This window comes from Oncorhynchus keta, chromosome 27 (genome assembly GCF_023373465.1).
Source record: "Oncorhynchus keta strain PuntledgeMale-10-30-2019 chromosome 27, Oket_V2, whole genome shotgun sequence".
NCBI lineage: Eukaryota > Metazoa > Chordata > Actinopteri > Salmoniformes > Salmonidae > Oncorhynchus > Oncorhynchus keta.
Window position 1 is genome coordinate 11,075,557 of NC_068447.1, and position 122,294 is coordinate 11,197,850.

Here is a 122,294-nt window from a genome sequence, read left to right on the forward strand (position 1 = left end):
TTTTTTGCAAAGCCTAGACATTCTGTTTTTTGCTTGTTAAAATACTGCTTTGTCGTGTTAATACTGCTTTGTCGTGTTAATACTGCTTCATAGTGTTAATACTGCTTCATAGTGTTAATACTGCTTCATAGTGTTAATACTGCTTCATAGTGTTCATACTGCTTCATAGTGTTAATACTGCTGCATAGTGTTAATACTGCTTCATAGTGTTAATACTGCTTCATAGTGTTCATACTGCTTCATAGTGTTCATACTGCTTCATCGTGTTAATACTGCTTCAGTGTTCATACTGCTTCATAGTGTTCATACTGCTTTGTCGTGTTAATACTGCTTCATCCTGTTAATACTGCTTCATAGTGTTAATACTGCTTCATAGTGTTAATACTGCTTCATAGTGTTAATACTGCTTTGTCGTGTTAATACTGCTTCATCCTGTTAATACTGCTTCATAGTGTTAATACTGCTTCATAGTGTTAATACTGCTTCATCCTGTTAATACTGCTTCATAGTGTTAATACTGCTTCATAGTGTTAATACTGCTTCATAGTGTTAATACTGCTTCATAGTGTTCATACTGCTTCATAGTGTTAATACTGCTTCATAGTGTTAATACTGCTTCATAGTGTTAATACTGCTTCATAGTGTTCATACTGCTTCATCGTGTTCATACTGCTTCATAGTGTTCATACTGCTTCATAGTGTTCATACTGCTTTGTCGTGTTAATACTGCTTCATCCTGTTAATACTGCTTCATAGTGTTAATACTGCTTCATAGTGTTAATACTGCTTCATAGTGTTAATACTGCTTCATAGTGTTAATACTGCTTTGTCGTGTTAATACTGCTTCATCCTGTTAATACTGCTTCATAGTGTTAATACTGCTTCATAGTGTTAATACTGCTTCATAGTGTTCATACTGCTTCATCGTGTTCATACTGCTTCGTCGTGTTAATACTGCTTCATCGTGTTAATACTGCTTCATAGTGTTCATACTGCTTCATAGTGTTAATACTGCTTCATCGTGTTAATACTGCTTCATCATGTTAATACTGCTTCGTCGTGTTAATACTGCTTCATCGTGTTAATACTGCTTCGTCCATAGTGTTCATACTGCTTCATCGTGTTAATACTGCTTCGTCGTGTTAATACTGCTTCATAGTGTTCATACTGCTTCATCGTGTTAATACTGCTTCATCGTGTTAATACTGCTTTGTCGTGTTAATACTGCTGCTGCTACTACTGCTGTTAATACTGCTTCATCCTGTTAATACTGCTTCGTCGTGTTATTACTGCTTCATAGTGTTCATACTGCTTCATCATGTTAATACTGCTTCATCGTGTTCATACTGCTTCGTCGTGTTAATACTGCTTCATAGTGTTCATACTGCTTCATAGTGTTCATACTGCTTCGTCGTGTTAATACTGCTTCATAGTGTTAATACTGCTTCATCCTGTTAATACTGCTTCATCCTGTTAATACTGCTTCGTCGTGTTAATACTGCTTCGTCGTGTTAATACTGCTTCATAGTGTTCATACTGCTTCATCGTGTTAATACTGCTTCGTCGTGTTAATACTGCTTCGTCGTGTTAATACTGCTTCATAGTGTTCATACTGCTTCATCGTGTTAATACTGCTTCGTCGTGTTAATACTGCTTCGTAGTGTTCATACTGCTTCGTCATGTTAATACTGCTTCGTCGTGTTAATAGTGCTTCGTAGTGTTCATACTGCTTCATCGTGTTAATACTGCTTCATAGTGTTCATACTGCTTCGTCGTGTTAATACTGCTTCGTCGTGTTAATACTGCTTCATAGTGTTCATACTGCTTCATCCTGTTAATACTGATTCATAGTGTTAATACGGCTTCGTCGTGTTAATACTGCTTCATCGTGTTAATACTGCTTCATCCTGTTAATACTGCTTCATCGTGTCAATACTGCTTCATCTGGTTAATACTGCTTTGTTGTGTTAATACTGCTTCGTCGTGTTAATACTGCTTCGTCGTGTTAATACTGCTTCATCGTGTTCATACTGCTTCATCATGTTAATACTGCTTCGTCGTGTTAATACTGCTTCATCCTGTCAATACTGCTTCATCTTGTTAATACTGCTTCGCTGTGTTAATACTGCTTCATCTTGTTAATACTGTTAATAATAAACTACAGTATGATGGATGCTCTTCATGTTCTATTTTAAAGCCTGGTAAAGTATGAGACACGTTTATCTTCAACATCACTGCCACAAACCAGCCACGTCGCGGACATTGACATCTTGCTCCCAGACAAGCTAAACACCTTCTTCGTTCCGCTTTGAGGATAACACAGTGCCACCGATGCCAGCCACTCCAGTGGACTGTGGGCTCTCCTTCTCTGTGGCATACACGAGAAGGACATTTAATCGTGTTAACCCTTGCAAGGCTGCCGGCCCAGACAGCATCCCTAGCCGCATCCTCAGATCATGCGCAGATCAACTGGCTGGAGTGTTTACAGACATATCCGATCTCTCCCTATCCCAGTCTGCTGTCCCCACTTGCTTCAAGATGTCCACGATTTTTCCTGTACCCAAAAAATCTAAGGTAACGGAACTAAATGACTATCGCCCCATCGCACTTCTGTCATCATGAAGTGCTTTGAGAGACTAGTCAAGGATCATATCACCTCTACCTTACCTGACACCCTAGACCCACTCCAATTTGCTTACCAATAGATCCACATACGATGCAATCACCATCACACTGCACACGACCCTATCTTATCTGGACAAGAGGAATACCTACATTTGAAGTCGGACGTTTACATACACCTTAGCTAAATACATTTAAACTCAGTTTGTCACAATTCCTGACATTTAATCCTAGTAAATATTCTGTTTTAGGTCAGTTAGGATCACTACTTTATTTTAAGGATGTGAAACGTCAGAATAATATTTTGAACATTGAATTTTGGCTCATTCCTCCTGACAGAGCAGGTGTAACTGAGTCCGGTTTGTAGACCTCCTTGCTTGCACATACCTTTTACGTTCTGCCCACAAATGTTCTATGGGATTGAGGTCAGAGCTTTGTGATGGCCACTCCACTACCTTGACTTTGTTGTCCTTAAGCCATTTTGCCACAACTTCGGAAGTATGCTTGGGGTCATTGTCCATTTGGAAGACCCATTTGCAACCAAGCTTTAACTTCCTGATTGATGTTTTGAGATGTTGCTTCAATATATCCACATAATTTTCCTTTCTCATGATGCCATCTATTTTGTGTTGTGCACCAGTCCCTTGTGCAGCAAAGCACCCCCACAACATGATGCTGTCACCCCCGTGCTTCATGGCTGGGATGGTGTTCTTCGACTTGCTAGCCTCCCCCTTTTCCTCCAAACATAACGGTGGCCATTATGGCCAAACAGTTGTATTTTTGTTTCATCAGACCAGAGGACATTTCTCCAAAAAGTACGATCTTTGTCCCCATGTGCAGTTGCAAACCATAGTCTGGCTTTTTTATGGCAGTTTTGAAGCGGCCTTTCAGGTTATGTCGATATAGGACTCGTTTTACTGTGGATATAGATACTTTTGTGCCTGTTTCCTCCAGTATCTTCACAAGGTCCTTTGCTGTTGTTCTGCGATTTATTTGCACTTTTCGCTCCAAAGTACGTTAATCTCTAGGAGACAGAACGCGTCTCCTTCCTGAGCTGTATGACGGCTGCATGGTCCCATGGTGTTTACACTTGCATACTATTGTTTGTACAGATGAACGTGGTACCTTCAGGCGTTTGGAAATTGCTCCCAGGGATGAACCAGACTTATGGAGGTCTACAATTTTGTTTCTGAGGCCTTGGCGGATTTATTTGGATTTTCCCATGATGTCAAGCAAAGAGGCACTGAGTTTGAAGGTAGGCGTTGAAATACATCCACAGGTACACCTCCAATTAACTCAAATTATGTCAATTAGCTTATCAGAAGCGTCTAAAGCCATGGCATCATTTTCTGGAATTTTCTAAGCTGTTTTGAAGGCACAGTCAACTTAGTGTATGTAAACTTCTGACCCACTGGAATTGTGATACAGTGAATTTTAAGTGAAATGATCTGTCTGTAAACAATTATTGGAAAAATGACTTGTGTTATGCTCAAAGTAGATGTGCTAACCGACTTGCCAAAACTATAATTTGTTAACAAAACATTTGTGGAGTGGTTGAAAAACAAGTTTTAAATGACCCCAACCTAAGTGTATGTAAACTTCTGACTTCAACTGTATGTAAGAATGCTGTTTATTGACTATAGCTCAGCATTCAACACCATAGTACCCTCCAAGCTCATAATTAAGCTCGGGGCCCTGGGTCTGAACCCCGCCCTGTGCAACTGGGTCCTGGACTTCCTGACGGGCCGCACCCCAGGTGGTGAATGTCGGAACACAGGGGCCCCACACGTGTACGTGCTCAGCCCCCTCCTGTACTCCCTGTTCACCCTTGACTGCGTGGCCACGCACGCCTCCAACTCAATCATCAAGTTTGCAGACTACACTACAGTAGTAGGCCTGATTACCAACAATGATGAGACAGCCTACAGGGAGGAGGTGAGGGCCCTGGGAGTGTGGTGCCAGAGCAAATTTATGAACGGACCACTTCGCTAAGCTATGAATGACGTGAATAATCAAGTCAACAAACATTGGGTAGTTAGTTAGATAGTATAAAGTATATATACTGGCAAGTTTGATGTACTAGTAGGCAACATACCCAAATGTAAATGTAAACAAATTGTCAGCCAACACAACTTATTTTGAAAAGTCATTACATTATTACAGTGCTCAACATCTTCTTAACATTTGTCATAATTAGTTAAAGCAACGAATTTGTATCCTGTCTCTTTGGACTTCGGCTGCATGTTTTCCGCCATTTTCTTCACATCTGAAAACGTTGTGAAGCCACGCCCATTTTCTGAAGAATTGCATTATGGGCCCTAAGAGCACGTAAATAGTGTCCATTGCTTGTAGACTTTGTATTTTGGTGAATTTAGTACGACATCCGGGAACTTTTGGCATACTAACTATATCCATACTATGACTAATAAGCATACTGCATACTCAATTTACGTCACATTTATGGTTAGTGCAGTTAGTATGAGTATTCGAACACAGCTCTTGTGTGCCTATGGTACTATATCATAGCCTCTCTATCGCAAAGTTACATGTTTTTTTTGTTTTTTTGTAAACCCACATTAAAAAAACTACAGTTTACAATAGAATATTACAGTACTTACTATAGAATTCTGCAGTAAACTGTAGTATACTGTAGAATACTATACTACACACTGTAGTACCCCTCGATCATGTGCAGTAATTACTATATAATGTTGTAATATAGTGTAGAATACAATAGTAAATACTACGGTATACTACATACCACAAAACACCACAGTAAATTCTACAGTAATGTTCCCAAAAACACTGCAGTAATTACTATGGTATATACTACCATTTTCATATACCCCGCCCATTCCCCTCCCCCATATCCTAATTTCTGTACATGCCAAGTATAGACCATATATTGTGTTCCCAACAGGCTACATTCAGACCTCAGTCTTATCTACATACCTACCTAGAGGTTATGGAAAATGTGCTCTTTTGAGTATTTTGTCCAGTAGGGTTCCTCAAGGACAAGCCCCCACTGCTACGGCAAAGACAATGAAACCATGTAATGTCTGCAAAAATACTACAGTAAATAATACTGTATGTTACGGTCCACAAAAACACTACAGTAATTACTATAGTATATACTACAGTTTTTTTTTCTTACTGGATTATTTAGACTGTAGTAAACTATAAATACTACTTGTCCGTAAAACTACAGTAAATACCACAGTATTCCCTATTAGTGTTTTTGCGGACTACTGTATGATTTTTTTCATGTGGGAATGTACCTCTTCAGAGACATTGTATATTGTTTCATCCCTTGCTGCTACTCTAATGGACCCCCCCCCCAAAAAAAAAACGACTTAAGTGGTACTTTAAAGTATTTTTACCTAAGTACTTTGCACCACTGCTAGAAACAAAGCGTAGCTTAACCAACCCTTTGGCTCAACTTACTCCACTCTCCACCAGCGTAGTTACTTGCTTTGCTATAAAATCCTTAAAGAAGCTAGGCTAGTAGATCAGTTAATGTATGAGTGGTTGAACTTTGTCCATAGAAACAATTAACACAAAAAAATGTATGTATTTTCAGCGTATACGTCTTTTAGTGGTGATTTCAAAGTAATTTAGCTCACTGGGGAGGCTCCCTCTTTCATTTTAAAGTGACCAGGTATTTTAACAATAAGCCAACACTTATCCTCTGTGCAACGTCGTAAAAACTAAGGTTGATGAAAGTTTTTACGACATCACCACTAAAAGACGTATACGCTGAAAATACATACATTTTTTTTGTGTTAATTGTTTCTATGGACAAAGTTCAACCACTCATACATTAACTTTGATCTACTACTCAATAAAGAAAGCATTGTATTATATGTATCATTGCTCTTACCTGTCACATTCACTTTAAAAAGCTTTAACAACTGATAATGATCACGATCAAATTTATTTGGACCAACAGACAAAAAAACAGCAGCGCACTTCTCAGGAATGTTACGGAAACGTTTTGTTTGTTGTTGTTGTGCTATTAGTGTAATTAATATGTGGTTTGTTTATCTACCTTTTAATTGAATGTACTGACTGTAAGTTGCTCTGGAGAAGAGCGTCTGCTAATATCTCAAATGTAAATGTTAAAAATAAAAATAAAAATGAACACATGCAAAGCACGCTGGGATTTATTCTAAACAAGACACAGGTCTTGCTCCCCTGCTCTGATGTTGCTGACGCATGCCAGAGCTTAAAACGTCTGAATCAATATAGACGTCTATGTTTCACAAGTTTGGACAACAGTGGAGAACAGCAGAGCAGGGGTTTAGTTCAGTACATTAGAGTACAGTAGGGTACAATAGAGTACATAATACTGTACTTTACTATGTTCTGTACTGTATTGTACTCTACTGTACTGAACTATACTCTACTTTTCTTTACTATACTGTGCAGTCCAAATCTGAACCAATTATAGACGTGGATGTTTAGTTCAAATGTTTTGTCCGGTCTGGACCGACGTTAAAATCAAGGCCGGTCTGGACCGAAAAAGGACTTCTGTGGATGTTTAAATTAAAGCCAGGGCAGAAATATGGACGTATTTTCAACGTTCATGGACAACGACGTCGGACGGTGCTCACTGGGTCCGGATGGAATGATCAGTTATGTAGAGACATTTTGTTGAGGTATAAATCTTGTTCTGTCTCTATTCCTCACCTGTCAGATGCTTCACCTGACAGCAGGACGAGTCGGGGGCTTGTTTTCCAGGCGCGCGGTGGCGGGACTGACCAACAGTGGTGCGAGGATGTCAAGCCACCACGGTATTCTTTGACATGGCACTGCATGCATAATTGTCTGTAGGAAAAAACATTTATTTTCAGTATAAATGTATCCCCCCCAAAAATTCAGCACAATACACATATCCTAGTTTGTTGTGTAAATCCTAATTTTATTCGAGCAAGTTGAATTTGAAATGGCATGGCCTACTGCGCCATTGCATGTATTACCAGCAGATGGCGCTGTTGACTTTAAGTGGTGAATGGTTTTACAAGCGCAAGGACCTGAGGTCTTATCACCCAGTGTAATGTCTACTTCTCTAACGTCTATAAACCTCTAAACCCCACCTTACAACTCCCTTTACCTCAACCTCCCCCTCACATAATCAATATTGTGTCCTATCGCTCCTGTACTGTAGAGGTATCTGACCAGGTGGACATGTCCCAGCCAATGTACTGGGATCGTCTGGACACCCCTCTGCCAGACAGAGCATGGATTGATGTCCTTGATTCTAAGGATAAGAGCCTGAAACAGAAGGAGAAGGGGCCATGGACTGCACTGTCCAAGGAGGAAAAAATTGCCTGTAATCCCCTCTCAATTAATTTAAAATAGCTTTATTGGCATGGGAAACATACTGAACGTTTACATTGCCAAAGCAAATGAAAATGTACTGTCTCATTCCTTCTCATTTTACAGCCTTTCATCCTGCTACCCATAATATTTATCCTTCTCTGTCCCAGTGTACAGGCTGAAGTTCAACCACACCTACCCTGAGATGAAGAAGCCGTCCCATGAGTGGAAGACCGTGATTGGTGGGATGTTCATCTTCTTTGGCATCACTGGTCTGGTGGTGTTTTGGCAGGGCCACTATGGTACGAATTCTCATGGTTGATTGCTAAACTTGATAGACTTTCTCGAGCCTGTATCACACATGTTCCATCCTCAAAGCTGCTGTTCTCTTTCTCCCTTGTGTCGCACAGTGTACCCACCTCAACCTCACACTTTTGGTGAGGAGTGGCAGGCTAAGCAGATCCAGAGGATGCTGGACATGCGGGTCAACCCAATTGAGGGCTTTTCTGCCAAGTGGGACTACAAGAACAAACAATGGAAGTAAATGAAGTAATGTAATGGACGGGATACTGTCCTGAAATGAGGAGCGGTTGGACTTGACAACACCTTGAGCCTCTGTTTAGCCAACAGCCTCTCCTTCCACCATAGCTACCCATCTGAATCCATCCCCATACTGTTTAAGTAAAAACTTACAAAAATCGTTTGGCTTTCTTCTCTCTCCATCTATCTGAGAAAATATGTCTAACAATATGGGCTGCTTGTCCTAATTTCTGCTTTAGCATTCCAGTGGTATTGTGTCTGGTTTGGCCATAAAGGAAGTGAGTATTGCGGGTTATACAATTGCCTTGGTGGTCCCTGTGGTTCAGATACACTCAACTCTAACAAAAAACACAGCCTGGTATACTTCTGTTTTATCCCATAACTGTGAAACTCTTTATAGACATGCTCCGATACTTTGGCTTTAAAGACATGCTCCGATACTTTGGCTTTAAAGACATGCTCCGATACTTTGGCTTTAAAGACATGCTCCGATACTTTGGCTTTAAAGACATGCTCCGATACTTTGGCTTTAAAGACATGCTCCGATACTTTGGCTTTAAAGACATGCTCCGATACTTTGGCTTTAAAGACATGCTCTGGTACTTTGGCTTTAAAGACATGCTCCGATACTTTGGCTTTAAAGACATGCTCCGATACTTTGGCTTTAAAGACATGCTCTGATACTTTGGTGACAAATAAGTCTTTTTTTCGACCTCCCACTTTGGACTGGACGTGTCAATGTGTAGTTCATACATGCATAATCTGAGCAACATTACTGTGTTACCTTACCTCAATTAGCTATGAAATCCATAGTTTGAAATACTGTTTTCTGGAAGCTGTGCTGCACCATATTCCCTACATTTCCCCTGATGTGGGCAAGCCCCCAAGAATATGAGACCTCTCGCCATTTGTGACAGCTTGCGAGACTCACCCACAGCAGAGGGAGAGAGAGCAATAGCGTGGTGCACGTACAGTTGAAGAAGGAAGTTTACATACACCTTAGCCAAATACATTTAAACTCAGTTTTTCACAATTCCTGACATTTAATCCTAGTAAAAATGCCCTGTCTTAGGTCAGTTAGGATCACCATTTTATTTTAAGAATGTGAAATGTTAGAATAATAGTAGAGAGAATGATTTATTTCAGCTTTGATTTCTTTCATCACATTCCCAGTGGGTCAGAAGCTTACATGCACTCAATTAGTATTTGGTAGCATTGCCTTTAAATTGTTTGACTTGGGTCAAATGTTTCGGGTAGCCTTCCACAAGCTTCCCACAATAAGTTGGGTGAATTTTGGCCCATTCCTCCTGACAGAGCTGGTGTAACTGAGTCAGGTTTGTAGGCCTCCTTGCTCGCACACACCTTTTCAGTTCTGCCCACAAATGTTCTATAGGATTGAGGTCAGGGCTTTGTGATGGTCACCCCAATACCTGGACTTTGTTGTCCTTAAGCCATTTTGCCACAACTTTGGAAGTATGCGTGGGGTCATTGTCCATTTGGAAGACCCATTTGTGACCAAGCTTTAACTTCCTGACTGATGTCTTGAGATGTTGCTTCAATATATCCACATAATTTTCCTTTCTCATGATGCCATCTATTTTGTGTTGTGCACCAGTCCCTTGTGCAGCAAAGCACCCCCACAACATGATGCTGCCACCCCCGTGCTTCATGGCTGGGATGGTGTTCTTTGTTGTTGGTCATTATGGCCAAACAGTTGTATTTTTGTTTCATCAGACATTTCTCCAAAAAGTACGATCTTTGTCCTCATGTGCAGTTGCAAACCGTAGTCTGGATTTTTTATGGCGGTTTTGGAGCAGTGGCTTCTTCCTTGCTGAGCGGCCTTTCAGGTTATGTTGATATAGGACTCGTTTTACTGTGGATATAGATACTTTTTTACCTGTTTCCTCCAGCATCTTCACAAGGTCCTTTGCTGTTGTTCTGGGATAGATTTGCACTTTTCGCACCAAAGTACGTTCATCTCTAGGAGACAGAATGCGTCTCCTTCCTGAGTGGTATGATGGCTGCGTTGTCCCTTGGTGTTTATACTTGCGTACTATTGTTTGTACAGATGAACATGGTAACTTCAGGCGTTTGGAAATTGCTCCCAAGGATGAACCAGACTCGTGGAGGTCTCCATTTTTTTCTGAGGTCTTGGTTGATTTCTTTTGATTTTCCCATGATGTCAAGCAAAAAGGCACTGAGTTTGAAGGTAGGTCTTGAAATACATCCACAGGTATCCACAGGTATACACTCCAATTGACTCAAATGACTCAATTAGTCTATCAGAAGCTTCTGAAGCATTTTATGGAATTTTCTAAGCTGTTTAAAGGCACAGTCAACTAAGTGTAAGTAAACTTCTTAACCATTGTAATTGTGATACAGTGAATTATAAGTGAAGTAATCTGTAAACAATTGTTGGGAAAAATTACTTGTGTCATGCACAAAGTAGATGTCCTAACCGACTTGCCAAAACTATAGTTTTTTTAACAAGAAATTAGTGGAGTGGTTGAAAAACGAGTTGTTATGACTCAAGTGTATGTTACAACTTAAGTGTATGTAAACTTCCGACTTCAACTGTATCTGCACGTACACTATACACACAAAATTATGTGGACACCCCTTTCAGCCACGTACATGTGTATAAAATCGAGCACACAGCCATGCGATCTTCATAGACCACTGGCAGTAGAATGGCCTTCCTGAAGAGCGGTGACCTTCAATGTGGCATCGTCATAGAATGCCACCTTTCCAACAAGTCAGTTTGTCAAATTTCTGCCCTGCTAGAGCTGCCCTGGACAACTGTAAGTGCTGTTATTGTGAAACGTCTAGGAGCAACAACGGCTCAACCACGAAGTGGTAGGCCACACAAGCTCACAGGACGGGACTGCCGAGTGCTGAAGCGCATAAAAATTGTCTGTCCTCGGTTGCAACACTCACTATCAAGTTACAAACTGCCTCTGGAAGCAACGTCAGCACAAGAACTGTTCGTCGGGAGCTTTCCATGGCCCGAGCAGCCGCACACAAGCCTAAGTTCACCTTGCGCAATGCCAGGTGTCGGCTGGAGTGGTGTAAAGCTTGCCGCTATTGGACTCTGTAACAGAGGAAACGTGTTCTCTGGAGTGATTAATCACGTTTCACCATCTGGCAGTCATACGCACAAATCTGGGTTTGTCGGATGCAAGGAGAACGCTACCTGCACCAATGCATAGTGCCAACTGTAAAGTGTGGTGGAAGAGGAATAATGGTCTGGGGCTGGTTCTCATGGTTCCCTTAGTTCCAGTGAAGGGAAATCTTAACGCTACAATGACAACAAAAAAATCAAATCAACACTTCTCTTTTTGTGTGCTTTCCTTACTTGTAGTGATGATGCTCAGAGCCTCAGACCATACATGATCTTTAACTTGTTTGCCATCTATACTCTCTACTACAAGCATTATCAAATAATTTTCTACAGAAAATACTGATATTCTTCGCAATGTTAGGACTAATTTTAGGTAAGGGACAGCATCAAGCCTGTTAAGGCAGCAGTCAGCAATTGAAAAACTAACAAAGCCTCCCTGTTTTGGTAAAAAGCTGAGGGATGGGGCTGGAGATATGTAACCACTCTCAAATTCATAGATGGGAGCAAAGACTGCCCATCCATGATGTCAAAATTATAGTTTTAACCATGACGTTATATATCGTTTGTTTACATTTTCTTTGTTTATAAACATTGGCGTAAAATAAGCTCATTTTGGGTTCCGGTGGGGCACGAAAGTTGAACTAAGCTCATGAGGCCGTTTATTTATAAGTTATATTCTTCAAGAATCAATGGGTGCATATTCACTTATAATTTAAAAAAACGTACAGTACCAGTCAAAAGTTTGGACATGCTGACTCGTTCAAGGTTTTTATTTTATTTCTACATTGTAGAATAATAGTGAAGACATCACAACTATGAAATAACACATATGGAATCATGTAAGTAACCAAAAAACTTGTTAAACAAATCAAAGTGTATTTTAGATTCTTCGAAGTAGACACCAGTTGCGTTGACAGCTTTGCACACTCATTCTCTCAACCAGCTTCACCTGGAATGCTTTTCCAACAGTCTTGAAGGAGTTCCCACATAGTAAAATTAAAGAAAAACCTTGGAACGAGTAGGTGTGTCCAAACTTTTGACTGGTACTGTATGTAGCAAATACAGATTTTTCCCTTTAATTCAAGGATCTGAGCCTTTATTTCCATTTATCTAAAATTACATTCCCAAATCTAACTGCCTGTAGCTCAAGACCTGAAGCAAGGATATGCATATTCTTGATACCATTTGAAAGGAACCACTTTGAAGTTTGTGGAAATGTGAAATGAATGTAGGAGAATATAACACATTAGATCTGGTAGAAGAAAATACAAAGAAAAAACATGTGTTCTATTTATTTTTTTGTTCCATCTTTGAAAAGCAAGAGAAAGGCCATTATATCACTTTGGAGTCTAGGCACAATTTTGATTTTGGCCACTAGATGGCGGTGTATGTGCAACGTTTTAGACTGATCAAATGAACCATTGCATCACTGCCAAAATTGTTGTCAACTGTCCGTTTGACATCGCACAGGACATTTTCAACCAACCTTAACTTTGGCGATACTTCCACAATTCCCGACTTGGAAGACAACCAATGTCTTCTAAACATCCATGTCTAGTTGGAGTGGGTTTGTTTGAATTTAGAAATTGCTCTGCTATTTAATGAAATAAATGTTTTGTTCCATGAGGTAATCCAACAATGTGTAAATCGCCATCTTGTCTATTTCAAATCTTCCGTCATTGATCAAGACACGTGTCATTCCACGTGGCACTTTAGGGTGGACACTCACCCGTCTCAATCAATGAGAGAAGATAAAACATTTAAAAAAATAGACGAGATGGCGGCATACACATGGTTGGATTACTTCTAAATTCAAACGATCCCCCTGCAACTAGACACGGACGTTTAGCAGACATTGGTTGTCTTGAATCGAGTCTGGAATTGAAGAAGTTGGTTGAAAACTCTGTCCTACTTTAACATGTTCAACAACTAGATCAAAGTCATGAACCTTTAATGAGTGTTCCTCAAATGATGTCTTCTGGCCTTTTCCCTCCCAAAATGAAAATTCTGACATCTCTCCATGTTCCACATTGGTCTTTTATTCAGTTGCATGTAATCTAAGACATAGAACAGACCATGAGACACACCGTTGTTTTCCTCCTTTACCCTATCAATATTCTATTAGCAGTTAAACTGCTAAACATTAACAATGAAATACAAAGTACACATCAATGCAAATATGGAATTTAATAAGGCAATTTGAAGGGACACTACACCAAATATCATAAATAACATTTCAAAGTCAAGCAAATTGTTTTTTAAAAATGTTAGTAACCATGATACTATTCTAATGATGGTTTAAATAACTAGTACATCGTGTCAATGCTGTTTCAATTCATTCTTATGCCTCCAGCAAAACATTTTCCATACAACACGAATGCACACACACACACACACACACGGAGGGAACTTCATGTGACAAAGGTCACATTGCAGGAAAAGCCTGCAAGCAGCTTTTTGTTAGCCTGGTCAAGACAAACATGCTATGACAATTCTATAAAGAGTCGGCAAGAGAGCAGTAACAGACTGGCACCCTGGCTAGTGGATTACAGACTGGCACCCTGGCTAGTGGATTACAGACTGGCACCCTGGCTAGTGGATTACAGACTGGCACCCTGGCTAGTGGATCACAGACTGGCACCCTGGCTAGTGGATCACAGACTGGCACCCTGGCTAGTGGATCACAGACTGGCACCCTGGCTAGTGGATTACAGACTGGCACCCTGGCTAGTGGATTACTAGTGGATTACAGACTGGCACCCTGGCTAGTGGATTACAGACTGGCACCCTGGCTAGTGGATTACAGACTGGCACCCTGGCTAGTGGATTACAGACTGGCACCCTGGCTAGTGGATTAGACTGGCACCCAGGCTAGTGGATTAGACTGGCACCCAGGCTAGTGGATTAGACTGGCATCCAGGCTAGTGGATTAGACTGGCATCCAGGCTAGTGGATTAGACTGGCATCCAGGCTAGCGTCTTGTGGGACACAACACTAGAAAAATATATTACTGTCTTGGAATGTGTGATGAAATGGTTCATGATCACTTGGCAGATATTCATCTATAGCAGGGCCACCCTGTTCTTGGAGCAGCCAGGGCGTTTAAATTTGGTGTCAAATTTGGTGTCAAAATTGGACGTCTATCCACGTCCTAAAATGTTGGGAAATGCCTTCAAAACCGGCCACTAGGGGCAACAGTGAACACTATTACCATCAAGTAGGCTTGGGTTTTGCAAGGGTGTTGTGGATGGCCGAAATCCCATGACTCTGGATCAGAAGGCTGTGTGTTCGATCCCAGTTGTGGACAATATCCCAAACCTTAACACTTACCTTTTAACCATTCAGAATGAATCCCTAAACTGAACCCTTAACCTCAACATTTGACGTTTGGAGAAATGGAACGATACACTTTTAAATGTTATGTTTGGAGCAACGTTGCCAGCTATTTGCCTGGAGAGCAACCATCCTGCAGGTTTTCACTCCTACCCCAGCTGTAATTAACCTGATTCAGTTTATCAACCAGATAATTCAATTCAGGTGTGCTACATTAGGGTTGGGGTGTAAAACCTACAGGACGGTAGCTCTCCAGGAACAGGGTTGAAGTGAAAACCTACAGGACGGTAGCTCTCCAGGAACAGAGCCCTGATCTATAGTATATTCATAAGTAAAGAGAAAACCTTGTCCCCAGAGAATCAAATAATATGGTGTTGAGATAAACAGAAAATAAATTAGGAGAGCATCAAGATCCTAAGCAGGGTGGACCTGAACAAACTGTTGCTAACTAAATACCCTGGAGGGCCCGGTACTGGGACTATATACCCTGGAGGGCCCGGTACTGGGACTAGATACCCTGGAGGGCCCGGTACTGGGACTAAATACCCTGGAGGGCCCGGTACTGGAACGAAATACCCATGGAGGGCCCGGTACTGGAACTAAATACCCTGGAGGGCCCGGTACTGGAACTAAATACCCTGGAGGGCCCAGTACTGGAACTAAATACCCTGGAGGGCCCAGTACTGGAACTAAATAACCTGGAGGGCCCAGTACTGGAACTAAATACCCTGGAGGGCCCGGTAATGTAACTAAATACCCTGGAGGGCCCGGTACTGTAACTAAATACCCTGGAGGGCCCAGTACTGTAACTAAATACCCTGGAGGGCCGGTACTGTAACTAAATACCCTGGAGGGCCCGGTACTGGTACTAAATACCCTGGAGGGCCCGGTACTGTAACTAAATACCCTGGAGGGCCCAGTACTGGAACTAAATACCCTGGAGGGCCCAGTACTGGAACTAAATACCCTGGAGGGCCCAGTACTGGAACTAAATACCCTGGAGGGCCAAGTACTGGAACTAAATACCCTGGAGGGCCTGTACTGGAACTAAATACCCTGGAGGGCCCGGTACTGTAACTAAATACCCTGGAGGGCCCGGTACTGTAACTAAATACCCTGGAGGGCCCACTGTACCCTGGAGGGCCCAGTACTGTAACTAAATACCCTGGAGGGCCCAGTACTGTAACTAAATACCCTGGAGAGCCGGTACTGTAACTAAATACCCTGGAGGTCCCAGTACTGGTACTAAATACCCTGGAGGGCCCAGTACTGGAACTAAATACCCTGGAGGGCCCAGTACTGGAACTAAATACCCTGGAGGGCCCAAGTACTGGAACTAAATACCCTGGAGGGCCCAAGTACTGGAACTAAATACCCTGGAGGGCCCAAGTACTGGAACTAAATACCCTGGAGGGCCCAGTACTGGAACTAAATACCCTGGAGGGCCCAGTACTGGAACTAAATACCCTGGAGGGCCCAGTACTGGAACTAAATACCCTGGAGGGCCCGGTACTGGAACTAAATACCCTGGAGGGCCCGGTACTGGAACTAAATACCCTGGAGGGCCCAGTACTGGAACTAAATACCCTGGAGGGCCCGGTACTGTAACTAAATACCCTGGAGGGCCCGGTACTGTAACTAAATACCCTGGAGGGCCGGTACTGTAACTACATACCCTGGAGGGCCCGGTACTGTAACTACATACCCTGGAGGGCCCGGTACTGTAACTACATACCCTGGAGGGCCCGGTACTGGAACTACATACACTGGAGGGCCCGGTACTGGAACTACATACACTGGAGGGCCGGTACTGTATGAGCTGCTTGGAGGGTGTTGGCAGTCGGATAAATGTTTCCTGATGAAACCCAAGTTATTAAATCTGCAATTGAGAAAAGCAGGCAAAAAACATAAGATTTAAAAACAACAATATTAAGGAGGGAATGCATAGAAAACGTAAATAAACTAACAGGGCTTTGACATAAAATAAAGCATATAAACGTTGACACGTCTCTAAAGTTTAACACAGGTCTGCTACACTGTTCAAATAAAATGTGGAAAAACCACAGCAAGTGAGAGAGACCTCATTCCAGTTTTGAAATGGAGGACACCGCTGCAAAGTCTCAAAGGCTGGGTTTTCAACCGTCTACCTGTCACACAAGAGGAGCCCTACTTCCCTAGGGCTCCGTTCCCTGAAGCAGAGGGTCAGGATGTGGGTGGGGGGGTTGCACCCGTTTCTCCTCACACCCTCCTTCTCATCCTCCTACTTCCTCCTGAATGAAGCTTACTGCCAGCGCAGAGTGTAACACTATGAAAACGCCAGACAAGCACCCTCCTAACTTACTGACGCTGTGTTTAAATTAAAGATGTTTGGAAACCAAGGAATTGTTTTCCTCAGTCTCTGTCGACCAGGTTTGACAGATGTGCTCTGAACAGCAGGTTGGGTGTTGATTGACGCACGCCATCAGCTGCTGTGACAGGAAGGAGATCAGAAATGAATGTGCCAAGTGTGAAAACTAAGGCAGACAGAGGTGGCAGGTTGAAAGGGTCCGACCTGACAACATTTTCTCATGTCTTAGATCTATCTATATGAACGTCAGAGGTCTCAATGATCTGTAATCTCACTAAATAAGGTTTCGGCTTCATTCATCTTCAATCTCATTAGCTAAAATGATCACAAGGTTGTGTTGTAAGTTTTAAACACGGAACATTCTCTCCAACTGAGCCTCTATCCCCAGCTGCTAGATAAATACTCTTTGTCACTGGCTAGTGGTTTGATGTGCACGTTGTGTGTTCTGTGTGCCAGGTATTTGACCACCATCACAACAGGAAATGATCACGTGGGTTTTAATGGTAAAAAAATAAAAACAAACAAATGAACACACACACGACAATTTAAATTACCTCACTAATTTCAGGCCAATGCGCCTAATATGATGCGCTAGCTTGTTTCTGAATCACTGTTACATTTGTAAAAAAAAAAACGAATTAATACAGCAATTGGAGAAAAGGTCAACAGGAAAGAGTAAACAAAAGGGGAAAACAGGAAGGTTTGGCCCAAGACAGTTCTAGATACCTCCCCTTCATTTTCTGGTGTTTTTAGGGTGTTGTAGGGAGGTCAAGACAGTTCTAGATACCTCCCTCCATTTTCTGGTGTTTTTAGGGTGTTGCAGGGAGGTCTGATGAGGGTAACATAAGTGACCGTCACGCTGTCTTTAATCTCAACAGTTTGTCAGAGTCCTCAGTGTATGGTGGGATGGAAGGTTCAAACATAATGTATTTTCTTGGAAATTAAAAAGGAGAAATAAGAAAAGTTAAACTAATTCCTTCATTCCACCCCCCTCCACCCCGTACAAGACGGCCTCTGTTGTGGCTGTCGTTCTCACAGGCGTTTCTGAGCGAAGAGTGACCCTACGACGACTCCTGTGACCAGGGTCATCCCCGCCAGAAACCACTTCTTAAAGCTCTCCTGAGACTTCCTGCTCTCAGCTGCAGCGTCCATCCCAAAGATCTCTGCAAACCGGTCCTGGAGATAGAGAGAAGGGAGTTGGTGAACAAAATGAGGTATAACCAAAAACAAAACCCAAAACGACTCTATACCTTTTATATAATGCACTCATTTAAAAAAACCAGAGCCAAATATAAATGCTACCAGCACATCCACAACCAGAAAACCTCCCTATGTGGAACAACAGTAACCCCCAAGTGAATCCCTTTCACTGTTGACATTTTCCTCACCATCGGGGTCATCTTGAGCCCACCCCTTCCAGGAAATCATTCGAGAGAATGTCCCAGAACACATGAGAATGTCCCAGAACACTGACATAAAGGTCTGCACTTCTGGCTACAGCCACAAGAGGGAAGCAGCACACACTGGATGATACATCCGATTACATCTGGCACTGATGTTTCCGGCTGGCTGAGGTTGTTTTCAGTGCGGTGAGTGAATAGTGGACTTCACTGGCCAGTAAAACAAATGGTTCTCAGACAATATAATATCAAGACTGATAACTATATAAACCAAGTAGTTTACATTTCTGTTTGTGTAAACCTTCATGACGTAACATTCAGATGGTCAGACACAGAGTCTTTGTCCCGTTGCTGAAAGTAAAGTAAGATAGACTCATTCCAGAGGAATTCCAAACATGCTGCTTTGATTACAGATGGGTGGTGCACACATCTCCCACAACCCCTTTCTTCCTTCCCCTCTAACAGGGTGATACAGTCATCACTCCTTCAAATACAGAAGAATACTGAACAATGGAGCCGGAAGCAAAGAAACATTAAAATAGCCAACGACGGTTGTGTTTCCCTTGACAGGATTTGTGACTGTGACATCACAGCTGTGAAGGTGTCTGGTAAAAAGCTTCTGAGGAATCGAGAGATGTTTTTCAAAGGAAAGGATTCCAAGAATAAGTGTGTGTGTGTGTGTGGGGGGGGGGCATGGCAGGGTCAGATAACAGCACATACGTCGAATTGACGTCTATTCCTCAGTCCTGAAGACCTCAGCTAGCTAGCACTGCCAGATACAGACACTACTGTTGGCCTACAGATACACTGGCAGACAGACATAATACTGTAGACCAGGGAGAGGCCTGATTGGTGTCACAGTTTTGCCCCAGTTAACACACCTGACTCCAATAATCAACTAATTATGAACTTCAGTTTATAACGCAATTATACTGAAACAAAATATATACCGCAACGTGTAATGTGTCGGTCCCATGATTCATGAGCTGAAATAAAAATTGTTCAATACGCACAAAAAGCTGATTTCTCTCAAATGCTGTTTACATGACCTGTTCGTGAGCATTTCTCCTTTGCCAAGTTAATCCATCCACCTGAGAGGTGTGGCATATCAAGAAGCTGATTAAGTGGCATGATCATTACACAGGTGCACCTTGTGCTGGGGACAATAAGATGTGTTGTGTGACAAAACTGCACAATGCCACAGTTGTCATGTTGAGGGAGCTTGTAATTGGCATGCTGACCGCAGGAATGTCCACCAGAGCTGTTGCCAGAGAATTTCATGTTAATTTCTCTACCATAAGCCACCTCCAACTTCATTTTAGAGAAATTGTTGCATGTTGCACTTATATTTTTCTTCAGTATAGTTAAAAAATTAGCTGGCTTTGCTAAGGATGGGGATAAAGTGTGACATCACTTCGGCCTCCGAGGACTGGAGTCGCCCCTGCCTAGTCTACAGTATTATGTCTGTCTGGCAGTGTTCATCTGTAGGCCAACAGTAGTGTCCGTCTCTGGCAGTGCCAGCCAGCTGAGGTCTGACCCTCCCTGGTCTACAGTATTATGTCTGTCTGGCAGTGTTTATCTGTAGGCCAACAGTAGTGTCCGTCTCTGGCAGTGCCAGCTAGCTCAGGTCTGACCCTCCCTGGTCTACAGTATTATGTCTGTCTGGGCCAACAGTAGTGTCCGTCTCTGGCAGTGCCAGCTAGCTGAGGCCTGACCCTCCCTGCAGAGTAGACCTACAGATAAACCTACTGCAACGAATACTGTATATTACACCCATAGTGTTCGCAATCATCACTCAATGATTCTGGTGCAAACACTGTCCAAACAAACCCACCACAGCCAAACCAAACTCCTTCGACTCTGCAGACAGACGACTGTAATGTCAACATGTAAGGCTAACTGTGCTGCAGGAGTCAGCAGCACTCTGAAGTTAGCCTAGTGATTAGAGCATTGGGCCGGTCACCGAATCCCTGAGCTGACAAGGTAAACATCTGTCATTCTGCCCCTGAGCAAGGCAGTTAACCCACTGCTGAGCAAGGCAGTTAACCCACTGCTGAGCAAGGCAGTTAACCCACTGCTGAGCAAGGCAGTTAACCCACTGCTGAGCAAGGCAGTTAACCCACTGCTGAGCAAGGCAGTTAACCCACTGCTGAGCAAGGCAGTTAACCCACTGCTGAGCAAGGCAGTTAACCCACTGCTGAGCAAGGCAGTTAACCCACTGCTGAGCAAGGCAGTTAACCCACTGCTGAGCAAGGCAGTTAACCCACTGCTGAGCAAGGCAGTTAACCCACTGCTGAGCAAGGCAGTTAACCCACTGCTGAGCAAGGCAGTTAACCCACTGCTGAGCAAGGCAGTTAACCCACTGCTCGCTGGGCGCCGTAGACTATGGCAGAGATGGTGGCTTAATGAATGCATTCAGTTGGACAACTGATTAGTTATCTCCCTTTCACTGAGAGGTGAAGCCACAGAGTATCGCTCCCTGTGAGAACAGCATGAAGGGGAATGACAGGAATGCTGTGGGTGTAGAAAATAAAGATCTCGGTTTGCGATGACATGATGTGTGAAAGCATATCAGAATAGTTAAAACCAATAGTGAAACCAAAAGCCTTAATAAAAATAGGATAAGAGTTCACTTCACTTTCCCTCTCTTGAATAGCCTCCCTGAAAGAATATTAATCAAATACAAGAATACATTTGATTTTTAACACACTTGTTCATCTTTCTACCATATCATCTAGGTTTATCTTCAATGTCTCTGCCCTGGTCTGTGTCAGCTCTACACTGCTTCCTGTGGTCTGTAATCATGGCAGGCAGCAGCATAATGCTCAACCCTGTAGTCATCAGTGCCTATTGATCTCCGGAGGTCTCATGTGTATTCTACCTGCCCAGGCATGACCATACCACACACCCCGACACAGTCCACACACTGACAGAACCACATGTTAAATGACTGGTAGTAAACCCCATGTTAAATGAACCACACTGGTTGTTAAATGACCATGTTAAATGACTGGTAGTAAACACATGTTAAATGACTAGTGAACTGAGGTTAAATGACTGGTAGTAAACCCCACATGTTAAATGACTGGTAGTAAACCCCACATGTTAAATGACTGGTAGTAAACCCCACATGTTAAATGACTGGTAGTTAAAACCCCACACATGTTAAATGACTGGTAGTCTAGTAAACCCCACATGTTAAATGACTCCTACATGTTAAATGACTGGTAGTTAAATGACTGGTAGTAAACCCCACATGTTAAATGACCACATGTTAAATGACTGGTAGTAAATAAACCCCACATGTTAAATGACTGGTAGTCCTACATGTTAAATGACTGGTAGTAAACCCCACATGTTAAATGACTGGTAGTAATCCCACATGTTAAATGATCCTACATGTTAAATGACTGGTAGTGACTGGTAAACATCCTACATGTTAAATGACAGTAAACCCCACATGTTAAATGACTGGTAGTAAACCCCACATGTTAAATCTATCCTACATGTTAAATGACTGGTAGTAAACCCCACATGTTAAATGACTGGTAGTAAACCCCACATGTTAAATGACTGGTAGTCCTGGTAGTACATGTTAAATGACTGTAGTAAACCCCACATGTTAAATGACTGGTAGTCCCACATGTTAAATGACTGGTAGTATGTTCCCACATGTTAAATGACTGGTAGTAAACCCCACATGTTAAATGACTGGTAGTACATCCCACAGGTCTATCCTACATGTTAAATGACTGGTAGTAAACCCCACATGTTAAATGACTGGTAGTACATCCCACAGGCACATTGTAATGTTAGTCATTCTCCAGGTCTGAGTGGTTCTGTCCCCTGTGAGCTACCTAGCCCTAAACCTACTCTCTCCAGTGTTTTCCACTTGTTCCCCAGAGATGTCAGGTGGTAAGAGCAGCCATTCTTAAGATGTTTTCCAGCCTCTGGGTTTTTCTTTGTGTTTAAAAACAAAATAATCGATAGCTGAAGAGAGAAGGAGAGAGGAGGGATGGATGGAGAAGTCCGTGGGGCAAAGGGGGAAAAAAACAACATTTCATTATAAGGTTGCCAAGGTTACCAGAGAGCAGCTGATCGGTGTGTTTGTGTCTGATAGATTATACAGAGCTACGTGGCTGAGAGGAAAGGCCCACAACACCACCGGCCCCTGAGTTAGCTCTAACAGGTAACCCCGCTGGGTTTCACCACCATCATGACCTGTAACAACATCTCCTTGGTGAAACACTGACCACAAGATTACTCAGAATACTTATCTTTTTTTTAAATCAATGAAAAGGTGCTATTTTAGAGAATGTAAGCAATATTTAAGATAGTTTTGAGGTTTAGACTAAAGTGTTCCTCTTCATAATTTAGAGCACGTAGGTCCCCAGAAAGAGAATCTGAATTTACCAGAGCCTTTCAAATAATTCAGCATCAGCTGATCTGGGCAGGTCTATTTCAATAGAGGCCTCAGCTCAGTTTGGCAACCTGAAAGGCAAAATATGCAGAGGGAACACAGTTACCAAACAGAATTGAAACAATGGTAAACGGGGAGTGTTCCATTCAAACGCAGAAAGGAATCCAGAATGTTCAGCTAGCCTAGTTGGGTGAATTACAGAATGCTGGCAAAGCCCTGAGAACACAGAAGCCTATGAATAAAACTAACAAAAAAAGGCCAGATTCCGCTTTAAACCAGCCCAACGAAAGACAAGAGGGTTGCAAAACCCTTTGGTCACACTGGACGGATTTCCTGTCAAATGCTGCATTCTTCAGTGATGACGCAGGACTTCTAGATTGTATCATCCAGTATTTGAGTAATAAATTGCCAGGCATGCCTCTCTGATGTTGAAGTCTGACCTTTGCTGAGTCATAATGAAAACACTGGATGTGTTGTGCTTCTAGGGCAAAAGTGCAATTCCAAATCAGTACGTCTTGTTTGTTGAGTAAACTCAAATAAACAAAACTGTTGCGGTTAGATTACATTTCCGAGTGACCTCAAAGGGACAGCTTTTAATCTACACCGCTGGTCAAACATGTTGAGTATTACTCACACTGACCAGTCGGACCTCTTATCTGCCATCATGATGCACACAGGCAGGGCAGAACTAGGCTAAAGTTGACAGCTAAGACAGTGCTCCCCGTCCCACCCTCAGAAAACAACTCCTCATGCCTGTCAGCAGATCATCCCATAGGGCGGCGCACAATTGGCCCAGCGTCGTCCAGGTTTGGCAGGTGTAGGCCGTCATTGTAAATAAGATTTTGTTCTTAACGGACTTGCCAAGTTAAATAAAAGGTTCAATAAATAAATAAAAAATAAGGTCATATGACAACTGGCAGACAGTCATCCTCCAGAGTGTGAAAGTCGGGCTTTGGGCCAAACCATCGGCCACCTGGACACTGCAGCATAGAGAGGGGTTAATACACCTGTCAAAGCCCTGGAGCAAGGCTCTGTTCTGCCTTTAACTTCTCCTGCTCAAATAGCTAGAGTACTATGTAGTCATAAAGACTGGTGATTGATTACAAACAACCCACACTAAGCAACTCTGCCATTAACTCCCCTTTAAACACTCAAGCAAGGCCGAGGGGGAGCCCACGCAGGACGAGGGCTAGGGGAGCCCACGCAGGACGAGGGCTAGGGGAGCCCACGCAGGACGAGGGCTAGGGGAGCCCACGCAGGACGAGGGGAGCCCAGTCAGGATGAGGGGAGCCCAGTCAGGACGAGGGCTAGGGGAGCCCAGTCAGGCCGAGGGCTAGGGGAGCCCACGCAGGCCGAGGGCTAGGGGAGCCCACGCAGGCCGAGGGCTAGGGGAGCCCACGCAGGCCGAGGGCTAGGGGAGCCCACGCAGGCCGAGGGGAGCCAACGCAGGCCAACCGAGTCGGCTCGGGGATTCAAACCAGCAACCTTTTGGTTACTGGCCCAACCGCTAGACAACCTGCTGCCCTTACCACTGTCATCAGACCCAACACTCTTAACCACTAGACGACCTGCTGCCCTTACCACTGTCATCAGACCCAACACTCTTCACCACTACCACTAGACTACCTGCTGCCCTTACCACTGTCATCAGACCCAACACTCTTAACCACTAGACTACCTGCTGCCCTTACCACTGTCATCAGACCCAACACTCGTAACCACTAGACTACCCTGCTGCCCTTACCACTGTCTTCAGACCCAACACTCTTAACCACTAGACTACCCTGCTGCCCTTACCACTGTCTTCAGACCCAACACTCTTAACCACTAGACTACCTGCTGCCCTTACCACTGTCATCAGACCCAACACTCTTAACCACTAGACTACCTGCTGTCCTTACCACTGTCATCAGACCCAACACTCTTAACCACTAGACTACCTGCTGCCCTTACCACTGTCATCAGACCCAACACTCTTAACCACTAGACTACCTGCTGCCCTTACCACTGTCAGACTAAACACTTAACCACTAGACTACCTGCCTCTCTAGCTAGGAGGTGGTCTGGTAAAAAGGACAATAGGGATAGAGGAACTTGATGGTGACCTCCCAGCTGGCTGTTATTGTAGGTTCTAGTCTACACATTAAGGAGAGTCTGTCTGACCTCTTCCTCTAGTGGGCCGTGTCTCTGCTGAGCCATCCGGAGACTAATCCATTCATTAAAGAGATTAATGAGTCGGACATTCAGGCTCCGACGCCGATCTGTTCTCAATCTCAGTTTGGGTTCCCTAGCAGGGCAGCTCACATTCTGTCGCCACCGCACCCCACAGAGTCTAGGGGAAAAAGGGGCCACAGCCACCACACACAGAGAAAGGTGTATATTTTGCTTCTTCAGATCCGCTGTGTCACCAGCAGCAACTCCACAAAGTCGAACCCTCAAAAACACTCACTGACTCCAACCCTCTCACAAAGGGTCAAAGACCTACCATCTGTCTGAAAGAAAGAGGAGAATAGAAAATGATAGGAAGTGACAGAGGAAGAGATTCATGAGAGTGAGGGGTGTAATGGGATAGGAGACAAGGAGACTAGGAGAGGAAAGACAACATTAAAATATGGCTACAACATTTACTCATTTTTAGGCAAGTCAGTTAAGATCAAATTCATATTTACAATGATGGCCTACCCCGGCAAAACCCTAATGACGCTGGGCCAATTGGGCGCCGCCCTATGGGACTCCCATTCACGTCCAGTTGTGATACAGCCTGGAATCAAACCAGGGTCTGTATTGATGCCTCTAACACGGAGATGCAGTTCCTTAGCCACGCCGCGCCAATCGGGAGCCCCAAATACGGCTCGTATTACATTGCCGCCAATTCGAACAAGAACAACAATGATCATGATGATCACAAGTCGGCTTAATCATATTCATTACAGCGCTTTCAGATTCTGGAATATTTGCTGGGCACCGTAGCCCCTCACCCCATGTCAGTTTAATAGATCACAGCTACCACACTAATCTCATAGAGAGGTCTCATAATCTGATATCAGTTTCTGTACATGCACACAGAGACCGGGAGAGACCGAGAGAGAGAGAAACCAAGGGAGGGGTTAACCTGTTACTCCTACCTCCTTACTTTTTCGAACATTCTGTTAAAAATCGCACAACATTTCAGCGCCCTGCTGCTCATGCCAGGAATATAGTATATGCATATGATTAGTATGTGTGGATAGAAAACACTCAGACGTTTATAAAACTGGTTAAATCACGGCTGTGACTATAACAGAATGTGCGTTTCATCAAAAAGCGCAGGAAAATCTGATCACTGAAAATGGAAATATATATCCATCCGCCACTTCAACCCATTGATAAAGGCGAACCACAATAAATGGGGCTGAGGTTGCAATACCTACAGCTTCCACAAGATGTCAACAGTCTTGTCATTTGCCTAGGCTTTGTTTCTTGGTCAAACAAAGAAGAGACAAGCCATTTCATCCGGTCTCCGCCCGGACATTATTTCCAGACGGACAGCTCAAAAATATACATCGCCTAGTGATCAATTTGGTCGCTTATTAACGTGTACTAATACCTAAAGTTGCATTACAAAAGTATTTCGAAGTGTTTTGTGAAAGTTTATCGTCAACTTTTTTAAATTTAAAAAAATGACGTTACGTTATAAGACGCAATTTTTTTTTGTTTATCACACAGTCTTCATAGATCGATATCTAGGCTATATATGGACCGATGGTCAAAGGTAATGAATGTTTTATATTTTATTTGTGCGGTTTGTGTAGCGACGACTATGCTAATTATTTTGTTTACGTCCCCTGCGGGTCTTTTGGGGTGTTACATGCTATCAGATAATAGCTTCTCATGCTTTCGCCGAAAAGCATTTTAAAAATCGGACTTGTTGCCTGGATTCACAACGAGTGTAGCTTTAATTCAATACCCTGCATGTGTATTTTAATGAACGTTTGAGTTTTAACTAGTACTATTAGCATTTAGCGTAGCGCATTTGCATTTACAGATATCTAGATGGGACGCCTGCGTGTCAGGTAGGAGCAAGAGGTTAATGGGGAGAAAATGCAGGCCAATACAGCCAATCTAATAAAGATGGAGAAACTGCAAGTAAGATAACAGGCCGAGGGACAGAGAGAGGCCGAGGGACAGAGAGAGGCCGAGGGACAGAGAGAGGCCGAGGGACAGAGAGAGGCCGAGGGACAGATTCAGAGTGGCAGAGAGAGGCCGAGGGACAGAGAGAGGCCGAGGGACAGATTCAGAGTGGCAGAGAGAGGCCGAGGGACAGATTCAGAGTGGCAGAGAGAGACCGAGGGACAGATTCAGAGTGGCAGAGAGAGACCGAGGGACAGATTCAGAGTGGCAGAGAGAGACCGAGGGACAGATTCAGAGTGGCAGAGAGAGACCGAGGGACAGATTCAGAGTGGCAGAGAGAGACCGAGGGACAGATTCAGAGTGGCAGAGAGAGACCGAGGGACAGATTCAGAGTGGCAGAGAGAGACCGAGGGACAGATTCAGAGTGGCAGAGAGAGACCGAGGGACAGATTCAGAGTGGCAGAGAGAGACCGAGGGACAGATTCAGAGTGGCAGAGAGAGACCGAGGGACAGATTCAGAGTGGCAGAGAGAGACCGAGGGACAGATTCAGAGTGGCAGAGAGAGACCGAGGGACAGATTCAAAGTGGCAGAGAGAGGGAGAGAGAGAAAGAGAATGGGGAAAGGAATCCTGACCTGATTTCCCACACTAAGACAGCTCAGAACTGGAGCAGAGAGCAGCAACCACAATGTTTCCACTGAGAGTACACCAACACACAGAGAACACTACTCTAGTTCTTCTGCCAACACACAGACCACTGCTCTAGTTCCTCGACCAACACACAGACCACTGCTCTAGTTCCTCGACCAACACACAGACCACTGCTCTAGTTCCTCGACCAACACACAAAGACCACTATTCTAGTTCTTCTACCAACACACACAGAGAACACTACTCTAGTTCCTCTACCAACACGCACAGAGAACACTACTCTAGTTCCTCGACCAACACACACAGAGAACACTACTCTAGTTCCTCTACCAACACACAGAGAACACTACTCTAGTTCTTCTACCAACACACACAGAGAACACTACTCTAGTTCTTCTACCAACACACAGAGAACACTACTCTAGTTCCTCTACCAACACGCACAGAGAACACTACTCTAGTTCCTCTACCAACACACAGAGAACACTACTCTAGTTCTTCTACCAACACACACAGAGAACACTACTCTAGTTCCTCTACCAACACACAGAGAACACTACTCTAGTTCCTCTACCAACACACAGAGAACACTACTCTAGTTCCTCTACCAACACACAGAGAACACTACTCTAGTTCCTCTACCAACACGCACAGAGAACACTACTCTAGTTCCTCTACCAACACACAGAGAACACTACTCTAGTTCTTCTACCAACACACACAGAGAACACTACTATAGTTCCTCTACCAACACACAGAGAACACTACTCTAGTTCTTCTACCAACACACAGAGAACACTACTCTAGTTCCTCTACCAACACACAGAGAACACTACTCTAGTTCCTCTACCAACACACAGAGAACACTACTCTAGTTCCTCTACCAACACACACAGAGAACACTACTCTAGTTCTTCTACCAACACACACAGAGAACACTACTCTAGTTCCTCTACCAACACACAGAGAACACTACTCTAGTTCCTCTACCAACACACAGAGAACACTACTCTAGTTCTTCTACCAACACACACAGAGAACACTACTCTAGTTCTTCTACCAACACACACAGAGAACACTACTCTAGTTCCTCTACCAACACACACAGAGAACACTACTCTAGTTCTTCTACCAACACACACAGAGAACACTACTCTAGTTCCTCTACCAACACACAGAGAACACTACTCTAGTTCTTCTACCAACACACAGAGAACACTACTCTAGTTCCTCTACCAACACACACAGAGAACACTACTCTAGTTCTTCTACCAACACACACAGAGAACACTACTCTAGTTCCTCTACCAACACACAGAGAACACTACTCTAGTTCTTCTACCAACACACAGAGAACACTACTCTAGTTCCTCTACCAACACACAGAGAACACTACTCTAGTTCTTCTACCAACACACAGAGAACACTACTCTAGTTCCTCGACCAACACACACAGAGAACACTACTCTAGTTCTTCTACCAACACACAGAGAACACTACTCTAGTTCCTCTACCAACACACAGAGAACACTACTCTAGTTCCTCTACCAACACACAGAGAACACTACTCTAGTTCCTCTACCAACACACAGAGAACACTACTCTAGTTCTTCTACCAACACACACAGAGAACACTACTCTAGTTCTTCTACCAACACACACAGAGAACACTACTCTAGTTCCTCTACCAACACACACAGAGAACACTACTCTAGTTCTTCTACCAACACACACAGAGAACACTACTCTAGTTCCTCTACCAACACACAGAGAACACTACTCTAGTTCCTCTACCAACACACAGAGAACACTACTCTAGTTCTTCTACCAACACACACAGAGAACACTACTCTAGTTCCTCTACCAACACACAGAACACTACTCTAGTTCTTCTACCAACACACAGAGAACACTACTCTAGTTCCTCTACCAACACACAGAGAACACTACTCTAGTTCCTCTACCAACACACAGAGAACACTACTCTAGTTCTTCTACCAACACACAGAGAACACTACTCTAGTTCCTCTACCAACACACAGAGAACACTACTCTAGTTCTTCTACCAACACACAGAGAACACTACTCTAGTTCCTCTACCAACACACAGAGAACACTACTCTAGTTCCTCTACCAACACACAGAGAACACTACTCTAGTTCTTCTACCAACACACACAGAGAACACTACTCTAGTTCCTCTACCAACTAACAGACCACAGAGCGACATTCATGGTGTCGCTAGTGGAGTCATTCTGGCCCTCTCTCAGAAAGCCCTGGTTGTAGACTAGGCATACATGTCTTCAGGGCCCAACTGTAGCTACACTGCTGTAGGCCTGTTAGTGAAACTGCTGAACACCAGGCCCCTCCTCCCTCCCCGCTGCTGAACACCAGGCCCCTCCTCCCTCCCCGCTGCTGAACACCAGGCCCCTCCTCCCTCCCCGCTGCTGAACACCAGGCCCCTCCTCCCTCCCCGCTGCTGAACACCAGGCCCCTCCTCCCTCCCCGCTGCTGAACACCAGGCCCCTCCTCCCTCCCCGCTGCTGAACACCAGGCCCCTCCTCCCTCCCTGCTGCTGAACACTGATCTACATCAGCACAGCTGGATGTCAGGCTGCTCTGTACAGAATCACAATCACATATTGCCATATTTAGAGCACAGCAACAGCTCATTGCTTAGTGTGGTGCTGCTCAGTTGGATGGCGAGCTGTGTTGGTGCACCAAGTGAGCCAGTGGTGCTGCAGGTCCCTCTTCCACATCACTGGATGATAAAGGCTATAAATAGAGCAGAGATAGGGGGAGTTGCCACTAAATGGACTGCTCCATTGGGTAAGACCCCATTACACATGTACACACACAGATGTGCATAGACAGTGTTTTTTTTCTCCCAGCTACATACTCCAATCTCTCTGTAGTGTACACGTTATGGTGGCTGGATCCCCCTGCAACCCTGGAGGAGTGGAACGTCCCAACCTTCCTTGAAGGTGAGTTGAGCGTCCCCCCACTCCCTGCAACCCTGGAGCAATGGAATGGCCCAATCGCTCTCCCTCTCCTCAGCATCAAACCTACTGTCCCAGACTGACGGTTTTGTGACAAGGCTGAGGGAGACAGAATTACACCATCTGTTTAATGACATTTTCACTCAGTCACTGACACACCATCAACCACAAACAACCCCCACACAGACAATGCAGTGTGTGCAAGACTGAACATTTATAAGGAAACACTTCATTGCAAAAGACAAAACAAACTTGAAAGTGTCAGTGTGCACATGTGGGTAAGCAACCGCAGGGGTGCACGTGTGGGTAAGCAACCGCAGGGGTGCACGTGTGGGTAAGCAACCGCAGGGGTGCACGTGTGGGTAAGCAACCGCAGGGGTGCACGTGTGGGTAAGCAACCGCAGGGGTGCACGTGTGGGTAAGCAACCGCAGGGGTGCACGTGTGAGTAAGCAACCGCAGGGGTGCACGTGTGGGTAAGCAACCGCAGGGGTGCACGTGTGGGTAAGCAACCGCAGGGGTGCACGTGTGGGTAAGCAACCGCAGGGGTGCACGTGTGGGTAAGCAACCGCAGGGGTGCACGTGTGGGTAAGCAACCGCAGGGGTGCACGTGTGGGTAAGCAACCGCAGGGGTGCACGTGTGGGTAAGCAACCGCAGGGGTGCACGTGTGAGTAAGCAACCGCAGGGGTGCACGTGTGAGTAAGCAACCGCAGGGGTGCACGTGTGGGTAAGCAACCGCAGGGGTGCACGTGTGGGTAAGCAACCGCAGGGGTGCACGTGTGAGTAAGCAACCGCAGGGGTGCACGTGACAGGTCTCGTGCAATAGTGCCGAGGTAGAGGTAAAGTTGCATGCCCGCTTACCATGTGCTTGCTAACTCTCGCTTAAAGCTCGCTGCCGCCGGCTAGCCCTGTTATGAATTGGGGAGCAGCTTCGTGCACTTCGATCTCAGAAATGTGTCTGTACAGGCAGGGGATCTCAGAGCAGCAGTGGGCCCCAGAGATGCGTCTGTACGGCCCACCTTTGTGTGGACATGTCCTGGCAGCCATCAACCACTGTCCCACTGCCTTGTGGGTTAGTCTGGTATGACAAAGGCTATGTGAGCCTGAGACAAAAGCAGTGCTGGCGATGAGCGGTGGGCGGACGCCAACAGACTGGACCCGGCAGCCTCCTGTGGAAGATACTGGTCGTCCTGGGTTTCTCCTTCGGACAGTGAAGTAGTGATGTTGGTATCCACTTCGGACCTCGGTGAAACCATCAACCAGAAACCGGACTAAAAGTCTGGCGGCATCTGGTGACGGGGGCAGGAGTGAATGCACCGAGAGCCCTTATAAAATCAGACCCATGCATGCCAGCGACACAGGACTATTATGGCCGCCAGCAGTTGGGACTTGAGTGGCAGCTGCTCTCGGCAGACCACTGTGTGACTGAGCAGCCCAATTTAGGATCCACACTGCTCACCCCAGCTGGGGAGGCGCCTAGGAAAAGGTGGCCTAACAATGGCTCACTCACTCCATCCTGGATAGACTACCGAACCTATCGGGAGTTCCACTCAGCGGTCAAAAAATGCCCTTAGAAAATAATTCCCTGGCAACATGGAACAACATAATTATTTTGGACAGTGACGATAATAGCGACCCCCAACGGAGAACAGCTTTGATGGCTGAAAAACTAAGGCTCTACAACATTGACATTTGTGCCCCGAGTGAAACCAGGTTCCTGGATGAAGGGTCCCTGAAAGAGGGAGGAGGTTACACCTTCTTCTGGAAAAGGTTACCCTCCGGGTGGACAACATCAGCACAGTGTGGGACTGGCAATTAAGAACAGCCTTTTACCCAGCCACACCAAAAAGTGAAAGACTCATGTCTCTCCGTAACCCCCTAGCCAAGATGCCACTCTTCTCAGTGCATACACAGAGGTTGACCGATTAAATGGGGACGATTTTAAATTCTCATAACAAATCGATCGGCCTTCTTGGACGTTGATTATGGCCGATTACATTGCAATGCACGAGGAGACTACGTGGCAGGCTGACCACCTGTTACGCGAGTGCAGCGTCAAAAGGACCTTGTGGCTGCAAGGAGCCAAGGTAAGTTGCTAGCATTAAACATATCTTACAAAAAAAAAATATCAAACCTCACATGGTTGATGATATTACTAGGTTAAGTAGCTTGTTTTCCGTTTTCCGTTGCATGGGGCGGCAGGGTAGCCTAGCCTAGGCTACCCTGCCGCCCCATGCAACGGAAAACAAGCTACTTAACCTAGTAATATCATCAACCATGTGAGGTTTGATATTTTTTTTTGTAAGATATGTTTAGAGCGTTGGACTAGTAATCGGAAGGTGGCAAGTTCAAACCCTTGAGCTGACAAGGTACAAATTTGTCGTTCTACCCCTGAACAGGCAGTTAACCCACTGTTCCTAGGCAGTCATTGAAAATAAGAATTTGTTCTTAACTGACTTGCCTAGTAAAATATATATATATATATATAAAATCAATGCTGTGCCTGTTATTTTATCATCGAATCATGGACGACTTCAACTTGGCCAAACAGGTGGTGATTTAACTAAAGCGCATTTGCGGAAAAAGCACAATCGTTACACAAATGTACCTAACCATAAACATAAATGCCTTTCTTAAAATCAATACACAAGTAAATATTTTTTTTTAAACCTGCATATGTAGTTAAGAAATTCATGTTAGCCGGCAATATTAACTAGGGAAATTGTGTCACTTCTCTTGCGTTCAGTGCAAGCTGCTCTGAGATCAGGGTATAATGCAGCAGTTTGAGCCGCCTGGCTCGTTGCCAACTGTGTAAAGACCGTAATTAATTTGCCAGAAGTTTATATAATTATGACATAACATTGAAGGTCGTGCAATGTAACAGCAATATTTAGACTTAGGGTTGCCACCTGTTAGATAAAATACGTAATGGTTCCATGTTTCACAGAAAGAATAAACTTTTTGTTTTCGAAATTATAGTTTCCGGATTTGACCATATTAATGACCGAAGACTCGTATTTGTGTGTTTATTATATTATAATTAAGTATATGATTTGATATTTGATCGAGTAGTCTGACTGAGCGATGGAAGACAGCAGCAGGCTCGTAAGCATAAAAAAACAGCACTTTACTGCGTTTGCCAGCAGCTCTTAGCAATGCTTGAAGCACAGCGCTGTTTATAACATCAAGCCTATCAACTCCCGAGATTAAGCTCGCAATACTAAAGTGTGTATAAGAACATCCAATAGTCAATGGTACAGTTAAAGTTGGAAGTTTACATACACCTTAGCCAACTACATTTAAAAACTCAGCGTCACAATTCCTGACATTTAATCAAAGTAAAAATTCCCTCTCTTAGGTCAGTTAGGATAACCACTTTATTTTAAGAACGTGGATGTCAGAATAATAGTAGAGAGAATGATTGATTTCAGCTTTTATTTCTTTCATCACATTCCCAGTGGGTCAGAGGTTCACATACACTCAATTAGTATTTGGTAGCATTGCCTTGAAATTGTTTAACTTGGGTCAACCGTTTCAGGTAGTCTTCCACAAGCTTCCCACAATAACTTGGGTGAATTTTGGCTCGTTCCTCCTGACAAAGCTGGTGTAACTGAGTCAGGTTTGTCAGCCTCCTCCTTGCTCGCACACACCTTTTCAGTTCTGCCCACAAATTTTCTACAGGATTGAGGTCAGGGCTTTGTGATGCCCACTCCAATACCTTCACTTTGTTGTCCTTAACCTGTTGAGTGTAGGGGGCAGTATTTTAATGTTTGGATGAAAAACGTACCCAAATGAAACTGCCTATTTCTCAGGCCCAGAAGCTAGAATATGCATATAATTGTCAGATTAGGATAGGAAACACTCTTAAGTTTCCAAAACTGTCAAAATATTGAGTATAACAGAACTGATATTGCAGGCGAAAACCTGAGGAAAATCCAACTCGGAAGTGCCTCTTATTTTGAAAGCTCCCTGTTCCATTGCATGCCTTCCCTCCATTTAAAGGGATATCAACCAGATTCCCTATGGCTTCCACATGGTATGAACAGTCTTCAGACATCGTTTCAGCCTTTTATTCTGAAAAATGAGCGAGAACGATCACATCATGTCAGTGGATGGGCTGGGTGCCAGCAGAGTTTTGTTGGCATGCGCCAACAGCTTGGAGCAGACATTTTCTCTCTCTCTCTCTCTCCTATTGAAAAAGCTATGGTCCGGTTGAAATATTAGCGATTATTTATTGTAAAAACAACCTGAGGATTGATTATAAATTAAGCTGCCTGCTACTCAGCCATAAATAATTTGTAAATTTGGATAGAAAACACTGACGTTTCTAAAACTGTTTGAATGATTTGAGTATAACAGAACGCATATGGCAGGCAAAAACCAGAGAAAAAAAATCCAACCAGGAAGTGGGAAATCTGAGTTTTGTAGTTTTTCAACTCAGCCCCCATTGAAGATACAGGGTGATATTAGTTATGTTTCACTTCCCAAGGCATCCACTAGATGTCAACAGTATTTAGAACCTCTTTTGAGGATTCTATTCTAAAGGAGGGTCTCAAAAGGGCTCTTTGAGTAAGTGGTCTGGCAGAGTGCCACAGCCTCGGTCTGGCACGCTCAAGTGAAAGGTAGCTACGTTCCACTTCATTTGTACAGACAATGGAATTGTCCGGTTGGAACATTAATGAAGTTACGTTAAAAACATCCAAAAGATTGATTCTATACTTAGTTTGGCATGTTTCTACGTGCTGTAACAGAACTTTTTGAACTTTTCGTCCGACGCGACCTGAACGCGCTTTTGGATTTGTTTAAAAATCAAATCAAATTTTATTTGTCACATACACATGGTTAGCAGATGTTAATGCGAGTGTAGCGAAATGCTTGTGCTTCTAGTTCCGAGAATGCAGTGATAACCAACAAGTAATCTAACTAACAATTCCAAAACTACTGTCTTATACACAGTGTAAGGGGATAAGGAATATGTACATAAGGATATATGAATGAGTGATGGTACAGAGCAGCATACAGTAGATGGTATCGAGTACAGTATATACATATGAGATGAGTGTGTAGACAAAGTAAACAAAGTGGCATAGTTAAAGTGGCTAGTGATACATGTATTACATAAGGATGCAGTCGATGATGTAGAGTACAGTATATACATATGCATATGAGATGAATAATGTAGGGTAAGTAACATTATATAAGGTAACAAAAGAAGATATTTGGACATAACTGATGGACATTATCGAACAAATCAAACAATTATGGTGGAACTGGGATTCCTGGGAGTGCATTCCAATGAAGATCAAAGTTAAGTGAATATTTAAAATGCTATTTCTGAGTAATGTTGACTACCCAATATGGCAGGTATCTTTTTGGCTGGTTTGTTGTCTAAAGGCTGTAATCAGATTATTGCATTGTTTGCTTTTTCCGTAAGTTTAAAAAAAATCTGACACAGCGTTTGCATTAAGGAGAAGTTTATCTAAAGTTCCATGTATTGTATAATAGTCATCTTTATCAATGTTTATTATGAGTATTTCTGTAAATTGATGTGGGTCTCTGCAATATCTCTGCATGTTTTAGAACTACTGAACGTAACAGGCCAATGTAAACTGAGATTTTAAAAAATATATATATGAACTTTATCAAACAAAACATACATGTATTGTGTAACATGAAGTCCTATGAGTGTCATCTGATGAAGATCAAAAGGTTAGTGATTCATTTTCTCCATTTCTTCTTTTTGTGACTCCTCTCTTTGGCTGGAAAAAATGGCTGTGTTTTTCTGTGGCTTGGCGAGGGGGGGTTCCGCTAGCAGAACGGGGTTGATTACAATACTGGGTTGGGTGAATATATTTTATATGATATACATCATTTTTTGTTAACTAGAAAATAGTATCCTACAGCAAAGTGTGTTTAAATAATTTCTAACTTGTTAACAATTTTTGTTAGTTCATTTTTGCTACCATGTGGGTTTTAGCTTGCTTGAGCCTGCTAACTCAGTGTTAATTCACCTGTTTCCATATATGTTTCATGTAAAAAAAAACTTACAAAGGAGTTGTTTAATCTAACTGCTTAACTATTTATCTGTAAATGGAATTGTATTTCTTCATACCAATTTTTTTCTAATCGTTAAAGGAAATTGCCAGGGACACTATCTGATGTGTGGAGACATTTCACTGCAGCTAATGTAGAAGGAAAAGCTGTGTATATTTGCAAATACTGTGCCAAATCATATGTGAAAAATGCAACAAAGATGCTGAATCATCTGACCAAGTGCATAAAGTTCCCTCAGTGCTCACAACAAGCAACTTCTGACAAAAGTCCCTCTACTTCTTCTATTCGAGGTGAAAATGATGAATCCGACACCTTATCGATAGCAACAGCTCATGGTCCTCCTGGAATCAGAAGTTTTTTTTGACTCAATGGAGGAAAGTAGTCAGAGATGCTGATGAATGTCTTGCTCAAGCGGTGTATGCAACTGGTTCCCCTCTGATGCTCACAGCCAATGTGTATTGGAAGAGATTTCTGAATGTTCTTCGCCCAGCATACACCCCTCCAACCAGACATGCTTTATCTACTCATTTGCTGGATGCAGAGTTCAACAGAGTTAACGTGAAGGTCATGCAAATCATAGAGTAAGCAGACTTTATTGCAATCATCTCTGATGGGTGGTCGAATGTTAATGGGCAAGGAATAATGAACTACATCATCTCCACCCCTCAACCAGTATTCTACCAGAGCACAGACACAAGGGACAACAGACACACCAGTCTCTACATTGCAGATGAGCTGAAGGCAGTCAATGACCTTGGATCACAGAAGATATTTGCACGAGTGACAGACAATACTGCCAACATGAAGGCTGCTTGGTCTAAAGTGGAGGAGTACTACCCTCACATCACACCCATTGGCTGTGCTGCTCATGCATGGAATCTGCTCATCAAGGACATCATGGCACTGAAAACAATGGATACACCCTACTAGAGAACCAGGGAAATGGTTTGGTATGTGAAGGATCATCAAGTTATAGCAGCAATCTACCTCATCAAGCAAAGTGAGAAGAATAAGAGCACCACATTGAAGCTTCCCAGCAACACCTGTTGGGGTGGTGTTGTCATCATGTTTGACAGTCTTCTGGAGGGGAAGGAGTCTCTCCAAGAAATGGCCATATCACAGTCTGCCAATATGGACAGCCTCATCAAGAGGATCCTCCTGGATTATGTATTTTGGGAGAGAGTGGTAAGCAGCCTGAAACTCCTGAAACCTACAGCAGTAGCCATTGCACAGATTGAGGGAGACAATGCAATCCTGTCTGATGTTCAGACTGCTTGCAGATGTAAGAGAAGAAATCCGCAATGCCCTGCCCACGTCACTGTTGCTCCAAGCAGAGGTATGTGCAGTTCTGAAATATATCAGAAGTTGTGAAGACTTCTGCCTGAAGCCCGCAGTGTACACTTTGGACCCCAAGTATGCTGGCAAGAGCATCCTGTCTGGTGCAGAGGTCAACAGGGCCTATGGTGTCATCAATACTGTGTCTCGCCACCTTGGCCTGGATGAGGGTAAGGTTCTTGGCAGTCTGGCGAAGTACACTTCCAAGCAAGGGCTTTGGGATGGAGATGCAATATGGCAGTCATGCCAACATATCTCATCAGCCACCTGGTGGAAGGGACTTTGTGGATCTGAGGCTCTTTCCCCTCATCCTACAAATCCCACCAACATCAGCCACCTCGGAGCGCAACTGGTCCTTGTTTGGGAACACACACACCAAAGCACGCAACCGGCTGACCAATGCAAGGGTTTAAAAATTGGTGGCCATCCGGGCAAATTTGAGGATTTTTGAACCTGACAACAAGTCATCCTCAACAAGGTTGGAAAGTGACAGTGAAGATGAGGCCTCAGAGTCTGACGTTCAAGAGGTGGACATTGAGGAGGTCCAGGGAGAAGACATGGAAGCCTGAGAGGAAGTCAACCAAAGCTTTAGTTTCTAGACTATCATTTTACAGATGTATGTTGGAAAGATTTTGGGAGATGCGATGGATCATTGGGGGATCAGTCAATATTAATTTTCTTGTTCAGTGAAATCATCCCATGTGAAGTCAACTCATTTAATTTAAATTCGTAACATTTAAAAAAAAAAATTATATTGGAAAGATTTAATCATTTGCAAATATGTCTACTTATGAGAAGGTAAAAGGTTTATGTTTCTGTCTTCATATGATATGGTAAATATATCCAATGTCAAAAAACATCTACATTTCAAATGGTATTAAAATGAATTCCACAGAAAGTTTCAACCTCTGAATATTTCAACCTTAGTGGTTACCATTTAAAATCCAAAAGAGAGTTGTGAGGATTCTGTGCCATTGTGGAGGTTAGAAAAACAGACAGGCAATGGCCAACCCAAGTTCAGATCTACCCATCAGAATGTCTATTACTGTTCACCTGGTCCTCTACCCATCAGAATGTCTGTTACTGTTCACCTGGTCCTCTACCCATCAGAATGTATGTTACTGTTCACCTGGTCCTCTACCCATCAGAATGTCTGTTACTGTTCACCTGGTCCTCGACCCATCAGAATGTCTGTTACTGTTCACCTGGTCCTCTACCCATCAGAATGTCTGTTACTGTTCACCTGGTCCTCTACCCATCAGAATGTATGTTACTGTTCACCTGGTCCTCTACCCATCAGAATGTCTGTTACTGTTCACCTGGTCCTCGACCCATCAGAATGTCTGTTACTGTTCACCTGGTCCTCTACCCATCAGAATGTCTGTTACTGTTCACCTGGTCCTCTACCCATCAGAATGCATGTTACTGTTCACCTGGTCCTCTACCCATCAGAATGTCTGTTACTGTTCACCTGGTCCTCTACCCATCAGAATGTCTGTTACTGTTCACCTGGTCCTCTACCCATCAGAATGTCTGTGACTGTTCACCTGGTCCTCGACCCATCAGAATGTCTGTTACTGTTCACCTGGTCCTCGACCCATCAGAATGTCTGTGACTGTTCACCTGGTCCTCGACCCATCAGAATGTCTGTTACTGTTCACCTGGTCCTCTACCCATCAGAATGTCTGTGACTGTTCACCTGGTCCTCGACCCATCAGAATGTCTGTTACTGTTCACCTGGTCCTCTACCCATCAGAATGTCTGTTACTGTTCACCTGGTCCTCGACCCATCAGAATGTCTGTGACTGTTCACCTGGTCCTCGACCCATCAGAATGTCTGTTACTGTTCACCTGGTCCTCGACCCATCAGAATGTCTGTTACTGTTCACCTGGTCCTCTACCCATCAGAATGTCAGTTACTGTTCACCTGGTCCTCTACCCATCAGAATGTCAGTTACTGTTCACCTGGTCCTCGACCCATCAGAATGTCTGTTACTGTTCACCTGGTCCTCGACCCATCAGAATGTCTGTTACTGTTCACCTGGTCCTCGACCCATCAGAATGTCTGTTACTGTTCACCTGGTCCTCTACCCATCAGAATGTCAGTTACTGTTCACCTGGTCCTCGACCCATCAGAATGTCTGTTACTGTTCACCTGGTCCTCTACCCATCAGAATGTCTGTTACTGCACGTTTGCATACTGACATGTTACCTGTGGGGACGGCTGGGCACAGCAGATAGCGACACACATTACTGTGTGTGTGGGGGGGACACACATACACTTGTCTGTACGTGCGCGCACCCAGAGGTCCTTTGTTTAAGGTGGTCACGTGAACGGGTCTAGGACACTGTTCAATCCACTGTATCAAAGCACTGTACGACAACTATAAAAACACATCCACTTCATTTAGCATGGTCATTTCAGAAACATACCAACACTACTCTATTTAAAACGTATTATTTAAAACGTACACTTGAAAATTTAAACAAAATCCCCATGGTGACCAGGTATAGGCAAGACAAATCGGGGAGACGGGATCTGCTACATCATCTATCAGGGGGAGGACAGTCAGCCGTGATTGGTGATTTTGTCAATTGGATTGAAGAAAATGAGTAAACATGGATGGATGGGTAAACAAACGAGTGGACACGTGACGGTGAGTGCACACACACACACACACCACAGTGATGCTGGCGTGTTGTTGCTTGTCTGGTCTGCAACACGACTGCTAGTGTGTGGTGGTTGGGGGAGGGAGGATGAGGGAGGCGGGCTGATGGGTCCCAGGGGTACAGTCTCCTTTCCTTTAGGGCAGTCTGACTTACACCTATTCCCTGCCGCTGTGACGTGTGTATCCTATGTGCAGTGTGTATCCTATGTGCAGTGTGGATCCTATGTGCAGTGTGGATCCTATGTGCAGTGTGGATCCTATGTGCAGTGTGGATCCTATGTGCAGTGTGGATCCTATGTGCAGTGTGGATCCTATGTGCAGTGTGGATCCTATGTGCAGTGTGGATCCTATGTGCAGTGTGGATCCTATGTGCAGTGTGGATCCTATGTGCAGTGTGGATCCTATGTGCAGTGTGGATCCTATGTGCAGTGTTTATGTATTCATTGGAAGGGCTCGACTGTCTAGAACAAATATGTGCTGCCTATGAAATGTCCACAAAAAATACAAAATAGCAAGAGCTCAAGTTCTCCAGTCACAGAATACATGTGGTAAAAGAGTCAAATATAGCCTGTATGATGTTAAAGCAATAAGGCCCGGAGGGGTGGGGGAGTTTATGGCCAATATACCACCACTAAAGGCTGTTCTTAAGCACGACACAACACGGAGTGCCTGGACACTATAAACTGGTTACCAACGTAATTAGACCAGAAAAAAATACATATTTTACCGTGTGATATACCACGGCTGTCAGCCAATCAGCATTCAGGGCCCGAACCACCCGGTTTATAATGTGTGTTACGTAGTGGCTTGCAGGGGATGTAGCCTTCAGTTGAGGTGTGGCACTCTCACAGACACAAAGGAGATAAACTATTCCTTTATTTCCTGCCTATCTTTCGTCCTCCCACTTCCAACTATCATCCTCAGACCTGCCCTCTCCCACTGACGGTCCAAATGGGTTACCCGTTATTCTGTCAGAACCGCATGTCCAGATATTATTCACCCATAATTGGTACTAACTCAAACCCCCTCAGGCATTCTCCTCCCTCACTGCCCTCCCTCCACCATCCTGTATCAGTAGACTACATTCTCTCCCTCCACCATACTGTATCAGTAGACTACATTCTCTCCCTCCACCATCCTGTATCAGTAGACTACATTCTCTCCCTCCACCATCCTGTATCAGTAGACTACATTCTCTCCCTAAACCATACTGTATCAGTAGACTACATTCTCTCCCTCCACCATACTGTATCAGTAGACTACATTCTCTCCCTCCACCATACTGTATCAGTAGACTACATTCTCTCCCTCCACCATACTGTATCAGTAGACTACATTCTCTCCCTCCACCATCCTGTATCAGTAGACTACATTCTCTCCCTAAACCATACTGTATCAGTAGACTACATTCTCTCCCTCCACCATACTGTATCAGTAGACTACATTCTCTCCCTCCACCATCCTGTATCAGTAGACTACATTCTCTCCCTCCACCATCCTGTATCAGTAGACTACATTCTCTCCCTCCACCATCCTGTATCAGTAGACTACATTCTCTCCCTCCACCATCCCAGTAGACTACATTCTCTCCCTCCACCATCCTGTATCAGTAGACTACATTCTCTCCCTCCACCATACTGTATCAGTAGACTACATTCTCTCCCTCCACCATCCTGTATCAGTAGACTACATTCTCTCCCTCCACCATCCTGTATCAGTAGACTACATTCTCTCCCTCCACCATACTGTATCAGTAGACTACATTCTCTCCCTCCACCATCCTGTATCAGTAGACTACATTCTCTCCCTCCACCATACTGTATCAGTAGACCATTCTCTCCCTCCACCATCCTGTATCAGTAGACTACATTCTCTCCCTCCACCATCCTGTATCAGTAGACTACATTCTCTCCCTCCACCATCCTGTATCAGTAGACTACATTCTCTCCCTCCACCATCCTGTATCAGTAGACTACATTCTCTCCCTCCACCATCCTGTATCAGTAGACTACATTCTCTCCCTCCACCATCCTGTATCAGTAGACTACATTCTCTCCCTCCACCATCCTGTATCAGTAGACTACATTCTCTCCCTCCACCATCCTGTATCAGTAGACTACATTCTCTCCCTCCACCATCCTGTATCAGTAGACTACATTCTCTCCCTCCACCATCCTGTATCAGTAGACTACATTCTCTCCCTCCACCATACTGTATCAGTAGACTACATTCTCTCCCTCCACCATCCTGTATCAGTAGACTACATTCTCTCCCTCCACCATCCTGTATCAGTAGACTACATTCTCTCCCTCCACCATACTGTATCAGTAGACTACATTCTCTCCCACAATTTGTTTCGAAATGATGCTCTTTGGCACTCTGTTTACTTTCCAACCTCATTCACCACTGAGGTCAGAGCGAGGGGGGATTCCACATATCATTCCTTAAAATGAGCTGTTCCCGCCATTCACTTTAACCTCCTTCACCACTGAGGTCGGACAGAGACTCAGTCGTTGACTCAAGGGGGATTCCACCTGTCACTCAGTCTTCATAACTCAACCTGCTATTAACTTTCAACCTCTCTTTCAGTCGTTCTTCTCAGGTCATTTTTCTCTAACACAAATCAGGAGCGAATATGTTATAAAGCACCAATGAGATGAGGAGCGGTCAGGGAGAACTGAATGAACATGTTTGTTAGGTAGGACAGCAGTAAGTCATCCTGTGCTGTAACAGGGTGTGGCCTCCCCTAAGCAGCTGGTTGGTTCTCTTTCTAATGCCACAATAAAACCAGGTGATAGGCCACACCTACTCTATACATCGTACAGCTGCCAACGGATCTGTGTGTTTTAGAGAAAGAGCATACCCTACGTGTTTCAGGGGGAAACAGGACAGAGAGAGCATACCCTACGTGTTTCAGGGGGAAACAGGACAGAGAGAGCATACCCTACGTGTTTCAGGGGGAAAACAGGACAGAGAAAGAAGTGTGTTGTTTTGGTTTGTAATGAAACATGAGCGAAATGGATAAACATGAGGGCATTTCTTTCTGGAAAATATAGGGTACATTTTAATAGGTTCCCCTGTGGTGTGGGGATGTCCCAGGTCCTCCCTCACTAGTCGTGAAAAAAAGTACCCAAAAGTCATACCTGAGTAAAAGGAAAGATTGCTTATTAGAAAATTACTCAGATAAAAGTGAAAGTCACCCAGTGAAATACTACTTCAGTAAAAGTCTAAAAGTATTTGGTTTTAAATATACTTAAGTATCAAAAGTAAAAGTATAAATAACTTCACATTCCTTATATTAGGCAAACTAGACGGCACGATTTTCTTGTTTTTCTCCTTCCATTTAGAGATATCCAGGGGCACACTCAAACATAATTTACAAACGAAGCAGTTGTTTAGTGAGTCTGCCAGATTAAAGGCAGTAGGAATGACCAGGGATGTTCTCTGTTTAGTGAGTCCACCAGATTAAAGGCAGTAGGAATGACCAGGGATGTTCTCTGTTTAGTGAGTCTGCCAGATTAAAGGCAGTAGGAATGACCAGGGATGTTCTCTGTTTAGTGAGTCTGCCAGATTAAAGGCAGTAGGAATGACCAGGGATGTTCTCTGTTTAGTGAGTCTGCCAGATTAAAGGCAGTAGGAATGACCAGGGATGTTCTCTGTTTAGTGAGTCTGCCAGATTAAAGGCAGTAGGAATGACCAGGGATGTTCTCTGTTTAGTGAGTCTGCCAGATTAAAAGCAGTAGGAATGACCAGGGATGTTCTCTGTTTAGTGAGTCTGCCAGATTAAAGGCAGTAGGAATGACCAGGGATGTTTTCTTGATAAGTGTGTAAATTGGACTATTTCCTGTCCTGCTGAGATTTCAAAATGTAACAAATACTTTTGGGGGTCAGGGAAAATGTATGGAGTAAAAAGTACAATATTTTATTCAGGAATGTAGTGAAGTAAAAGTTGTCAAAAATATAAACAGTAAAGTACAGATACCACAAAAACGACTTAAATACTTTAAAGTAATTTTACTGAAGTACTTTATACCCCTGGTGCGCACTGAGGGATGTGTGTTTGTTCTCTTCATTACACATAGAAAACACATAAGACAAATTCAAATCTGAGCAAAAGTGTTATGTGCATTCTTGTGTAGAGTATGGAATGATAAGATACATCAATATACTGTTTATCTGTGTTATGGTGTGTGTGTGTGTGTGTGTGTGTGTGTGTGTGTGTGTGACATGCACGTGATCCAATAGTAAGTATGGCATGGCTGGAACGCCAAACATTGAACCGGTAACGTTAGTTAGGATGTGTGTGTATTGACACAGCACACACAGAGAGGACACAACATTTGTCTGGAGGCCCAATTCCAATACCACAAGGAGAACAGAAACCAAACTACATGACTGAATCTGCTTGATTGAACACACAATTCCATTCAATATTTAGGCCATTCACGTCTTCCACTCGGAGCAACATTCAACATCCGATGATAGAAACAACATTCAAATTTGCTAAGGTGCTCAGGTGTTTGGGCATGACGGTCCTGTACGTGATGAGTTACTGTTCCCGTTAAAAGCGTCCAGTGGTTCAAGGCGTGGTATCTGGTGTTTCTGGGTGTGGTGGTGGTGGCATATGAGCTGTCACTAACCAAGTCATCTGCCTGTTTCAACTTTTAAAATTAAAAATCCATTTCACCTCTGCAACAGCAGAGAGACAACCCAATCGGATGGCCCCTCCACACACAACGTACACAATCGGATGGCCCCTCCACACACAACGTACCCAATCAGATGGCCCCTCCACACACAACGTACCCAATCAGATGGCCCCTCCACACACAACGTACCCAATCGGATGGCCCCTCCACACACAACGTACCCAATCGGATGGCCCCTCCACACACACAACGTACCCAATCGGATGGCCCCTCCACACACAACGTACCCAATCAAATGCCAGTTTCTACAGGACCCATCCCTTTCGAGACTGTTTCAACATCCCCTCATTCCAATCCACACCCCATCATGTGTCAGCCCACACAAAGGAAGAGCTGACCTTAACAGTGTCCTTCTCACATCCCAGAACACACCCACCTACCAGGAACAGGACAACAACTCAGCTGACCTGAGAGAACACTGCTTTCATGTGAAGGCTGCTGGCTCAGAACAGAGGAAGACGTGGAAAGCAACCAGGGGAAAACAAAGGTTGATCTATAAAGCTCAAGCCTATACCTCATTCCCCATTGAAGACTTCGATCCCAGCCAACAGAGGTCACTTCGAGTCAGCTGAAAACTCAGTAAGGCTGATCAATGCCCAACTGACCAGAGGCAACCATCTCACGCCGTCTTATCGCCTGTCTTTCTCCTTGGCTGATCTGGAGCCAACCGCACCACGTCTCGAGAGAGATCAGTCACTTAAAACAGAACAGTCTCAGGTCCAAGAGCTGACAAATCAGCCTGAGACCAGAGGTAAGGCGTGAAATACAGTACACAGATCAGTCAAACTGACGCGACACACAATGGGTGCGAATGTGCAGAATCAACAGTTAAACAGTCTAAGATATCCAGGTACCAACGACCTCTAGAACTGATGCTTCATACAACAACCCACATTGAGCTAAATGACCCATGACCCTTCCCTACCCCCATGCACACATCTTTCACTCGTGACTCACCCATCCTCCTTGGCTCTGGATCCAGGGCTGGATGTGGTTGTCCAGATAGACGGTCATCCAGTCTGTGATCCTTCCCACCAAGGGGTTCATCTCCTTGTCCACACATTCTACACAGAGGGCCCCTCCGAAAGCAAACAGGCCCACCACCCGTCCCCAGTTGACACCGTCCCGGAACACCTCGTCCATCACGTTCTCAAAGCTCTGATAGGCTGTGGACGGCGTGATGTGTAGCTGGGAGGACAGGTCACTGAAAGCTCTGGCATAACGCAGCTCAAACTCGTTGGCAGAGTCCCGCAATGCCTCTTTCACTGCGTCCAGGCCCGCTGTCCGCCGAGGGGAGGAGGGGGGCGACTGCCGTGGTGGAGGAGTACCGGGAGGCGACTGCCGTGGTGGAGGAGTACCGGGACTCGTCCCATTGACGTATGTCATGACTGCCGCACCCCCTTCCACCTGTCCTCCCTCAGTCCGATTCTGGGCTTCTGTGAGCTCCATGTGGTTGAAGGGGTAGTCCCTCTGCGATAGTTTATAGGTGATATAGTACACCACCAGTTCTCTGTTGTTGTAAGTCATCATTCCTTGTCTTGTCTTTCTTCTTTGCCCCAGGCTCTCGGTTGCTCGCGACACACCTCTTTGGATCAGTCCTCTGTGTTTAATCCAATCTGTGTCATTCTGGGTATGCAGAAAATAGACGTCTTGAAGAAAATAAAAACAAGGCTGGTGCAGTGGCTCAGGCCCTGTGGTAAGAGAACAACGAAGATCTTAAATTAGCATAATTCATCACAATAAGCATAGGTGGGTTCGCTAGAAGCACAAGCATTTCGCTACACTCGCACTAACATCTGCTAACCATGTGTATGTGACAAATAAAATTTGATTTGGGTTGGGGGAGGAGGGGAACTATAGTGAGCAAAATTAGATCGACAGGTGGGGTCAAAGTGCATCGCTTTAATTGGAGATTAAACAGATGGCAATGGTTGTCGTTACCTGCCTGCCCCCACGAACAACCTTCCTTTGGCCTGTGGCTTCATAACAGTCATGACAGGGCAAGGTGCTCTGACAACCAACAGACTAAAACAGCAGGTTGTTTGTGACAGAGGTTAAATATATGATCAGCATTTATTTTCCAGTTAGCTTGACTCAGAACACATTTGCATTTATAATTGCCAGTATGTATGTATACAAATATATATATATGCGTGTGTGTGTGTGTGTTCAAATGTTATATATAAACACACTATGAACACATGATAATTGTTGACCTAATGTTACTTAACACGTAATCAGAAATATTAACAATGTATTAAATGTCATTTTCACAAGTAACCCCCAAAATGAAGAATACAATGATATTTCTTCATAAAACACAAGTGATGCCTTAAATCCCTTTGTGCTTGCGCGTCAGTGTGGACAGGAGGGGATCCCTGTTGTTCTAACAACTTCACAAGAACCGCACGTGGGAGAAACGACGCGCATATATTCCAGATCTTCAGTTGTACCCACCGAACCTGACCTTTCCTTAGTGACATTTAAGACCCTATGGAATAAAGTTACACCTGTGACTCGCGACTTGACAAGTGGGAACAGTCCCAAAAATTATGACATCGAAAATGGCACTAGAAAGTGGGGAGCTACTTTGTTGCCTTTGCTGAATAAAGCATATGTTTACAGTAGCCACAGCTAACCAGCACGTGTCGCTAGCCACTAGTGCGACACGGAATTCCATGGAACAATCTAGCCCGTCCATATCATTGTGAAGGCAAATACAACTGAAAGATTAACGGATTTAAATACAGCTCCAAACTTGATCAAAATACATAGCTACAGTAATTCGTTTTAGTGATGTTTCAAAGTGACCATTTTTCGTTTAGGCAATTCTACAGTTACAGAATAATGCGGAGTCTTAAGAATTTCACATTAAAATGTATGCCAAACCCCCCAAAAAAACAATGATTGCAAAGTTACACCACATCTATGCAGTATTCATCGTCATTCTGTTACCAAAATGCATCTGCACTGTTTAAACCAAATAAATTCGTTTTTGTAAAAAAAAAAAAAAGTCAGTGGAAATTGTTATCTTTGAGTATATAGAGTTGTGGAAACAACTTGTATGGAGACTCAGCATAAATGTATTACCATGGAATTGCATAGCAATGTATTGATAAACAAGCCAGCTAACTACATATTTAACATAATCAACTAATGAAATTATATTGTCACGTAAAAACCATCATAATTGTCTACAATTGACATGTTCTTACCTAGTCAACGGCAACACTCCTAGCGAGTGGCTTTAATCCTATTTTCTGAAAACGTATCAGTCCTGCTGTCAAAATCCGAGGAGAGAAGTGAAATGTACTATTGCCAAAGATAGTGGAAAAATAGAGATAGTTCACTCAAGCCGTTTACCATTGGAAATAAAAATGCTCCGTTCCGGTCTGCTTAACGGGGAGTTTCTCCAATAAACAATGCAGCTCGGTCTGGTTTGCTTAGTTATTTGACTGACTAATGTAACCAGAAAAAAATTAGGAAGTAGTGTGTCGCGCTTCCTCTTCCGGCTACTGCTACGTGATGCGCGTGTCTCCTCTTACCGTCTCTGCTACGTGAGGCGCGTGTATTGGGTATGCGGCGTTGTAGACAACTCGGAAATTGGTCAATTCTGATACTTTCCGCAACGAGTTAGTCCGATTTGAATGTGGGACAATATATCCACAGGAAAGTATAACGACAACTTCTCAAGGCGCTAGTAGCTTGTTCATATTTATCACCTGAAGCATGCGCAGAACCATGAAAGCATGCGTCTCGTGCATGCATTTATCGTGTGTGCATGCTTCAGGTGATTAAAATCTGAAATCACTAACATAGCTTTGAAACGTTAATGTAATGCTACTTTCCTGTGGATATTGTCACACATTCCTCACACAACAACAGTACCAATCTAAAGTTTGGACACACCTACTCATTCAAGGGTTTTTCATTATATTTTCTACATTGTAGAATAGTGAAGACACCAAAACATTGAAATAACACATATGGAATCATGTAGAAACCAAAAAAAGTGTAATTGTTTTATTTATATTCCAAGTAGCCACCCTTTGTCTTGAAAACAGCTTTGCACACCAACAAAACCCAGACGACGCTGGGCCAATTGTGTGCCGTCCTATGAGCCTACCAATCACGTGATACAGCCTGGAATTGAACCAGTGTGCCTTAGACCGCTGCACCACTTGGGAGCTTTTCCTTCACGCTGCGGTCCAACTCATCCCAAACCATCTCAATTGGGTTGAGGGATTGTGGAGGCCAGGTCATCTGATGCAGCACTCCATCACTCTCCTTCTTGGTCAAATAGCCCTTACACAGCCTGGAGGTGTGTTGGGTCATTGTCCAGTTGAAAAACAAATGATAGTCCCACTAAGCCCAAACCTGATGGGATGGTATATCCCTGCAGAATTCTGTGGTAGCCATGCTGATTAAGTGTGCCTGGAATTCGAAATAAATCACTGACAGTGTCACCAACAAAGCACCCCCACACCTCCATGTGTAACTGTGGGACCTACACATGCAAAGTTCACCTACTTTGCGTCTCACAAAGACATGGTGGTTGGAACCAAAAATCTCAAATTTGGATCCTCAGACCAAAGAACAGATTTCCAGTAGTCTAATATCCATTGTTCATGTTTCTTGGCCCAAGTGTAACGGATGTGAAACGGCTAGCTTAGTTAGCGGCGGTGCTGATGTAACGGATGTGAAACGGCTAGCTTAGTTAGCGGCGGTGCTGATGTAACGGATGTGAAACGGCTAGCTTAGTTAGCGGCGGTGCTGATGTAACGGATGTGAAACGGCTAGCTTAGTTAGCGGCGGTGCTGATGTAACGGATGTGAAACGGCTAGCTTAGTTAGCGGCGGTGCTGATGTAACGGATGTGAAACGGCTAGCTTAGTTAGCGGCGGTGCTGATGTAACGGATGTGAAACGGCTAGCTTAGTTAGCGGCGGTGCTGATGTAACGGATGTGAAACGGCTAGCTTAGTTAGCGGCGGTGCTGATGTAACGGATGTGAAACGGCTAGCTTAGTTAGCGGCGGTGCTGATGTAACGGATGTGAAACGGCTAGCTTAGTTAGCGGCGGTGCTGATGTAACGGATGTGAAACGGCTAGCTTAGTTAGCGGCGGTGCTAATGTAACGGATGTGAAACGGCTAGCTTAGTTAGCGGTGGTGCTGATGTAACGGATGTGAAACGGCTAGCTTAGTTAGCGGAGGTGCTGATGTAACGGATGTGAAACGGCTAGCTTAGTTAGCGGTGGTGCTAATGTAACGGATGTGAAACGGCTAGCTTAGTTAGCGGCGGTGCTGATGTAACGGATGTGAAACGGCTAGCTTAGTTAGCCGGGGTGCTAATGTAACGGATGTGAAACGGCTAGCTTAGTTAGCGGTGGTGCGCGCTAAATAGCGTTTCAATCGGTGACGTCACTTGCTCTGAGACCTTGAAGTAGTAGTTCCCCTTGCTCTGCGATGTGGAGCGATGGGTAACGATGCTTCGTGGGTGTCAGTTGTTGATGTGTGCAGAGGGTCCCTGGTTCGCGCCCGGGTATGGGCGAGGGGACGGTCTAAAGTTATACTGTTACACAAGCATGTCTTCTTATTGGTGTCCTTTATTAGTGGTTTCTTTACAGCAAATCGACCATGAAAGCTTGATTCAAACAGTCTCATCTGAACAGTTGATGTTGAGATGTGTCTTACTAGAAATCTGTGAAGCATTTATTTGGGCTGCGATTTCTGAGGCTGGTAACTAATAAACGTATCCTCTGCAGCAGAGGTAACTATGGGTCTTCCTTTCCTGTGGCGGTCCTCATGAGAGCCAGTTTCATCATAGCGCTCGATGGTTTTTGAGACTGCACTTTTAGAAACTTTCCAAGTTCTTAATGTTCCAGATTGACTGACCTTCAAGTCTTAAAGTAATGATGGACTGTTGTTTCTCTTTGCTTATTTGAGCTGTTCTTGCCATAATTTGGACTGGTATTTTACCAAATAGGGCTATCTTCCGTATACCAACCCTACCTTGTCAAAACAACAGATTGGCTCAAATGCATTAACAAGGAAACAAGTTAACACACACCTGTTAATTGAAATGCATTCCAGGTGACTACCTCATGAAGCTGGTTGAGAGAATGCCAAGAGTGTGCAAAGCTGTCATCAAGGCAAAGGGTGGCTACTTTTTAGAATCTAAAATATATATTTATTTAATACTTTGTTTACTACATTTCCAACTTTGTAACATGGGCAGAAGAGTCATGCCCCGAGTTTCCCACTTGGGAGGTACCAGAACCAACCAATAGGAAGCTCGACATCTATGCAAATAACTTACTTAAATTTTAACTCAGAGGTCCCGAGTTTGAGATTACGTGAATGCAATATAAGGCTGCTTTTACACAAATTACCCAATGTATATTTCTTCCGCTAATTGGTCTTAATCACCAATCAGTCACAGTTATTTTTCGGAGCTGATCTGGTTAGAAAAAAGAAGAGATCAGAATTGAGCTGTCAGTGTAAACGCACCCTAACATCCACCGGAATATGGCTCGTTGGATATCAACTCAGTTTTGCGCAATCGTCACTTGCTAGAGTAACACATTACAATTTCAACATAAAAAAGGTACAGTAGTTTGTTAAATTGGCGTATTGAAAATCTAACTAAATCATTCCCCCAAGTAGTTATAATCTTGGTCAATTATCATGGGTTTGTTATTTGGCTACTGATACTAGTGTCAATTCATTTTCTTCGCATAAAACCTAAAACAGGGAATGTAGCTAGTTTGTTTGACTCGCTTAAATGTAACACATCTTTCCTCTGAATAGTTTGCAAGCGAACATCTGTCCCATTCCGATTTGGTAAAAATCGGTGGATGTGCTTCTTTATAGCTAACGTTGTCATACAGCTCGTAGAAACTGAACATTAAACCTGATTATACTACGTTAAATCGATATGAAAACACTTACTTGAAATGGTTGGCACAAAGTCCACAACGAAATCCAAACATCAGCAGACAGGATCATAATTCGGCGTTTCTGCTGGAGCAAAAAGGAGGAGCGCCGACTGGGATAGCTAGCTAAATCTGGCTCAATTTAGCCATAAAAAAAAAGACGAAATTGCCATTACTAGCTAGCTGTTCCGCCCACTGACATTGAATGGCGCTTTCTTCATCCAACTAGATGTGTATACAACTACACGCCTGCAATGTTGGCGACGTTATTAGCCAACTACATTAAGAATACAGTTTAATTTAGCAGCCTAACAAGAGAGTCAATCCCATTTTCTTGGACCTCATTTTAGTTCGCAAAACAAAAAAATATATATATATATATATTACACAGATTACTTTCTTGATAAACGCTGTCGGTTTTCTTCGGGAAGTAAATTAAACACAGTACAGCTTTACCAGAAGGTAAATATATATATTTATATGTCTGTACAACCCAAAACAAAGGGATGTTTCACATCTCCATGGTAACCTTTGTTACCCCCCCCAACTCCCGTTCTAACGTTTGAGGTTCACAGCGCCACGCTGTGGTCAACTTTAGAATCGCATTTGTCAAAAGGCCACACCAGTAGCTGCTACCATTACAGCGATGACAGTATTTAACTTTCCAGTGAACCAACAAAAGCAATTCCACTATAGATCTGAATAAAATGTTTATTGATTACTTCATCAAATGCTTGGGAGATTACATCACAGTATGTATAGCGCTTAATTTTCTATTTTACATGAAAACTTTACACTATTTATTTCTCCATATACTGTATAGTTCCCCTTAAGGGGAAAGTAGACATCCATAGTTGTAAGGTAGAGGAATGCTTCTCAAAAATATTTAAATGCACTTCAAATAATTATATACATCCTTGTTAAAAAAGAAAAAAATGCAGACAGGATTAAACGACAAATGATGCAGATGGTAGCTATACCCTGGCATATTTAGGAGTAACGTTTCTCTTCATTCTTACCCCCGTCTGGTATTTCACTGACAATACTGACAGGCATTCCACTCTGGGAAAGTTCTGGACAGTTAATACACGAGGGATCTGTTGCAGGCTCCATTAGGTGTAACATAGAACTGTCTGACAGGAGAAGAACATCTCATCCTTGCTATGTAATACCATGGGTGTTGCATTGTAGACTTCCTTTTTTGACACCAGATTCATTCTAGAAAATAGCCAGTCATTCCATTTTGCTCTCAGAACATAGAGAATGTGCAGTAGCCTTTCAAGAAGTAAACTGGCATGTAAATGTTGCTTTAAAATAAGTATAAAAATAAATAAATACAAGTAAAATTAGGACTCATAACAGGCTATAGTGATTGACATGATCAATGGGGAGGATCAAAGGATCAATGGGGAATGGTGGCAGGGGAACAACCGACCATACTTGCTCATCCATTAGGGAGCAAGCCATTCCCACATGGTAATCATAGGGTAGGTAGGATGCTGAATACAGGTGTGCTAGGACAACACTGCCATTCCCACATGGTAATCATAGGGTAGGATGCTGAATACAGGTGTGCTAGGACAACACTGCCATTCCCACATGGTAATCATAGGGTAGGATGCTGAATACAGGTGTGCTAGGACAACACTGCCATTCCCACATGGTAATCCTATAGGGTAGGATGCTGAATACAGGTGTGCTAGGACAACACTGCCATTCCCACATGGTAATCCTATAGGGTAGGATGCTGAATACAGGTGTGCTAGGACAACACTGCCATTCCCACATGGTAATCCTATAGGGTAGGATGCTGAATACAGGTGTGCTAGGACAACACTGCCATTCCCACATGGTAATCCTATAGGGTAGGATGCTGAATACAGGTGTGCTAGGACAACACTGCCATTCCCACATGGTAATCATATAGGGTAGGATGCTGAATACAGGTGTGCTAGGACAACACTGCCATTCCCACATGGTAATCCTAGGGTAGGATGCTGAATACAGGTGTGCTAGGACAACACTGCCATTCCCACATGGTAATCCTAGGGTAGGATGCTGAATACAGGTGTGCTAGGACAACACTGCCATTCCCACATGGTAATCCTAGGGTAGGATGCTGAATACAGGTGTGCTAGGACAACACTGCCATTCCCACATGGTAATCCTAGGGTAGGATGCTGAATACAGGTGTGCTAGGACAACACTGCCAACCCCACATGGTAATCCTAGGGTAGGATGCTGAATACAGGTGTGCTAGGACAACACTGCCAACCCCACATGGTAATCCTATAGGGTAGGATGCTGAATACAGGTGTGCTAGGACAACACTGCCATTCCCACATGGTAATCCTAGGGTAGGATGCTGAATACAGGTGTGCTAGGACAACACTGCCAACCCCACATGGTAATCCTAGGGTAGGATGCTGAATACAGGTGTGCTAGGACAACACTGCCAACCCCACATGGTAATCCTAGGGTAGGATGCTGAATACAGGTGTGCTAGGACAACACTGCCATTCCCACATGGTAATCCTAGGGTAGGATGCTGAATACAGGTGTGCTAGGACAACACTGCCAACCCCACATGGTAATCCTAGGGTAGGATGCTGAATACAGGTGTGCTAGGACAACACTGCCATTCCCACATGGTAATCCTAGGGTAGGATGCTGAATACAGGTGTGCTAGGACAACACTGCCAACCCCACATGGTAATCCTAGGGTAGGATGCTGAATACAGGTGTGCTAGGACAACACTGCCATTCCCACATGGTAATCCTAGGGTAGGATGCTGAATACAGGTGTGCTAGGACAACACTGCCATTCCCACATGGTAATCCTATAGGGTAGGATGCTGAATACAGGTGTGCTAGGACAACACTGCCATTCCCACATGGTAATCCTAGGGTAGGATGCTGAATACAGGTGTGCTAGGACAACACTGCCATTCCCACATGGTAATCCTAGGGTAGGATGCTGAATACAGGTGTGCTAGGACAACACTGGAGGTGTTGTTCAGCATATTCACTAACGGTATTCTTCATTTGCGTTAGCATTTAGATATGCGTGTTCGTTCAGTCTTAAATCAACAAATAGGAGAAACAAAAATCAGGTAGAGGATATATATAAAACCACATCAATTAATTGTTGTAGTTCATTTTCCACACATTTGATATTAACGTCAGTGTTGAGAAACAGTCAGAGAGCTCTGTTCTTTCAGAGCTTTTTACCCAGCAGAGTCCGTCTTAAAGGACACCAGACCTTATTACCAACTCTTGAAGCCTTTCCTTTGCAGAAGATAAACAGGAACTGAGCATCAAAGCATCTTTCCCTCAGGGTAACAGAATCTTTGCGTCGATCTACATCCTCCCATCCCTTCGCACTGCCTTACTCCCGATAGGGGGGCTCTCGCCTCAGACTCTTCATGCATCCCAACATCCACCAGTGCCCCCCCCCACACACACACACACACCATTACATCTCCAGACCCTCCTTAGGGCGGGTTGGCCTAGCCCATCTCAGGAGCAGCGATGTGGAAGACAGAGCCGATGTGGAGGAAGAAGCGGCGCAGGACGGCACGGAGCTCTGGGATCAGGTCAAACTGCATCATCTCACACAGGTGAGGGTAGTAACAGGAGGCATGAAGCTTGAACTGAGGACGGAAAGGGACAAAGAACAGACTATTTAGCATCAGAGAGACGCACACACAAACTGAAATATGCTTAGGGTGAGTGGAGTGTGATGTCAAAGAGTGGATTGTTTGAAGTATGGCCAAAGTTAAATATCAACGTTGTTTGTTTAGAAGCCACCATGTACACCTGAAGGTGGGATTTGGGAAGAGGAAACATTTCTTAGTCAAAGTCAAAATAACCCACAAGGCTGCACACTTCCTGTTTCTCTGATTGGTATGTGCCAAGAAACGTGTTGCTACCTAACCTAACAGTGTCCTTCCTTTAGTTACCCATTCTCAATGAGACTGGACCAGGCTAAGGATAACGGACTGTAAGCTCTATAAGGGGAAATCTGCACTGAATCAAGTCCAATTCAGAGATCCTTGATGTAGCAGAGGAAGCCAATGGCCCCTGGTCTGCCTGCACACAGCTAATGGCCCCTGGTCTGCCTGCACACAGCTAATGGCCCCTGGTCTGCCTGCACACAGCTAATGGCCCCTGGTCTGCCTGCACACAGCTAATGGCCTCTTTTACATACCAAGGTCATTACAAAGACGAGCTGTTAAATAATCAGTGTCCCTTCCTCAACAGAATTCATTGTCTGAGGGGAAAGGAGGCCAGTGAGAGGCTGTCCTACGGCTCGTTATTCAAACCATTTGACCTATTAGATACGTCAATTGGACGTTAGGGGAAATAGACGGTCTTTTCCTACTGCCTACTCAGGCGAGGTATATAGAGTTGAAATGGTGTTGGCAGACGCGTGTTCACATATATAGTCTTCCAAAAAAAACAGATCACTTGTCACTGCAAGCCAAACCCAGTTGTCAGTGTGTGTGTGTGTGTGTGTGTGTGTGTGTGTGTGTGTGCGTGCGCGAACGCGCAAATATTTCAGTCCATGTGGATGTAGGTGTGTGTAACCTTATCGTCGGTCAGTCGCAGGGTCCTGCTGAGCAGTACTAGCAGCAGGCTGGTCCAGGCCTCTCTGTGACTCTCTGAGGTCAAGCTGATGAAGTAGGACAGAGCCTCGCTGCACACCCTGAGGACCGGACCGGACCAACATTACCACACATTGCACTGCCGGGAGTGAAACATCCGGACAAACTAATGCTGAAGAACCTGTTACAGTTGGACCAAGCAGGGAGGCAGCCAAAGGATGACATGTTGGAATCAAATGTACATTTCATTTGTTCAGGTCACACAATACTGGATCCATTTTTACTGAGGATTTAACACATTGGGGTTTTCCTCAGGTTGCTGCCTCGACATCATTGGTGTGAATACATGCTTTTATATCTTTCATTATAATAATACATGGTGTTTATGTAGTGCTTTAAAAAAGGAACCCAAAGTCACGTTTACAATTGTCACGGTTTTGTCACACCATGACCCACCCCCCCAATCTTTCCTTCCCTCAGACACTCACAGCAGCAACCGCGTTTGGATGCCAGGCCAGGAGTCCTGGAGCTGCCGGTCACAGTACATGCGGAACAGAATACGCAGACTACAGGCCAGACTACTAGTCTCCTGCTTCAGCAGATTGGGCTTCGACTTCCCCTTAAATCCTGAGACAGAGCGGGGCAGACAGACAGAGCGGGGCAGACAGACAGAGCGGGGCAGACAGACAGAGCGGGGCAGACAGACAGAGCGGGGCAGACAGACAGAGCGGGGCAGACAGACAGAGCGGGGCAGACAGACAGAGCGGGGCAGACAGACAGAGCGGGGCAGACAGACAGAGCGGGGCAGACAGACAGAGAGGGGCAGACAAGAGCATCCTATATCAAAAAAACATTTATATGACAGCCTGGCCGATTAGCTCATCTGATAGATCTTTTTAACACACCAAGAGAGAGACAGTTGAACATACCTGCTCTCCAGAGTGCAGTCCTCTGCTCGTTGTTAGAGTTGAAATCTCTGGCGAAGGTGTGCGACTCCAGCAGGCAGTCCAGCAGCTTGAAGAGGTGCTGGGAGGAGAGGTGTCTGTACATGCCCTGCTCCCCTTGCCCAGGGTCCCCCTCTGCAGCCTCCTCCAGGGCATCCCTCTTGGACAGACACAGCAGAGCCCCGGTCAATCCCCCAGCAACATAAACTTAGTGTGTTTTGGGTGTAGGGTATTCAAAGCTATAATGAACTACATGGTAATAAACATCATGACTTTATATTTATAAAGGACAGACATGGTTGTGATAAAACCTGTGCAGCAGCCATATTGTCTGCGTCTTCCTTCTTGCTGGTTGCCGGGTAGAAGACAATGTTGTCAATGGTCTGGATCAGCTCCAACTGCACTACACACTTGATGAGCAGGCCTGCAAACAGCTTCTGGTCTGACATCCCTGACACAGAGCACAGAGGTATCAGGAAGATGACGCGGTCACCCTGTTTATAGCTCCTAGACAACTTTGCAGTATTATATATATGTTTTTTAACATTATTTGCTCAAAACGTTTCTTGCATTATTCCGGACTATGACATTGCTCTTCTTAATTCCTTTGTTTTTACATTTGGGGGATTTGTGTGTATTGTTAGGTATATTACTGCACTGTTGGAGCTTACAACATAACCCTTACACCTGCATAATATAGGTATGAGACTAATAATGCTTTATTTGAAAAACAGGGACCAACGAGAGACTGGAGGTCAAATGTGGAAAATGACATGAAGGATATTGAGGTAGAGAGAGAAATGTGAGTTGAGAAGCCCAAATATTTCTGTAACCCGTTGCTTACTGGCGTGCGGTTTCCCTTTCCAGGTGTCATCGCTGGCGGTGGATATCTGGCTCTGCCCTCCTTTCTCCGACAGGGCCCGGTCATAGCTGTTCTGAGACTGGGTGTCAAAATCTACATCCTGTAAACAAAACAGACAAATACAGCCAATGAGATGAGAAGGCTCGGTCTGCACGTTGGTTTAAGATCATAAACAGGACCAGATCAATTTACAAGAGTCGCTTTCTCGTTACTCTCTGTCTAATCAGGCTCAGATGGTTCATAAATGTTATTGTTTGCTCACCATGTGTTTCCCATCACCAGCCTCCTCTTCCTGACCAGCCGGTCGCCATGTCAATAGGCTGTTGAGAAGTGCAAACAGAAAATGTGCAAATCGTCAGTCATGTGGTCTGTGGGAGTGTTTCCTGTGTTCTGGCTGGCCACATGATGGGTTCATGACATGGCCTGCAACAAGTTCTGCACATGACTAGACACCTGACAGCACTGCTAATGCACGCACACACCATCCTCTCCAACAGTGTGTTTTCTGTTTATATATATATATATAAAAAAAAACACACAATATATTACTGTTACGTTCATGGTGATGGGATGCTGAAGTTGTGAGAACGTCAAGGTGACAGACAGGCCGGCCAGCAGCAGAACTCACGCGTCTGGGCTGGTGGTCTGGAAGATGTCCAGCATACAGGAGCAGGTGGCGTTCCACACCTCTGGGCTAAACTTCTCCCCATTCAGGATGACCAGGTTCTCCAGGCAATTAGTCCCTGACCGGGCCAACTGTTCATTATCTGCGGGAAAGGGGAAGAGAATATATTGACATCATTCACCATTACGTCACCTAAACATTACATTTCTGGTAAAATGTTACACATCATTTTACGGTAGATATTTAATTAGTTAGGGGTGTGTGTGTGTGTGTGAGTCAGCGGTGTTTTTCCTCCCCCTCACTGTTGAGAGGAAGGCCCCCACCTTGTCTGACGCACCACTGTAGCTGAGTGAAGATGTCAGCCAACAGGACCTCACTGAGAGGCTCATAGAACTGGGTGAAGACGTCACAGATGGCGTACAGGGCGTGGTTACAGGTTGTGGTCATCCACTCGTGCTTCTACAGGAAGTCACAAGACACAAAATACACAAAAGATGGAACAAAAAAAAGTAGATGTATAAAATGCAACATTTCAGAGTCGCAGTCAGTCACAGCTCAGGTAATCAGTCACTTGAAATAAACTAAAAAAATGGGCCTGATCTATGGATTTCACATGACTGGGAACACATTCATTATGCCCTAATCTATGGATTTCACATGAGTGGGAATACATTCATTATGCCCTAATCTATGGATTTCACATGACTGGGAATACATTCATTATGCCCTAATCTATGGATTTCACATGACTGGGAATACATTCATTAGGTCCTAATCTATGGACTTCACATGACTGGGAATACATTCATTAGGTCCTAATCTATGGATTTCACATGACTGGGAATACATTCATTATGCCCTAATCTATGGATTTCACATGACTGGGAATACATTCATTATGCCCTAATCTATGGATTTCACATGACTGGGAATACATTCATTATGCCCTAATCTATGGACTTCACATGACTGGGAATACATTCATTAGGTCCTAATCTATGGATTTCACATGACTGGGAATACATTCATTATGCCCTAATCTATGGACTTCACATGACTGGGAATACATTCATTAGGTCCTAATCTATGGATTTCACATGACTGGGAATACATTCATTAGGCCCTAATCTATGGATTTCACATGACTGGGAATACATTCATTAGGTCCTAATCTATGGATTTCACATGACTGGGAACACATTCATTAGGCCCTAATCTATGGACTTCACATGACTGGGAATACATTCATTAGGTCCTAATCTATGGATTTCACATGACTGGGAATACATTCATTAGGTCCTAATCTATGGACTTCACATGACTGGGAATACATTCATTAGGCCCTAATCTATGGATTTCACATGACTGGGAATACATTCATTAGGCCCTAATCTATGGATTTCACATGACTGGGAATACATTCATTAGGTCCTAATCTATGGACTTCACATGACTGGGAATACATTCATTAGGTCCTAATCTATGGATTTCACATGACTGGGAACACATTCATTATGCCCTAATCTATGGATTTCACATGACTGGGAATACATTCATTATGCCCTAATCTATGGATTTCACATGACTGGGAATACATTCATTAGGTCCTAATCTATGGACTTCACATGACTGGGAATACATTCATTAGGTCCTAATCTATGGATTTCACATGACTGGGAATACATTCATTAGGTCCTAATCTATGGACTTCACATGACTGGGAATACATTCATTAGGTCCTAATCTATGGACTTCACATGACTGGGAATACATTCATTAGGCCCTAATCTATGGATTTCACATGACTGGGAATACATTCATTAGGTCCTAATCTATGGATTTCACATGACTGGGAATACATTCATTATGCCCTAATCTATGGATTTCACATGACTGGGAATACATTCATTAGGTCCTAATCTATGGACTTCACATGACTGGGAATACATTCATTAGGTCCTAATCTATGGATTTCACATGACTGGGAATACATTCATTAGGTCCTAATCTATGGACTTCACATGACTGGGAATACATTCATTAGGTCCTAATCTATGGACTTCACATGACTGGGAATACATTCATTAGGCCCTAATCTATGGATTTCACATGACTGGGAATACATTCATTATGCCCTAATCTATGGATTTCACATGACTGGGAACACATTCATTATGCCCTAATCTATGGATTTCACATGACTGGGAATACATTCATTAGGCCCTAATCTATGGATTTCACATGACTGGGGAATACATTCATTATGCCCTAATCTATGGATTTCACATGACTGGGAATACATTCATTAGGCCCTAATCTATGGATTTCACATGACTGGGAATACATTCATTAGGTCCTAATCTATGGATTTCACATGACTGGGAATACATTCATTAGGTCCTAATCTATGGATTTCACATGACTGGGAATACATTCATTAGGCCCTAATCTATGGATTTCACATGACTGGGAATACATTCATTATGCCCTAATCTATGGATTTCACATGACTGGGAATACATTCATTAGGTCCTAATCTATGGACTTCACATGACTGGGAATACATTCATTAGGTCCTAATCTATGGATTTCACATGACTGGGAATACATTCATTAGGCCCTAATCTATGGATTTCACATGACTGGGAACACATTCATTAGGCCCTAATCTATGGATTTCACATGACTGGGAATACATTCATTAGGTCCTAATCTATGGACTTCACATGACTGGGAATACATTCATTAGGTCCTAATCTATGGATTTCACATGACTGGGAATACATTCATTAGGCCCTAATCTATGGATTTCACATGACTGGGAATACATTCATTAGGCCCTAATCTATGGATTTCACATGACTGGGGAATACATTCATTAGGTCCTAATCTATGGATTTCACATGACTGGGAATACATTCATTAGGTCCTAATCTATGGACTTCACATGACTGGGAATACATTCATTAGGTCCTAATCTATGGATTTCACATGACTGGGAATACATTCATTAGGCCCTAATCTATGGATTTCACATGACTGGGAATACATTCATTAGGCCCTAATCTATGGATTTCACATGACTGGGAATACATTCATTAGGCCCTAATCTATGGATTTCACATGACTGGGAACACAGATATACTTCTGTTGGTCAGATAACATCAGGATCAGAAAACCAGTCAGTATTTGGTGACCACCATTTGCCTCATGCAGCGTGACATATCTCCTTCTCAAAGTGTTAATCAGGCTGTTGATTGTGGCCTGTGGAATGTTGTCCCAATCCTCTTCAATGGCTGTGCCAAGTTGCTGGATATTGGCAGGAACTGGAACATGCTGTCGTACATGTCAATCCAGAGCATCCCAAACTGGCTCAACGGGTGACATGGTGAGTATGCAAGCCATAGAAGAACTGGGACATTTTCATCATCCAGGAAATGTATACAGATCCTTTCGACATGGGACTGTGTATTATCATGCTGAAACATGAGGGGATGGCGGGCGAATGAATGGCACAACAATGGGCCTCAGGATCTCATCAGAGTATCTCTGTGCATTCAAATTGCCATAGATAAAAGGCAATTGTGTTCGTTGTCCGTAGCTTATGCCTGCCCATACCAGTGGGGTTATTGACATCAGCAAACCGCTCGCCCACATGTCTTGTCATCTGCCCGGTACAGTCGAAACTGAGATTCATCCGTGAAGAGCACATTTCTCCAGCGTGCCAGTGGCCATCGAAGGTGAAGGTGAGAATTTGCCCACTGAAGTTGGTTACGACGCTGAAGCCCAGTCCGGTCAAGACTCTGGTGAGGATGACAAGCTTCCCCTGAGACGGTTTCTGACTGTTAGGCTTGGTGGACGTACTGGCAAATTCTAACAGTTTATGGTAGAGAAATTAACATTCAATTCTCTGACAACCGCTCTGGTGGACATTCCTGCAGTCAGCATGCCAATTGCACGCTCCCTCAAAACTCGAGACAGCTGTGGCATATTGTTTTGTGACAAAACTGCACATTTTAGAGTGGCCTTTTATTGTCCCCAGCACAAGGTACACCTGTGTAATTATCATGCTGTTTAAATCAGCATCTTGACATGCCACACCTGTCAGGTGGATGGATCATCTTGGCAAAGGAGAAATGCTCACGAACAGGGATGTAAACAAACCGAGTACAACATTTGAGAAATCATCTTTTTGTGCGTAATGGAACATTTCTTGGATCTTTTATTTCAACTCATGAAACATGGGACCAACACTTTCTTTATATTTCTGTTCAGTGTAATTCCAGCAGAAACTCCCATAGGCCCACAAGCTTTTTTTGGCTTGGACAAGACTTACTACTTACGCAAGGACAATAACTATAGCCACTCACCTCGGTCTGCTGCTCAGGGAGCTTCATATTGTGGAAGATGCGGAAGACGACGCGAAAAAGGTCGTGCCACCAGTGCTTCTCAAAGGTGTGTCCGTAACTCTTCATAATCTCAAACATCACAGTCAGACCCCTGTGACAGAGAGACGCACATAATCATACATTAATATCTATTGGGCTCAAAGCATCAAAGTCGGTTACAGCCATATAGAGCCAAACGTCACGTTCGAATGATGCGCGCATACTAGCAAACAACAAGCCCCGTAGCAGATGGCTAACTATATACTGATGTCGGAACCATTCGCAGTGAGTGAAGACCATGAAAAACACACCAGACTGACGAGTACAGCCATGTTCAACAAGTATATCATTCTTCTAGCTTTATCTAGCTGTACTTGGGATATGTTACCTTGCCTCGCTGGTTTGCTTGGTAATCAAATCTGCGAAGTTATAGACAATAACCATCTGTTTACGTGTTAGCCAACTTGCAAAAGCTGCATCTGAAGTCGGACATGATCGCGCTTCCTTCCATGAAAACAAACCACGTTCCGATTGGGGAACTGCGTGCGTTACCTTTGACAACGCGGACAGGAAGTGGATCTAAACCTGAACACAGAACTGAGGTCAGATGTTTTACCTGGTTCTTATGTCCAGCTTGCAGCGGTTGATGATGCAGGACAGCTCAAAGAGGATGGGGAACCAGCCTCTCACCCACACCCGGTCCCCTGGGGCCACGTTCATGTCATCACTGGTGTACTCCCGCAGAGCCTGGGGACAGACCGGGAAGACACTCACAGCAATGGAACAGGAACACCGTGATGCAACATTCTCAGATGGCGTACAGTGCAGGCGTGATTAGAGAGCAATGAGGCCGTTTGTAATCTAGGTCTGGGATGCACTCGGGGATTCTGTGGGGTCCCTACCCGTGGCCTGCGGGGTCCCTACTCGTGGCCTGCGGGGTCCCTACTCGTGGCCTGCGGGGTCCCTACTCGTGGCCTGCGGGGTCCCTACTCGTGGCCTGCGGGGTCCCTACTCGTGTCCTGCGGGGTCCTACTCGTGGCCTGCGGGGTCCTACTCGTGGCCTGCGGGGTTCCTACTCGTGGCCTGCGGGGGTCCTACTCGTGGCCTGCGGGGTCCTACTCGTGGCCTGCGGGGTCCTACTCGTGGCCTGCGGGGTCCTACTCGTGGCCTGCGGGGTCCTACTCGTGGCCTGCGGGGTCCTACTCGTGGCCTGCGGGGTCCCGTGGCCTGCGGGGTGGCCTGGCGGGGTCCCTACTCGTGGCCTGCGGGGTCCCTACTCGTGGCCTGCGGGGTCCCTACTCGTGGCCTGCGGGGTCCCTACTCGTGGCCTGCGGGGTCCCTACTCGTGGCCTGCGGGGTCCCTACCCGTGGCCTGCGGGGTCCTACTCGTGGCCTGCGGGGTCCTACTCGTGGCCTGCGGGGTCCCTACTCGTGGCCTGCGGGGTCCCTACTCGTGGCCTGCGGGGTCCCTACTCGTGGCCTGCGGGGTCCCTACTCGTGGCCTGCGGGGTCCCTACTCGTGGCCTGCGGGGTCCCTACTCGTGGCCTGCGGGGTCCCTACTCGTGGCCTGCGGGGTCCCTACTCGTGGCCTGCGGGGTCCCTACTCGTGGCCTGCGGGGTCCCTACTCGTGGCCTGCGGGGTCCCTACTCGTGGCCTGCGGGGTCCCTACTCGTGGCCTGTGGGGTCCCTACTCGTGGCCTGCGGGGTCCTACTCGTGGCCTGCGGGGTCCCTACTCGTGGCCTGCGGGGTCCCTACTCGTGGCCTGTGGGTTCCTACTCGTGGCCTGCGGGGGTTTCAGTGGCTGTTGAACATTTTCCTCATTTGAACCCTCAACAGTATTACCTGTGTCATGGTTGAAGGTCTCTGCTCCATTTTCCTGTGTCAGTTTCAGTGTCCATATCAGTGGCTGGAGACATCTGGTAGGTTTGTGCCTATTAAATGTGTCAGTTTCAGTGTCTATATCAGTGGCTGGAGACATCTGGTAGGTTTGTGCCTATTAAATGTGTCAGTTTCAGTGTCTATATCAGTGGCTGGAGACATCTGGTAGGTTTGTGCCTATTAAATGTGTCAGTTTCAGTGTCCATATCAGTGGCTGGAGACATCTGGTAGGTTTGTGCCTATTAAATGTGTCAGTTTCAGTGTCCATATCAGTGGCTGGAGACATCTGGTAGGTTTGTGCCTATTAAATGTGTCAGTTTCAGTGTCTATATCAGTGGCTGGAGACATCTGGTAGGTTTGTGCCTATTAAATGTGTCAGTTTCAGTGTCTATATCAGTGGCTGGAGACATCTGGTAGGTTTGTGCCTATTAAATGTGTCAGTTTCAGTGTCTATATCAGTGGCTGGAGACATCTGGTAGGTTTGTGCCTATTAAATGTGTCAGTTTCAGTGTCTATATCAGTGGCTGGAGACATCTGGTAGGTTTGTGCCTATTAAATGTGTCAGTTTCAGTGTCCATATCAGTGGCTGGAGACATCTGGTAGGTTTGTGCCTATTAAATGTGTCAGTTTCAGTGTCTATATCAGTGGCTGGAGACATCTGGTAGGTTTGTGCCTATTAAATGTGTCAGTTTCAGTGTCTATATCAGTGGCTGGAGACATCTGGTAGGTTTGTGCCTATTAAATGTGTCAGTTTCAGTGTCTATATCAGTGGCTGGAGACATCTGGTAGGTTTGTGCCTATTAAATGTGTCAGTTTCAGTGTCTATATCAGTGGCTGGAGACATCTGGTAGGTTTGTGCCTATTAAATGTGTCAGTTTCAGTGTCTATATCAGTGGCTGGAGACATCTGGTAGGTTTGTGCCTATTAAATGTGTCAGTTTCAGTGTCTATATCAGTGGCTGGAGACATCTGGTAGGTTTGTGCCTATTAAATGTGTCAGTTTCAGTGTCTATATCAGTGGCTGGAGACATCTGGTAGGTTTGTGCCTATTAAATGTGTCAGTTTCAGTGTCTATATCAGTGGCTGGAGACATCTGGTAGGTTTGTGCCTATTAAATGTGTCAGTTTCAGTGTCTATATCAGTGGCTGGAGACATCTGGTAGGTTTGTGCCTATTAAATGTGTCAGTTTCAGTGTCTATATCAGTGGCTGGAGACATCTGGTAGGTTTGTGCCTATTAAATGTGTCAGTTTCAGTGTCTATATCAGTGGCTGGAGACATCTGGTAGGTTTGTGCCTATTAAATGTGTCAGTTTCAGTGTCTCTTTATATCAGTGGCTGGAGACATCTGGTAGGTTTGTGCCTATTAAATGTGTCAGTTTCAGTGTCTATATCAGTGGCTGGAGACATCTGGTAGGTTTGTGCCTATTAAATGTGTCAGTTTCAGTGTCTATATCAGTGGCTGGAGACATCTGGTAGGTTTGTGCCTATTAAATGTGTCAGTTTCAGTGTCTATATCAGTGGCTGGAGACATCTGGTAGGTTTGTGCCTATTAAATGTGTCAGTTTCAGTGTCTATATCAGTGGCTGGAGACATCTGGTAGGTTTGTGCCTATTAAATGTGTCAGTTTCAGTGTCTATATCAGTGGCTGGAGACATCTGGTAGGTTTGTGCCTATTAAATGTGTCAGTTTCAGTGTCTATATCAGTGGCTGGAGACATCTGGTAGGTTTGTGCCTATTAAATGTGTCAGTTTCAGTGTCCATATCAGTGGCTGGAGACATCTGGTAGGTTTGTGCCTATTAAATGTGTCAGTTTCAGTGTCTATATCAGTGGCTGGAGACATCTGGTAGGTTTGTGCCTATTAAATGTGTCAGTTTCAGTGTCCATATCAGTGGCTGGAGACATCTGGTAGGTTTGTGCCTATTAAATGTGTCAGTTTCAGTGTCTATATCAGTGGCTGGAGACATCTGGTAGGTTTGTGCCTATTAAATGTGTCAGTTTCAGTGTCTATATCAGTGGCTGGAGACATCTGGTAGGTTTGTGCCTATTAAATGTGTCAGTTTCAGTGTCTATATCAGTGGCTGGAGACATCTGGTAGGTTTGTGCCTATTAAATGTGTCAGTTTCAGTGTCTATATCAGTGGCTGGAGACATCTGGTAGGTTTGTGCCTATTAAATGTGTCAGTTTCAGTAGGAGGCTGATTCTCAGCAACAGCCCTTCCAACTGGTTGATCATTTACTTTTCACAATCTTGAGAGACGCACTCTGACAACAGTGCAGCCGGGCCTCACAAATATCACCACACCTTCTTGGCCAATGACTACTCCCGGGTCCTCTCCACTCGACAGTCAACTCGTTTGTAGTACACTTTGTATCCAGTCTCGTACTTCTCATCTGAGGGACGAAGCTGTGAATTCTCTCTGAACACTCTCTGCTTCAGTGAACACTTCTCTGGCTGCATGTAGTGCTGACAGGTGGAGTCCCACCCTTGCGCTCACACTGGTCCCTTCTAGTTTGTTTATGTGTGTCTCTTACTCCCATAAAGGACGGGCTTCCAACAGGCAATTTGACACGAAAAAAAAAAAAAAAAAGCATATTATTTTTTTATTCATTCAAGTAAAGGGATATCTGCTGGGACCACCTCTGTTTTAATGTGACACTTAGTCTGACCTATATTTGCTGGCATCACAATTTTCACATGGTGTACTTTTATTTTTAGTTGACTGACATTGCTATCAAACCATTTAGCACCAAACACTGTGCGTGTACACGCAGTATGACTCCCAGCATGTCCTATTGGACTCAACTATAAACATCTGTGTCAGAGGCAGATTGGTTTGAAAACAGTGTTACACTGCTCTCTGATTACATTTTCCTCTGTTGGTTTTAATGAGGACAATCATGTTAATCTTTAACCCATTGGTAAGTGCTTTGACAAATAGCACATTTTCATCTCCTTCCATAACTGTCAAGTGGATTTGTGCAGGGCAATGGCGCCCTCTTCCGGTTGTCTTGAGAACGTGACTTGTTGGCACCTTTTCTCTGCTGCTCGGTGTGGTATGCCGAGTCACTCACTTGCATTCCATCTGTTATTGGCACGACAGCCATCTTTACAGACATTTTTGTTGTTGTGCCGATTTCATTGATGCAAGAGTCAGCACAGTACAAGCAGTCAAAGCCAACTGTTTCCCCCTACCATCCATACAGGCAGTATCTACCAACGTGAAAGCTAACAGGCAGACTCCACCGCTCGCACAAAATAAATGTAGAAATCTATATTATTCAATTACTGCACTCACACTGCTTTCGCCCGCCAACGAGCGTCTGCGTTGCCAAGGGCTAAAATAGAAGTCAGTTCTATTTCTAACGCAGATCACGCTGCAAGTGCTGCCTCTCCCATCTCCTCATTGGTTTATAGCAGCAGGTACCCACGTGCCATCTCCCCATTGGTTATACCCACGTGGGTGACAAAGACGAACGAGGTCGGTGGCGGTAAAGCACCTAATTTATGAAAGTTGCCAAATGCAATAGAAAGTCTAGAGAATAGCCTAGGAGGAGAGATGACAAGAAACGATTCGGTTGACCGTTTTAATTGTGGATTAATTGTTGAAGTAGAGGACCTTGTGCATTTCAGGTAAAATAACTCAATGTTTATATCCCAGGACAAATTCGCTAGCAAAAGCAAGCTAGCCAAATAGGACAAATTAGCTACTAAGTGCAAGCTAACTAGCTAAATTTCCATAAATGTTTAATTATTTTTGACCTGTCCAAATTAATATAATTGGTTCAGAGTTTGTTTTGATATTTTAACCTGCGTGTCGTGATCGGTGTGGGGGGGACAATGCACGATGGCACACGCGCGCAGCCGGTTTGGGTTCCGTGTAACACTGCATCCGGAAGAACCATGTACTTGCACATCCTATTTTACCTCGGTTCGAAATCAATTATGTAGTCTGTCATAGCAACCAACAGTGGTGTAAAGAACCGAAGAAAGAAAACTTTAAAGTACTACTTAAGTAGTTTTTTGGGTATCTGTACTTTACTATTTATATTAAAAATGTAACTTCTACTTAACTACATTCCTAAAGAAAATATTGTACTTTTTACTCCATACATTTTCCCTGAAACCCAAAAGTACTTGTTACATTTTGAATGCTTTGCAGATCATGAAAAAATTATAATTCACACACTTATCAAGAGAACTTCGTCCCTACTGCCTCTGATCTGGTGGACTCACTAAACAGAGAACATCCCTGGTCATCCCTACTGCCTCTGATCTGGTGGACTCACTAAACAGAGAACATCCCTGGTCATCCCTACAGACTGATCTGGTGGACTCACTAAACAGAGAACATCCCTGGTCATCCCTACTGCCTCTGATCTGGTGGACTCACTAAACAGAGAACATCCCTGGTCATCCCTACAGACTGATCTGGTGGACTCACTAAACAGAGAACATCCCTGGTCATCCCTACTGCCTCTGATCTGGTGGACTCACTAAACAGAGAACATCCCTGGTCATCCCTACTGCCTCTGATCTGGTGGACTCACTAAACACATGCTTCCTTTGTAAATTATGTCAGTGTTTGAGTGTGCCCCTGGCTATCTGTAAATGTAAATTGTTCCGAAATGTCTCTAGTAACACTGTCAAAGTTTGAATATGCCTCGTAGGTACGGCTTTTCTCTTCTTTAAGACACACAGAATCTAGTGCTCTAATCAGAGTTCCCATACCATCATCCTGGTTGGATATTTCCTGTGCTGTATCTCTCGCTCTCCCTTCGAGCGTTAATACCACCACAAGTGCTTGCTTTTTCTTGTCCAGATTTGTAACCCATGTCCAGATTTCAAGTTCATTTTCCAACTGTGTTTTTTTTTACCCTACCCGGGGCCTGTGTGGTGCCTACCCTGTGTGGTGCCTACCCTACCCGGGGGCCTGTGTGGTGCCTACCCTACCCGGGGGCCTGTGTGGTGCCTACCCTACCCGGGGGCCTGTGTGGTGCCTACCCTACCCGGGGGCCTGTGTGGTGCCTACCCTACCCGGGGCCTGTGTGGTGCCTACCCTACCCGGGGGCCTGTGTGGTGCCTACCCTACCCGGGGCCTGTGTGGTGCCTACCCTACCCGGGGCCTGTGTGGTGCCTACCCTACCCGGGGCCTGTGTGGTGCCTACCCTACCCGGGGCCTGTGTGGTGCCTACCCTACCCGGGGGCCTGTGTGGTGCCTACCCTACCCGGGGGCCTGTGTGGTGCCTACCCTACCCGGGGCCTGTGTGGTGCCTACCCTACCCGGGGGCCTGTGTGGTGCCTACCCTACCCGGGGGCCTGTGTGGTACCTACCCTACCCGGGGCCTGTGTGGTACCTACCCTACCGGGGCCTGTGTGGTGCCTACCCTACCCGGGGCCTGTGTGGTACCTACCCTACCCGGGGCCTGTGTGGTGCCTACCCTACCCGGGGCCTGTGTGGTGCCTACCCTACCCGGGGGCCTGTGTGGTGCCTAACCTACCCGGGGCCTGTGTGGTGCCTACCCTACCCGGGGCCTGTGTGGTGCCTACCCTACCCGGGGGCCTGTGTGGTGCCTACCCTACCCGGGGGCCTGTGTGGTGCCTACCCTACCCGGGGGCCTGTGTGGTACCTACCCTACCCGGGGGCCTGTGTGGTGCCTACCCTACCCGGGGGCCTGTGTGGTACCTACCCTACCCGGGGGCCTGTGTGGTACCTACCCTACCCGGGGGCCTGTGTGGTACCTACCCTACCCGGGGGCCTGTGTGGTGCCTACCTGCGGCCGGTCTGCGACATATTTAGCACAGTGGCGGATGAGCCGCATGGCCTCCATACTGGTGTCAGGGAAGGCAGCGTTGCACACAAACTCAGACAGACACTTCACCGCATCCTGGAAGGAGTCTATGGCTGCTGCAAAGTGCTGCTGAAACGTGATCACTGGAGGAGAGAGAGAGAAACTGTTAATCAGCAGTCCATTTCTCTACAGAGTTGGCCGTCGACTGTCAGTCAAAATGGTGAGCCAGACTCCTGATGTGACGGACTGTACTCACTGACTATGTGGCCAGTGGTCTGGAAGGCCAGCTCCACAATGGTCTCGTCGTGATCCGAGGCGGCCTGGTGGAACACAGAGAATATGTTCTTCCAGCCGGAGCGGATGTTGGCTGCCTGGGAGTTGACCATCTGGGCCACACAGCGGATCACCATGTCCCTGATAGTGGGAGATCTGTGGAGGAGAGGTCGGTCAAACAGTCAATGGTTTGTTGTGAGTATGTAGAGGGAGGGTCCCCCCCCAATCACCTCTGCCGCTTTCATTTTACTCCCTTCACACGACCCATTTCAAGAACGGTCCCTTCCCCCTGGTCCATGTCTACCTGTTCTTCTTCACGATGTGTTCAAATGGCCGGAGGAAGTCCTTCTGGAAGCGGAAGTTAGCCAGCTCTCCTTTCTCCAGGAACTTCATTGACAGTTGCCTCAGAGAGTCCACCGCAAAGATGGCCACATCCTCGTTGGGGTTGCAGCCCACCTGGGAGAGTAGCAAACACACAGGCATAGATCCACAGTCAATAGATAGGCTAAGTCTTTGCAAAATCAGGTTAGATTAATAGATTAAAGGGATATTTTGGCAATGAAGCCCTTTATCTACTTCTCAGAGTCAGAGGTACTAGAGGATGCCGGTTTTAATGTCTCTGTGTCCAGTACGAAGGAAGTTGGCAGTAGTTTCTCCAGCCAATGCTAGGAAGCATAAGCGAAATGACTGCAAGTCTTTGGGAGTCTGCTAGCATGCTACCTCTAACTTCCTTCATACTGAACCCAGAGACAAAAATGGTATCCAAAGTATCCCTTTAATACTATCGATGGACTAACAATGCTTAACGCAGAGTCTCCACTAAAAGTGTTTTAGTCCAGAAGTAGGCTTAATCTGGTTCTGGGAAACAGTCCTTACTTTAGGAAGGTAGTAACTCACCTTGTTGAAGTGGTCTCCAATGACCTGCCAGATGCGTGACCACTGCAGGCGGATACGGTTCATGTTGTAGTAAGATATCTCTACTATCTTCTGCAGACTGAACATCCGCGGCTGGTGAGCAGAGGCCAGCTCATCCATGGAGACCGCACACAACCAGCGCACAAAGTCCACTAGGAATAGGACACAGGACGACGTCAAGAAACACATTCACACGCTGCCAGAGACGGATACGGAGAAACACATTCACACGCTGCCAGAGACGGAGAAACACATTCACACGCTACCAGAGACGGAGACGGAGAAACACATTCACACGCTACCAGAGACGGAGAAACACATTCACACGCTGCCAGAGACGGAGAAACACATTCACACGCTGCCAGAGACGGAGAAACACATTCACACGCTGCCAGAGACGGAGAAACACATTCACACGCTGCCAGAGACGGAGAAACACATTCACACGCTGCCAGAGACGGAGACGGAGAAACACATTCACACGCTGCCAGAGACGGAGACGGAGAAACACATTCACACGCTGCCAGAGACGGAGAAACACATTCACACGCTGCCAGAGACGGAGACGGAGAAACACATTCACACGCTGCCAGAGACGGATACGGAGAAACACATTCACACGCTGCCAGAGACGGAGAAACACATTCACACGCTGCCAGAGACGGAGAAACACATTCACACGCTGCCAGAGACAGAGAAACACATTCACACGCTGCCAGAGACAGAGAAGCACAAACACACTCACACGCTGCCAGAGACAGAGAAACACACTCACACGCTGCCAGAGACGGAGAAACACATTCACACGCTGCCAGAGACGGAGAAACACATTCACACGCTGCCAGAGACGGAGAAACACATTCACACGCTGCCAGAGACGGAGAAACACATTCACACGCTGCCAGATACGGAGAAACACAGTCACACGCTGCCAGAGACGGAGAAACACATTCACACGCTGCCAGAGACAGAGAAACACATTCACACGCTGCCAGAGACGGAGAAACACATTCACACGCTGCCAGAGACGGAGAAACACATTCACACGCTACCAGAGACGGAGAAACACATTCACACGCTGCCAGAGACAGAGAAACACATTCACACGCTGCCAGAGACGGAGAAACACATTCACACGCTACCAGATACAGAGAAACACATTCACACGCTGCCAGATACGGAGAAACACATTCACACGCTGCCAGAGACGGAGAAACACATTCACACGCTGCCAGAGACGGAGAAACACATTCACACGCTGCCAGATACGGAGAAACACATTCACACGCTGCCAGAGACGGAGAAACACATTCACACGCTGCCAGATACGGAGAAACACATTCACACGCTGCCAGAGACGGAGAAACACATTCACACGCTGCCAGAGACTGAGAAACACATTCACACGCTGCCAGAGACGGAGAAACACATTCACACGCTGCCAGATACGGAGAAACACATTCACACGCTACCAGATACGGAGAAACACATTCACACGCTGCCAGAGACGGATACGGAGAAACACATTCACACGCTGCCAGAGACAGAGAAACACATTCACACGCTGCCAGAGACAGAGAAACACATTCACACGCTGCCAGAGACAGAGAAACACATTCACACGCTGCCAGAGACAGAGAAACACATTCACACGCTGCCAGAGACAGAGAAACACATTCACACGCTGCCAGAGACGGAGAAACACATTCACACGCTGCCAGAGACAGAGAAACACATTCACACGCTGCCAGAGACAGAGAAACACATTCACACGCTGCCAGAGACAGAGAAACACATTCACACGCTGCCAGAGACAGAGAAACAGAGAAACACATTCGCACGCTGCCAGAGACGGAGAAACACATTCACACTCTGCCAGAGACGGAGAAACACATTCACACGCTGCCAGAGACGGAGAAACACATTCACACGCTGCCAGAGACGGATACGGAGAAACACATTCACACGCTGCCAGAGACGGAGAAACACATTCACACGCTGCCAGAGACGGAGAAACACATTCACACGCTGCCAGAGACGGAGAAACACATTCACACGCTGCCAGAGACGGAGAAACACATTCACACGCTGCCAGAGACAGAGAAACACATTCACACGCTGCCAGAGACGGAGAAACACATTCACACGCTGCCAGAGACGGAGAAACACATTCACACGCTGCCAGAGACGGAGAAACACATTCACACGCTGCCAGAGACGGAGAAACACATTCACACGCTGCCAGAGACGGAGAAACACATTCACACGCTGCCAGAGACGGAGAAACACATTCACACGCTGCCAGAGACGGAGAAACACATTCACACGCTGCCAGAGACGGAGAAACACATTCACACGCTACCAGAGACGGAGACGGAGAAACACATTCACACGCTGCCAGAGACGGAGAAACACATTCACACGCTGCCAGAGACGGAGAAACACATTCACACGCTGCCAGAGACGGAGAAACACATTCACACGCTGCCAGAGACGGAGAAACACATTCACACGCTGCCAGAGACGGAGAAACACATTCACACGCTGCCAGAGACGGATACGGAGAAACACATTCACACGCTGCCAGAGACGGAGAAACACATTCACACGCTGCCAGAGACGGAGAAACACATTCACACGCTGCCAGAGACGGAGAAACACATTCACACGCTGCCAGAGACGGAGAAACACATTCACACGCTGCCAGAGACGGAGAAACACATTCACACGCTGCCAGAGACAGAGAAACACATTCACACGCTGCCAGAGACGGAGAAACACATTCACACGCTGCCAGAGACGGAGAAACACATTCACACGCTGCCAGAGACGGAGAAACACATTCACACGCTGCCAGATACGGAGACGGAGAAACACATTCACACGCTACCAGAGACGGAGAAACACATTCACACGCTGCCAGAGACGGAGAAACACATTCACACGCTGCCAGAGACGGAGAAACACATTCACACGCTACCAGAGACGGAGAAACACATTCACACGCTGCCAGAGACGGAGAAACACATTCACACGCTGCCAGAGACGGAGACGGAGAAACACATTCACACGCTGCCAGAGACGGAGAAACACATTCACACGCTGCCAGAGACGGAGAAACACATTCACACGCTGCCAGAGACGGAGAAACACATTCACACGCTACCAGAGACGGAGAAACACATTCACACGCTGCCAGAGACGGAGAAACACATTCACACGCTACCAGAGACGGAGAAAACACACAGATCCACTTACCCACTGCATTTCCATCTAGCTTTGTGGAACCAGTGAAGATCCTGCAGACAAAGCAGAAGGTAGGTCATGTACTTCCAAATAGCACAATCCAGATCAGATGGCATACAGTACATGACAAAGTATAGATCGTTGTCATGAATATCTGCAGCATTGACCATGCAGACTGTCACTGCGAGTGGTTGTTGTGACTCGTGGTTGTGCCCAAATATGCTCTCCTTGAGTGCCAGGGGGCGGGGCTTGGTGTGTGTGGAAAGAGAGAGAGACAACTCAAGTAGCAAATGTAATAAGTGGCGTAACACATTTAACAAACCAAACATTGAAATACCGTTACACAAGGTAAAGTAAAAAGCGGTCGGTGCAGCAATTACCGGAATATAGTAAAATACAGTATACCGTCCAGGACTGTCGCGCATCTCTCTCACCTGTCCACAGCCACCATTACTCTGAGAGAGCGGAGCTGTGTTCGAATAACCATACTAACATACTGTATACTTAATGAGTATATACTACATACTATTTAGTTCATTTTAGTACACTGTAAACAAACAGTATCCTTTCAGTTGAGCGTACTAGCTCTTCACCTGTCAACCGGAATTTGATGCTGTTGCTAGGCAAACGATTGCTAGCTAGTTAGCATAACAAATGACTAGAGTTAGACATTTTATGACTTCGGTTGTGTTCTTAAATTCAATCTGGAGTGCCAGAGTGCGCTCGTAAATTCAGAGAGCTTCGCACCCGCAGCACACACTGGACGCTCTGGCCGACGAGTAGGGTTTATTTGAGTGTTCTGACCTTACAAAGGCAGTCAAGCACACAAGCTAATGTTGGCTAGCTTGCTAGTTACTTCCAGACACAAATGAGAACACTGACCATTTTACTCGCCCTAGCAGAGCTGGTTAGGCAGTTATGTTATCGAGAGCGTTGATGACCAACTGTGCTGCTGGCAACAATTTAATTGTGCTTTTTTGCCAACTTTTACTAACACTGGCCATATTCGGGTGTTGAGCACTCGTAAATTCATTATTCTACGCTCTGGAATCGGAGTAGATCGCCAGAACGTATTTACGAAAGCACCCGAATGTCCCTTGAGAACGCACAACTATACCATTAGCTAAGCTAACATGCTGACCAGACAGGACACGTCGTGTGCACGAGCGTCACAAAATATGTGTTATTCAATTATTGCACCCACACTGCTCACGCGCGACAACGAGCGTCTGCGATGCCAAGAGCTAAAATAGAAGTCCTTTCTACTTCTGACGCAGATCGCACTGCAAGTCCTGCCCCATGTGCCATCTCATTGGTTTATAGAAGCCCACGTGGGTGATTGAAAGACAAACTGTTTTGCCGGTTGTCGTGGTAATACCATGAAAGTGTAGATGCCAATCACCATATAAGTTCAAAGATTAAAAAGCCTGGAAGGAGGAGAGATGACGAGAAACGATTCGGTTGGCCGTTTTATGTGTGGATTAATTGTCGAAGTAGAGGACCTTGTGCATTTCAGGTAAAATAACAATGTTTATATCCCAGGACAAATTAGCTAGCAACAGCAAGCGAGCTAAATAGGACGAATTATCTAGCAAGTACAAGCTAACTAGCTAAATTGCCATACATGTTGGTTTAATGCTTTCGACCTGTCCCCAAATGAATGTCATTGGTTCAGAGTTTGTTTTGATATTTTAAACGGCGTGTCGTGGTCGCGTGTGGTGTAGGGGGACAAAATACATGTATGCACGATAACGCAGCCAGTTTGGGTTCCGTGTAAGAATGACTGGAATAAGTCAGTAAATGTTGGGTAGTTAGCTAGCTAGCCAATAGTTAATATTCTGGCAAGTTTGATGTATAGTTAGCCAACTAACGTTAGGTAACGTTAGCTAGCTAACATACCAGAAAATACTGCTGTAATGATATGTGGTTCATAAGAACGGCGTAGCTAACAAATTGTCAGCCAACAAAACCTGTAACGTAACTTATTTGAAAAGTCATTACATTGCTCAACATCTTCTTAACCTTTGACCTTATTAGTTAAAGCAATGAATTTGTATCCACTCTCGTACTTCGGCTGCATATTGTCCCCCATTTTCTTCAAATCTGAAAACGAGGTGAAGCCACGCCCATTTCCTCTAGAATTGCATTTAGTACAGAAATAGTGTCCTCTGCATGTATACTTCATATTTTGGCGAATTTAGTACGATGACCAATAAGCATACTAACTATATCCATACTATGACCAATAAGCATACTATATACACAATTCACGTCACAAATAGTAAGGTTAGTATGAGTATTCAAACACATCTCTGGTCTCTCACCTGTCCACAGCCACCACTACACTCTGAGAACTGGTTTCTCCCACTGACTCCTGGATATGAGCCATCTGCCTCCGGTCTGGACCTCCAACCAGGGTCCCTGCAACAGGAAACACATTTAACACACCAAACGGCACCCTATCCCCTACATAGTGCACTACTTTTGATCATGGTCCATAGATCCCTGGTCAAAAGTAGTGCACTATTATAGGGAATAGGGTGCACTTTGGGACACACACTCTGTCTTCAAACACCATTTACACAGTCAATGTCCTTGATGTTCAAGAGCCCTGTGAGCCTTACCCAGTCCCAGGGGCATGAACTCCTCTCCCCCAGAAGGGAAGCCCTTGATGCCAGCCTGGCTATCCCGAGCCACTCCAGAGATGTAGCGTGTCTTCACCCCCGTGCCAATCAGCTGGGCCAACTCCAGCTGGCTGATACACCGCAGGATCTGCAGAGAGAGGGTTAGGGCCCTCTTGATCTGTTTAAAATGTCTCTACCAAGTGCTACACTATATAATATGGGTTTGATTCCTGACTAACAGAAGAGATGAGAGGAAGGGTTAGAAATGGGAAGGCCAGGTGCTATCTGGGAGAAGCCCTCTGACCTACCTCGTGCCAAGAGTTGCCCAGGTAGTTTCCGTCTGTGTGGGCCACAGTGATAAGGGTCTTGATGGTGTCGATGTTCTTCTGCTTCATCTCAGTGATGCTGGAGCTGGCTGTGAGCAGGGTGAACCGAGCCAAGGCTTGGACGTACGCATCCCTCTCCAACTGCACAGAGAGCCACAGACAGACGGGTAATTAATGTTAATGCTAGGTTATTTAAGTTCATGTTAAGTCTAGAACTATGTTTGATGGGGGGGGGTTTGGAAAGTAAAGTGTATAAGGCTGTGTTTACACAGGCAGTCCACGAATTGGCAAGAGAGCTGATCTGATTGGTTTAAAAAAACTTAGTGGAAAAATATCAGAATTGGGCCGCCTGTGGAAACACAGCCTAAGGTTGCTACATTAGATGTTTTAGAAGCAGAGGTCGAGCTGTGTAGCCAGGGGAGACAACTAACCTGCATACTGAAGATGCATGCAATCCTGACAGCACAGCGGATCCCCTCCAGACACAGAGAGGCCACCTCCTGGTCGTCACAGTCCTGTAGGCCCACGCTGAAAGCTGCCAGGAGAGGGGTCCACGCCAGCTGAAATACACAGGCAGGTAGAGCACACAGGCTTGAATCCTTTTACTTCGTAAAGAACATCGGTCACACACACACACACAGGGTGATATTTGAAGTCATCTTCTGGCACAGGTGATAAGTCTGGGCTTCTGCATCTAAACTTCTTGCTCATCTACTCATAGCGGTGCCAGAGGAAGGCACAGAGCATCAAGGACCTCACACCTCCCAGCTGTTCTCTCCCTTACCGTCAGGCAAACATGAGGTCTGATACCAACAGGCTCAGAAACAATTTCTATCTACAAGCCATCAGAATGCTGAACACTTCAACTGAACTGACCACCTGCTCTGATTCTCCACACCTTAGTACACATCCATTCACACACCCACACTGAGTGTACAAAACATGAAGAACACCTTCCTAATGCATTAGCATCGAACAACCCCCGTGATATGCCAATTCTCAGGGAAGTTAGGAACAAATATACACAGTTAGGAGAGCTAAGGTTAGCTTTTTCAAGCAGGAATTTGCATCCTGCAGCACAAACTCCAAAAAGTTCTGGGACACTAAAGTCCATGGAGAATAAGAGCACCTCCTGCCCACTGCACTGAGGCTAGGAAACACTGTTACCACAAATAAATCCACAATAATTGACAACTTCAAAAAGCATTTTTCTACGGCTGGCCATGCTTTCCACCGGACTACCTCTACCCCAGTCAAAATTGTGCCTTTCTGTATTACACTTATGCAAAATAAAATTAAAATATATACAGTGGGGCAAAAAAGTATTTAGTCAGCCACCAATTGTGCAAGTTCTCCCACTTAAAAAGATGAGAGAGGTCTGTAATTTTCATCATAGGTCCACTTCAACTATGACAGACAAAATGAGAAAAAAAAAATCTGGAAAATCACATTGTAGGATTTTTACTGAATTTATTTGCAAATTATGGTGGAAAATAAGTATTTGGTCAATAACAAAAGTTTCTCAATACTTTGTTATATACCCTTTGTTGGTAATGACAGAGGTCAAACGTTTTCTGTAAGTCTTCACAAGGTTTTCACACACTGTTGCTGATATTTTGGCCCATTCCTCCATGCAGATCTCCTCTAGAGCAGTGATCTTTTGGGTCTGTTGCTGGGCAACACGGACTTTCAACTCCCTCCAAAGATTTTCTATGGGGTTGAGATCTGGAGACTGGCTAGGCCACTCCAGGACCTTGAAATGCTTCTTACGAAGCCCCGTTTCATCTTCAATGCCCTTGCTGATGGAAGGAGGTTTTCACTCAAAATCTCACGATACATGGCCCCATTCATTCTTTCCTTTACACGGATCAGTCGTCCTTGTCCCTTTGCAGAAAAACAGCCCCAAAGCATGATGTTTCCACCCCCATGCTTCACAGTAGGTATGGTGTTCTTTGGATGCAACTCAGCATTCTTTGTCCTCCAAACACAACAAGTTGAGTTTTTACCAAAAAGTTATATTTTGGTTTCATCTAACCATATGACATTCTCCCATTCTTCTTCTGGATCATCCAAATGCTCTCTAGCAAACTTCAGACGGGCCTGGACATATACTGGCTTAAGCAGGGGGACACGTCTGGCACTGCAGGATTTGAGTCCCTGGCGGCGTAGTGTGTTACTGATGGTAGGCTTTGTTACTTTGGTCCCAGCTCTCTGCAAGTCATTCACTAGGTCCCCCGTGTGGTTCTGGGATTTTTGCTCACCGTTCTTGTGATCATTTTGACCCCACGGGGTGAGACAGAGGAGCCTCTTAAAAAAGTTACAGGTCTGTGAGAGCCAGAAATCTTGCTTGTTTGAAGGTGACCAAATACTTATTTTCCACCATAATTTGCAAATAAATGTATTTAAAAAATCCTACAATGTGATTTTCTGGATTTTTTTTCCTCATTTTGTCTGTCATAGTTGAAGTGTACCTATGATGAAAATTACAGGCCTCTCATCTTTTTAAGTGGGAGAACTTGCACAATTGGTGGCTGACTAAATACTTTTTTGCCCCACTGTATATTCTGCCATCGTATTCTTATCTAATAATATTTGTTAATGTATTGTCGAGAAGGAACCTGCAAGTAAGCATTTCATTGGACGATGTATACCATGTGTATCCCGTACATACGACTAATTAAAACGTTAAATTCTTTGGGGTTTTAGGATGGGTATCTGTAAGGCACTCTGTGACAGCTACTTATGTAAAAAAAAAGAAGGTTTTTATAAAATACATGTGGTTTGATTGAGGCTGGCTGACTCTACCTTGAACATGGGCCGAACGTGCTCCAGATGGGTGGCGCTGAAGAAGGGGGCCTGGGCATGGCTTACAGCCTCCATCAGGGCCTTGGCTGTCTTCGCCATCTGTTCCATCTCAACGTCATACAGCAGACGACGCTGCTTCTCATTGGCTACGCCTGCAAAGAGAGACCGCCCACATTATCACAACTAATCTCTAGTGGACAGACAACGTAAGAACATCTGACAAAATTATGTAAAATATTAGTTCTGGGTTGACAGTATCACATGACCAACACCTACGTTTCCTAGGCAACCAGTAGGGCTACAATTCCCCCTGGGCAGATTGGTGTAGGGGTTCAGCTGACATAATACATACTGGATTAGAAAGCTTGTCAGAGAGACGTGTGTTCAGAGAGACGTGACATTGAGGATTCTGCATTGTGATGCATTTACATGAAACTAGAACATTCTATAACAGCCATGTTAGAATTCCATTAACATGACACTACAGCATTCTATAACAGCCATGTTAGAACTCCATTAACATGACACTACAGCATTCTATAACAGCCATGTTAGAACTCCATTAACATGACACTACAACATTCTATAACAGTCATGTTAGAACCCCATTAACATGACACTACAGCATTCTATAACAGCCATGTTAGAACTCCATTAACATGACACTACAGCATTCTATAACAGCCATGTTAGAACTCCATTAACATGACACTACAGCATTCTATAACAGTCATGTTAGAACCCCATTAACATGACACTACAACATTCTATAACAGCCATGTTAGAACTCCATTAACATGACACTACAACATTCTATAACAGTCATGTTAGAACCCCATTAACATGACACTACAACATTCTATAACAGCCATGTTAGAACTCCATTAACATGACACTACAACATTCTATAACAGTCATGTTAGAACTCCATTAACATGACACTACAGCATTCTATAACAGCCATGTTAGAACTCCATTAACATGACACTACAGCATTCTATAACAGCCATGTTAGAACTCCATTAACATGACACTACAACATTCTATAGCAGCCATGTTAGAACTCCATTAACATGACACTACAGCATTCTATAACAGCCATGTTAGAACCCCATTAACATGACACTACAGCATTCTATAACAGCCATGTTAGAACTCCATTAACATGACACTACAGCATTCTATAACAGCCATGTTAGAACTCCATTAACATGACACTACAACATTCTATAGCAGCCATGTTAGAACTCCATTAACATGACACTACAGCATTCTATAACAGCCATGTTAGAACCCCATTAACATGACAAAGGGAATATTTAAAATAATAACTGAAAGTCTAGAATCAGAACATTATTCTAAATGTTGGCTCAACTCTAAATAGAATGTCTCTTTTGTCATACCCTGGCTCCTCTACTTACTGTGCTTGCTAGTCTTGGGTGTGATAGTGTGCTCCTTGCTGTCCTTCATGGCGATCTTCTTGCCAGCGATCTCATGGTATATGGAGGACAGGTACTCCTCAGGCAGGTCCTTACTGTCGTTGATGCCACGGTTCATTCTGATGTACTGTTCCTTGGTCATTTTGTTCTTCACCTGTAACATAACGGTGGGGACCTCCGTTACTAAAAACAACTGGCCATAGGTAGGTATGAACAGGCTAAATGACGGTCTGGTCGAGTTCTGGTGGTGGGTTCACAAAGGAAGGGTTGGGAGTTCAAATCCCGGATGAGCAATGCATGGTAACTTTTTGGTCCTTTGTAGCTCAGTTGGTAAAGCATGTAACTCCAGGGTAGTGGGTTTGATTACCGGGACCACCCATATGTAAAATGTATGTATAACTGACTAAGTCGCTTCGGATAAAAGTGTCTGCTAAACCTACTCATTCCAGGTAGTTGTTTCTTTACATTGTAGAATAACTGTGAAGACATAAAATCTATGAAATAACACATGGAATCATGGAGTAACCAAAAAGTGTTTTCAAATCAAAAATACATTTTATATTTGAGATTCGTCAAAGTAGCCTCACTTTTTTTGATGACAGCTTTGCACACTCTTGGCATTCTCTCAACCAGCTCCATGAGGTAGTCACCTGGAATGCATTTCAATTAACAGGTGTGCCTTTTCTTAATGCGTTAGAGCAAAAAAGTTGTTGTGAAGTCCATATGGCAAGAACAGCTCAAATAATCAAAGATAAACGACAGGTCATCATTACTTTAAGCTATGGTCAGTCAAAGCGGAAAATTTAAAATCACTTAAAGTTTATTCAAGTGCAGTTGCAAAAACCATCAAGCGCTATGGTGAAACTGCCAATCATGAGGACCGCCACATGAAAGGAAGACCCAGAGTTAACTCTGCTGCAGAGAATAAGTTCACAAGAGTTAACTGCACCTCAATTTTTTTTATTTTTTTTTATTGTTTTTTTTTTTTTTTAACCTTTATTTAACCTTTATTTAACCAGGCAAGTCAGTTAAGAACAAATTCTTATTTTCAATGACGGCCTGGGAACAGTGGGTTAACTGCCTGTTCAGGGGTAGAACGACAGACCTTGTCAGCTCGGGGTTCGAACTTGCCACCTTCCGATTACTAGTCCAACGCTCTAACCACTAGGCTACCCTGTCGCCTCTACACTCTAACCACTAGGCTACCCTGTCGCCTCTACACTCTAACCACTAGGCTACCCTGCCGCCTCTACACTCTAACCACTAGGCTACCCTGTCGCCTCTACACTCTAACCACTAGGCTACCCTGTCGCCTCTACACTCTAACCACTAGGCTACCCTGCCGCCTCTACACTCTAACCACTAGGCTACCCTGCCGCCTCTACACTCTAACCACTAGGCTACCCTGCCGCCTCTACACTCTAACCACTAGGCTACCCTGCCGCCTCTACACTCTAACCACTAGGCTACCCTGCCGCCTCTACACTCTAACCACTAGGCTACCCTGCCGCCTCTACACTCTAACCACTAGGCTACCCTGCCGCCTCTACACTCTAACCACTAGGCTACCCTGCCGCCTCTACACTCTAACCACTAGGCTACCCTGCCGCCTCTACACTCTAACCACTAGGCTACCCTGCCCCCTCTACACTCTAACCACTAGGCTACCCTGCAACCTCTACACTCTAACCACTAGGCTACCCTGCCGCCTCTACACTCTAACCACTAGGCTACCCTGCCGCCTCTACACTCTAACCACTAGGCTACCCTGCCGCCTCTACACTCTAACCACTAGGCTACCCTGCCGCCTCTACACTCTAACCACTAGGCTACCCTGCCGCCTCTACACTCTAACCACTAGGCTACCCTGCCGCCTCTACACTCTAACCACTAGGCTACCCTGCCGCCTCTACACTCTAACCACTAGGCTACCCTGCCGCCTATACACTCTAACCACTAGGCTACCCTGCCCCCTCTACACTCTAACCACTAGGCTACCCTGCCACCTCTACACTCTAACCACTAGGCTACCCTGCCACCTCTACGCTCTAACCACTAGGCTACCCTGCCGCCTCTACGCTCTAAACACTAGGCTACCCTGCCGCCTCTACGCTCTAACCACTAGGCTACCCTGCCACCTCTACGCTCTAAACACTAGGCTACCCTGCCACCTCTACACTCTAACCACTAGGCTACCCTGCCGCCTCTACACTCTAACCACTAGGCTACCCTGCCGCCTCTACGCTCTAAACACTAGGCTACCCTGCCACCTCTACACTCTAACCACTAGGCTACCCTGCCACCTCTACACTCTAACCACTAGGCTACCCTGCCGCCTCTACACTCTAACCACTAGGCTACCCTGTCGCCTCTACACTCTAACCACTAGGCTACCCTGTCCCCTCTACACTCTAACCACTAGGCTACCCTGTCGCCTCTACACTCTAACCACTAACCCTGTCCACCACTAGGCTACCCTGCCGCCTCTACACTCTAACCACTAGGCTACCCTGCCGCCTCTACACTCTAACCACTAGGCTACCCTGTCGCCTCTACACTCTAACCACTAGGTTACCCTGCCGCCTCTACACTCTAACCACTAGGCTACCCTGCCGCCTCTACACTCTAACCACTAGGCTACCCTAATTGCAGCCCAAAGAACTGCTTCAGAGTTCAAGTAACAGACACGTCTCAACATCAACTGTTCAGAGGAGACTGCGTGAATCAGGACTTCATGTTCAAATTGCTGCAAAGAAACCACTAAAGGACACCAATAAGAAGAAGAGACTTGTTTGGACCAAGAAACATGAGCAATGGACATTAGAGTCCAGATTTTTGGTTCCAACCGCTGTGTGTTTGTGAGATGCAGAGCAAGTGTACAAATGATCTCCACATGTGTGGTTCCCACCATGAAGCATGGAGGAGGTGTGATGGTCTGGGGGTGCTTTGCTGGTGACACTGTCAGTAATTTAGTGTATCAAATGACCTGGCCTCGACAATCACAGACCTCAACCCAATTGAGAGGATTTGGAATGAGTTGAACCGCAGAGTGAAGGAAAAGCGTGGGAACTCCTTCAAGAGTGTTGGAAAACCATTCCTCATGAAGCTGGTTGAGAGAATGCCAAGAGTGTGCAAAGCTGTCATCAAAGCAAAGGCTGGCTACATTGAAGAATCTCAAATATATAAAATATTTTGTTTAACACTTTTTTTGGTTACTACATGATTCCGTATGTGTTATTTCATAGTTTTGATGTCTTCACTATTATTCTACAACGTAGAGAAAAAAGAAAAAAAAAAAAACTTAAATGAGTAGGTGTCCAAACTTTTGACTGGTACTGCATATGTTTTTTTTTTCTAAAGACTGACTGGTTGATGTTCTGACCTGTGGACTGTGCACACACACACACACACACACACACACACACACACACACACACACACACACACACACACACACACAAGGGGTTTTCTTTATTTTTTCTACATTGTAGAATAATAGTGAAGACATCAAAACTATGAAATAACACATACGGAATCATGTTGTAACCAAAAAAAAAGTGCTACACAAATCAAAATATATTTAAATTTCTGAGGCTGGTAACGCTATGCCACTTTCATCGTAGCGCTTGATGGTTGTTGCAACTGCACTTGAATAAAATTACAAAGTTCTTGAAATGTTCCGTATTGACTGACCTACATGTCTTAAAGTAATGATGGACTGTCATTTCTCTTTGCTTATTTGAGCTGTTCTTGCCATAATATGAACTTGAGCCCTATTTGGTAAAAGATATCTTCTGTATACCACACCTACCATGTCACAACACAACAGATTGGCTCAAATGCATTAAGAAAGAAAGAAATTCCACAAATTAACAGCTGTTAATTGAAATGCATTCCAGGTGACTACCTCATGAAGCTGGTTGAGAGAATGGCAAGAGTGTGCAAAGCTGTCATCAAGGCAAAGGGTGGGTATTGGAAGAATCAAATAGTTTTGATGTCCTCTACAATGTAGAAATTAGTAAAATAAAAAAAATGTAAAAATCCTTGAATGAGTAGGTTTTCTAAAACGTTTGACGGTAGTGTATATACATAAAACCAGACCGACTGATTGGTTGGTTGGTGTTCTGACCTGTGGACTGTGCAGGTCTGTGGTCAGCATGATGATGGAGAAGGCCAAGACGTAGGCTGTGTCTGCGCTGGCAAACTCCCCCTGTCTGCAGGGGCAAGATCATGTAGTGCATCAATGTAACACACGGGGGTGTGGGGGTAGCGCATCAATTATAACATCAATGTAACACAGGGGGGTAGCACATCAATATAACATGGGGGGGGTAGCACATCAATATAACACGGGGGGTAGCACATCAATATAACACGGGGGGTAGCACATCAATATAACACGGGGGGTAGCACATCAATATAACACGGGGGGTAACATCAATATAACACGGGGGGAGTAACATCAATATAACACGGGGGGTAACATCAATATAACACGGGGGGTAGCACATCAATATAACACGGGGGGTAGCACATCAATATAACACGGGGGGTAACATCAATATAACACGGGGGAGTAACATCAATATAACACGGGGGGTAGCGCATCAATTATAACATCAATGTAACACAGGGGGTAGCACATCAATATAACATGGGGGTAGCACATCAATATAACACGGGGGGAGTAACATCAATATAACACACGGGGGTGTGGGGTAGCGCATCAATTATAACATCAATGTAACACAGGGGGTAGCACATCAATATAACATGGGGGGTAACATCAATATAACACGGGGGGAGTAACATCAATATAACACGGGGGGTAGCACATCAATATAACACGGGGGGTAGCACATCAATATAACACGGGGGAGTAACATCAATATAACACGGGGGGAGTAACATCAATATAACACGGGGGAGTAACATCAATATAACACGGGGGAGTAACATCAATATAACACGGGGGGAGTAACATCAATATAACACGGGGGGAGTAACATCAATATAACACGGGGGGAGTAACATCAATATAACACGGGGGAGGGGGAGAGTAACATCAATATAACACGGGGGGGGGGTAACATCAATATAACACGGGGGAGGGGGTAACATCAATATAACACGGAGGGGGAGTAACATCAATATAACACGGGGGGGGGTAACATCAATATAACACGGAGGGGGAGTAACATCAATATAACACGGGGGGGAGTAACATCAATATAACACGGGGGAGTAACATCAATATAACACGGGGGGAGTAACATCAATATAACACGGGGGGGAGTAACATCAATATAACACGGGGGGGGAGAGTAACATCAATATAACACGGGGGAGTAACATCAATATAACACGGGGGAGTAACATCAATATAACACGGAGGGGGAGTAACATCAATATAACACGGGAGAGTAACATCAATATAACACGGGGGAGGGGGAGAGTAACATCAATATAACACGGGGAGGGGAGAGTAACATCAATATAACACGGGGAGTAACATCAATATAACACGGGGGAGTAACATCAATATAACACGGGGAGTAACATCAATATAACACGGGGAGAGTAACATCAATATAACACGGGGGGAGTAACATCAATATAACACGGGGGAGTAACATCAATATAACACGGGGGAGTAACATCAATATAACACGGGGGAGTAACATCAATATAACACGGGGGAGTAACATCAATATAACACGGGAGAGTAACATCAATATAACACGGGGGAGTAACATCAATATAACACGGGAGAGTAACATCAATATAACACGGGGGAGTAACATCAATATAACACGGGGGGAGTAACATCAATATAACACGGGGGAGTAACATCAATATAACACGGGGGAGTAACATCAATATAACACGGGGAGTAACATCAATATAACACGGGGGAGTAACATCAATATAACACGGGGAGAGTAACATCAATATAACACGGGGGAGTAACATCAATATAACACGGGGGAGTAACATCAATATAACACGGGGGAGTAACATCAATATAACACGGGGGAGTAACATCAATATAACACGGGGGTAACATCAATATAACACGGGGGAGGGGGAGAGTAACACCAATATAACACGGGGGAGGGGGGGAGTAACATCAATATAACACGGGGGAGGGGGGGAGTAACATCAATATAACACGGGGGGAGTAACATCAATATAACACGGAGGGAGTAACATCAATATAACACGGAGGGGGAGTAACATCAATATAACACGGGGGGAGTAACATCAATATAACACGGGGGGGAGTAACATCAATATAACACGGGGGGGAGTAACATCAATATAACACGGGGGGGAGTAACATCAATATAACACGGGGGGGAGAACATCAATATAACACGGGGGAGTAACATCAATATAACACGGGGGAGTAACATCAATATAACACGGGGAGAGTAACATCAATATAACACGGGGGGAGTAACATCAATATAACACGGGGGAGTAACATCAATATAACACGGGGGGGAGTAACATCAATATAACACGGGGGAGTAACATCAATATAACACGGGGAGGGGGAGAGTAACACCAATATAACACGGGGAGGGGGAGAGTAACACCAATATAACACGGGGAGGGGGAGTAACATCAATATAACACGGGGAGGGGGAGTAACATCAATATAACACGGGGGAGTAACATCAATATAACACGGGGGAGTAACATCAATATAACACGGGGGGAGTAACATCAATATAACACGGGGGGAGTAACATCAATATAACACGGGGAGTAACATCAATATAACACGGGGGAGTAACATCAATATAACACGGGGAGTAACATCAATATAACACGGAGGGGGAGTAACATCAATATAACACGGGGGAGTAACATCAATATAACACGGGGGGAGTAACATCAATATAACACGGGGGGAGGGGAGTAACATCAATATAACACGGGGGGAGTAACATCAATATAACACGGGGGAGTAACATCAATATAACACGGGGGGAGTAACATCAATATAACACGGGGGAGTAACATCAATATAACACGGGGGAGTAACATCAATATAACACGGGGGGAGTAACATCAATATAACACGGGGGGGGAGTAACATCAATATAACACGGGGGAGTAACATCAATATAACACGGGGAGTAACATCAATATAACACGGGGGGTAACATCAATATAACACGGGGGGAGGGGAGAGTAACACCAATATAACACGGGGAGGGGGAGTAACATCAATATAACACGGGGGAGTAACATCAATATAACACGGGGGAGTAACATCAATATAACACGGGGGGAGTAACATCAATATAACACGGGGGAGTAACATCAATATAACACGGGGGGAGTAACATCAATATAACACGGGGGAGTAACATCAATATAACACGGGGGGAGTAACATCAATATAACACGGGGGAGTAACATCAATATAACACGGAGGGGGAGAGTAACATCAATATAACACGGGGGGGAGTAACATCAATATAACACGGGGGGGAGTAACATCAATATAACACGGGGGGAGTAACATCAATATAACACGGGGGGGAGTAACATCAATATAACACGGGGGGGAGTAACATCAATATAACACGGGGAGGGGAGTAACATCAATATAACACGGGGGAGGGGAGTAACATCAATATAACACGGGGGAGGGAGTAACATCAATATAACACGGGGGGGAGTAACATCAATATAACACGGGGAGGGAGTAACATCAATATAACACGGGGAGGGGAGTAACATCAATATAACACGGGGGAGTAACATCAATATAACACGGGGGAGTAACATCAATATAACACGGGGGGGAGTAACATCAATATAACACGGGGGGGAGTAACATCAATATAACACGGGGGGAGTAACATCAATATAACACGGGGGGAGTAACATCAATATAACACGGGGGGAGAGTAACATCAATATAACACGGGGGGAGTAACATCAATATAACACGGGGGGGAGTAACATCAATATAACACGGGGGGAGTAACATCAATATAACACGGGGGGAGAGTAACATCAATATAACATGGGGGAGTAACATCAATATAACACGGGGGGAGTAACATCAATATAACACGGGGGGAGTAACATCAATATAACACGGGGGAGTAACATCAATATAACACGGGGGACTAACATCAATATAACACGGGGGAGTAACATCAATATAACACGGGGAGGGGGTAACATCAATATAACACGGGGGAGGGGAGTAACATCAATATAACACGGGGGAGGGGGTAACATCAATATAACACGGGGGAGTAACATCAATATAACACGGGGGAGTAACATCAATATAACACGGGGGGAGTAACATCAATATAACACGGGGGAGTAACATCAATATAACACGGGGGAGTAACATCAATATAACACGGGGGGAGTAACATCAATATAACACGGGGGAGTAACATCAATATAACACGGGGGGAGTAACATCAATATAACACGGGGGAGTAACATCAATATAACACGGGGGGAGTAACATCAATATAACACGGGGGGAGAGTAACATCAATATAACACGGGGGAGAGTAACATCAATATAACACGGGGGGGAGTAACATCAATATAACACGGGGGGAGTAACATCAATATAACACGGGGGGAGGGGGGTAGCACATCAATATCACAGACATTAAAGAAGCAACATCCACACAGTATCTATAACTGAGGACGTTCTTCATGACAGGTTTCCAGGGAGTGTATAAAATCTCAATGCCTCCCCCTGCAGGTAGCATAGAGCCACATTCCTTACCCCTGGTTACACTCCAGGTATCGGGCAGCAAACTTCTCCATGAGCCTGTCAATCTTCTGGGCCTCTCCTGGGAGCCGGAAGCCCTCCAGGAAAGCCCTCAGAGCAGAGACAAAGTCCCGGCCACAGAAGTCCAGCTGGTCCACATAGTTGTACATCACCTCCTTGTTGAAACGGATATTCTCCCCCAGGTACTCCCCTACCTGTGTCTATAGAGAGGAGAGGGGAGTTGAGGAAATAAATAAAACGTTGTGTAAGAGTTTATTTTATTTAACCTTTATATAACCACGGAAATCCGTTATATACACAACAGCGTTTTACAATGACAACCTTTTTGTTGTTGTTGTGCAAAGTAAAGGCTGAGCGCATCACCATAACAACCTGTTACATACTCTGGAGAGGATATTGAATCAAAGTTCTCCATGTTTTCCCAGTGATATAAGTTGGGTGAAGGGCTAGGAGGTTGTGGTGAGGAGCTCACCGTATCCAAGCGCTCCTCTTGATGCAGGAACTGGGCGATTTCCTCCGCTGTGGTTCCCAGCATGCCTTGGTCTTGTAAGTACTGGACACCTCGCTTGGGCTTTTTGTTGAACCTTGAGAGATGGTGACACAAATAATCTATGGCTACTACAGATATCATTAGACAGGCCTCGAGACATCGCCCTGACTGATAGACAGATACAGAGAACGTCAGAGGGGAGGAGTGACTCACAGCTCAATGCCGTGCTCAATGACGTCCTTTTGTTGTTTGATGACCTCATACTGTTCTGGGTGGTCAGGCTGGGAGGACTGGACACTAGATGACATGGTGGAGTCCAGAGAGCTGACGCTGCCTCTACGAGACGTCGTCTGGTCAGGAAGCTTGCGCTCCGCACCCTCACCATCCGACGGCTGCTCCTGGCCTGGGTCACACACACACACAGCAGGGTCAAGACACACACCTAGTTGTTCACAGCTAGACACACACAGCTCATTATACTCACCGAGGTTGGCCTGCAGGTTGGGGTTGACATACATGTCTCTGCTCCACTCCACCATGCATTTCAGAATGGACACCAGACACTCCAGGCCCTTCTTACGCAGACTCAGCTCCTGGAAAATACAGTACCAGTCAAAAGATTGGACACACCTACTCATGGACACACCTACTCATGCAAGAGTTTATCATTATTTTTAAGATTTTCTACATTGCAGAATAATAGTGAAGACATCAAAACTATTAAATAACACATATGGAATCATGAAGTAACCAAAAAAAGTGTTAAACAAATCTAAATAAAATTGAAGAATCTACTAAGTAGCCACCCTTTGGCTTGATGACAGCTTTCCACACTCTTGGCATTCTCTCAACCAGCTTCCTGAGGTAGTCACCTTGGATGCTTTTCCAACAGTCTTGAAAGACTTCCCACATATGCTGAGCACTTGTTGGCTGCTTTTCCTTCACTCTGCTATCCAATTCATCCAAAACCATCTCAATTGGGTTGAGGTCGGGTGATTGTCACGCTCCTTCTTGGTCAAATAGCCCTTACACAGCCTGGAGGTGTGTTGGGTCAGTGTCCTGTTGAAAAACAAATGATCGTCCCACTAAACCCAAACCAGATGGGATGGCGTATCACTGCAGAATGCGGTGGTAGCCATGCTGGTTAAGTGTGCGTTGAATTCTAAATAAATCACTGACAGTGTCGCAAGCCTCCCACACCATCACACCTCCCCCTCCATGCTTCACGGCGAGAACCACACATGCAGAGCTCAACCGTTCACCTACTCGGCATCTCTCAATGCCACGACCATCGGAACCAAACATCTCAAATTTGGACTCGGAGCAAAGGACAGATTTCCACCGTTCTAATATCCATTGCTCGTGTTTCTTGGCCAAAGCAAGTCTCTTCTTATTGGTGTCCTTTAGTAGTAGTTTCACAAATTAACTTTTTATTTATTTATTTTACCTTTATTTAACTAGGCAAGTCAGTTAAGAACAAATCTTATTTGAACTTGCAACCTTCCGGTTACTAGTCCAACGCTCTAACCACTAGGCTACCCTGCCGCCCCATGAACAAGGCACACCTGTTAATTGAAAAGCATTCCAGGTGACTACCTCATGAAGCTGATTGAGAGAATGCCAAGAGTGTGCAAAGCTGTCATCAAGGCAAAGGGTGTCTTGTTTGAATAATCTAAAATATGAACTATATTTTGATTTGAACTTTTTTGGTAACTACATGATTCCATGTGTTATTTCATAATTTGTAGAATAATTGTGAAGACATCAAATTAGTAGCTGTGTTAAAACTTTTGACTGGTACTGTATTTCTCCTGTTAATGGTCGGTGACATCATATACAGAGCTCAAACACACAGAAACAGATAAATGACTGAAAAGCCAACTATGATTTTTATTTTATTTTACCTTTATTTATCTAGGCAAGTCAGTTAAGAACAAGTTCTTATTTTCAATGACGGCCTAGGAACAGTGGGCTAACTGCCTGTTCAGGGGCAGAACGACAGATGTGTACCTTGTCAGCTCAGGGATTTGAACTTGCAACCTTCCGGTTACTAGTCCAACACTCTAACCACTAGGCTACCCTGCCGGTATATATTGTATAACTCTGTAAATTCCTCTGTCTGTATTCTGTCTCTAAATGTTGTCTATCACTCTGACTGTCAAGGTACTTGGCAAATAAAAGTGATTCTAATTCTGACCATATTTGGTAGTTAACTACTGACAGGTCAGTGTGAGGTCACCTGTAGAGGGGTCATCCCCAGCTCCTGGCCACTCCTTCCCATGGCAATCTTAGACAGGTCATTCACCAGACGCTCAAAGATGTTGGCAGCGTTCAGGTCACAGTCGTAGTTCACATAGATATCCACCACACACTGAGCATCTGGGGTGAAGGGTTTGAAGAGGGGGAGATTAAACTGAGACAGGTCTCAATGAGGGGGGGGTATATGGTACATAAATAGCAGCCTGTGTTTTTACTTGAGGGGGAGATTAAACTGAGACAGGTCTCAATGAGGGGGGTATATGGTACATAAACAGCAGCATGTGTTTTTACTTGAGGGGGAGATTAAACTGAGACAGGTCTCAATGAGGGGGGTATATGGTACATAAATAGCAGCCTGTGTTTTTACTTGAGGGGAGATTAAACTGAGACAGGTCTCAATGAGGGGGGTATATGGTACATAAATAGCAGCCTGTGTTTTTACTTGAGGGGGAGATTAAACTGAGACAGGTCTCAATGAGGGGGGGGTATATGGTACATAAATAGCAGCCTGTGTTTTTACTTGAGGGGGAGATTAAACTGAGACAGGTCTCAATGAGGGTTGAGTGGTAAATGGTACATAAACAGCAGCATGTGTTTTTACTTGCACATATCCGTGTCAGGGTTTGAATGACCATCCACTTGTGTTCAAAGGAGCTGGATGACGTTTCCAGGATGGTCAGGAAAATCTCCCTGAAGAACACCTGAGTTTCAGAGAGTGAGAGAGGAGAGGGAGTTAGGAGAGAGGAGAGAGTTAGGAGAGAGGAGAGAGAGTTAGGAGAGAGGAGAGGGAGTTAGGAGAGAGGAGAGGGAGTTAGGAGAGAGGAGAGGGAGTTAGGAGAGAGGAGAGGGAGTTAGGAGAGAGGAGAGGGAGTTAGGAGAGAGGAGAGGGAGTTAGGAGAGAGGAGAGGGAGTTAGGAGAGAGGAGAGGGAGTTAGGAGAGAGGAGAGGGAGTTAGGAGAGAGGAGAGGGAGTTAGGAGAGAGGAGAGGGAGTTAGGAGAGAGGAGAGGGAGTTAGGAGAGAGGAGAGGGAGTTAGGAGAGAGGAGAGGGAGTTAGGAGGGAGGAGAGGGGAGAGGGAGTTAGGAGAGGGAGTTAGGAGAGAGGAGAGGGAGTTAGGAGAGAGTGAGGGGCGTAGAGAGAGAGTGAGGGGGGTAGAGAGTGAGGGGTGGAAAGATGGTAGGTAGTCGCATCATTTATTTTCATTCCCTGTTGCCTATTCTGAACTGAATGACAGGACTCTAAATAAAATCCCAGATTAAACCTCTATTTAACTCCTGCATCTCACACCTCAATCTGCATCTTGAGGTGGACTTTGAAGTGGGAGAGCAGGGTGAGGAAGATGGCGAGGGAGAGCTCGAACACCTCTGGCACAGAGGAGACACCGTTCTTCGAGAGGGCCACACACAGGTACTGCTTGATGGCGTTGACAAACATCTCGTGGGAGCGGAAGACAGGCCCCGCCCCCTGGAGCACAGACAGCAGCAGCTGCAGGGACACCACCTTGGAGCGCAGCTCATGGGACCTGAGGGAGAGAGAGGGCGAGAGAGAGAGAGGGCGAGAGAGAGAGAGGGCGAGAGAGAGAGAGGGCGAGCGAGAGAGAGGGCGAGAGAGAGAGGGCGAGCGAGAGAGAGGGCGAGCGAGAGAGAGGGCGAGCGAGAGAGAGGGCGAGCGAGAGAGAGGCGAGAGAGAGAGAGAGGGCGAGCGAGAGAGAGGGAGAGAGAGAGAGGGGGCGAGAGAGAGAGGGGCGAGAGAGAGAGGGCGAGAGAGAGAGGGGGCGAGAGAGAGAGGGGGCGAGAGAGAGAGGGGGCGAGAGAGAGAGGGGGCGAGAGAGAGAGGGGGCGAGAGAGAGAGGGGGCGAGAGAGAGAGAGGGGCGAGAGAGAGAGGGGGCGAGAGAGAGAGAGGGCGAGAGAGAGGGGGCGAGAGAGAGAGGGCGAGAGAGAGAGGGCGAGAGAGAGGGCGAGAGAGAGGGTTAAAAAACAGTGGAGAGGAAGAGGGGAAAGAAGAAGTTGGATAAAGGAGAGATGGAGGACACATGGGAAAAAGCCAGAGGAGATGGGGGGTGTAAATATTCAACAGTGTAGTATATGGATGTCTTGTACAGTCTATAGCCTCAGTTGAATATAGGCATTTAGGTTTAAACTAGAACACGCCCCTCTTATGTTTGGAAGCAGTGATCAGGCTCAGCATTAGTCTATTCAGACTCCCAGCCTCAGGGTTTGACATTAGAGACACTGAAGACACTCAGTCTAGAACGTATAACCTCCAGAAAACCTCAGGATCTTTAAACACTCTAGTTATATCAAGTAAGTGGCAGCTAGTGATATAGTCCTGTATTGGGGCCTGGTGGTCTTCTGTAGCTTAGCTAGTAGCGCATGAAGCTTGCAACACCAGGATAGTTGGTTCAATTCCCGGGACCACAGAATGTATACATGCACACATGACTTAAGTCGCTTATGGGTAAAACAAGTCTGCTAAATGACATTATTGTGAACAGAAAGCAGAAAAATGTGGACTTGGTTTAGGTGATGAGATGAAGGGAAAGGTGAAGTTGTGGGTGTGAACTGAGCAGGGAAGCGAGGGCTGAAGGGCTAGTTGGCTGAAGGACTGAAGGACTAGTGGGCTGAAGGGCTAGTTGGCTGAAGGACTGAAGGACTAGTGGGCTGAAGGACTGAAGGACTAGTGGGCTGAAGGACTGAAGGACTAGTGGGCTGAAGGGCTAGTGGGCTGAAGGGCTGAAGGACTAGTGGATGATGTCTCACTTTGGGTCAGGGGATCCGTCCGCCAGCGGCTTCATGGACAGTTTGCAGAGGGAGCGGAACACCAGGAAGGCGTCTTTCTGCAGGATGTGTGAGAAACCAACAGTGTTCTGGACACCCTGCATGGACTCTAAATCCTAAAACACACAACGAGAAAAAAAACAGAACAGCTTTAAAATGTACCATGCAATTGTCAATACATAACTAAAACTGAGCATAACTATGTATAATTAATTAAGGGTAAAAATCATCAGGAATCACAGTTCCCATAAAACCTTTGATGTGACACATGCAAGATTTATTTTTATTTTTTTTATTTCACCTTTAAGAGATCACTCACCAAGATGTCTGTAGAGGACACGGAAACATGGTCACCCATAATGCCGTTCATCTGGTTCCTAACTGTCCTGGGTGTAGGGGGCATCAGATCAGGGTGCTCTGGTGGTATGTGTGGGGGATGGTCCCCTGCTGTGTGGAGGGGTGGAACAGACCAGTCAGATATAAAACACATTTGATTGTAAGACCCTTTCTACATCAGAAGATGTCACAAAGCGCTTTTCCAGCCTAAAACCCCAAACAGCAAGCAATGCAGAAGCACAATGGCCTGGAAAAACTAGAAGGCAGGAACCTTGATACAGGTGTGTAAATGACAGGCAATCCCTGAATAACAAACTCTGTCCAGTCACTCCGATCACAACCAATTACTGACCTTGTGCAGTTTGGGTCTGTGGTTCTGGCTCTGCGGCCTCCTCCTCCTCCACATCAGTCGTTGGTTGCTCTGTTGGCTTTGAATCGACCTGACCTACTCCCCATGTCCCCCTCTCCCCTAATTCTGATCCCCCTCCCCCTTCATCCCCTTCCTCTACTGACTGTGTTACTGCTGGTGGTGTTTCTGGAAGTGGATCATTAAAAACTATTGATGAGGAAAAAGACCAATTGTCAAATTAATGAGGATGATGTGAGCTTCAGAAATGTCTTACAATAAAATCATGATCTATGGCAGCCAACCCTGTTCCTGGAGAGCAACACTCCTGTAGGTTTACACTCCAACCCTGTTCCTGGAGAACTACCCTCCTGTAGGTTTACACTCCAACCCTGTTCCTGGAGAACTACCCTCCTGTAGGTTTACACCAGGGTACTCCAACCCTGTTCCTGGAGAACTACCCTCCTATAGGTTTACACTCCAACCCTGTTCCTGGAGAACTACCCTCCTGTAGGTTTACACTCCAACCCTGTTCCTGGAGAACTACCCTCCTGTAGGTTTACACTCCAACCCTGTTCCTGGAGAACTACCCTCCTGTGGGTTTTCACTCCAACCCCGTTCCTGGAGAGCGACACTCCTGTAAGTTCTCACTCCAACCACAGTTGTAAATAACCAGATTCGTCTCATCAACCAGAAATGATTAACATGAAGTGCGTGGTCCTTCCGAATGGTGCAGCGGTCTAAGGCACTGCATTGCTTGAGGTGTCACTAGAGACCCGGGTTTGATCCCAGGCTGTGCCACAACCGGCTGTGACCGGGAGTCCCATAGGGTGGCGCACAATTGGCCCAGTGTCGTCCGGGTTTTGGGGGGGAGGGGGGGTTACTTGACTCACCAAGCTCTAGCGACTCCTTGTGGCAGTCTAGGCACCTGCAGGCTGATTCCTGTCATCAGTTAAACAGTGTTTCCTCCGACACATTGGTGTAGCTGGCTTCAGGGTTAAGCGAGCGGGTTTGGCGCGTCATGTTTCGGAGGACGCATTACTCAACCGTCGCCTCTCCCGAGCCCGTTGGGGAGTTGCAGCGAAGAAACAAGATCGTACTTGAAAATGGGAGGGGAAAAAGGGGGTAAATCAAGTGCGCTGATTAAGGTTGGGGTGTAAACCTATAGGACAGTAGCAGGGTTGGAGAGCCCTAGTGTAAACCTATAGGATGGTAGCTGGGTTGGAGAGCCCTAGTGTAAACCTATAGGACGGTAGCTCTCCAGGAACAGGGTTGGAGAGCCCTGGTGTGAACCTAAAGGTGGGTAGCTCTCCAGGAACAGGGTTGGAACAGCACAGATCAATGCTGAGTATGAATACAAAGGAGGCCAATACCTGGAGGTGGTGTGTCCTCTCTGTGCTCCTCTGTAGCAGTCACATCCTCCTCAGTCTTGCACTCCTCCAGTTGGCCATAGATGGTATTAAGGTCCAGTGTGCTGGCTGCAGGAGAAGGGGTCCCGTTGAGGTCTGGGGTGGAGTCTGACCGGGGGGAACCACCAGACATCTGCCCAGGGGAAGGGTTCTGCTTGGGCAGACATAGTCCATCCTTCTCCTGAGCCTCTATAGCCTGTATAGATGCAGGGAAATTAACAGACCAGCCATGATCAACACAACTAGTCAGACCACCAAACTAACAGCATGTCAATACCAGCCAATGAACCAGTCAACTAATAGGACTAGGAGACACAGGGCCGTTCCACCCCGACTCGGGAAGGAGACACGGGGCCGTTCCACCGCGACTCGGGAAGGAGACACGGGGCCGTTCCACCGCGACTCGGGAAGGAGACACGGGGCCGTTCCACCGCGACTCGGGAAGGAGACACGGGGCCGTTCCACCCCGACTCGGGAAGGAGACACGGGGCCGTTCCACCGCGACTCGGGAAGGAGACACGGGGCCGTTCCACCCCGACTCGGGAAGGAGACACGGGGCCGTTCCACCCCGACTCGGGAAGGAGACACGGGGCCGTTCCACCCCGACTCGGGAAGGAGACGCGGGGCCATTCCACCCAGACTCAGGAAGGAGACACGAGGCCGTTCCACCCCGACTCGGGAAGGAGACACGGGGCCGTTCCACCCCGACTCGGGAAGGAGACACGGGGCCGTTCCACCCCGACTCGGGAAGGAGACACGAGGCCGTTCCACCCCGACTCGGGAAGGAGACACGGGGCCGTTCCACCCCGACTCGGGAAGGAGACACGGGGCCGTTCCACCCCGACTCGGGAAGGAGACACGGGGCCGTTCCACCCCGACTCGGGAAGGAGACACGGGGCCGTTCCACCCCGACTCGGGAAGGAGACACGGGGCCGTTCCACCCCGACTCGGGAAGGAGACACGGGGCCGTTCCACCCCGACTCGGGAAGGAGACGCGAGGCCGTTCCACCCCGACTCGGGAAGGAGACGCGAGGCCGTTCCACCCCGACTCGGGAAGGAGACGCGAGGCCGTTCCACCCCGACTCGGGAAGGAGACGCGAGGCCGTTCCACCCCGACTCGGGAAGGAGACACGGGGCCGTTCCACCCCGACTCGGGAAGGAGACACGGGCCGTTCCACCCCGACTCGGGAAGGAGACACGGGGCGTTCCACCCGACTCGGGAAGGAGACGCGGGGCCGTTCCACCCCGACTCGGGAAGGAGACGCGAGGCCGTTCCACCCCGACTCGGGAAGGAGACACGAGGCCGTTCCACCCCGACTCGGGAAGGAGACGCGAGGCCGTTCCACCCCGACTCGGGAAGGAGACGCGAGGCCGTTCCACCCCGACTCGGGAAGGAGACGCGGGCCGTTCCACCCCGACTCGGGAAGGAGACACGGGGCCGTTCCACCCCGACTCGGGGAAGGAGACACGGGGCCGTTCCACCCCGACTCGGGAAGGAGACACGGGGCCGTTCCACCCCGACTCGGGAAGGAGACACGGGGCCGTTCCACCCCGACTCGGGAAGGAGACACGGGGCCGTTCCACCCCGACTCGGGAAGGAGACACGGGGCCGTTCCACCCCGACTCGGGAAGGAGACACGGGGCCGTTCCACCCCGACTCGGGAAGGAGACACGAGGCGTTCCACCCCGACTCGGGAAGGAGACACGGGGCGTTCCACCCCGACTCGGGAAGGAGACACGGGGCCGTTCCACTCCGACTCGGGAAGGAGACACGGGGCCGTTCCACCCCGACTCGGGAAGGAGACACGGGGCCGTTCCACCCCGACTCGGGAAGGAGACACGGGGCCGTTCCACCCCGACTCGGGAAGGAGACACGGGGCCGTTCCACCCCGACTCGGGAAGGAGACACGAGGCCGTTCCACCCCGACTCGGGAAGGAGACACGGGGCCGTTCCACCCCGACTCGGGAAGGAGACACGGGGCCGTTCCACCCCGACTCGGGAAGGAGACACGGGGCCGTTCCACCCCGACTCGGGAAGGAGACACGAGGCCGTTCCACCCCGACTCGGGAAGGAGACACGGGGCCGTTCCACCCCGACTCGGGAAGGAGACACGGGGCCGTTCCACCCAGACTCGGGAAGGAGACACAAATACACTTACGGAGAAATTATTGAGATACGAGGAGTGTATCCATTTCTCGTCTAGTTCCAGAGTCTAGTTTCAATCCAGATATTTACATTCCCATTAGTCAATCAGCTTGCTCTAAGATGATACACACCAGCATCTATGATTGAGTCAAAGTGCTTGTTATAGATGACTATGTACATATGAGAGTTATATGGACTGGTCTGGATAGGGGACAGTAGTACACTGACCGCCTGAGTCTCCATGTGGGTGAAGATGACATTGACCATCTGTGTGAGTGAAGCCTTGGCGGTGGTCTGGTTGATGAGGTTACGGCTGGCCAGGTAGATGTTGTAACAGGTACGCACTGTCAACAGAACCGTTCCCTCGTGGATCTCAATGTGAGGGGAGGTGACTGCCGTCAGCAGAGCCTACAGGAGAACAGAGAGGGGTCAGAACAAAGAATGCACAATTCCGGGAACTTCCCCCCCGAAAATCCCTGATTTTCCTCAAATCCTGGTTGGAAGTTTTGCAGAATCAGAAGGGAATAAGAAGGTTAATCTGTAATCCTCCAACCAGAATTTCTGGAAAACCAGGGAATTTATTAAAAAGTTCCCAGAATTTTAGCATCCCTAGTCCATACAGACAGAAAACAGAGAATAAATAGCGTCTTTAACTACCTTTGTGAATTATAGAAGAACTATCTTATATACAGTGTCTTTATATGTCGTAGGAATGTTTGTCAGTCCAATAAAAACCTGTCCTCAAACGTGACAATAGTGGCGGGCAGCTTGTTTGAACAAGAGACTTTTGGACCCTCAACTCTGGAGCTCCACTATGGGAAGCTGAAATGAACTCTGGTTATGTATCACGTCTACTGTACAGCCAGCCCTAAGAGACAGATGTGGCTCCGGATATCTGTAGTATCACTACTATATGTGTAGTATCACTACTATATCTCTACTATATGTGTAGTATCACTACTATATCTCTACTATATGTGTAGTATCACTACTATATGTGTAGTATCACTACTATATCTCTAGTATCACTACTATATCTCTAGTATCACTACTATATGTGTAGTATCACTACTATATCTCTAGTATCACTACTATATCTCTAGTATCACTACTATATCTCTAGTATCACTACTATATCTCTAGTATCACTACTATATCTCTAGTATCACTACTATATCTCTAGTATCACTACTATATCTCTAGTATCACTACTATATCTCTAGTATCACTACTATATCTCTAGTATCACTACTATATCTCTAGTATCACTACTATATCTCTAGTATCACTACTATATCTCTAGTATCACTACTATATCTCTAGTATCACTACTATATCTCTAGTATCACTACTATATCTCTAGTATCACTACTATATCTCTAGTATCATTACTATATCTCTAGTATCATTACTATATCTCTAGTATCACTACTATATCTCTAGTATCACTACTATATCTCTAGTATCACTACTATATCTGTAGTATCACACTGGGATGTGGAAAATAATGGGCAGCAATTTGTCCTGAGAGGCAACTAGGACCAGTCAAAAGTTTGGACACACCTACTCATTACAGGTTCTCTTTATTTAAACTAGGTTCTACATTGTAGAATAACAGTGAAGACATCAACACTATGACATAACACACATGGAATCATGTAATTACAACAAAAAAAAGTGATAAACAAATCAAAATATATTTTATATTTGAAATTCTTCAAAGTAGCCACCCTTTGCCTTGATGACAGCTTTGCACACACTCTCTTGGCAATGTAGAAAACAGTAAAAAAAAAATCAAGAAAAACCCTTGAATGAGTAGGTGTGTCCAAACATTTGATTGGTCCTGTATATGTTCTGTATAAGTAAGTAGCAATTCATTAAAGGAGATGGATGGGGTCCTGCCAGACCTTGACGATCTGCAGTTGCACCCCCTCGTCTGTCTGTGGGCCCTGGAAACAGTTACAAATGGTCTCCAGTAACCGGTCGATGAGCCTCTTCCCCGGAGCACTACTGTCAGAGGCATTGCCCGTGATGTGGCCATACGCAATGAGCTTCTGCCATGGGGAGAGGGGAGAGATTGTGGAGAGAGTGAGCATCTGTGGCATTTAGGAGTCGGACATCCACAAGTCAGACATTTCTGAGGAGACACAACAGGTGTAAGAACAAAGTCCTCCACCATGTGGCATTTACAAGAATCTAACAGACACGTACACAGTTTACGTAGTTCACCAACGCTTGCATGCCAGTTCCCTAAACATTGCAGTACAATCATCGACGTCAACAATAAATCAAAAAGCCAGATGAAATATGAATTATATAATATATATTTATATTAAATATGACTGATATGTACACACAATAGGATATACAGTATAGAACTAGATCACAATAAATAATCATCTGACAGGTGCTTATATTCCTCCTATTTCACACATGCATAGAAGCGTGTATTAAACATGTGTGAACTGGAAGGATGTTTGTTGCATATCCCAACTGCCCTTGGAAAGCGGGGTCAGGGACAGACATGATCAACGGCGACCCTGGAACAATTAGGCTTAAGTTACTGGCCCAACGCTCTAACCACCAGGCTACGTGCTGCTATGTCAAGTAAGACAATAGGACAGTGAGACAGTGAATAGGACAGTGAGACAGTAAACAGTGAGACAGGGAATAGGACAGTGAGACAGTAAACAGTGAGACAGTGAATAGGACAGTGAGACAGTGACAATAGGACAGTAGGACAGTAAACAGTGAGACAGGGAATAGGACAGTGAGACAGTAAACAGTGAGACAGTGAATAGGACAGTGAGACAGTGACAATAGGACAGTGAGACAGTGAATAGGACAGTGAGACAGTAAACAGTGAGACAGTAAACAGTGAGACAGTGAATAGGACAGTGAGACAGTAAACAGTGAGACAGTGAATAGGACAGTGAGACAGTAAACAGTGAGACAGTGAATAGGACAGTGAGACAGTAAACAGTGAGACAGTGAGACAATAGGACAGTGAGACAGTAGGACAGTGAGACAATAGGACAGTGAGACAGTAGGACAGTGAGACAGTAGGACAGTGAGACAGTAGGACAGTGAGACAATAGGACAGTGAGACAATAGGACAGTGAGACAGTGAGACAGTGAGACAGTAGGACAGTAAACAGTGAGACAGTAAACAGTGAGACAGTAAACAGTGAGACAGTAAACAGTGAGACAGTAAACAGTGAGACAGTGAATAGGACAGTGAGACAGTGAATAGGACAGTGAGACAGTGAATAGGACAGTGAGACAGTGAGTAGGACAGTGAGACAGTGAATAGGACAGTGAGACAGTGAATAGGACAGTGAGACAGTAGGACAGTGAGACAGTGAGTAGGACAGTGAGACAGTAAACAGTGAGACAGTGAATAGGACAGTGAGACAGTGAATAGGACAGTGAGACAGTAGGACAGTGAGACAGTAAACAGTGAGACAGTGAATAGGACAGTGAGACAGTAAACAGTGAGACAGTAGGACAGTGAGACAGTGAGTAGGACAGTGACAATAGGACAGTGAGACAGTCAATAGGACAGTGAATAGGACAGTGAGACAGTGACAATAGGACAGTGAGACAGTGACAATAGGACAGTGAGACAGTGACAATAGGACAGTGAGACAATAGGACAGTGAGACAATAGGACAGTGAGACAGTGACAATAGGACAGTGACAATAGGACAGTGAGACAGTGACAATAGGACAGTGAGACAGTGACAATAGGACAGTGAGACAGTGACAAAATAGGACAGTGAGACAGTGACAAAATAGGACAGTGAGACAATAGGACAGTGAGACAATAGGACAGTGAGACAGTGACAATAGGACAGTGAGACAATAGGACAGTGAGACAATAGGACAGTGAGACAATAGGACAGTGAGACAATAGGACAGTGATACAATAGGACAGTGAGACAGAGACAATAGGACAGTGAGACAGTAGGACAGTGAGACAGTGAATAGGACAGTGAGACAGTGAGTAGGACAGTGAGACAGTAAACAGTGAGACAGTGAATAGGACAGTGAGACAGTGAATAGGACAGTGAGACAGTAATCAGTGAGACAGTGAATAGGACAGTGAGACAGTAAATAGGACAGTGAGACAGTAAACAGTGAGACAGTGAATAGGACAGTGAGACAGTAGGACAGTGAGACAGTGAGTAGGACAGTGAGACAGTAAACAGTGAGACAGTGAATAGGACAGTGAGACAGTAGGACAGTGAGACAGTAAACAGTGAGACAGTGAATAGGACAGTGAGACAGTAGGACAGTGAGAAGGACAGTGAGACAGTGACAATAGGACAGTGAGACAGTGAATAGGACAGTGAGACAGTAAACAGTGAGACAGTGAATAGGACAGTGAGACAGTAGGACAGTGAGACAGTGAGTAGGACAGTGAGACAGTGAATAGGACAGTAAGACAGTGAGACAATAGGACAGTGAGACAGTGAGTAGGACAGTGAGACAGTGAATAGGACAGTGAGACAGTGACAATAGGACAGTGACAATAGGACAGTGAGACAGTAAACAGTGAGACAGTGAATAGGACAGTGAGACAGTAGGACAGTGAGACAGTGAGACAGTAGGACAGTGAGACAGTGAGTAGGACAGTGAGACAGTGACAATAGGACAGTGAGACAGTGAGACAGTGAGGACAGTGAGACAGTAGGACAGTGAGACAGTGACAATAGGACAGTGAGACAGTGACAATAGGACAGTGAGACAGTGACAATAGGACAGTGAGACAGTGACAATAGGACAGTGACAATAGGACAGTGAGACAGTGACAATAGGACAGTGACAATAGGACAGTGAGACAGTGACAATAGGACAGTGAGACAGTGACAAAATAGGACAGTGAGACAATAGGACAGTGAGACAATAGGACAGTGAGACAATAGGACAGTGAGACAGTGACAATAGGACAGTGAGACAGTGACAATAGGACAGTGAGACAGTGACAATAGGACAGTGAGACAATAGGACAGTGAGACAATAGGACAGTGAGACAATAGGACAGTGAGACAGAGACAATAGGACAGTGAGACAGTAGGACAGTGAGACAGTGAATAGGACAGTGAGACAGTAAACAGTGAGACAGTAAACAGTGAGACAGTAAACAGTGAGACAGTGAATAGGACAGTGAGACAGTAAATAGGACAGTGAGACAGTAAACAGTGAGACAGTGAATAGGACAGTGAGACAGTAGGACAGTGAGACAGTGAGTAGGACAGTGAGACAGTGAATAGGACAGTGAGACAGTAAACAGTGAGACAGTGAATAGGACAGTGAGACAGTAAACAGTGAGACAGTAAACAGTGAGACAGTGAATAGGACAGTGAGACAGTAAACAGTGAGACAGTGAATAGGACAGTGAGACAGTAGGACAGTGAGACAGTGAGTAGGACAGTGAGACAGTGACAATAGGACAGTGAGACAGTGACAATAGGACAGTGAGACAGTAAACAGTGAGACAGTAAACAGTAGGACAGTGAGAAGGACAGTGAGACAGTGACAATAGGACAGTGAGACAGTAAACAGTGAGACAGTGAATAGGACAGTGAGACAGTAGGACAGTGAGACAGTGAGTAGGACAGTGAGACAGTGACAATAGGACAGTAAACAGTGAGACAGTGAGTAGGACAGTGAGACAGTGAATAGGACAGTGAGACAGTGACAATAGGACAGTGACAATAGGACAGTGAGACAGTAAACAGTGAGACAGTGAATAGGACAGTGAGACAGTAGGACAGTGAGACAGTGAGTAGGACAGTGAGACAGTGAATAGGACAGTGAGACAGTAAACAGTGAGACAGTGAATAGGACAGTGAGACAGTGGGACAGTGAGACAGTGAGTAGGACAGTGAGACAGTGAATAGGACAGTGAGACAGTGAGACAGTAGGACAGTGAGACAGTGAGACAGTAGGACAGTGAGACAGTGAATAGGACAGTGAGACAGTGAGACAGTGAATAGGACAGTGAGACAGTAGGACAGTGACAATAGGACAGTGAGACAGTGAGACAGTGAGGACAGTGAGACAGTGACAATAGGACAGTGAGACAGTGAGGACTGTGAGACAGTGAGGACAGTGAGACAGTGACAATAGGACAGTGAGACAGTGAGGACAGTGAGGACAGTGAGGACAGTGACAATAGGACAGTGAGGACAGTGACAATAGGACAGTGAGACAGTGACAATAGGACAGTGAGACAGTGACAATAGGACAGTGAGACAGTGAGGACAGTGAGAGAGTGAGGACAGTGAGAGAGTGAGGACAGTGAGAGAGTCACAATAGGACTGTGACAATAGGACAGTGAGAGTGACAATAGGACAGTGACAATAGGACAGTGACAATAGGACAGTGACAATAGGACAGTGAGACAGTGACAATAGGACAGTGAGACAGTGACAATAGGACAGTGAGACAGTGACAGTGAGACAGTGACAGTGAGACAGTGACAATAGGACAGTGAGACAGTGACAATAGGACAGTGAGACAGTGACAGTGAGACAATAGGACAGTGAGACAGAGACAATAGGACAGTGAGACAGAGACAATAGGACAGTGAGACAGAGACAATAGGACAGTGAGACAGAGACAATAAGACAGTGAGACAGAGACAATAGGACAGTGAGACAGAGACAATAGGACAGTGAGACAGTGACAATAGGACAGTGAGACAGTGACAATAGGACAGTGAGACAGTGACAATAGGACAGTGAGACAGTGACAATAGGACAGTGAGACAGTGACAATAGGACAGTGAGACAGTGACAATAGGACAGTGACAATAGGACAGTGAGACAGTGACAATAGGATAGTGACAATAGGACAGTGAGACAGTGACAATAGGACAGTGAGACAGTGACAATAGGACAGTGAGACAGTGACAATAGGACAGTGAGACAGAGACAATAGGACAGTGAGACAGTAGGACAGTGAGACAATAGGACAGTGAGACAATAGGACAGTGAGACAGTGACAATAGGACAGTGAGACAGTAGGACAGTGAGACAATAGGACAGTGAGACAATAGGACAGTGAGACAGTGAGACAGTGACAGTGAGACAGTGACAATAGGACAGTGAGACAATAGGTCAGTGAGACAGAGACAATAGGACAGTGAGACAATAGGACAGTGAGACAGAGACAATAGGACAGTGACAGTGAGACAGTGACAATAGGACAGTGAGACAGTGACAATAGGACAGTGAGACAGTGACAATAGGACAGTGAGACAGTGACAATAGGACAGTGAGACAGTGACAATAGGACAGTGAGACAGTGACAATAGGACAGTGAGACAGTGACAATAGGACAGTGAGACAGTGACAATAGGACAGTGAGACAGTGACAATAGGACAGTGAGACAGTGACAATAGGACAGTGAGACAGTGAGGACAGTGAGACAGTGAGACAGTGAGGACAGTGAGACAGTGAGACAGTGAGACAGTGAGACAGTGAAAGTGAGACAGTGAGAGAAGTGAGGACAGTGAGAGAGTGAGGACAGTGAGAGAGTGAGGACAGTGAGAGAGTGAGACAGTGAGAGAGTGAGGACAGTGAGAGAGTAAGGACAGTGAAGAGAGTGAGGACAGTGAGAGAAGTGAGGACAGTGAGACAGTCACAATAGGACAGTGACAATAGGACAGTGAGACAGTGACAATAGGACAGTGAGACAGTGACAATAGGACAGTGAGACAGTGACAATAGGACAGTGAGACAGTGAGGACAGTGAGAGAGTGAGGACAGTGAGAGAGTGAGGACAGTGAGACAGTGACAATAGGACAGTGACAATAGGACAGTGAGACAGTGACAATAGGACAGTGAGACAGTGACAATAGGACAGTGAGACAGTGACAATAGGACAGTGAGACAGTGACAATAGGACAGTGAGAGAGTGAGGACAGTGAGGACAGTGAGACAGTGACAATAGGACAGTGAGACAGTGACAATAGGACAGTGAGACAGTGACAATAGGACAGTGAGACAGTGACAATAGGACAGTGAGACAATAGGACAGGACAGTGACAATAGGACAGTGAGACAGTGACAATAGGACAGTGAGGACAGTGACAATAGGACAGTGAGGACAGTGAGAGAGTGAGGACAGTGAGAGAGTGAGGACAGTGAGACAGTGACAATAGGACAGTGACAATAGGACAGTGAGACAGTGACAATAGGACAGTGAGACAGTGACAATAGGACAGTGAGACAGTGACAATAGGACAGTGAGAGAGTGAGGACAGTGAGAGAGTGAGGACAGTGAGACAGTGAGGACAGTGAGACAGTGACAATAGGACAGTGAGACAGTGACAATAGGACAGTGAGACAATAGGACAGTGAGACAGTGACAATAGGACAGTGAGACAGTGACAATAGGACAGTGAGACAGTGACAATAGGACAGTGAGACAGTGACAATAGGACAGTGAGACAGTGACAATAGGACAGTGAGACAATAGGACAGTGAGACAGTGACAATAGGACAGTGAGACAGTAGGACAGTGAGACAGTGAATAGGACAGTGAGACAGTGACAATAGGACAGTGAGACAGTGACAATAGGACAGTGAGACAGTGACAATAGGACAGTGAGACAGTGACAATAGGACAGTGAGACAGTGAGACAATAGGACAGTGAGACAATAGGACAGTGACAATAGGACAGTGAGACAATAGGACAGTGAGACAATAGGACAGTGAGACAGTGAGACAATAGGACAGTGAGACAGTGACAATAGGACAGTGAGACAGTGACAATAGGACAGTGAGACAGTGACAATAGGACAGTGAGACAGTGACAATAGGACAGTGAGACAGTGACAATAGGACAGTGAGACAGTGACAATAGGACAGTGAGACAGTGACAATAGGACAGTGAGACAGTGACAATAGGACAGTGAGACAGTGACAATAGGACAGTGAGACAGTGACAATAGGACAGTGAGACAGTGACAATAGGACAGTGAGACAGTGACAATAGGACAGTGAGACAGTGACAATAGGACAGTGAGACAGTGACAATAGGACAGTGAGACAGTGACAATAGGACAGTGAGACAGTGACAATAGGACAGTGAGACAGTGACAATAGGACAGTGACAATAGGACAGTGAGACAGTGACAATAGGACAGTGAGACAGTGACAATAGGACAGTGAGACAGTGACAATAGGACAGTGAGACAGTGACAATAGGACAGTGAGACAGTGACAATAGGACAGTGAGACAGTGACAATAGGACAGTGAGACAGAGACAATATGACAGTGAGACAGAGACAATAGGACAGTGAGACAGAGACAATAGGACAGTGACAATAGGACAGTGAGACAGTGACAATGAGACAGTGAGTAGGACAGTGAGACAGTGAGTAGGACAGTGAGACAGTGACAATAGGACAGTGACAATAGGACAGTGAGACAGTGACAATAGGACAGTGAGACAGTGACAATAGGACAGTGACAATAGGACAGTGAGACAGTGACAATAGGACAGTGAGACAGTGACAATAGGACAGTGAGACAGTGACAATAGGACAGTGAGACAGTGACAATAGGACAGTGAGACAGTGACAATAGGACAGTGAGACAGTGACAATAGGACAGTGAGACAGTGACAATAGGACAGTGAGACAGAGACAATAGGACAGTGAGACAGAGACAATAGGACAGTGAGACAGAGACAATAGGACAGTGAGACAGTGACAATAGGACAGTGAGACAATAGGACAGTGAGACAATAGGACAGTGAGACAATGACAATAGGACAGTGAGACAGTGACAATAGGACAGTGAGACAGTGAGGACAGTGAGGACAGTGAGAGAGTGAGGACAGTGAGACAATAGGACAGTGAGACAGTGACAATAGGACAGTGAGACAGTGACAATAGGACAGTGAGACAGTGACAATAGGACAGTGAGACAGAGACAATAGGACAGTGAGACAGAGACAATAGGACAGTGAGACAATAGGACAGTGAGACAATAGGACAGTGAGACAATAGGACAGTGAGACAGTGACAATAGGACAGTGAGACAGTGACAATAGGACAGTGAGACAGTGACAATAGGACAGTGAGACAGTGACAATAGGACAGTGAGACAGTGACAATAGGACAGTGAGACAGTGACAATAGGACAGTGAGACAGTGACAATAGGACAGTGAGACAGTGACAATAGGACAGTGAGACAGTGACAATAGGACAGTGAGACAGTGACAATAGGACAGTGAGACAGTGACAGTGAGACAGTGACAATAGGACAGTGAGACAGTGACAATAGGACAGTGAGACAGTAAACAGTGAGACAGTGAATAGGACAGTGAGACAGTGAGACAGTGACAGTGACAATAGGACAGTGAGACAGTGACAATAGGACAGTGAGACAGTGACAATAGGACAGTGAGACAGTGACAATAGGACAGTGAGACAGTGACAATAGGACAGTGAGACAGTGAGACAGTGAGGACAGTGAGACAGTAGGACAGTGAGACAGTGACAATAGGACAGTGAGACAGTGACAATAGGACAGTGAGACAGTGAGACAGTGAGACAGTGAGGACAGTGAGAATAGGACAGTGAGACAGTGAGGACTGTGAGACAGTGAGGACAGTGAGACAGTGAGGACAGTGAGACAGTGAGGACAGTGAGACAGTGAGGACAGTGAGACAGTGAGGACAGTGACAATAGGACAGTGAGAACAGTGTGACAGTGAGGGACAGTAGGACAATAGGACAGTGAGACAGAGGACAGTGAGAGACAATAGGACAGTGAGACAGTGACAATAGGACAGTGAGACAGTGACAATAGGACAGTGAGACAGTGAGACAGTGAGACAGTGAGACAGTGAGAATAGGACAGTGAGACAGTGAGACAGTGACAATAGGACAGTGAGACAGTGACAATAGGACAGTGAGACAGTGACAATAGGACAGTGAGACAGTGACAATAGGACAGTGAGACAGTGACAATAGGACAGTGAGACAGTGACAATAGGACAGTGAGACAGTGACAATAGGACAGTGAGACAGTGACAATAGGACAGTGAGACAGTGAGACAATAGGACAGTGAGACAGTGACAATAGGACAGTGAGACAGTGACAATAGGACAGTGAGACAGTGACAATAGGACAGTGACAGTGATACAGTAAACAGTGATAGTAAGATGGTGACAAAAGGACAGTGAGATAGTAGGACAGTGACAGTAGGACAGTTGAATAAACTATATATAATACAACAGGTGTCGTCGACCTTACTTACGGTCCACACCTGTTGTATTCCACACATGTAACAAATAAAATGTGATTTGAATTGTAATACGTATGAGTGTTGGTGTGTTTAAGTCCTTTGATGTGTAAACCTGCGTACCTGTAAGCAGTCCAACGAGGTGCTGACAACGCGTGGGGACTTTGATTGACAGGCGAGCTCAAAAGGCAGTACGTATTGGTCAGCTTCAATGTAGTTTGCTCGGGGCGGGACCACTGAGCCATCTCTGGAGAAAGGAGCCACAGCACGAGGTTATGATGACATGCAGGCCTCAGGACATCCCAAGTTTAATAACCACTAATGACAGCGGTGACCGCTTAAAAAGGGAGAGCATGGCAGCTGTTTCCTGTGGCCTTCTAGTCGTTGTGCTAACGCTAGATAGCAAAGGCTCCAGAAACGCACTTAAACTTCCTGCTAACCGCACGCAGAGAAAAAAAAATAACTGCTAAAAAATATATTGCAGTATCCCTTTAATAAGTGCATCCAACCAAACACCTGTCCATGAGCTGCAGACACTTCAGGGGGGAGAAAGGGGTTTGAACTTACTTTTGCTTCTCAAGCTCGATTTTGATTTCATCTGTGAAGTGAAAAAAAAAAAAAAAAAGGAACAAGATTAGTGAGGTCTGAACTTTGACCTTTAGACCTGATGAACATGTTTCTATCTGTGTTTTAGACATAACTGATCATTAATTTCACTAGCATAAAAATACCAGTATCAACATACCATGAATACAGTTAACATTAGCAAATTAAAATTTGCTGAAAAATTTAATGCAGTCATCAAACAACCTCAAAACCCATAAACCTCTTGCTAATGACCAGAGACAATCTTATCGCCTTAACATTGGTGACAGCTTTGGGCAGAGCAAAGATCCTGTGTTCGAAGCAGATCTGTCAGAACAGGCCGAAATGCACCACTGTAAGTCACCATCTTCATTATCTAGCCTAGTAGGTCTGAGCATTAGAAATAGTGTACACATACAAGGCCAGACCTTGATGTGACCAAATTGGGCTGCTGTATCCCAGAACTTCACATGCTGAGATGCTTGGGAACTGCTGACACACAAGACCCAAAGTTGTTCTCAAGGCAGGCACACGAGGTAGAACAGGGAGCATCGAGTACACTCTGTGGCAATAGCTCACAGCCGTTGTCGACTCAACTGCAGCTTGGCCCGGTGTTCCTCTCAACTGTGTGTCTGACTGTGTGTGATATCGGGGGGGGGGGATGTAGAGGGCAGAAGACAGAATTCCCATTGTTCGCTGCAACGATGGACATTAAAGTTGTGTTGTATAGTAAATATGAAGGGGAAAAAAACTGCCGACTCTCCCAAGGCTCATCTGGGATCCATAAATAAACCATCAGCTGTGGAAGCAGCATTAAAGCCTAATTACTGCACCACTGTACATCTCCAGTTGCTCATCTCCCCTTAACAACAAATAGAACTTGTGCTATAGTCTACATTTCATAATCTAGGACTGGGATTCCCAAACTTTTTCCCACTCGGGGGCCCCCCCTTCCAGCATTGGGGGAACATCCTGCCCCCCTCCCTCCAGTGCATTCTACTATTACAACTTTAAAGAGAATGTTTAAATCCGGACTGAGTTCCTGTTTTGGGGTGGGAACCACTGATCCAGGAAACCGCACAGTAAAATAATAATAATAACTATGGTGCCAGTGTCTAGGACATGTCATTTCTCAATGGCATGCGTGTGGATACACTCAAACTAGGTGGAACCACAGTCAATTGGCCACTCACAGTTTGTGAAAAAGACTGGCTAATTTTAGTCAGAGGACGAGGATCCATTGAGGCTCATTAAGTGATTCCATATGAAACCAAGACAACAACAAACAAATCAAACTTTATTTGGGGGATTTTGTCTGGGTTTTGTATGGAATCACCCCATTATAAACATGTTATCAGATTAACGAAACCCAAATCAAACTTTATTTGGGGGATTTTGTCTGGGTTTTGTATGGAATCACCCCATTATAAACATGTTATCAGATTAATGAAACCCAAATCAAACTTTATTTGGGGGATTTTGTCTGGGTTTTGTATGGAATCACCCCATTATAAACATGTTATCAGATTAACGAAACCCAAATCAAACTTTATTTGGGGGATTTTGTCTGGGTTTTGTATGGAATCACCCCATTATAAACATGTTATCAGATTAATGAAACCCAAATCAAACTTTATTTGGGGGATTTTGTCTGGGTTTTGTATGGAATCACCCCATTATAAACATGTTATCAGATTGACGAAACCCAAATCAAACTTTATTTGGGGGATTTTGTCTGGGTTTTGTATGGAATCACCCCATTATAAACATGTTATCCGATTAATGAAACCCAAATCAAACTTTATTTGGGGGATTTTGTCTGGGTTTTGTATGGAATCACCCCATTATAAACATGTTATCAGATTAACAAAACCCAAATCAAACTTTATTTGGGGGATTTTGTCTGGGTTTTGTATGGAATCACCCCATTATAAACATGTTATCAGATTAACGAAACCCAAATCAAACTTTATTTGGGGGATTTTGTCTGGGTTTTGTATGGAATCACCCCATTATAAACATGTTATCAGATTAACGAAACCCAAATCAAACTTTATTTGGGGGATTTTGTCTGGGTTTTGTATGGAATCACCCCATTATAAACATGTTATCAGATTAACGAAACCCAAATCAAATCAAACTTTATTTGACCCACATGCGCCGAATACAACAAGTGTAGACTTTACAGTGAAATGCTGACTTTACAAGCCCTTAAACAACCGTGCAGTTCAAGAAGAAGAAAATATTTACCAAGGAGACTAAAATACAAAGTTATAAGAATTATTATTATTATTAACAATAAGAATAACGAGGCTATATACAGGGGGGGGTACTTGTACTGAGTCAATGTGGAGGTTATATACAGGGGGGTACTTGTACTGAGTCAATGTGGAGGTTATATACAGGGGGCAACGGTACCGAGTCAGTGTGGAGGCTATATACAGGGGGGTACTTGTACTGAGTCAATGTGGAGGCTATATACAGGGGGCACCGGTACAGAGTCAGTGTGGAGGCTATATACAGGGGCACTGGTACCGAGTCAGTGTGGAGGCTATATACAGGGGGTACTTGTACTGAGTCAATGTGGAGGTTATATACAGGGGGGTACTTGTACTGAGTCAATGTGGAGGCTATATACAGGGGGGTACGGTACTGAGTCAATGTGGAGGCTATATACAGGGGGCACTGGTACTGAGTCAGTGTGGAGGCTATATACAGGGGGTACTTGTACTGAGTCAATGTGGAGGCTATATACAGGGGGGTACTTGTACTGAGTCAATGTGGAGGCTATATACAGGGGGGTACCTGTACTGAGTCAGTGTGGAGGCTATATACAGGGGGTACCTGTACTGAGTCAGTGTGGAGGCTATATACAGGGGGTACTTGTACTGAGTCAATGTGGAGGCTATATACAGGGGGGTACTTGTACTGAGTCAATGTGGAGGCTATATACAGGGGGCACCGGTACAGAGTCAGGGTGCAGGGGTATAGGCTAGTTGAGGTACTGTCCTGTACCCACCCATCATCATAAATAATTTGGGCTATAACCAGGCAAGGAGGTTCTCCCCCCATAAACCAAACCACAACGGATGCAACATCCGTGCCAATGAGAAAAGTATGCAATGAACAGAGCCTAAGTAAACTGGTTAGTGTACAGTGTGCTGAATATGAACGTCTATGAGTGGGCTGGGCAATGTCAATACAGAGAGATTAATTTATTTGAAGGGAGCAAGGTCAACATTAACCCACCAGAGGAATATGGTACTACTTCAGTACAGGGTTACCTGGCTGGGACAATGACTCGACTGGAACCTATCTATCTATACTTAACATTATCCATTTTGACCAACGCCACCTAGATAATGTGGACCTTCTCAAATAATAATTGATTGCTGCTGATCTAGCTAGAAGTTCCCGCCATAAAAGACGTAGGGTCTCGGACATGTTTTGGAAGATGGGCAGGGACTCCGCTGCATCTCATACTAAACTGGCAGTAATAATGACCATTAATTTACAGTAAAATGTCACTGACACATTATCCTTAAATCGACAGTAAAAGGTATACAGCTGAAACGTATCCTATTCAGATGATCAAAGACAAGGTTACAGGATGTATCTCTCAACAAACACAAGAATGGGTGGTGTGTAAAACTAACGTCATCCCTCCACTGCTCAATGGAAAAGAACAGACGTCCCGAGTACCCTGGAGTTAATGTCGCGTTCACGTGCAAGTCGGAACTAGGAATTTCGGAAATGTCCCACTTGCTAACTTGTTCTATTTAGGTAAAGGGGGATACCTAGTCAGTTGTACAACATAGCATTCAACTGAAATGTGACTTCTGAATTTAACCCAACCCCTCTGAATCAGAGAGGTGCGCTGGTCTGACAATCGATATCCACCTCTTCGGCGCCCGGGGAAAAGTGGGTTAACTGCCTTGCTCAGGGGCAGAACGACCGTTCGGGGTTTCGATCCAGCAACCTTTTGGTTACTAGTCCAACACTAACCACTAGGCTACTTAGCCACACGTGCCGCGTTCAACAAATCCACAAGTCGGACATTTCCGAGTTTACTAGTTCCGATTAGTATCTGAATGCGGCAGAAGTTGCCAGTTGAATTAACACAGGTGCCGTTCCGGTTGGGTGACAATGCTACGTGCTGACTGGTCCAATGGCTAGGTATCACGTTAACTCGCTAGCCAGCCAGCAAAGTTGACAGTGATGAAAACATAGGACAGATCCAAGTGTTCACATGCAGTCAGATCTATGACAAGGCCCCACTATAAATCAGCCAGCGTTCAAATACTGACGCGTTGAACATTATGCGGCGTTACAGCATGTTGCACACTATAGTAGCAAGCTTGACAGTCATTAGTTAGCACGCAAGGGTTACCTAAAACATTACATTGAACAAAACATGCCTATGGGTTAATGTCCTGGAATAAAAATAAAACTCACGTACCAAGTGCTACTTGACAAGCTTTACGCAGCTGGCTGTGCTGGCTCCGCTTCACCTCCTTATCCGACAGGATTTTTTCCAGCGCCCGAGACAGAAACATGCTTTTGGTTTTTGTGCTTTCTGCCTGCTTCTGGTGTTGTTGTTGAGAAAGACGTTGCTGTTGCATCTCTTGATATAACCTCTGCTATCTCAGGCCGTCATCTTCGACCTGGCACTGCGTAGATGCATGCGAGAGAAAAAGACGAACGAAACCGGGCTATCGGTGTCTTGTCAATTCATCGAGTTTGTTGATGATGCTAACGCAGCACTGAGTCGCCATGTTGGTTACACGTCACGTCACGTGATTTTCAGCTGATTTTATTTGGCAGTTTTGTCCCCTCTACTGGATCGAACGACTCCTTGGTTTTCCCACTAAAACCTTTACTATTTAACTTGGCAATTAATTTCAGAACACATTCTTATTTACAATGACGGCCAACCCCGGGCTGCCCTATGGGACTCACAATCACGGCCGAATGGGATTCAGCCTGGATTCGAACCAGGGACTGTAGTGACGTCTCTTGCACTGAGATGCTGTGCCTCAGACCGCTGCGCCACTCATGTGATAATCAAAGTTTCATCATACACATTTCTTTCAGACAGTATTTACCCAAGACGTAACTTAACTTTTTAAAATTGATTTGGATTCTTCTGAAGGCAGCAGATGGCGAAGAGATCTCTCGGGTTCTTTATTTTTTTTTTGGGGGTTCAAAGAAACATCATCATGCATACCATTTTAGGAATTGTATTTAAATTGTAATTTTGAAGTCAAGTCCGGAACTGAATGATGATCTCTGGTCCAATATGTTGGACAAATCTAACGCTCGCACTGAAATAAAAACACGATTTATCCACCAGGTGGGGACAATAGACACAACCAGACGCATACTAGCTATTATGTCCCCAACTCTGTTTAGTATATTCTCTAACACAAACAGGTTCTCTACCATCCTGTTTACTGTATTCTCTAACACATGCTGGTTCTCTACCATCATGTTTAATGTATTCTCTAACACATATAGGTTCTCTACCATCATGTTTACTGTATTCTCTAACACATACAGGTTCTCTACCATCATGTTTACTGTATTCTCTAACACATCCAGGTTCTCTACCATCATGTTTACTGTATTCTCTAACACATCCAGGTTCTCTACCATCCTGTTTACTGTATTCTCTAACACATGCAGGTTCTCTACCATCAAGTTTACTGTATTCTCTAACACATCCAGGTTCTCTACCATCATGTTTACTGTATTCTCTAACACATCCAGGTTCTCTACCATCATGTTTACTGTATTCTCTAAAACATCTAGGTTCTCCACCATCCTGTTTACTGTATTCTCTAACACATCCAGGTTCTCTACCATCATGTTTACTGTATTCTCTAACACATGCAGGTTCTCTACCATCATGTTTACTGTATTCTCTAAAACATCTAGGTTCTCCACCATTCTGTTTACTGTATTCTCTAACACATCCAGGTTCTCTACCATCATGTTTACTGTATTCTCTAAAACATCTAGGTTCTCTACCATCATGTTTAATGTATTCTCTAAAACATCTAGGTTCTCTACCATCATGTTTACTGTATTCTCTAAAACATATAGGTTCTCTACCATTCTGTTTACTGTATTCTCTAACACATCCAGGTTCTCTACCGTCATGTTTACTGTATTCTCTAACACATCCAGGTTCTCTACCATCCTGTTTACTGTATTCTCTAACACATCCAGGTTCTCTTCCATCATGTTTACTGTATTCTCTAAAACATCTAGGTTCTCTACCATCATGTTTACTGTATTCTCTAACACATCCAGGTTCTCTACCATCCTGTTTACTGTATTCTCTAACACATCTAGGTTCTCTACCATCATGTTTACTGTATTCTCTAACACATCTAGGTTCTCTACCATCATGTTTACTGTATTCTCTAAAACATCTAGATTCTCTACCATCATGTTTACTGTATTCTCTAACACATCCAGGTTCTCTACCATCATGTTTACTGTATTCTCTAACACATGCAGGTTCTCTCCCAGGAATTGAGGAATTCACAATATTGAAAGAAACAGTATGTCATACTGTATTTTATACAATCTATTGCATCTTGCCGCTCTGTCATTGCTCATCCATATATTTATATGTATATATTCGTATGCCATTCATTTACTTAGATTTGTGTGTATTAGGTAGTTGTTGTGGAATTGTTAGATATTGCTGCACTGTAGGAACTAGAAGCACAAGCATTTCGCTACACTCGCAATAACATCTGCTAACCATGTGTATGTGACCAATAACATCTGCTAACCATGTGTATGTGACCAATAACATTTGATTTGATTGGTGAGTCACAGTGAGTCACAATCGACACCCCTGCTTGTACAGAAAACATTTTTTTTTTTTTTTTTTTTTTTAAATCAAATCACCTTTAAAAGGTGAAGAAGATGCAGCTACCAGGACTAGATGACATAATGAACTTCAACCATGAATCATCACCACAGTGGATCAGTAATAACTCATTAAAATGTTTACTGACTTAGCAATAAAAAGTAATATACTGAAACATGATTTAAAAAAAATAGTTGTTACATGTCCTGTGTGGTTAAAACAATGCATTTACAGATTTCAAAAAATCTTCCCATTCAAAACATCAGTCATCATGCCTTGAATGTTTCACAACTGTTTGGAATGAGAGGGAGAGAGAGAAAGCAATCCCAACTCTTCAACACCCTGTGCCATAACAGAGAATAGAGTAGTACTGTACCTCACAGTATGAAGAGGGGGAGATGAGTTCACGTGATACCCTACTCAGGGTAGATGGCATGTCTGATAGGGAGGGCTAGTTGAGTTCACATGATACCCTACTCAGGGTAGATGGCATGTCTGATAGGGAGGGCTAGTTGAGTTCACATGATACCCTACTCAGGGTAGATGGCATGTCTGATAGGGAGGGCTAGTTGAGTTCACATGATACCCTACTCAGGGTAGATGGCATGTCTGATAGGGAGGGCTAGTTGAGTTCACATGATACCCCACTCTGGGTAGATGGCATGTCTGATTACAGTGATCCAGTGTTTATGATTCTCATCAGGTATTTCTGCAGGTAAGACCCATTGCAGTCAGACTGAGGAGGAGAGAGGGGGGTGAGGGAGGCAACTGTTCCCAGTACATTTAGCTTCTCCATCAGAGAGGATTGTAAAAAGCAATAGGAGAAATGGACATCGATACACCATCTGCTCTCTGTGGAGTCTGTTAGCGTCATTTAATGTTTACATGTTGAGTACAGCCCTAGTCTAAATTCTCATTATACTTCACAACAAGCTCACTGGCAACTAAACACACAGAATAAAACTACATTCTATTGGAATGAGGATGTTCTGCAGTGCTATCCTGTCATGTGTTTTGGGGAAGTCTGTTGGCTCTACACTAATGACATTCTAAATGCCCTTGCTGGTGTTGACCCTCCTGAACTACAACAGTGTAGTAATCAGGGGTCAGTACATGTGGCCCTTCGTAGCTCAGTTGGTAAAGCATGGTACTTGTAACACCAAGGTATTGGGTTTGATTCCCGGGATTGCTTTGAATGAAAGCGTCTGCAAAATGGCTTATATTGTTATTACATATTCTATGGACTAGGAACAAGTGGGGATAGACCTGTTTTCACCTGATACAAGTCATAATGCATAGCGCTAGACAAACTCCACCTTACTCAAACACAGAGGCTGAGTCAGATGTGTGAGAGCGTGGGCAAGACAAAAGACCACTCAATCATGGTTGGAACTCTCCATCACAGTTGACAACTCCATAGTGTCCTCCTCCCAGAGTGCAAAGATCCTTGGTGTGACCCTGTACAACATCCTGTAGTTCTCTGCAAACATCAAAGCAGTGATTCGGTCCTGCAGGTTGATTTTCTACAACATCTGTAGAGTACGACCCTACCTCACACAGGAAGAGGTGCAGGTCCTAATCCAGGCACTTGTCCTCTCCCGTCTGGACTTCTGTAACTCACTGGTGGTCTGGGCTCCACACAACCGACTACTCCGTTCTGCCACCTCTGGTCTCTTGGCCCGCCGACCCCTACGGGAGGGCAGCTCCCGCTCAGTCCAGT

The 122,294-nt window shown here is 45.2% G+C and overlaps 3 protein-coding genes and 2 long non-coding RNA genes across 12 annotated transcripts in view; 2 read left to right on the forward strand and 3 right to left on the reverse strand.

Moving 5' to 3' along the window:
- LOC118359535 (cytochrome c oxidase subunit 4 isoform 2, mitochondrial-like) overlaps positions 1 to 8,641 on the forward strand; it is an 11,480-nt gene extending 2,839 nt beyond the window's left edge. The window contains exons 2-5 of the mRNA XM_035738039.2: positions 7,319 to 7,415; positions 7,790 to 7,954; positions 8,112 to 8,243; positions 8,352 to 8,641. Coding sequence (XP_035593932.1) covers positions 7,319 to 7,415; positions 7,790 to 7,954; positions 8,112 to 8,243; positions 8,352 to 8,485 — 528 coding nt within the window. The 3' untranslated portion in view covers positions 8,486 to 8,641. The remainder of the gene's footprint in view (positions 1 to 7,318; positions 7,416 to 7,789; positions 7,955 to 8,111; positions 8,244 to 8,351) is intronic.
- A 9,122-nt stretch (positions 8,642 to 17,763) lies between these two features.
- LOC118359536 (bcl-2-like protein 1) lies at positions 17,764 to 49,142 on the reverse strand. Its single transcript, XM_035738041.2, has 3 exons — positions 48,841 to 49,142; positions 46,583 to 47,316; positions 17,764 to 18,458 (listed from the first exon to the last, which is right to left on the reverse strand). The coding sequence occupies exons 2-3, from the start codon at positions 47,153 to 47,155 to the stop codon at positions 18,315 to 18,317; spliced, it is 717 nt and encodes a 238-aa protein (XP_035593934.1). The 5' UTR covers positions 47,156 to 47,316; positions 48,841 to 49,142; the 3' UTR covers positions 17,764 to 18,314.
- A 4,108-nt stretch (positions 49,143 to 53,250) lies between these two features.
- On the reverse strand, positions 53,251 to 118,492 carry LOC118360256 (brefeldin A-inhibited guanine nucleotide-exchange protein 2-like). 3 transcript variants are annotated; one of them, XM_052481672.1, is made up of 39 exons: positions 118,148 to 118,492; positions 113,671 to 113,701; positions 113,227 to 113,350; positions 103,740 to 103,886; positions 102,061 to 102,240; positions 99,651 to 99,882; positions 98,284 to 98,466; positions 97,915 to 98,042; positions 97,578 to 97,711; positions 96,105 to 96,339; positions 95,420 to 95,519; positions 94,799 to 94,938; positions 93,044 to 93,152; positions 92,773 to 92,962; positions 92,542 to 92,653; positions 92,064 to 92,269; positions 87,411 to 87,495; positions 83,264 to 83,435; positions 81,843 to 81,994; positions 79,469 to 79,597; positions 79,020 to 79,178; positions 78,712 to 78,859; positions 78,412 to 78,508; positions 76,100 to 76,140; positions 72,824 to 72,993; positions 72,231 to 72,382; positions 71,910 to 72,082; positions 71,636 to 71,796; positions 64,600 to 64,730; positions 63,966 to 64,095; positions 59,919 to 60,054; positions 59,599 to 59,737; positions 59,233 to 59,290; positions 58,953 to 59,070; positions 58,420 to 58,559; positions 58,094 to 58,268; positions 57,653 to 57,791; positions 57,148 to 57,265; positions 53,251 to 56,210 (listed from the first exon to the last, which is right to left on the reverse strand). In XM_052481672.1, the coding sequence occupies exons 1-39, from the start codon at positions 118,308 to 118,310 to the stop codon at positions 56,067 to 56,069; spliced, it is 5,481 nt and encodes a 1,826-aa protein (XP_052337632.1). In that variant the 5' UTR covers positions 118,311 to 118,492; the 3' UTR covers positions 53,251 to 56,066. The 3 variants fall into 3 exon arrangements, with proteins under 3 accessions (XP_052337632.1, XP_052337631.1, XP_052337630.1); XM_052481671.1 differs by having other exon boundaries at positions 97,915 to 98,039; positions 98,284 to 98,487; XM_052481670.1 differs by having other exon boundaries at positions 98,284 to 98,487.
- Positions 65,901 to 68,417, forward strand: LOC127912442 (uncharacterized). 5 transcript variants are annotated; one of them, XR_008082739.1, is made up of 5 exons: positions 65,901 to 66,033; positions 66,158 to 66,405; positions 66,468 to 67,149; positions 67,216 to 67,711; positions 67,774 to 68,417. It is a non-coding gene; the product is annotated as an uncharacterized LOC127912442 (long non-coding RNA). The 5 variants fall into 5 exon arrangements; XR_008082738.1 differs by having other exon boundaries at positions 67,216 to 67,587; positions 67,650 to 68,417; XR_008082741.1 differs by having other exon boundaries at positions 67,650 to 68,417.
- Positions 84,537 to 85,667, reverse strand: LOC127912441 (uncharacterized). Of its 2 annotated transcripts, none has more exons than XR_008082737.1 (3): positions 85,585 to 85,667; positions 84,958 to 85,188; positions 84,537 to 84,924 (listed from the first exon to the last, which is right to left on the reverse strand). It is a non-coding gene; the product is annotated as an uncharacterized LOC127912441 (long non-coding RNA). The 2 variants fall into 2 exon arrangements; XR_008082736.1 differs by having other exon boundaries at positions 84,958 to 85,221.
- Positions 118,493 to 122,294: the final 3,802 nt, after the last annotated feature.

What these genes read in the sequence shown, in the direction of transcription:
- LOC118359536 (XM_035738041.2), bottom strand. Translation starts at nt 47,155, where the DNA reads ATGATGACTTACAACAACAGAGAACTGGTGGTGTACTATATCACCTAT. An exon ending in TCCAGAGCCAAGGAGGATGG is followed by an intron (nt 18,459 to 46,582) that starts GTGAGTCACGAG and finishes CTCTATCTCCAG; the next exon opens with GACCGGTTTGCAGAGATCTT.
- LOC118360256 (XM_052481670.1), bottom strand. Translation starts at nt 118,310, where the DNA reads ATGCAACAGCAACGTCTTTCTCAACAACAACACCAGAAGCAGGCAGAA. An exon ending in ACAGACCCAAACTGCACAAG is followed by an intron (nt 98,043 to 98,283) that starts GTCAGTAATTGG and finishes CCCTCCACACAG; the next exon opens with CAGGGGACCATCCCCCACAC. An exon ending in ACGTTCGGCCCATGTTCAAG is followed by an intron (nt 79,598 to 81,842) that starts GTAGAGTCAGCC and finishes TGTGTATTTCAG; the next exon opens with CTGGCGTGGACCCCTCTCCT.